This window comes from Eupeodes corollae, chromosome 1 (assembly GCF_945859685.1).
Source record: "Eupeodes corollae chromosome 1, idEupCoro1.1, whole genome shotgun sequence".
Lineage (NCBI taxonomy): Eukaryota > Metazoa > Arthropoda > Insecta > Diptera > Syrphidae > Eupeodes > Eupeodes corollae.
The window spans coordinates 214,732,245-214,858,248 of record NC_079147.1 but is presented as its reverse complement, the minus strand read 5'-3'; the positions used below and the strand labels follow the sequence as shown (position 1 = coordinate 214,858,248).

Below are 126,004 nucleotides of genomic sequence, written 5' to 3'. Positions count from 1 at the left end.
ATAAGGTTCTTAAATAAAACTTAAAACTAACTTAAACTACCTATTCTACCTATAAACTACTTAAAACTAGAACAACCACAGCAGCAAATCTAACATTTTTTGTTTGTATATTTTATTATCTTTTTTATGTTTTTTTTATTTTTTTTTATATTCCATGTTTTTTCGTTTTATTTTTTTTTTTGTTTTTTTTGTATTTTTTTTTTTGTATTTTTTTTTCTTGCCACCATGCCTATTCTACTTAAAACTAAACCCTAAAACTATAAAACAAGTATGTAAGCCGGCCAAGGCTTAAAACCCCATCCCGACTACCCAATATCAAGTACCGATTGAAGCCACAAAAACTGGTTCTCCTGCTTCACCCTATCAGTTCGGTCCCGTTCGGACACAACCCTACTGAACCGAAGGAGCTCTGCTCCGCCTTGTGCCATGACGTCCCGATTGTATGGGAGTTGCCTATCCACGGTTATTCGTCTGACGTGGTAGATTAACGGAACTGCCAATCTATCCTGTATCAGACCGCATTTGTCTAAAAAGAGGAATGCCTCTGGTGGAATGAAGCCTCTCAAGCGTGCACTTTCAAAATACTCGTCGTTCGGATAGAACCCCCCGAAAATTAAATTGTTGGTCGAAGACATAGCTCTTGCAATGTGACCTCGAACGAGTTTTATCACGAAATTGTCAATTCTGTTGATTCGAGCCCCGTTGTATAGGACCTCGTTCGAAAAGTAATGCACATAAGAAGATTCTGCTGTTCAATAGAACACCCAAAACTTCTCCATCTGGGAAGGTGCAACGTTGAACCCCACAGGACAACCATAAACGATCATTGGCCGTATGAGGGCCATGTAGCAAATTACCTTCACTCTGGGGTCAAGCCGACTGCTAAAAAACAGCCGTTTCGTCAGAGCGAAGGCTCCTCTGGCCCTGGTCAGAGCAGCATTTATATGTATGTCGAAATATAAATACTGATCTAACTAGATGCCGAGATACTTCACTACACTTTTGCTCGCTAATGGCTGCCCGTGAAGATCAACGATGACCATCTTGCGCCAATTCTTACACGTATCCCTCGTGGCCCTAGCCAACGGAGTCCAAAACAGAATTGTTTCCGACTTCTGGACATTTATTTTCAGTTTCCAGTCGTCACAATATCGCTGAATCTTGTCGAAATCACGCTGCAAGAGAATTCTAATAACCTCAACCTTTCGGGCCATTCTGTACGCAATTAGATCGTCGGCGTACGCAATTGCCTTTTGTAAGACTACCTATCAGATCGCTGGTGTAAATGCTGAAGAGAATCAGCGAATTCATCGCTCCCTGTTGAAGACCATTTTTAATTGAGAATGTTGTGGAAGAAGTTACATTGCCACTTTTGATAACAAACTTTCTACCGTTAAGCATATCATAAAGTATATACAACAATGACTTGCTTATGCCAAGCCCGCTCAGTTTTAGGTAAAGACCCTCTAACCATACGGTGTCAAAGGCCTTTTCCAAATCAACCAGAACAGCACCTGTGCATTGTTGTTTTGATTTATTCCATTGGATATCAGAAACGAGTTTGGACGCAGCATGAATTGTGTCATGACCCGCCTTGAACCCGAACTGTTTATCCGGAATTATTTTGTTGTCCGCAGCCCACTTAGTCAGAGCCCTATTAATGATATTTTCGGAAACTTTGCTGATGCTCGGAAGAAGACTTATCGACCGAAGATTTGACGGGTTGGAGTTGTCCTTTCCCTTTTTCGGGAGAGGATGAACCACAGCGGTCTTCCAATGCACTGGATAATATGCATTACTCAGTGCATTGTTGAAGAGTGTGGTGTAAATGTCAATTGCTTCCATCGGTAAATGTCTTAGTACAACGTTGGATATACCATCGACACCTGCTGACTTTTTGTTTTTTATTGAATTGAAGATGAGCTGAAGCTCAACCTTCGTCACTAACAAGGGACTTGGTCCCGTTTGCTCGGCGATTATGGCATTTGGAATCGTCATTGAACCGCATGAAACCGCGGTTCTCAGATCGCCATTGTGTCAGTCCAACGCACTACCCATCATGCCACGGGTACTATTAATGTCTCGAATATCTCGACAGAAAACTGCTTAAACTTAAGATTTCGACTGAACTGCTTTAAACGACTTCTTACACAAAATATTATCTGCATTTTTCAGCTCACCAATGAGAAGTTATCGTTGTACCCGTGATATGTTGATTAGTGCTCTGGGCTGCCATGCTAGAGGTCTTGGGTTCAATCCCTGGCTGTACCAAGTAAAGTTTTTTTTTCACGGGTACTGCCTCTTTGGGAGGAATTGACAAATCTTCCAAGAGTAAATCTTGTCAGGAAAAGTGTTTTCTCAAATCAGCCGTTCAGATTCGGCTTAAACCTGTAGGTCCCGTCCGTTCCTGACAATATCACTCGCACACAGGAATGGTTGAGATTTGTAGGAATAGTTGAGATTTGTAAGTCACTCGGCTCTAGTTTTCAGCGAGCTTTTTTTTTTATTTATTTGAGTAAGCAATCTACGAATTTACATTCAACAGATTTCAAATTAAGTACATATTATAATACAATTCAATTTATAAATAGTAAATACAAATTATTACATATTATTGAAAAAAATAATTAATTAAAGTGAATAATCGACTTTTAAATAAGGTTCTGGACATTGATAAATCTAAATTAGAATAAAACATATGAAATAAATTACAACTTGAGGAAATCGGTTGAAGTTGTCCATATAAGGTACGATGGGAATCAATTGCCAAGAGCGGTCTGGCTCTTAACGAAATTGATGGAGCACACAAATGCAAGGAATTAAGCAAACTCTCACAATCTCACAAGTAATATGTGTTTCGAATTATAAGAATTATGGAAGCCTTTCATATTGTTTTCAAAAATATTAAGAAAAAATCTGAGACATTTTGTTTGAACATTCTCTTTTTCTAAACTCAGTGGTACAGCTCCAAACAACACAGTTATATTCAAGAACAGGACTCACATTCTGTAGTATAAAGAATTAATGGTGTTAGGATGCTTAAATTCCAATAAGTTTCTTTTGATGAACGATGAATCCAAGCAAGGAATTTGCTTTGGATACAATGTAATTAATATGTACAAAAGTTAAAGTTCAATTTAAGATCAAATATAACGCCCAAGTCTTTGAATTTTTCAACTTATTATGAAATTATTAAATGAATAGTTTGGAATAATATTTAACAAAATTCGATTGCAGGCCATACAAGCAAACTTGTCAACATTTAACAAAAAATCATTTGACTTGCACCAATCTACAAATGAATTTAGATCATTTTGAAGCAATAGTTTAAATTAGAAATCCGAGAAAAGAACTTTATGTCATCCGCATACATAAGGCAATGAGAATTTTTAAGAAAATTTGGAAGATCATTAATAAAAAGTAAGAATAATAAAGGACCCATATGACTACCTTCTGGAACACCTTAATCTCTTTTAAGAAAAAAGTCCCCGATCATTACATATTGTTTTCGACCCAGTAAATATGAAAAAAACCATAGAAGTAGTACATGTTTTTTAAGAGAATGAGTAAATGTAAATTAACTCTACTAAAGGCTTTATATTAATAAAGGTTTTCTGTATAAATCACATGAACTTGTTTCCGATTGTCCAGAGTATTATTGACAATATTTGTGGATTCTACTAGACTAGAATTAGTGACCAACCTTTCAAAAACCATGTTGATATTGACCTACATGCTGTTTTATGATAGATTTAAATTTATCTTGAACAAGGCTACCTAAAAGCTTTGGAACAACAGGTAGCTTAGTTATTGGTCTATAGTTCGTTACTTAGTTTTTTGATCCAGATTTATAAATCGGATCAATGATAGAGACATTCCACTCATTCGGGAAAATACCATTGGAAATAGATTCATCGAGTAGATGTAATAGCGGAACAGAAAGAGAAGGTGCACAATGACGAAAAACAATAGGGAAATATCCTAATATATCTGCAGTCTTTTTAGATTTAAGTTTAAGCAAAGCACCTTCAATCAATCAAAAATAGATGGCAAGGAATTAATATATATCTACTCGTATAATCATTTCCGGAACACTAGTTTTATTATTAACAAAAAAAAACAAAGTTGTTGGAAAACCAGTAGTACTTCGTTTAGTATTTATAAATTTCCAAAAAGATGTTTGAGATTGCTTGAGATTACTTTCAAGAGAATGAATATAATTACAAGAAAGAAATTTTGAATGAAAAACAAACTCTTTCCTTAGACGAGAAAAACTGCATAAGAATCATTGGAAGGTTTTTCTTTATATTTTTTAAACGCTGCATTTTTCAAATTTAATATTTTTTTAACACCAAACCGGATAAGAACCAACTTTTCTACTATACTATACTGTTGCACCAACTAATTTCTTTTATTTTATGGGAAGTTATCATTTGGTGATTGAATTGCTTGCAATTTAATTTCTTAAATGTTGCATTCATGATAGATTAGACCAATAAAGGTATATTCGGCAGTTGGAAAATCAATTTAGAAGACACAAACGATTCTTCTCGTTCTTATTTAATTGTTTCGCTTTAAATTAATTCGTTTCTTTAAACTTCATGATATTATGTCGTTAATAGCGGTGGGAAAAGAAAAGAAGCAATAATGTTGTAAATACGATGAAAACAGTTTACTTTAATAGAAGATTAGAATTAAAATTAGAACAATCAACAATCTGCCGTTTTCCTAGTATACTGCCGAAATTTAACTGCATTCACTACTTCTCATAACTTCTCCATTGACTCCAGTTATTCGAGTGGTTGCATCTGACTGTTCAACAAAGCTTCTTGCAGTGTTTCTATAATAAGTGTTTCCAAACCCTTGCTTTGGTTTATCCACATCAAGGCCAGGCTCATCGACTTTTGATCTCTTGATTTCTTCTTTTTTCCGCCTCTTTGGTCCCAATCGATTTATCAGTACCTTCTCCTTTTTGTGGAAGAGTATACGCAAGCTCCCAAATTAAAATAAACTCATCTGATTCTTTCCACGGCAGATATAAACTCATTACAAGTGCTAGCATTGACAAAAAGTTTAAAGAAATCCTCATTCACTCCAAATTTTAAATTCATTTTTTTTAAATTCTAACTCAGGACTCTTCTAATCCTTATATTAATTATGCTTTAAAACAACCCAATAAAGCTACCTGTCTGTCTACATTTATACTAACATATTCCAAAATTGTTTTATCCTTAAATCTTATCAATAAATTCTTAGTCCTTATCAATGAAAGTACCTGTGCAATCGTATCCGAAAATTATTTGAAAAAATTAGCTTGAAAATCTTAGGTAATAAACATAAAACAAAAATGAATAACTTTTTTAAATAAAATTATATTTTTTAAATCCACCACACACAAAACAGAAAAATCGTTCTTCCAAAGAATTTTCCATGAAAAAAAAGGAGAAAAAATGACTGACTTCATTAATCCAAATCTCTCTAGCTCAGTTCGATGCAAAATGACGCAGTTGATATTTTGGATAAATGCTAAGAGATATATAAGGATTCTGAATCAGTTGAAATCTTACCACCACTCGTTGATTTTTTTCATATACAATTTGAAATCGAAAAAATTTCAAGAATTGGCCTTATTTCAGTTTTGTAAATTGTTATAAGACCAATTTTTTAAAGTCGATCGTATTACTCTTAAACAAAGAAAAATAAACCAAATTGGTCGAATTCGAACGACTTTTTTAAATTAGTAACAAATCCCACTTTCTTCGATTCAATTTGCAATAGAAATATATGACCCGCAGAGACTTTAGTCAAAGAATTTACACAAAGTCAAAAACGAGGTGTTCCTCTTCTACCAAAACTAAAGAGGACTACGTAGTAAGACTGCTGACATTTTCTCAACTCCCAATCATTTCAACACGACGTACTCGTTTTGAAAGAAAATTGACTTAATCAAAGCTTTTCCAACACAGAAGTTCGAAGTTTACAGAAACGATCGTCATGTTGGTAATGCAAAGGATTTAGGTGGAGGTGTTCTCATAGCGGTAAAAAATACATATTTCTCTTCTTCTGTGTATTTTCCTTTTGAATTATCAATTAAACTGGTATGTGTAAAGATAATGGTACAGACTAAGACTATTTAAATTTTAAATGTTTATATTCTTCCAAAAAGTTTATAGCCTGTTTATATCGAACTCTCCTTAGCATTAGACTTTGTTATTTTACTTCAAGGTGATTTTAATTTACCACACATTGACTAGATTCCATCGGATGACGAATCTTGCCTCGAAGCCTCTTTCTCTTCTTCACAATTGGAACTATCTTGGTCTACAATCTATATCAGGAATTACTAATATTGATAAATATCACACCCTGTCTCCAAACAACTTCTTTGTTTATGTTGAATTCTTTAATGAATTTAATTCTCTTTTAATTTTTTAAACGCTTGTTATGTTATTGATATGGGCACCTCTTTGAAAAAGAATCCTAAAAAATTTTGGAAACTTGTAAACTTTAAGAAAAAATCAGATGGCTTTCCAGTTAACTTCACTTTCCAGAAACTTTCGTTAGATAAAACTGTTGATATTTCTAACGCTTTCGCAACAAATTTCCATGAGTCATTTGTTAATAGCCCTCAAGAAGTTGATGAAGTATATTTTCGCATAAGAAAAGCTTATGAAGTTGACTGTATATACACTGACTTTTCTAAAGCTTTTGACCAACTTAGCCACGGAATTATTTTATTTAAACTCAAAGCTCTTGGTTTTCAACCATTTTTCTTAGATTGGATCAAATCATACCTTGAAAACAGATCCTATGAGGTAAAATTTAGAAATTGTCATTCAGAACCTTTTGTTGCTCAATCTGGTGTTCCCCAGGGAAGACACCTTGGCCTTTTTTTTGTTCATCCTGTCTTTTGACCTTGTATCGTCAAGTACTCGTACAATTCTCTTTTTTGCTGACGGCATGCACATTTTTGGAATAATAAAGTCCACCCAAGATTGTATTCTTTTACAAGCCGACATTGATAGTTTCACATTTTGGTTTGACAAAAATAGTCTTGCCATCAACCCTTCAAAATGCCAGACGATAACTTTGACTAAAAAACGAATCGGCAGTGTATTTGATTATTGTATAACACAGCAAAAACTCTGTCGCGTCTTCACATTTAATGATTTAGGTGTTCATTTCTGTTCCAACTTACAATTTACACATAACATTAATTTTATTGTCAATAAGCCAAGTGCCATGCTTGGTTTTATAAAACACTGGGCAAAGGAGTTCAATTATCCCTATGTTACTCTTTCTTTGTACAATTGCCATGTTCGTCCTCATCTTGAATATGCATCGCAAGTATGGACTCATTATTACAAAATTTATAGAAAACGTATTGAAATCGATCCGGGAAAATTTTTGAGTCGATATTTGACGGTGTTGCCCTTTGATTAGAAATGAAAATTATATATTGATCGATCGGAAATCAACAAAGAATTTTTTTGAGAAAAAAAGCACATTTATTTTTCTCTAAAAATAAGTTTTGTTTTTGAATTTTCCGGGCGGAAATTTATTATCCTGAACAGCTGATGCTTTTATGCTCAAAAGTGAAACGAATCGTTCCACTGATTTTTGTTTCAATTTCAGTAAAAAAATGTCGGTGGATTTTTTCAATGACAGACACATTTTTAATGATTCTTATAAACGACCTGTCAAAAAAATTTTAATGTTTGTTTTCAAACGCGCCTTAGAGGATTTGTCAATTCCTCGCAAAAGGCAGTACTGTAAAAAAAAAATGTAGGTGGCACAGGCGACATTGTACCCAAGAGCTCTGGCGTAAGAGTCCTAAACACGATTGTGGTGTATGTATTTTGTAAGTTAGTTATCGGAAGGTTAAATATTACTATATATATTTGAATTGAATTAAAAACACTATATAAACATGTATACCTACTAAATGAATATAATGTCACGAATAAGATTATTTAAAAATTACCATCTTTCATTTTGAAAAAGTAAGATAATATAAATTTAATTTAATAACAATGATGCATAATTCTTACCTTTAACACACGCTGATTTCCAATTAAACAGTCGATCGTCTAGAATATTTTTGTTAAACTTAATTTTAACTTTAGAATCTATAAATTTCAAAAGATTTATGTATAAAGTGAAAATTTACTATTATTTTATCTTATTTTATACTTACCAAGAAAACTCCATTTATTAGAAGCGTGTTTTGACAAAAATGATAAATACCATAGTATAAATAAATACTTAAACCATCAATTTCAACCTGAAAAGAATAGAAATATTTGACTTTAAAAACAGTATCCAAATATGTCTATGTTATGTAGGTACATATTATGTGGAAGTAAAATTTGACCCTTTATCTAACAGTAGTTGCTGTTCGTTACAGTTCAATGCGCCCGACATGACAAAGACCATTTGCTAACCAAAAGAACCCATTATAAGCCTACCACATAACTAGGTAGATCTAAGTACTTTTGTATCGTAGTTTACGAGTTTATTTCAATTACAATTTTCCTAATCATCAATATTTAGAAGTTTTTGATGACCACCTCATCGATCATCATCAAAGCTCCCAAACCACAGCTTCAAACTATTTTTTCACATACCCAAACCAAACAAAAACGACAGCCCTGTATCTGCTGTGTGTATTCTCCATCGTGAAGACCTCATCAAGTCTCAATCCACAAACCACAGCTCAGCTCAATGGAATGAAAACAACTTTACACGGTTCAAACTTAATTCACTAATTCAGTCTTCCATAAAATTTCTTAAGGTGAGGTTGTGTGCAGCTGTTGAAGTGATTGTTGAAGAAAAAATAGAAAGACAAAATTATTAAAAAATTGCCCCCTCTCATTTTGGATTACAACTGACGTTGACGTGTTACAACTACAACCTATCATTACCTTAAAAATTAAAAAAAAAAAAAACGAAAGCTTCAATTTAATTTTCGTCTTATAAATAAATCAAACTCAGCTGCGGAATGTGACAATATCGTCGGGAAATCAATGAAAATAACTACATAACTACCTTCCTATAAACTAATCACACACTTATGACTCGTTTTGTTGTTCGAACTCTGCTGATGAGTATTATGGATGTTATTTGCCATCATACAGTTAATTTGTGGTTGACTTGGTACAACAACTTGCTTTTTTACTCGTCTTGCTCAAAGGTATTTCGCCACGATCACTTGAAGTTTATTTTATTTTAATTCGCAAAAAGTATCTACATATACCTTTGCCTATGATGTTTTTAAGTTGATGTTTTGTTTTTCTACAACTTTACCAATACAAAATTTGAAGTTTTATACCTACTAATCAAAAAAGAATCTGCAAGTCAATTAAGTTGTTAAGTGAATCTCTGACGTTAGTGCGCTGGGCTGCTGGTTAAAAACAAGAACAGCTGTAAGAGAAAAAAAACAAACGAAAATCGGGCCAATATATCTACCTGTCTAACCCCCCCCCTCCCCTCTTCACCCAACAAAAAAAAATTATTTTATTTTTAAATATATGTATGCACATATCCTGATCTGGCATATCAACTCTAGAAATTTATTGGGTAAAACTGGAATTGTCCTGCCTGATGTTGGTCTCTTATAAAAGCCTGTGATTCCACATTTGAATTGAATATTTTAGAAGAAAAAAACAACAACAAAAAAGAAAAGAAACCTGAGTACATACCAATAAGGCAATACTTGGCAGGTATTTGCACTGAGCACTGCACTAGGCTGGCGCTGCTGCTGGCTTGTTGCATATCATAGTTCATAGATATCCCCTACATTCCTCAGGGTTTAGGCGCTTACGCAATATCGGTTATCGTCTTTCGTCCGCCTCTTCATCGGTCGGTCGGTCGTGTCGTCATCGGCTAAGGGCGCATAGCCATAGCGCAAGCGTATACTTTGTCACCTCAATCGTGCCTACAATAGTTGAATTTTTGATGAGGATACACAAATAGAGGTATACGACTCGAGTTCGAGTACATTACATATACTCGTAGTTTTACCTACCTACATAAAATTAGGTAAGTAGCTATTGCCAAGTTCATGCCTCGATCGTGCAGCAACATTATTTACTACCTATAGCTCTATTATATCTATATAAATGTATTTACAACTTGCAAGATAAGCTTCTGTGCTCTGTGGCTGGCTGGCTGGCTTGCTGGCTAGCTGGCGAATTAAGCAAGAGTTCCTCAGTTCCACTTGATAGGAAAATACCTACGAAAGGTGTATAAATGGAAAAGAGAGGAAAAAGATGTACCTACGAGTAACTGCGACGACGCGACGAGTGCACGGAGAAGCTAATCGTAAAATGATCTCAAGCTCGGGTAAAAATAAGTTTATTATATTTATATGCATATATCCGGAAACTGCATTTTACAGCTTTAACCCCTCTTGCACTCTCGCACTCTCTTTCGCGGTCTCTCGCCTCAACTGCAGAACTGCAGCCTGATGATGGTGCATTGGGTGGCATAAAAAAATATTATTACTTGGAAATAAGCAAAAATAAAAAGAAAGAAAATAATACACAACGGTGCATTTTCGATGAAGTTAATTCTAAGTAGGTTGGTATACGATTGCCTTTTTCGGGATTGGATAATTTCAACGTTTAAGAAAGAAGAAATCGACTAAAACCGACTTGAAAACCGTTGGTTTTACATGGAATTCAATGGTGGAGGGTGTTTTTTTTAGAGATGAAGAACTTTGAAACAGAGATGATTTTTTTTTTTAATTGACATAAAATTTACTTTAGTCGAAAGATCAATTTCTGGCGTTATAATTTAAGTGTGATTTTTGGCACATGGCCGCAATGTCCGAACGGTCCAATTTTCGATGATGGCCAATAACGCGACGAATGTTGTCCTCCAAGTAGTCAATCGTTTCTGGCTAGGAGCGTCTTCACATATCCCCACAAAAACATAATCAATAGTCACGATCTTTAAGGCCGATTCATAAGAAATGAGCGGTTACTAAACTTTTCTTTTAATAAATCATTTGTGTTTGGAGCAGTTTGACATGTTGCGCTGTCTTTTTAAAACAGTTCCTGCACATCATGGTTGTTCAATATATGAATGAAATAGTCCATAATTATGCTTTATAGAGCGATCCCTATCGACTGTAATGACCAGCGTGATTTTTAAAGAAGCATGGACTAATTATTCCACCAACACTAAGCAATAAAATTTCGTGGATGTAGTATGTCAGGATTATCATCACTTTAAATATGGCAGCTTTATTTATTGGTGTATCTATTCAACCAAAAGTAATTTTGTTCAGAACCATGATTTTCAACATAAATTTGCACAATTTTAAATCGTTATTAAGGCGTCAGTGTACTCAATGTCAAACTAAACTAAGCACAAACCACTTGACAGCTAAAAAAATGGCCGCCAGTTAAAACTAATATTGCCAACCTAAAAAACACCTGTTATAACTTCAGTGACAGTAGATGTGAAAATTGACAGATGTCATCTGTTACTCAATGAAATAACCAAAATTTAAACTTAGCAACTAGTTAGTATTTCAAGTGTCATAAATTTCAAATGTATAAGTTTACTTCATAAACATCTATTTAAAGTAGAAAGTACAAAAGCTACCAAAAAGATTATTGTCTACAAAAAATTCCTCAGGCAAGCTACAAGTCCATTACGATTTGTATTTTGTATTGTAAAGAAATATTACTTATTACAAACTGACAAGGAACCCTTTTATAAAAATGTTGTGCAGAAAATAAATAAATCATATAGTAATAAAGTTCAGCTTTCTGTTGAATGAAACAAACATCAACTGTCATCTTGAAAGAAGTGGACTTGACTTTATAGTTACGGAGATTTTTCTTGGCTAACTTTCCAGTCAATTATCCATTAAAGTTGCCTTGATTGGAAGATAATTTTTGGCAGCAGCCAATCAGATATTTGAAACTTGCCTTACTTTCAAGTGTCTTAAGTCGTCTAATCTTGCCCACTATGTTGCTAATTTATTTTCATTGCATGTATTCATATAAGAGGATTTGACTGTTTTATATTTTTTTGGTACACAAATAGATACAAAATTATTTAATTAATAATGATTAATTATTCTTTATATACGCTCAGTATTATTTTTTCAAAAAGTAATTATTCATTGCGTGCCTACTTCAGAGCAGACCTCTTAACAAATTCTTAACAAATGCAAAATTTTAAATACATTTTTAATAATATAAAACCTCAACAACAGATATTATCGAAATACATTTAAACATTGTATATGTCAACGATCATTGATGACAAGGTGGTATTTCCCAATAAATCTTAAGGTGAAAAAACCCCGAAGCCGAACACAGATGGCATTAGATCACTGATCTAAATTAATTGCCAGCTTACTTTGAAGTCTTCAGTAAAATAAGTTCAAACGAAGCCAAAGGAATCTAATGGAATTGAAAGTTTTGAAGCGTTAAATAATAATAATTTATCAATCACTATTTGATTAAAAAACACATCAATAGAGTAAAATAGAAAAAAATCAATAAAAAGACTTGAAATATTAAATGCACATTTGTAAATACAAAACTTTGATCTTTAATTAAATTTGACACATAAGATAAATTTCAATATTCAACGGAAATATTTTTTCAAACTTATATTTTTTTTATTTGACAAAACGCTCCAAAACAAGTGATTTTAAAAATTGTATAAGAATCTTTTTGTTTTTAGTACAATTGATGACGTTTAAAAACAACCAACCAAAATTTCAATTCTTTAACATAATTGGCCTTATGAAAACATTAAAAAGTTTGTCCGACTTAATAAGCAAAGCGAATATAATCATTAAAATCACATTGACTTAATAGGCATTCTTTTATGATTTAGGGGGTAGATATACAAACATAGGTTATTATGTACGTGATGTACACAATGTTTTTATATGAATTTCTTCTTCTCTAGCTTTCAACTTTTCTTATTCTTTCATAATAATAGTTCAATGTTAAATTATTTTTCAATGGTATATTTACTGTGGCTACATCGTAAATTCTATATACAGTCATATGTATGTATGTACATTAGACTGATCCAAATAAATCCCGAAATTTCTACGATTTTTAATGCAACTATAGATTTTTTGTTAGAGAATATATTATTGAAATAATATTTTATATTCATCTATAATTTTTTTCAATTTTGTATATAAACATAGATAGACGTTAAAGTGTTAAATTTCGTAATGAGTGTTCAAGTTAATTGTTGTGAATTCTGGTGTCCCACAGGGTAGTCCGCTTGGTCCTATTCTATTTGTTTTATTTAAAAATGACTTGGTTTCGATCATACAAAATTAGTCTGTCCTAATATATGCTGATGACATTAAAAATTAAAATAAAAATTAACTCTACATCTGACTGTCTTCTCTTGCAAGATAATCTTGCAATAATAATCGTCTTGTTTTAAATGTTGACAAATGTAAAACGATGAGTTTTACACGTAAAAAAATTCCAATCGTTTTTAGTTATGTACTCCTATATGTTTGATTCTTGTCCTTTAAGCTGATTCTAAACTAACATTTAATGAACATATTAACTTCATAGTTAAAAAAGCAAATAGAATTCTGGGTTTTATTAAGAGATTTGGTCCTGATTTCCTTGAGACATATGCTTTAAAATTAATTTTTGTTTCATTTGTGAGACCAGTCCTAGAATATGCCTGTACAGTATGGTCACCTTACTACGTCAGGCTTTACACGTCACATGACTCGAAGCCATTCAAAAAATATTTTTGTGGTTTCATAATATTCAAACATTACCGCCTTATTCACAAAGACTTTCTCTCATAAATCTTCCTTCTTTTACAAATCATAGGATGTACTTGCAGTTTAGTTTTATTGTTGGAATAATAAACGGACAAATTTGATCAAAATCAGTTCTTGGTAGTTTAAACTTTAGTTTTAGTCATTCAAGTATACGACTTCAGAAACCATTGAATACTAATTTTAGCAGATCATTGTGTACACAGCTTCAATTATTTGAAATCTATAATAAACTTCACTCTTGCAATTTAATATTTTTCAACAGTCAAGTTTAAGTTTTTAGATTTTAAGTATATATTATATTAATAAGAATTGTTAACGTTAGTATTTAACGAATTAAATAATAAACATAAGCATACAAACACATATTGTAAGTTGCTAGGCCCTGGTTCACAATGGACTGTTGCGCTCAATTTATTTTTATTTATTTTTATACAAACATATTGTAGGAATCTTTTGACACTTTAGTATTTTTGGTCTCAGAATTTAAGAAATCGACAAATTTAAATGATAATTGCAACATCTTCTTAAATAAATAATTGTAATGGTCTTGAGAATAGACCTTAGAATTTTGTCAAACATGAGTGCACTCCTTTCCTTGGGTTGTATTCAAACTCATAGCTGATTCAACATTAACACTTAACAATATCTTGTCTATTATTAGATTTCAAAACTTTTTTTTTGTATGTGAAACAATGAATTTTCCGTCAAATTCAATTCAATTTTCTGTCAATTATTTCGAGTTTTGTACGAAAATCTAGTTACAATAAAAATGAAAGAAATTTTAAATTTTTTGAATCAGTCTTATGTAAATCAGAACAAAGACATTTGGAGGGAAATTAAGTTTGCTGACTTCTGATTTAAACAAATAGATATAGAGGCGACTTTTTGGATATGTCCATATGTACATACATATGTACAAACAATGTGCATTATATACAAAGAGTGTATTTAATTTTTACTAAAGAACTATTCCTTAAGAAGGTTCTATTAAAGCGAGTAAGGTGATCATTTGTGCATAAATGACCGGCATGGTTACCCACTTCGTATACCAAAAAATTTGTGGATCTATGACAGACGAAAATTGAAGGGATGACGTCATTTCAAGCCATAACTAATATTTATATTCCAAAACAATTATAAACAAATTAAAATAATGACTATTTGAATTGGTTGAAGACTCTTAAATCAATTTTGGAAGTTTGTCTCAAGTGTAGAAGTACAAATATACTTCAAACTAAAATTGTTAAACCTGCTCGTACTTTTCTTTAATAAAACATAAAAAATGTGGTTTATCCTAATGATTGTATTTATTACATTAATTATTTTAAACATTTTAAATGACTGCGTTTTCAAATGCATTTTCCCAATTGACGAGGCATTACATTTTGAATTCAAGACACTAGCTAGGGAAATATTTATTACACCTCAACGAATTTCAATACGACAATTATCGTGCTTCTTTAAAAACTAAAATTTTGTAGCACTTTCTTATACCCGAAATATCCAAGTCTTTTTTTCCGGCGTTTTGAGCTCTTTTAAGAAAGGGATTAAAGTAATAACTTACAATTTGACTTTATACAAAATTTAGTCTTGGTAACAAGTTTTAAAAATATCATGCAAGTAGGTTCTAAAAATCGATTAAAATTAAATCGAGATCTAAATTGAAAATCTAGTGAAATTTTGTTCAGAGTTACATCTTTCGAACGATATTGTAACTTCGAATACTTTTCGAAATCACTTAGAGTGTATATGTATCGCATCAGCCAATAAACAATTTTGTTCATTGTCATAATTTTTACTATTTCTTGTGTATTTGTTTATTCTGTAAAGTAAACTTAAAATATTAGTGTTTGTTTCTTTGTTATACATTAAAACAAGCTGCAGATTAACGTTTCTATGCGGAAGACAGTTATAAAATATCGTTTAAAAAAGGTGGGATCACAATCGAAAGATTGTATTGAAAGTTTTTAAAGAATAATATATAATAATATGTATGTGTTTAATATTTTGAAAGCAATTGTATCAAAAATAAATGTGTCATACTAAAATAGATTTTATCAAGTAATCCCGTTATTTAAGTTTAAAAATCTTATTTCAAAATTGAAGTCGAACCTTTTTTATAGTTTTCGTGTAATCAGCCCTAACATGAATTCCATCGTTATGGTAAACTTTTACGAATCCCAAAAAAAAAACGTACCAAACATTTACTTACTAACTTGAGGTGGAGCTTCAGTTCGGGCGGACCAGCCAGCTCGGTCCCTAGCTAGCTGTCTCCAGTTTCGCACGCCAAGTAAGTTGAGGCCTTCACCCACCTGCGTGCGCCACCTAAGTCGCGGTATGCCTCTACTGCGCCTTCCCTCGGGGTTGGATTCGAAGACCTTCCGGACTAGATCGTTGACCCAGCCATCTAAGTCTTTGGACTTCAATTCTGTTAACCAGATCAGTGTTGCTGTACAGCCCGTACAGTTCGTTGTTATATCTTCTCCTTCTCTATGCAGACGGGACCAAAAATCACCCGAAGAATTTTTCTCACGAAGCATCCTAAGACGCTCTCATCTTTTTTTGACAGAGTCCAGTCCTCAGCGCCATAAATAAAAACTGGGATGATGAGTGTCTTATAGATGCTCGAGAGAGGACTTTACTGCTCAATTGCCTTCTAAGTCCAAAGAAGCAGCGATTTGCAAGAGTTATTTTTCGATTGATTTCAGCGCTAATGTGTCGTTGCCTGACTTTAAAGCGGTGCCTAGGTAGACAAAGTCCTCAACTACCTCAAAGTTATAGAAGTCGTTCGTTGTTGACCAACGAACGGCTTCAGATGTTTCCATAATACGGAAGAAAGAAGACTGATGCCTCCGTAATTGGCGTAATAAAGAGCGTCTCCTTTCTCTCCTTACAAAATATGTTCGTATTAAAAAATCTCAAACAATTTTGCATAAGGCACGGTGCGATGCGTTTTTTTGGGATTCGAAAAAGTTTAGTTAAAAAATAATCATAACCAGAAGTTTTTCTTAACATAATTGTTAACAAAATTCTGGTAAGACACTTTTGACCGCAAGCGTGCGACTTGGTTCCCATTTTTTATCACAATTGCATTTTTTGCACAAACAAGTCACAGGGCTTCGGCAGCATCTTAAACTGTCTTTTGTGTATAGATCTCAATAAGATCAGTGTTCCTTGGTTTTCTAATATAAATTGTTTCATCACAACTAAACAAATACCTAAGCTTAAGAAACATGTACATCCAAATTACGCGCTGAAAGTTTTATGATCAGATGTTGGATAACTTTTCTTTACCCCTGCTTATAAATTGTGAGTCTTAAAAGGCTCATTCATTAGATTGAAGTTTTGAATTCAAACGCTTTATTCAATTTTTGCTTGAAATAAAATTATTAAGATTTTGATATTTTTCTTTTTTGTAACATTGTACGCACACTGAAGTGGATATGAATACCCTAATAATGATTATACACAGTGCGAGCCATTTGGAAGGGAGGATAGGAGTTTAAAGGAGATACCGATGCACATTAGTTTTGAATATTGAGTCTGGTAAAGCATTCCACATTCGTGTAGTGCGACCTAAATTAGTATCCCTGTACTTTACAGTACGACCGAAATTGGGCTCAAGGGTAAACTGATGGGCATTACTTTGTGCAAATGCCAAAGAATTGTAAACGAATATAATCGGTCCCAAATGTTTGTTTACTAAAAGAATGTTCAACGCTCCTCCAGGCTCGAAGACACTCCGACACTCCTATTTTTACGTAGTTGTTTTAAATCCCACAATCGTCAGGCGTTAAAATAAAATCAATCAGCAACTTTGAGAAATTATTAGCATCGGTTTTAAACATTTTTTGTTTACTTTGTGGCAAATGTATATTTACAAAATAAATAAATTAAACTATTATCATAACACTTTTATAAAATAATTCAACAAGTATAAATTGTACAAACATCATTTTAAACTTTAAAGCTTATTTTTCATTGCTCGATATGCCCAAGAGCTACATTCATATGCACTTGAATATAAAATATGTACATTTTTTTGAATGAAAGAACAAATATTCTCGTGTTAATTTCTCATCATCATCTTTATAATGCACATCCACAATGCATACCAAACTATAAGCTCGTTTTATTGTGTGAAAAACACTCTTTAATTATAGGTAATCTAAAAAATACATAATTTGCATTACGAACAAAATAAAAAGAATTTACAAAATTTTGCAATAACAAATATATGAAATATTTTTGTAAGGGTGCAAACACTATGAAAACTCAATTCACAATTTAAAAAAAAAAATAACTTACTCTCAAAACTTGAAAGAAGCTTTAGACTTTTTAAAATTCATCATCGGATGGATGCTCAGGTGTATCTTTCCCCATTCGAATATTTCTATCGCGATTAACTTTTTCAGATAAATTACGTATTTGAATTGAGATTCATATGAGTGAATTTATAATAATAACAATAAATTAAAATTAATTAAAATAAAAAAAAAACTACTTAAGGTAACAATGAGTAACACACTTGAGAGTAAACAAATTCTTGATCATCACATTAAAGCAATGATCAGAATTATAGAATTATTCAGAACGAACATGAGGCAAACAAAATAAAATTATGAAACTTGAACAAGTTGAAGATTTACAATTTTTTGTAGCTTTGTTAAGAACTTGAAAAGAAAGGACAGATTATTTTTGTTTTTTTAATTAGCATAAATACTCGTATAAGAAGTTTTTATTTTCGTAATAAAAATTCGATATACCACTGAAACAAATCAGCTAAGTCGAAGTGGTTTTAATTGGGTATTTTATTTGTTTAAATTAACAACAAAATAAACAACAAACGAAAGATTTTGCAAGATTTTCAAAAAACAAAATCAAAAAATTGAAGAAACCCATTGAATTGAGTTCTTATTTGCAAATGCATACATTACATACATCATTTGATAAAAGTAAATAGTGTTCTTGCGGGAGGTCATTTCGCTTGCAAAATTTAAATTGAGGTGCCACTTGACTTGACGCATCTCGTCATCGGTAAACATTTATGTTCAATTAACCTTAACAAAAATTATACCTACGTATGTTTTATATACAATGATTTTAAAATGATGAAAGATTCATTTTTAGTAGAAGTGTTATGGGAGTTCAAAGGTTTCAAACACTTATTTTAATTGACTATCTTGATGCGAACGGGTAAATATAGAGAGACAAAAGTGCATATTACGAAGTTTGTGTGTTCATATTATCTTAGTTTGCAAATAATTTGAGTAATATCATTACAATTTATTTTAAACCTTAGTCAACTATTTGAACTTGAAGCTTCATATACATAGATAGATTATAAATGAATGAAAAAAACGCGTAGGTTTTGGAATAGCAATAAAAATAAAATTTACATTCATAATATTGGGATTCTTGGGACAATTTAAAAAATAAATAAAAAACATAAAAACAAATAACTGTATGAGTCAAATTTAAAGAATTCCCAGAGTTTGGAAGCTCTATTTTGTATGATAACAGAATAAAAAAGTCTTTTAAAACAAATTATTGTTGCAACATTTTCTTTTCTCTTTCCAACATATGAAAATATACTACTGTAAATAATAAATTTAAGATTGGTATCAATTAAGATGCATAAACATGTTGTTAAAAAAATTAAAACAAAATTTTAAAAAACACTAAAAGCAACACCAAAATATTCATGCATAATGCATACATATATGAATCTTAGATTTCCATTAATTTGCAATAATATTATCTTTTATTTACCAAGATATCAATATCTCCATCCATAATTAAATCGTCGAACGCTTTTATTTTTGAACTTGCGATTGATAGCTGTAAAAGGGAAAAGTAATGCATTTGTAAAAAAATAGAGATTTACTTTTTAGTTGTCAAAAAATCTGCACTATCGAGGTACCTATCGAAGCGGAATTTTCTCAGCAATCAGCCATCCTCGGAAACTCAATTTCGCTTCGAGGTAGCTTTTTTAGTGAGAAATTTTACAAAAAATCGATGGGTAAAAATTTCAGACTGTAATGTTCAAGTTTCGCAATATATCGAAAATGCGATGTATTTTTATTAATTTTTATAAAATTAGCACCGTTTACGTTTTAAGCTAATACAATTCGGTGAAAGACTGCAAGTTATTGTTTATAAAAAGTATTTTATTAAATTTTTTTGCGCTAACGTTTTTAAGAAATGTAAAAAATGCATCGGTTTTTAAGCACCGTAAAAAGTCCCCTCCTTCCATTTGATATGTCAAAAAAAGAATACATTAAAACCTTATTTAATTTATTTTGTTTTACATGAAGTATTCTTTAATCACAATGGAAAGGAAAACATAAAAGATCACGAACATACTTATGTTTATCCACCATAACATCTCTTTTTTTTGGTGGGCCCCAATGAATTCAGCTGATTGGTAAGATCTTATTCTCAATTGTCATGAGTCTGTTTTTTTTGTCAGTAAAAAACAAAAAGTCTAATACAAATGACAAAAGTTAACATAAATAAAGTTTATTTTTGATTGCTTAACTTTAATATTAACTATTTCCTTAAAAAGAAAGCACTTTCCTTAACAAGAACCTGTCGGAGGGCTTTAGAGAAATTTTCGTTTTAAACTACGAGTGTGGGTCAAAAAGTTCGCGGAATGGAAGGGAAGGGGGATGAAATAGCACAATTTTATTCTTAATTTCCAATATACTCTCCCTAAAGCCTATCAGACCTATTCTGCTATTCACGTGGATCGTTTATTCGATTCATCCATTCGATTCCCTTTCACACTGCCTTTGCATTCTGCTATCCATCGGGTGAACTACATTATCCCAAACCAATTTGACATTCAAATAAACAGCTGTGCATGTAAAAATCTTGGGAATGTTAGATAAATCGTTTTGATTAATTAAAAAATTGAGTTTAATCAATCCACCTAAACAGAATATTTGACTTTGTATTCCAATTGTTGCAGAGGAATTAGAGAATCCTCAAAAAGAGAGCTTGGAGAAATATTAAAAAGTGTCTTCCTCCCTATAAAAATGTTAATATTCTTTTATTTATAAAAAAAAAATTCTAAACTTAGCAATAAATTAATTTTCACTTACATTTTGCTTACAAAAATTAACAAACCAGACATCAAATGAAAAATCCGCTGTATTTTATATGCGGATCTGAGTTCTATAGAATTAATTTTTTCACGTGAATAGAAGAATATCGCGCAGTATTACCGACGTTACCGACATACACAAATTCACTTCGAATGAATAGCAGAATAAAGATTAGTGAAAATTCAAGTAAAAATTCCCCCGATGAATAGCAAAATAGGCCTGTAATACACTTTTCACATCAAAAAACTTATTTGTCAAGTCCTTCAAAATAGGCAGAAATTTTCGACTTCACCCGTTCAACATCGGTCAATCAGAAGGGGCAAAATCTGGGTTACAGGAGTGGTGATTCAATAAACTGAACCTTCATTTCTCCAAGGCAGTCATCGCAAAGAAGTCATCATCTATGATGGCTTCTTTCAAATTATGTAGGGTAAGGGTATATTGTCACCCTTTTCCCTGTACTCTATAAACAAAATTCCCTGCGAATCCCAAAAGACCGTAGCCATGATTTTTCAGTCGATTGTGAGACCTTGAACTTTTTAGGGGGTGCTTCGCCTCTTTTGCGCCACTACTGCATCCACTCCAGTTTTGACTCAGGCTCAAAATGATAAACCCAACTTTCATTCCTAGTAACAATTTGAACAATCAAATCTTCTCTTTTTCCATTAGAGTGACTCAAAAGCTCATTTGAAGACTTTACTCGCTGTCGCTTCTGAACAGCTGAAAGCATTCTCAGCACCCACCTTGCACTAACCTTAGACATGCCAAGATGATCATGGACAATATTTAAAATGGGGGTAGGTGATACTTTAATCAATTCTGCAAGTTATTTCTTCTAAGTCGAGAATCTTCCAGAACAAGTTTCTCGATTTTTCCAACGGTGTCTAAGGAAGTTGCCTCCGCCGGTCGGTCCAAGCAGGGAACTTCTTCTATGAACTTTCTACTCTGTTTAAAAAGACTATGCCACTTGTAAATCATTGTTTTCCCAGGACAAGAGTCCAAAATAATCTGAGCCGATTTGCATTGAAAAGAACTTTATCATCTCAACTCAATTTTGTCCATTATTATTTTTTTCTTTTGGATTGGCTTACTCACTTAGTAAAAGCTCAAACACAAGTCAACTGATTTGAACCAAACTCAGCATAAATGTCCCTAATAAATGTCCAAACAACATGAGGTACAAACATTTCAAACACGGCTGCTCCAACTATTCCATTCCTCGAACTTTTTGAGCCACTATCGTTTATTCAAAAATAGAATTCTTACAAATGCTCAATCACAAAGCACCGCATACCAAGATCAACTGATCGGAGAACTTACTTGAGGCAAATTGTCTCCGATTTTCCAAAAATGTTCCGCTCCGATAAGTTTACCTCAATACGACCGGGTAATCTTCATTTGTATGATTCAATCCTTATTTGTTGTGTGATGAAAACGGATCTAATGGTTTCTGTTGTTCCATAAAACCATTTGACTCAAAAAAAGTGGTTTTTAATTTGTTCTATTCTTAAAAGGTTGCAGTCCCATATCTTTCTTTTCTGTTCTTACTGGGACTAAAATTGTACTTTTCCAATAGGTTTTGGCCGCCTCAATTCAAATATGACTTCAAAACTAATGTATTACGATGAGTTTTCGAAAAACATACATATTACTTTTTAAAATTCGAAAAACCAAGTACATGATACACTGCCGGTCATAAGATTAGAAGCATGCATTTTTGAAAAGTAAAATAGATATTTCTCCCGTTACATATTGAATTAGAAAAGAAAAACTATGGTAAATGAGGGACTATTTTGTTGACAACAAAATATAAAGGTGGAAGGTTATTTATCCCGACTAAAAATTTAACCAAGATGGGCCAGATGGTTATAATTATTATTTTCATCACCTGAGGAAAGAGTAGGCGTTATCATCTAAGGCTCAATTTCATTGTATGGCGCTATAGACGTGGTAGCCCCGAATACCAAATGACTAGGACAACATACAAAGCCTTCCTGAGATCAGTATTCCCCAATATTATCGAGCTTTTTGGACCAATTCCATGATTCTTCAGCTGAAAACGCTCCCATACATACAGCCCGAGAGGTAAAAGCCCTAATTGCAAACCACGTAAGGTACATGAGGGAAGAAAGCAATACGATGACAAGGAAGCGATTTCTCTGGTCTACTTGGAATCTCTTTATTAATCCTTAAAAGATCGAATTTTTGAAGTTATTTTGAAGGCTGATGGTATCACACATTATAAAAATCCTAATAAAAGCTAAAAAAAACACAACAAAATATAAACACTTGCATTTTATTTCCATTGATTTGATGTGCTTCTAATCTTATGACCCGATTTATTTTCGCATATTTTTGACTCAATTATCAATTTTCCATGAAAGTTTCGTTTGCTTAATCTCTCCTTTACTTAAATTTTATATTTTGTTGTTATCAAAATAGTCCCATATTTATAATATTTTTTTTTTTAATCCATCATGTAACGGGAGAAATGACGATTTTACTTCTCGAAAATGCCTGCTGCTAACCTTATGACCGGCAGTGTATGTTGAAAACGGGTATTTTTTAAAACTTTAACAAAAAGTTAAAATTAAAGTTTAGATTCGAAATCAACATCAAATATAAAGCAAAAAAAGCATTTTTCAACACAATGAAAATATTTAATTCAAGATTTGCTCAAAACTTTATATAGAGTGCAGGAAATTTGTGTGAATTTCCAAAAACTAAGTAAGATACTGAAATGATTTAAATTGTACCTAGAAGTGAAAGGTTTTTACTTTGCAAAATCATCATACAATTTATTGTTAAGATATATTTTGTGTTTAAACTTGACCTTTAAAATATCGCTTTTCATTGCTTTTAACATTTTCAACTTCCCATAGAAGGTTATTGTAATGGGTCCAATTTGTCAAATTGAAAATTTTGACAGTTCTCGACGTTTCAAGGTCTTTAGAGTCCAAATACAAGATTTTTAGAAAGATGTCTGTGCGTGTGTATTTACGTACGTTCGCGACGTTATTTTCGTCGTCCATAGCTCAAGAACCAGAAGAGATATCGATTTCAAATAAATTTTGTTATACAGATAATAAGGCAGAAAGATGCAGAAAGGGCTCTCTAGAAAATTGCGTGGGTGTTTTTTTTACCATAGCAGTTTGAAAAAAGGTGAAAATTTTGGTTAACCCTAAATATCTTACGAACCAAAAACGCTAAAGACTTGAATTAAATTTTATATAATATATTGTAACGTGATATCAAAGAAGTATATTTTTTGAAAAAAAATCCATTTAACGGTTTTTTTATAAATAAAAAAAACTGAAAAAAAATTTTGTCACCTCCAAAATTTTACGACAAAAATATGATTTCATCTCCAAAACAATTTTGTGCAACGAAGAATAATGTTTTTGACGTCTGATAAAATTTTGAGAAAAATCGAATTGACAGTTTTTTTATAAAAAATAAAAACCTAAAAAAAAACATTATTCAAACTTGGTAAAAATTGAATCTCGATTCAAATATCTTTTCAGAAACTTGAAATTTAGGCTTCAAACTTATTTTATATTATAAGAAATATTGTTTCCAACATTCTGAAAAATGTTAAGAAAAATCGAATTGACAGTTTTTGTACAAAAATTAAAAACCTAAAAACTTTAACAAAAATTAATAAAAGTTGGTAAAAAATTATTTTCGACTCAAATATCTTTTCAAAAATTTTAGATAATAGCTTCTAACTAATTTTTACTTATAAGAAATATTGTTTTCAACATTAGGACACATTTTGAGAAAAATCGAATTGACAGTTTCTTTACAAAAAATAAAAACCTAAAAAAAATGTATAAAAGTTGGTAAAAATTGATTTTCGACTCAAATATCTCTTCAAAAATTGTAGAAATTGGCTTTAAACTACTTTTATATTTCAAAAAAATATTGTTGTTAACATGCAGTAAAATTTTGAAACAAATCTAATTGACAGTTTTTGTACAAAAAACTAAAAACCTAAAAAAATTAACAGAAGTTGGTAAAAATAGATTTTTGACTCAAATATCTTTTCAAAAATTTGAAATATTGGCTTCAAACTAATTTTATCTTATAAGAAATATTGTTTTCAACATTCGATACAGTTAAAAAATAAAACTTTAATAAAAAACAATACTAAAACTTGGTAACAATTTACTTTCGACTCAAATAGCTTTTCAAAAATTAAAAATATTGGCTTCAAACTTATTTTATTACACAGAAAATATTGTTTTCGACAGTCCATTTTTTCATAAAAAATAAAATCTACAAAAAATAGTACGCAAATTTCTTAAAAATTGATACGAGTACATATAGACAAACTTTTAAGCAAGACAAATCGACAGACGGGATGGGAAGTTATCAGTGTGGGTCGCATCCCAGCCTCTTATTAAAGTATCATACATCTAAATGCTTATGCGATAGAAAACTTTAAAGGCGAGATTTAAATTTAGAACATCTTAGTCCTTTCTAAAAGTATTGTCTGTTTGTGGGATGGAAAATAACGTGACAAGTTTTATTTTTTATTCCAAACCAATTTTAACCTTGAACTGAAAAAACTATAACGTGAAAAACAATTAATTATTTTTCCTTAACTTTTGTGTTTGACATCATTTTTTTTTTTTGAGTTTTTTCGTTTACATACAGAAAAATAACATTAAGAACAATAAAATATAAGTTACTTGATTGCCTTTAAGACTTTAACAAAACCAATTTAAATTGAATTAAATTCTAACAATAGCAATATTGTCCCTCGCACTAATTGAGTTACAATCTTTTTTTTTACAAAAAACCATAAAACTTTATGAGAACTTAAATTATTCCTTCATTTTTCATCATACCCGTTTTAGATACAAAATGACAAAATAGCACTTTGTCAGTTCAAAAGAATTATCCCAAAAATTTTAAAGCATTATAAATTCAACAAAAATATATAAAACAAAATCAAGTTATGGTTCATATATCAACTGAATTTCTTAACTAACTAGTGGATATTTTTAATTATATTCTTTGGTGCTTCATTATAAAAACGAGTTAATTTGAATACCAACAGATATAAAAATGTTTCGTGTAAAATTATAGACTTTACTTTTGACTAAATCTTTTTATTTTTCTTCAAAATTAATGTTTATAGCAAAAAATATCGAAAATTTGACCTTGCTGTTAATTAAAATCAGTTATGTTTTTACTTTTTAAATTTTGAAAAAAAAAAATACTAAATTATTATCAATACACACCTGAGTTGAGTATGAAATTTGCTCTGCGTGATGCGATCTGTTTGTAATTTTCTATTATGATGATAAGATAATAAAACACATATCAAGAGCTTTGATAAAACAAATAAAGGCCAGAAAAGCGTGTAAACAACAACAACAACAATATCAACAAAAAAGCTACTAGCATATGAACGTTCCTTTTCCTTGCTTCGTTAGTCTAACGTGAATATCGGCTGCAGAAACGTGTCGGATTTCAATAATTAGTTAGTTAGAGAAATAAAGTTTTCAATTGTTATTGGATACGTAATTATATTAGCATTGAAATTTTGATCAATAGTTAAGAAAAGTTTGAGAATAAAAAAAGTGCATCTTTTCAACAACAACAAAAAAAAAAGAAGAAGAAACAAATAAATTGAGGTGTGGTCAAATAATTATAAATTTTAATATTTAATTATTTTTAATTCCCAAAGTGGTATTTACCTACAAGTAGTGTTTTCATGAATATGAATTAAGGAGGTAAGCCGGATTTTACAACAAATAAAAAGGTAAAAATGAAGTTCCAATTTTTGCAAAGTATTCAATTTTATCGCCCTGAAAGATTTCATAAAATTGATGAGTGAAAGTTTTTCCCTAACATCACAATCACTATTTTCAAAAGACTTTAAAAATTCTGATTTATCGGCTGTACTCATTTCAATCATCATAAACCAAAATGTTAACCTTTGTCACATCACTTAAGAAATAAAAGGTTACAAACTTTTCAAGACCATAAAGAGAAAAGAAGGTTCTTATCTCCAAATCCAGACGAAAAGTGAGAACATTATTATGTTCTCTCTATTGCTATCGTATATCGAGTCAAGATGTTTGTGATGGACATACTATACTCGAACCTACCTATGTATGTACCTATAGATATTTTTAGATACTTGAAAAAAAATATAAAAACACAATTTATAAAATCAATCTTTACTCTGTGTATTTTCCCGAACAAATAGATAAGAATATCTAAAGAATGTCTATACATTTTTTGTTATATGTATAGTAGTAAAGAATTATTGGTAGAAAAAAAATAACTATTTTATTATGTAATTAATTACTTACGTATTCTGTGTAGATACTACTTAGTCGCAAAACTAAAATCAGGTATTTAACCTTGAATACAAAATAAACGAATAGAAACAAAACTTCTCAACAATCAAGGCATTTTTTTAGAATACTTACATATCTATACTAAATGTTTTCAGAGTGATTACATCAAGGTGTAAAATTAATTAATTTAATAAAATATATATAGTGAACAGACCGAAGGGCCAGTATTGACCCCAGAGAAATTATGTAATTCTGTAAGAACAATTTTTTTAAAGGACTTTCAATAAGTCATGAAAAATAATTGCTTGATGTTGTCACCTCTAGCCTTAGTAGATGATATTGCTTTTAGTCATCTGACTAATTAAATGAACGAAACTAGAATTTAAGCTGTAGAATAAGATCTGTTTAAGGTATAAGTTGAATCTCCAACTTTGGATGTTTTTAGAACAGTCCCTGACCTCAAGCGAGTTAACATTCTTCAAATAAAACAAATCTATCGGACTTTAGAGGAATGCAATCGAGGTTAACGTTGCAATTGAAATAAATTCTGAGACATGTTGATTTTGATTATTATTTAAGTTTTTGGTCTACAAATATATTTAAGAGTTAGTTAGACAATTAGGTCCCAAGTTCTGGGAATTACATTAAATTTAAAAAAAAAGTACTATTACATTCTTTTTCAAAGAATTCTGCTCAGAGCTATCTATTCCAATAGAATTTGATAACTTAGGGAAGGTTCTACAATAGCCGTGAAATCCTTTAAACTCAAAACATCATAAATTCAATACATAAGTTAACTTACATATGTTGAGCTATGTACGAGTATTTAATAAATGTTAAGAACTATCAAAGGGAGAATGGCTGCATTGGGCCCGATCCATAGAAAATTAAACCTAATAAAAGGAACAAAAAATATAAAGCGTAAAGGCTATGTAACGTTCAATGGTCAAGGTTTAACGCGTTTAGAATTTTGCTCAAAGCCTTTATAAAAGGTGCTTTATGTGACAAAAATACATTGTAGGTAGCAAATTTAAAAAAGTATTATTTATTTATCTGTTCAACTTAATACAAGGAATATAAATTAGAAAAGGATGTGTAGGATTATTTTTGGACGCCAAATATAATAAGCTAAGGGCCCAATATAAAAAAATAAAACATGAAATAATTCAGAACCATCGGACTCGGAGGCGTAAGTAAAGTTAACTCTTAATTCTACAATTATTTCAGAGAACTTCGGAGCAAAATTTGTTTTAAGATACCTGTCAAAAATAAAACCATTACAAGTACTTAATTGCAAGTCATCGCATTTAAATTTTGTCTAAGAGAATTTACGATCAGCTGATGGGAAAACTGTCCGAATCGAAATGTCCCCAATTTGTAGGAAATCGAAGAAAAATCCTCTCCGACCGCGAAGGTTACCTCGATATATTATTAAATTATATAAAGACCCACAGAATGTTAAATTCAACTTAGGGCATAAAATAAAAATATATTGATTAAAGAAATTTGTTAGCATTGTCTCACTCTACGAGAAAATATTCAGGCAACATAATGACTTAAAAGTAAGGCAAGTTTCTAGTATCTGATTGGCCAGCTGCCAAAAATTTGCCTTCTAATTAAAGCAGCTTTATTGGAAAGTTGACTGGAAAGGTAGTCAAGAAAAATCTCCTTAACTATCAAGTCAAGTGAGCTTATGTCACAATGACAATTGATGATGATTTTTATTTCAACTGAAACATGAATTTTATTACTCCATGAATTATTTATTTTCTGCACAATTCCATTTAATCTTTTGTGTAAAAGGGTTCTTTGTCAAATTAGAAGAGAAATAAGTAATATTTTTCTACAATACAAAATACAAATCGTGATGGATTTGTAGCTTGACTGAGGAGTGTTTTGTAGACAATAATGTTTTTGATAGTTTTTGTACCAAGAACTGGAGGTAGAGGTTAGTGAAGTAAAATTCCAAGTTTAAAGATTATGACATTTGAAAAACTAACTAGTTGCCTTGGTCAAAATGTACGTTCAGAGAATGCAGTTGACTGCAAATGTAGTCCCTAATGTTGTCTGGACCTGCCCATTGTGTTAGATGCTTAAGATCTTTGCAAATACACTTTTCGTCAAGTAAATAAAAACAAACATTTTTGAAGATACTTAGTCGCAAACTTTCTTTTGTTTAATGTTTTAAGGGAAATACATTAAACAAAAGAAAGTTTGCTTATTGCATATAGGTGTACTTTTACCTCTACTTTTAATCACTTCAGAATTTTTTCTGGCATTGAATCGTATAGCCTTTAAACATAGTAACAAAATTTCGCTCACTCAACATAACTGCAGAAATTAATTCGTTGTCTTCAAATTGTTGACCACCCTTATTAGCTGTACTAACTAACTATCCCTTAAATCAGGTGAATACAGCAGCTATTGAAGAGACCAGGGCCTGATTATGAGGCTCGCGGCAGAGCGTTTTCAATTAAACCTTTCAAATCGACTCGCTTATTCCTTGTTAACGAATTGGCGGCAAAGCGAAAATAGTTCTTCCTATATTCCAGTGATGTGACACTTTTCGGTTGACTTTTGCTTCCTATATTTCAGTGATTTGACACTTTAAGTTTGAGAGCTTTCCACAAATGTTGTTTTGTTTTGATTGAATTTATGAAATTTGCGGTGATTTATTTAATAAACAATATTAAACTAGCATTCACTAAGCTAGTGGCTACATAGTCAAGGGATTCTGATTGGCTAAATCTTACTACAAAAGTAGTTAAAATTTCCCCTCCGACGTAGTGTAAAAATGTCCGCTACAAACATAGTGCACACTGGTTTTGAAGTTTCACAATCAGCTGCTCGGTAAGGACACAATTCAAAATGAAATTAATCTTTCGGTATTTAAACACAAATATTAATCAATCATATTATATCTTCTATTTGTATTTATTGAATTAAAAAAGAACAACAAAACTATTTAAAGTTCTGAAAAACAAATGGTGTCCTATTTTATATATTTGTATTTGTCATAAATACGATAGTTCCTTATTGACTATCATTGTAGTGCAATTTTGCATTCACTAGCTTTATAAATGCGCTTAATTATGGTGTATATTTATTTTGAAAGGGAGGAATTTGAGGAATCCCAGGAATCCTCAAGATTACGGGTGTCCAGGAGAATGAATGAATTTCAAAATTTAATATTTTTTATTGTGGATTGTGGATAAATTATAAGAAAATTAAAATAAAGATAACTCACATTTTCATATAATTACAATCAAGAATAAATCCAAGAAATCCAACAGTGAATAGTAATAAACCATTTCGATTGTGAATCCGCCAAAAAAAGCTGTCGGTTTTCAACTTGCCAACAAACATTATGACATTTCAAATTCGCCTTCGAATTCGCGAATCCCATAGTTAGGCCACTGCATATTTTGCCCTCCTACCGAAGGTTTTAATATGCGCTAGTGGCTTTATCATGTTTATGAGTGCAATCTTAAAAAAAAGTGTTGGACTCATCAAAGTCATTGAAATTAAAGTATTTTTATTCTGAAAAACCCAAGTAACTACTTGAAGTCTTGTAATCTTTTCTTTTTATGTCAAGTAGAAAGTTTTGTCTTAAGTTTTATTCGTTTAATATAGCTTGAGTTTTTAATAACTTTTAAAACTGTTAGACCGATATTTTGTTTCCACGAAGAATCAAAAGAACTGTATGCACATCTTAAAAATTCTAGTCTCTAAGTGGCTGTATTTCATTTAATTTTTCTTAAAATTTTCGATCAATAAAATAAGGTTTCACTGAAATCACTAAACTGATTTAAACTGTCCAGCTCTTGAAAACGCTTTTAAAAACAAAGAAACAACAAAAAAGTCGTTGCACCTATTCAGTTGATTTACAAAAAAAGCTTCTAATTTCCATATGTAACACGAAAAACGCATATGGGCGAAAAAAAAGAACTCGAAATCTCATACATTTTTTAAAATTCTTTTCTAAACATGTAAAGAGAATAGTTAGCTTCAATAGGTGGCTCAACAACTATTTATAATTGGAAAAAATGCGTAAGTACCTACCTTCAAAAATGTGTGTGTACTCAGTTGACGCGGAGTGTTGGTCATAGATGAAATTTAATTGATTTTACCAATCAACACGGATTGTGTGACAAATTAATAGAATGAAATTATTTTAAATTTAATTTTTATTAAAATTACACCTTAATCGGAACAAACGACTTCTGATTACCATGAAAACGAAAAAAACGTTTGTAAGTCAGATAGAGCATCCTCTATAACGATAGCTCAATTCGTAAAAAAAAACAACATTAGAAATAACCATTCCATTCGTAAACTGAAGAATGTGCTTACGTTAAATCAAAGGAAGCCTGTACCTTACTATTAAAAAAAATACTTAGCCAAGATTTTTAGCGATCGAAAAAAAATAATAAGAAAGTAAGTGACGCAAATTATGATTTTCAACCTTAAGACCTCCCTCATAAACTAAAGCTTAGATCCGCTAATTTACATTTAAACATATTAAAAACAAGAAAACATTAAGTAAATATTATTTATGTAAGTATCCTTGAAAATGTAAACGATCCATAAACATCATATGTACATATTTATTTTTATATTCAACAATTAAAAGTTTTCTATTGACACTTAAACAAACACTACCCTTTAACTGATTGTTTAATTTCAAAACAAAACTAATAAGCTGACTGATCACTGAACGATTATATTGGTTTGAAAAAAAAATTAATTGTTTGGTTAAGCTTGCTTGGGTGTCTTTAAACTAAGCTGCTCTACAATTTTAATGTTAAACGTTTCATTATTCAACTCAACTCTACTCAATACAATTAATATTAGGCTTTGTCACGATCATCACTCAAAAATCAGGAACGACGAGCTTTTTGTCAAAAAATAGTTTAAATTTCAGCTTAATAAACAATACATTTTACGTTCGAACCATTAACGAAGATATTCAGTACTCAAAAACTGTACGGCTTTGAACCACATGGGCTAGTTCATGCAATTAAGTCGTGCATAATATACTTTAACAGTGATTTATTCAAAAAGAAAACTGCTTTTCCCCATAGCCAAGTTTTTAATTACATTCTATCAGGGGCCCTCATCAATATATTTTTAAGACGAATATGCTTCATTACTTTATCAATATAAAACCTCCCACTCCAGAAAAAAAACTCTATTTAATTTTAACATTTAAGAAAACACGTACCTAAGTAGGTATACGCAACCAATAACTCTCAAGTGCGTAATAATTTATTAGATTACACATGTAAAAGTTACAACTCTCTAACGATGCAGCTTTTTTTTTAGACAGGGTGAACCACCACGAACAGTAGCTTAACAACAATATAACTTTCCACCCAGACCGGTCGGTCCCTAGGTACATAGCTGCTCGTTATGCACACCAACTTGGTAGAAGTAACTTTACACCTGTGCGTGCTATACCTTGTTATTGACTTAAATACTTAAATCTCTTCCTAGCTTGATGTTGAAGTAGAAGTAGGAAAAATGCTGTGCAGAGAAACCAATTCAATATAACAACATTTTTGTTTGCACGATAATGCAAGTGCAACTAATAGAAATTGGTGGGGAATATAATTTAAGCGACTTATTAATTAATTTATTAATTAACTAATACTTTTATACATCCTTGTTTATTTACTGGGAATAATACAAAAGAAACCACTTTCGACGATTTTTTTTTAACTTCCTTATTTGTATTATATTTGTTTTGGGGAAAACTAAATTAATGGAAATTTCACCCAAAAATTATTATATCTTTTCCAAGCCTTTACGTTTCATTTTAAGCCCATATTAAGTATTGTGTTAGACAAAGATTTAAGTTCTTAGATAATCTTGATTATAGCTCAAGAGAAAGAATGAAAATTGAAGCGAAATGTGCAAAACAAACAATTAAGCCAAGGTTATTTTTTTTTTAATTTTCAAAGCAAAATAAATTACTTCAAGTTTTTCATACAAACATATTTACATACATATGTATACAAATTATACAAAGTTTACATAAAAAGATAAATGTAAGTAGGTAATATGAAAATAAAAATAATAACCATCTCTACTTTGTTATCTCTCTTTACAGATATAAGTCAAATAAACAAATCTGCACTCATATTATGCTTTATAATGAAAGAAGATTCACTATCTTGAACTGAGATTACACATTTTGTCGGTCAAAAAGAGGCCACCTAGAAAGGAATTGTTTTCATATTTATCTAAATACATCACATCGTTTAAACTTTCTATGACAATGAAGAATGGATTTTCTACTATTAACCGATTGCTTGGCAAGCATAAAGAATGTAAGTGATATATTTTAAAAGATTTTGTGTAAATATTTATTTGATTTTAAATCTTTTTATCAGCAAACAGCAACTTATCGAGGTCATCAACAAATTTGAGCGTCACCAAATCCACTGTAAATATCAACGAGTCTAGTCAAGTACATCAAAATAGGATTACGCCTTTACCGATAGCCACAAGCAATGCTCCGTTCGAGCAGACATTTCGCATTACTGTCTTGTTGCCCAGGGACCAGCTTTATGTGGCACGTCTTGGGGCAAAAGTCTTGCTGCACAAACTCCTACAATTGGTATGTGAGAATAAACAACTGGACCCGGACAAATACGAGTTCCAGCACCCAGGTTAGTTTACAAAGCAGGTCTTTTCACACACGAAAACAATTTTAAGTTAAAAGATTCAGCCTTCCAATAACTTTGAATTTTTTGATTTTTTTTTTCTAGCTGATCCTAGTCAAATTTTTAGTTGTGATCTTACAATCGGAGCGGTAGGACTTTCAGAAATTCGTTTGTGCAACAAATCAGATAACAACGACGGCGCTTCTAGACGAAACTCATTTTCTTCATCGAAGTTTAGCAGAAATTCCAAAAACATATCCAATACGCCAAGTTTGTACAGTTCAAGGAACTCACTCAATTCAATTAGTTCATCCGGCATTGACTCCAACTTTCGGCAATTCCCATCGGAATCAGCAACTCCGAAACATTTGGCACCAGTCATACCAGCTCGGAAAAAGCGACTAGCACCAAGGCCACCGAGTCAAAATTTATCTACTGATAACGAAGTAGTTTTCCGAACAAAAACAAGTAGTGAATTGTCAATAAACATCGATAAGGAAGATACACAACATCGAAGTCTCAATTCAGAACAGAATTTAGGTCGTACATCAGAACAGAGGATCAGCGAAGAATTGAATAAAAATATTCTTTCAATTGACTGCAATGGGAATACCAAAGGAACATTACAAAAGAACGGAAACTGCATAACTCAATGCCAAGAGGCAAGCAGTGAACCATTGGCGCCAAGTATTGAAGTAGTATCCAGCGAATCTTTTAATTCTCATACCAGCATTGAAAATATTTCAACTCTTAACCAACCAGAGCCATCGCCACGACGAAAAATCCAGACACTACCGAAAAAACCAGTTCCAGTGGCTCCACCAAGGTCGACTAAATCTCCAACCGAAAAGATCAATGACACACACTTTGAAGAAAATGTGTCTAATGGTTTGTCCACATTAAAAGTTCGACCTATTGCTCTGCCAAGGTCAATATCTTCAAGTAGTCTTATTTCTGAACCCGGAGAACAGAACGGTGTAAATTCGAAAAATAAATCCGAAATTGTTGGAAGTCTGAGTACGACTCCAGAACCGAGTTTACTTTTACAACCTCCGGATGATAGATCTACTCCTGCCGAAAGCACCAATTCACCGTCAAAAGGGCCTGTTCTAGATGACGGAGAGGAAATCATTGATCAATCATGGAACTCTTCATCTACGCAAAGTTTAGAAAGAAAAGACAAGTTGTTTGTTGAATCAAGCTCTGAAGATGATGAAATGGTCAAGGTTTATGATCTGAAGCTTGGAAAGACCATTGTGAAAAGTTTGTCCAATCATAAAACATCTGAAGTACTCGATACGTTTTTGCCACCTAATAACTTCGAACAAAAGATTCAACCCAGTTCATCTCCCTGCCCACAAGAGATTGTTAATTCATCAAAAATTGCTGATGTTAATGAAAAACAGGTGGTAGCTGAAGTAAGTAAGCCTAACTCCCCAGAACTCAATTATTCGTCATCATTGGAACACAACCAGGTTGTTAGTCTAGTTGAGAGTCCAGAGTCGTCGTTTGTACCAAGCAGTAAAATGGAGAACCAAGACAAACTTATAGTCGAAGACAAGCTTAACAAACACATGGAGGAACAACAAAAGGTTGAGGATGTAAATATCAAATGTGAAAATCGTCCACATCAGTCTGTAGTTGAAAAGCCAGAACCAGAGGAAGTTAGAAAAGTTACGGTCAACTCTGAAGACCTCACACAAAAAAACCTGTTGAGTCAGCTCCCCGAAGAGCCAATACCAACAAAAACAAATCAAACAATCGAAAGCGCAGTTGAAAAACAAGTGCCCAAGATAACAAATGACAGGATCACTACCTCCATTCAAGTAACTGGTAAACAAGAGCCCTTGATAAGCACATTGGAGCGATTGGTAGATGACGAAGAGATACAAGACCAAGACGAGAACAACTTTAAAACAACTTCTATACAAACAAAACCTGCAATACAAACAAAACCAGCAGTTCCAATTAAATCAGCTTTAGCAACTCGGAGCTCTTCATTTTTGTCGCTAGCTCAACTAGATTCAAACAATCAGCGAAATTACACCGAAACAGACGAATATTTTAGCCACCGCCGAAGATCGTCAAGTGAACTCAGTATTGGCGAATCCCCAAGCCTCCAGAGCTTAGGAGTGATCAAATCTATTCTGAATTTAAGAAAGAACAGTCTTAACGGCAACAACGAGGAATCAAATCGATCCCCTCCAACCGAATGTGATATCCAACCAATGGAAGAACCATCACCAAAGAGTAATAATATATTAAAAAGAAATAAACTGAATCAAACAGGTGAAACAGAAAAAATCTACCGGTATTCGGGGCCACCTAATATACATTTTTCTACTTGGAGTGACCGGCCCAAGGTCCAGGTTTTAATTAAAAACGAACAAGACTGCGTTGTTGATGGAAGTAAAGGCGGCAGCGGAAACGGAAGGGGCAGTGTCCAAAACACCACCAGCACTGTAAATAGAGGTGATTTTGCGCTGCAAAGGAATAATCAAAGATTTAGTACTAGTCCAGTATCGATGGAATATGTTAAAAACACCAACGGAAAGGAAACACTTAAAGAAACTACATCCAACTATTCGATCGGAAGAGAGGTGACTAAATCACAGACTACAATCACTCCCAAATTTGTTTTGGGCGCTCGAACGTCCAACCAATGGCCGGTTGCATCAGCAACTTCGAATGGATCAACGCACAATAGTCGCCCCCTAAGCCAGCCCCCTCTATACAGATCGACATCAATAACAAGGATTATATCAGAACCTCCTGTGATCAAGCAAACGCAACCTGCCTTCGGACAGGGTACCTTGCGCAAAACCGGTTTCAAAGAGAAAATTGTACCTTCGCAAGATATCGATACAAATACTGATGTTGATGTCGATGTCTCAAAAACAACTCCCTTCGCCCTTAAAAACCAAATAAACCCACAAACCACACCAAAAATTACTAAAACTAACATCAATGTCCGAACAGAAGCGTCAGCGTCCTCGTCCTCGTTGTCGTCGCCTGTTTCGACTGTTCCCGAAGCACCTCCACCACCAATTATTCGAGCAGTTGTTACAAAACAAAAATCAAATAATAGAACACAGATATCGTTGAACACAGTAGATCCTAGAGATCAATTGCTTTCGGCAATACGCAGTTTTAAACGAGACGAACTTAAGAATGCAAATATTTAATGAATTAATAAATATGACTGGTTGATATTGTTAATTTGTGTCTATTTTATGTTTACCTTAGTCTAGTATTTCAATATTTTTTAGGAATATGATGTATTTGTGGATATTTACTAAATATTCAATTGAAAACCAAACAATTTTAAAGTAAACCAAACGGATATAAATATATGTACATAAATAAAAAGAGGTTTTTGTGGGCGAGTAATCGGAGATGGAGTGACCTATTATTTGTATGCCCAATGTGCACGGCTAATTTCAAAAAGCACTTTTCATAACAAGAATTACTCTTATATACTTTTGCCATCCCTTACAAAAGGCAGTACCTATGTAAAAAACTTAAGACTTATCATGACGATTCCAAAGAGTTTTCAGAAAATTGCAGCAAGGATAGCTAAAAACAAGTTAAAAAAAACGTTCACTCGTTCACTTATTCTTTAAACTTAAATTTTGTTCATGCTTTTAAAACCTTATTTCTGTACTCTCCGAAAATTTAAAACTCGATTGATTTTCAATTAAATTCTTCATCAAGTTCTAAATTGTAAGAATTCTGATTAAGATCTTAGTTTCAGTTGAAACTACTACGATTTATTACACTTTCAATTCAAAGGAGCGGGGTAGAGGGGTAGTCTAGGAAATTAGAACTCGGTCCATCAATATTTGTATTCATTCCAAACGATCTGATTCTTATTTAAGATTACATTTTTGGGATACATTTCAAATTATGTTGGAAACGTATTTAAAATGCAACATTTAGCTATTCATTTTTTTAACGTTGTTTTTACGCAAGTGGTTGTGAACACTCTTACTCGTATAATGATTACACACTGAACGGGTAATTAGGAAAGGCACATTGATTTGAAATGTCTGCAAATTGTAATGAGTGGGAAATATTGATGCAGTTAAATTATTTTTAAAAGGAATATCTGTACAGTACGTAACAGTACGTCCCAAATCGGACTCAAGGGTACTGATAATTGTTATTTGATTGAAGGACTGACTATTTCATTAGAAGATAAATAAATGATAGTCATGAGTCCATGCGGCAGTGTTGACTTATCATTTTTACAACTCTCTTCTTAATTATATCCAAAACTCTTTACTTTACTTTATTGAATCACCAGCTTAAATATGCGATACTTAAGGGTTTCCAGACAAAACAAAAGCTTTGACAATTATAGCCAAACCAGAAGGGATCACTCGACAAAATCTAAAAACGATAAGTGCAGATAAACTTCATGTGTTTTTTAAGATGACAGACCATTGGAAATTGTGTATTTTCAAAACCAAACATAGCGCTCATTTGACCATTTATTGTGTTCAAAAACGTAATAAGCTACAATTGACATTATATCGGCGAGCACCACCAGGGTTGTGACCTTGTGTAAATTTGTGCAGCCCTAAAATAAACGGACTGCACAGCTTGTGTAACACAAAAAAAAACAATACAAATTTAATAAACTAAACTGTTTGAATTTTAACCATTTGTAAAATTTTATTTCAAAGGTAAACCGAGAGTTGTCAAGAGATGACCGTTAGTACAATTGTTGACTCTAACATACACTTAGAGTATCAAGAAATGCGAGCAATATGTATTTTTTATTTCAAAGTTGTTGAAATCATCTGTAAATTCTTGATGTTTAATTGGTTGCGATTCTTTTCTTATTTCATAGTTTTTAAATTTGTTCAATTAACTTACCAGATTAATATGTATGTACATACATTTGTACGTACTTTTGAAAAACGCTTTATTGGTTGCTTATTCATTTCAATCCATTATTAATTTTAGGTTTTCTTGAAATTTGTTGTTCTTGAAACTAAAAAAAAAATAAAACCAAAACTGTTTCTAGAAGCAACTTAATTTTTACCACTTAGATTGATATGGTCGTAAGGGCGGTAGAAAGCTTCGCAAATACTTTCAACAATCGAACGAGCCCATTCCATAGAAAATCTTAACGAAACTAGCAATCGTCCTCGACAATCATCTCAACCTGAATGGGTCTTTTTAATTAATGAATATGACACATATAATATTTTTATTACGTTTAAGTCATGAAAAAAGCATATAAACAATTTTTTGATTAAATAAAGTTAAACACTAAAAATGCTCACATTTTCCCAGTTATTGCACTTCGTATTTCATTGAGCACCATAGATGCAATAACCATTTTCTCACAATTGACCAAAATCAATATTTCGTTTTGGAGCAGCTCAAGTGAAATAAGTACTAAACTCTTAGAGGATATTGTTTGCCCAACGAAATATACAAAATCGGGATTGGAGCAATTGATGTTGGCTACATTTAGCTTCTGGAAAACTTTCGTTTTAAGAGCATTTATGTCGTCAGTGGTCTGGCGCGGCACTTTACATTGATGTTCGTTCATGCCACGTAGTTTTTGACGTTCTTCACGGAAGTAATCCTCGTCAATGTGAATCGATCGAATCAACTCTCCAATGGGTGCTTTGAGGCAAATCTTGGAATTTCCTTTGTTCGATTGAATTTCAAGTTCGACAACTTGAGTTGAATCCTTACAGTCGATGCCCAGAACACGAGTGGCACTTTTTTGCGGCTGAAGACTTAGAATTGGATCGAATTCGTTTATATTCATCCCTGAAGGAAGTAACTTCGGTGGAGAGATGTGAATATTGGTAATTTCTTCGTTGGAATGGTTTGTAAAAATAAGTTCAATTGAGACCATGCAGGAAGAGAAAATGTGCTGCGAACGAGTAAAACGAAAAGTAACACTGAGTCCGTTTCCGGATAGTTTATTAAGCAATGCGGTATGCTTTTGATTAATAAAAGACGGACCGATAAGGTCGATACGGTCGATTGGAGCAAGGGAATTATTGCCACCTCCCGGGGTACCTATAGAAAAACTCAAAATTAAGCGAAAAGTGAATTTTAAATTATTCCGTTACCTGGAGGCAAAAATCCACCATGTGATGGAGTCATAATTGCACCTCCTGCTGGAACGTCACTCAAATCGAGGAGGAGATCTAAATCACTTGCTGGTTTTGTCGTCTGTGTAGTTGGTGGAGTTTCATTTGCTTTTTCAGTTTCACTTTCTGATTCCGACTCTGAACTGCTCTTCTCTGAGGACGAAGAATCATCCGAACTTGATTGACTATTACTGCTAGCGCTTGTCGACGAATTATCACCTGCATCGGAATCTGCATCGGAAGTTTTATATTTAGCATTGGCTGTTTTGTCATCAACTACATCCCCTTCAGCAGAAGATTCATCACTCGAACTATACTCATCCGATTCTGAAGATTCCAAATTATTCTCTTTTTTGTTTGCTGCCGAGTATTTACCGACCTCGCTGACGACCTCTTGAGATGCATTATGTTGAGAATGCATCTCGTCGTCAAAGGGTACAGTATTCCGGAGCGATGAATCCGAGGCAATTCGCGGAAAGTCAGATAAGTCTCTGTAGCCGTTCGCACGCATATTTAAGTAGTGCGACAACGATCCAAGTTGAAAATGATCCCTCCCTTGGTATTTTCCCTCCAATGCCGGAGCAGGCTTTGGAGAAAGAAAGATACTATGTGCATTTTTAGAGAATATCGAGGTGAGTTCATCGGCCGGTAAAATTATCTGTCGCAAAAACCTAGCCCTGTCGCGAACATCGTAATTGGAATCATAACGCGCCAATGTGAACACATATTGACACAGCAAAGAGGTCTGCTCGGGATTGACCAAAAAAAGTTTCATGCTCAAATTGATTGCTTGCAGTTTAACAACGTCTTCCTTAAATGGTTAATACAAAATTGAAGTAGGATTTAAATTATTACTTTTTTAAAGAAACTTTCAGATCTAGTATTCTTTACCTCATCGCAGAAAGTTTTGGCACACTTTCTAAGAACATCTGGTGCAATTTTGGGAACTTTTTCATTGTATTCACCGATAAGCCAGAGAATTGAAGCACGTGCAGCTGGCACGGTTATAAAGTCAAGAAGACCGGCCATCTGCGAGATTATTTCAAAATGTTCAGCAGCTTTGGTCTGCAATAGCATCTTGATGACAACAACGCTTTCAGCAACAATATGTTCTAAGAAAAAACAACAATTGATTGAGAACTGTCATTCATTCCAACCTTGGTCTTGTAAGACATCAGTCATTCGAATAATTTACTATTATTCCAACCACCAATGATTTTCACTTCTCTTACCATCTTTGTTCGACAGTAGATGCACTAACCCACTTAGACAAGTGTCAGTAACCTCCTTAATGGACGCAGCACACCGTCCGATAGCTTGAATCGTAGCTGCCACAAAAACCCGATCACTGCTATTTATGTAAGTCTGGAATTCTCTTAAGAGCATTGCAGTATTAGTAACAGAAGCCAAATTAGTCAATATCTCGAGCTTTAACAGCATAATGTGAGTTGAGTCACTGGTGCGAACGAAGAACGACTTTAAGTAAGGCTCGAAAATAGATTTGCGCTTTGTTGACATCGAAGCTATGCAAGTAAGCACAATGCTCTGCACTTCCTTGTGCCCACGAAGAAGACGAATAAGCGATTGGGCAATGATATTCACTTCCGTGTGCGGAGCAATGTGATGATAGAGCTGAGCCACAGCCATGACCACTGATGCGTTGCGACTCTGCAACAGTGGCTTCGCCTGACGCAACAACATACGGTGATCCAGATCCAATGAACACACAGATTGCTTTGACGATGATCGTCGTTTTTTCTTCTTATCGTCATCCGTTGAATTCTCATCGCCATCGTTGTAGTCATAAAATTTTTCCGAATTTTCTTCGACACCATCTTTGAAGTTTTCACCCGCATTTGGATTGGTGAACTGTGTGCGCGCATATCGGGTGAGCATGTTTATGATAATCACTTGTCCCCATTCGTCTACATCCACCAGAAGATTGCAAAGCTTACGAAAGTTTTTGTGAATAAGGTCGACACGTTCCGGACAGACTTCCTCGAAAGCCATAACAGCTGATCCCACTACCAAAGTTGTACGGTCGGATAGAAGTTTCTCTATTATAATAACCAGCTCATCCTTCTGCTCGGGATCCAAAGAATAGAGTTTTGGAATGGCATGGGCTGCGGTTTTCCTCACATAGGGACTCATATCCGATGAAGAATCTCGAATGGCCAACATGACTATCGGCACAATCATCTGAACTCGAATGCTAGAAAGCACCCTGAGAGCACTAGCCCGAATCAATTGATTTGGATCTTTTAGACCTCGTTGAAAGGTGCTTATCGACAGAAGCACTAGATCTTGTTGTTCTTCAGCATATCTCACCAAATAAACATAGACAAGTTTTTTTACCTCGATATTTTTGGACACAACATTCTTTACAACGGACGGAAAGAGATCCGAGGCATTTCGACCTCTGGCCAACATACTTATGATTCTCTTCATAGCTTCCAGCTTTAAGCCATCTTTATTGCTGTCCAACATCTGTTTTAAGTCATCGTGTTTTTTATAGTCGGTGTTGAAAAAACCACCCGATGCTGGATCAGCTCCAAATTCGACATCCAAACCCATTTGAGGGCGTTCACCGTAGGAAAAATTCGACGATTGCTGCATCACACTCATTCTAACGGGTGATCCAGATGAGAACATTCCCTATTGCCTGATGGCGAGTTTTAATTTGTAGATCAACACTCTTTGTTTGATTTTACTTATACTTTGGTATAGTTTCACTTCTTCACTGAACTAACTTTGGATTTATATATTTTTCCTGCTTTCCCGATGTCTGATTTCAGACTTGTCAGCTTGTCACCACGTCGAGGAATACAAACAGAAGAGTGACCACATAAAAACGCAAAGGGAATGTCCAAGGAATATCGAAATAAAAAGAAAGTCAAATTATTATGACGTCAAACCGTGTTGCAGATACAAACAGAAAACTGTCAAAAGGCTGAATCAAAAACACTCTAGTAAAGATATAAATCCTTCGTACGTATCACCCTCCAAAACCCATTTGTTTACATTGTTGTATTTGTAATGTGAACGAATTCAACGAGAAAAATTGACGTGTTTTCACGCATACATAGACACACTTCCTGAGGTTTTTGGGGAAATTTAATAAATAAGAGGAGAAATTACACGCACACTATGAAAAAGTTTATGAGGTTGATTTCCGGTTTAGCTTGTAGGCAAACCAAGATGTCTACCGGGGATTTATATCTTTATATAGAGTGTTTTTGGGCTGAATATTTTGTTGTTAGGCTGAAACTACACTTGGAACTTTGTTGCTAGCAATATATACAAGCTTTCCCTTTAACCAAAAGGGATAAAGGAAAGACTTCATGCAGCCTTATTGTGAGTTTAGCCCGGAAAACATTCACCCGAAATATTTTTGTTCGCCCGGAATTTAAGAAGCTATTGCGAGTTTCGCCCGAATAGAATTTCAGTTCCGTTTGAGAACTAGGGTTTAGTGACTGACAACTCTCAACCATTCCTGTGTGAGAGTACTGTTGTCAGGGATGGAAGGGACAGTTTTAAGTCGAATCCGAACGGTAAATTTAAGAAAGCACTTATCATGACAAGAATTACTCTAGGAGAGTTTGTCAATTCCTCGCAAGAGGCAGTGCATGTGAAAAAAAAACTTTAGGTGGCATAGGCAGGACCTCTCGCATGACAGTCCATCGCACTAACCAATATAATCTTAACAAAAAACCCTATAAAAAGCGGGTATATATAACAATCCTCTAAGAAAAACAGTAGCCGAAGTAGTTAACGGGCCGTCTTAGGCTTCCGAGATCATAGGGGTCCGGAGTTGCAATCTCGTCAACTGCCGAAATTCAAATATTTTTCTTACGTTATTTAAATTAAATCAAATTATTTTGTATTACTTTGCATTCGGAAGGAAACCGAAAAAACTTGTAATTTAAACATAACAATATAAAATAAAGCTTATTTTAAAATTGAATTGGTTTTTCGACGTTTTCTATAAAAACAAATAATAAAGCAACAACAATATTGTAACAGACACTGGGCGCCATTCATGTTTTTTTTAGAAAATAACACTAAAAAATAAACAATCCGGAACTCTCATATCAATGACAAATGCAAATATACAACTTAAAAAATATTTATGTTTTGAGAACTTTAAATATTTTGTTTGTTCTTAAATTAAACAAAATCTAATAAGATAGAATATGAGTAATTCATATTTGTATTTAAATATTGAATGATTTATTTCATTTTGAATCCTTGTCTTTTCCGAGCAGCTGATTGTGAAACGTCAAAATCAGTGTGCAATAACTTTGTAGCTGAAAATTGTACACTACGTCATAGGGGAAGTTTCAACTCATTTTGTAGTTTCATTTAGCCAATCAGAATACCTTGGCTACGTAGCCGCTAGTTTAGTGAATGTCCCGCTGTTGAGTGTTAAACAAATTTAATTCTAATTATAATAATCCAAGAACAAACTATGTAATTTAAGTACATATGCATATGTACCTACCTACATACATAAATATTACTTACGACGACAAAAGAAAGGAGGGCTAGTTATAGTATTTCTTACGTATAATATGAATTAACTATTACTTTAGGTGTACCATTCCACTTTTTAAAACAAAAATTTCATCAAAATCAAGACTGTTCTGATTTATCTAGATTTTTCACCTTTTCCAAAGCAGCCCTATTGATAAATAACGATAATCTACTTAATATATGCACTCAAATTAAAGTCTAAATAGAAATTACACACATATTGGCTCTCTTGTTTCAACAAAACTCTCAAAGGTTCTGCTAATTAGCTTAAGCCATCATTTACGGCTCCCACCATGGATTACTTTATCTAATCTCCCTTTACAAGCTCTCTTGAGGATATACTATGGGGGAAAATAAATCATTCTTGACAAACTTGCACAAAAATATGGATTCAAATAGTAAAAAGAAATTTAAATTGGATCAAATGTACACAGGGCATTACCTGAAGTCACATTCCATCTTATATGAATTTATCTTTGGCTGATGTTTTTTGTTTGTTTTACTTAATTCTTAAGTGACAGCTGACAGGAATGATTACAAGTGGGATCTCCAAGTTTTTGTTTTTGAATTATCTTATTGCAAATGTTACAGCAGATTAAAAACCAAATCAAATGATAAGCGAAGGATAGTTGAAGCTACTAAAACATGTCTTCCACGGAGATATCACCACTTGTCACCTACGGTTCACTAGCCATCACAACGCGCTGTGGCGAAATTTATTGCTGTGAAAATCTCAATAACTTTGTGGTGAATTGTGATACTTGCTCACAGCAATTCAATTTGCTGAGTTGCACTTTATTCATTAAACACATCAAAAAATGCAAAACAATTGCTTATGGGAACTTCTCAGACCATAATAGCGTTCTTCAGGACGACTTCATAACCAATGACATCGATAGTCTAGCAACGACAGTCGATCCCTTGACGACTTTTAAATTGGAAGTAGTTAGGGATAAAGATCAGGCAAGTTGAAAGACCTTAAACACTACAAACTATGAATGTTATAAAACTAGTTGTGTATTTGATTTCTCTCTCCAGGGTTTCAATGAGTTGCTAGAGGAGTCTCAATACTCTGACTTTATGGATGAAGACGAATTACCAATAGAGAAAATAATCCGACGGAAAGAAACTGAAGGAATAATCATCGAATATAAAAAACATCCCATTTTGTGGGACCCTGATATTGCTAGATCAAGTACCGATAGCGAGAAAGAGGAACACTATAGACAAATCGTAGAATCAGTTAATTCTAAATTTAAAATGAATATAACATATTGCGAACTCTATCAACAAATTCTTACCATGAGGACGGAGTATAGAAAGGTTCTTGAGAGGAAGCAGCGTTTTAACGATGACAGTACAAAATTAAACCCAAAACCATGGTACTTTGAGAATCTATCTTTTATACAAGGTGATAATGATGATATCCAGGTTTGTTTTTTCATTAACGAATCAGTACGCTTCTTATGTACCTTATACTTAAATTTAGGTGGAATTGCCATCGATGGATAACACGAACACCATTACTATTACCAAACAAGAACCCTATGACTCTGAGGTAAGGGAATACAATTAAGAAGTGTGTCTTATAAAAATAAGCATACAACTGTATTTTTCTTTTAAGACGTCTTGCTCTGGTGAACAACCCACAGAAAACCCAGGACAAGGTGGATCTATGACTATACATGACCCAATAATTATATCGGAACTATTAACCCAATACAAGCAAAATCCATTATTGTGGGACCAATCTGCCCCACATTACAATAATCAAAACGCACGAAAAGATGCTTACGGCAAAATAGTTACCTACCTCAATACAAAATTCAACAAAAATATCACAGAAAGGATTGTAAAACAGCAACTTTTGAATCTTCGAAAAAGTTATAGGAGAGTTCAGAGAAAAAAGAACAGCACCGGTAATCGACAGCATTTGTGGTACTTCGATCATTTATCTTTTATCGATAAAGAGGTAACAAAAAAGTTAACCAATAGGTTTTAAATATTTTCTTAAAGTAACAGACATTTCCTTTCAGATTCCAATTAATTATAAAGATTGCGGAAGCGAAGACAAGAATAAGGAATCAGATATTAGTATGGCTATAATTCAAGAATACAAAAAACACCCTCGATTGTACAACAACGACCTCTATCAGAACAACTGCCGTTTTAGTCGGACTGAAAGTTTTAATAAAATTCGAAGTTATATCAATTCGAAGTTCAACACAAATTACACCAATGCAATGATAAGAGTTAAAATATGCCGTCTCAGAAGCAGTTACAGACGCATTTTGAGGTCAAAGGAAGAATTTGAAAAAAATCATGCAAATTCCAAAGAAAAATTCCATCCTCAGTGGAAATACTTTGATAAGTTATCATTTATTGGAACGAAAGATAGTGATTTCGCTGTAAGACGTATAAAACCTAACAACAAACAAGGCAAAGAAAACAAGAGCGAACAAGAAGTACCAATTGAATATGAAGAAAGCAGGGACGGAGACGATGAACAAGCAACTTCAAATATCAACAGTGATCATAATGATGAGATGGAGACAGTTGACACATTACAACAATACGATGACCATAATATGTCGGTTGAAAGTGATAATGATAAGCCATATGAAAATGATTACACAATTGAATTTCTACCAGAAGATGAAGGAGAGCAATTTGATCAATTGGAAAATGTATCCGTTGATGGCCCAGAAGAACTCCAAAGTCCGGTAAGTACAATTTCCTATAATGAAATTATAACTGCGACATTTTGTATTTATTTTTGTTCTGTTCTAAGAAATCTTTTATCAAAAATAAGGAAATTGTAACAGCTGTTATAGAAGAGTATCAGAAATTACCCTGTCTATGGGATTTCGCACAGTATAGCAATAATCAAAACTTCCGTAGAGAAGCTTTTCAGCAATTGACCAAAAACATCAACGATAAATTCAACACAAAGTACAAATACCAATTTATTAGAAATAAAATCTTTCAACTGCGTTCTACATACGAACGCATGTTAAAAACGAACAACAAATATTCTGCTTCCGAGCCAAAGTTGTGGTATGCTAAAAAGTTGTCATTTATCCAAGAAACAGCAAATCAAGTAAGCAAGTTAAATTAATTTTGAACTATCAAAATAGTTATGAATTCGTCGACAATTCTAGGAACAAGACGTAACAGTGTGCGATGAAGGCAATGAAAACACGGTTCAAACCGATAAGTCTGAAGAGGACAATATAGAAGAAGTAGGTTTAAATTGTACCCTTTTTTCCTTAGGGAGTTACTTTTTTAACTTAGGTGCATTATATTTCAATTCAGGTTGAGCTACCATCGTTTGATGACACGAATTCAATAATTATTACAAAACACGAACCTTATGACTCTGATGTAAGGGGATAAAATTAATTATTGTGAGTCATCTTTTAAATAATAAAACTAATCATTTCTTAGACTTCTGGCTGTGTTGAACCCACACAAAATACAGGACAAGTTGGATCTATGACAATACATAATCCAATTTTAATATCGGAACTCATAGCCCAATATAAGCAATATGCATTGTTGTGGGACCATACCGACCCACTTTACAATAATCACAACACACGGAAAGGTGCTTATTGCAAAATAGCTGCTTACATCAATATAAAATTCAACAAACAACTCACAGACACGGATGTCAAGCAACAAATTATAAATCTTCGAAAAAGTTATAGGAGAGTTCAGCGAAGAAAACAGAACACAGGAACACATCGACAGCGTTTGTGGTATTTCGATAGTTTATCCTTTGTCGATAAGAACGTAACTTAGATACAGATTGTAATACACTGATATAATGACAGAAATTTTCTTTACAGGTTCCAATTAAAAAAAGTGATTCTGCGATTATGGATTATGATGAAAATTCTGTGAGTCATGAAAAGTTACATAGCTGTGTTTTTTTCAAAATCTTGAATACTTTATTTCCAGACAATTGATTATAAAGTTTGGGCAAACGAGGATGATAAAAAAGTAGAAACAAGTACCGAGAATAGGGGATCAGATATTACTATGGCTTTAATTGAGGAATACAAAAAACACCCTCGCTTGTACAACAACAGCCTCTATAAGACCAACTGCCGGGTCAGCCGAGCTGAAGGTTTCACAAAAATTCGAACTAATATCAATAATAAGTTCAATACTAGTTACACCAATGCAGAGATTAGAGTCAAAATATGCCATCTCAGAAGCAGTTATCGACGCATTTTGAGAGCAAAAGAAGAATTTGAAAAACTTCATGCAAATTCCAAGAGGAAATTCCTTCCTCAATGGAAATACTTTCATAAGTTGTCATTCATTGGAACCAAAGATAGTGATTTCCCTGTGAGCCGTATAAATCCTAACAAGAAACGAGAAAAAAATAAAAGCAGTGCAGGAGAAGAAGCAATTGAATGTGAAGAAAGCAGGGACGGAGACGAAGAATCACTTGCTAATTTCAATAGTGACCATAACAATGAGTTGGGGACAGTTAAAGCATTGCAAGAGTGCCATGATTATATTTCAGTTGAGAGCGATAATGATGATGACAACGATTGCAAGATTGAATTTTTATTGGAAGATGGAGAACAACCCAATCAATTGGAAGATTCGTCTGATAATGGCGAAGAAGAAGTCCAAAGTCCAAAGGTAAGTGAAGTTTTACTTAACGTTAAATTATAACTGAAACACTTTTTTTATTTACTTACAGAAATCTTTCATACGAAGTAAGGAACTTGTTACAGCTATTATAGAAGAGTATCAAAATTTACCCTGTTTATGGGATGTCGAACAGTATACAACCGACAATAACCTCCGTAGAGAAGCTTTTCAGCAGTTGACCAAAAACATCAACGATAAATTTAACAAAAAGTACAATTACAAATACATTAGAGATAAAATTGTTCAACTGCGTTCTTCATACAAACGAATGTTAAGAAGGAAAGAAAAATATCCCACTTCTGAGCCAAAATTATGGTATGCTAAAAAGTTGTCATTTATAGGAGGCATAGCAAGTCAAGTAAGAGCTTTTTGATTTATCATCATTCATTTCGATTTATCAAGATAAATTCGTTTAAAATTCTAGGAACAAGATGTAAAAATGTGCAATGAAGGGAATAGTAGGACGTTTCAAACCGATGAGTCGGAAGACGAGAATATGGAAGAAGTAGGTTAATTTGTATTGTTTTTGTTTTAAGGTTCAAAGTTCAGTTCCCGTGGGGTAATGGTTAAGGCGTAGGTTAGTTGCATGTTACGAGGAATTGGCAAATCTGAAAGAAGAACTCTTCGCTTGAGCTTCTGAATTAAGCCTTTTGGTTTTGGCATATGATAGTAGGTCTTCCCAATTACTCGCACACAAAAATGATTGAGACTAATTCTAGCCTAAGACCTTGGTTTCTCTTGAGCCTTCACATCACCAAAATTTTATTATTTTCATGATAATTTTTTGTAATAACTTTTTTCGTTTTAACTTTCAGGTATTCAATAGGAAAAATAAGATTCTAACAGTAAGTTTGCATAAAATTCGATATGATCTTTGAAAGACTATAATTTTTTCTTCCAGCAAAATATGGTTTTTGTAATTATAGACCTTTATAAGACAGCACCAATCTTATGGGACAACAACAATCCTTTGCATGTTCTTCGAACGGAACGAAGAAAAGCAATTAAAAAACTAACTGAAATTATAAATACGAAATATGAAGTTCAACTTACCGTTGAAGACTTTCGATATCATATAAGATCTCTACGTGATACGTATTATAGAGCTTTGCGTCAAGAAAAAGCCACAAGGGAAGGCGATGGTGGGAGTTGTTATGCACCAAAACCATTTTTCTTCGATCGGTTGTCATTCTTAGAACCATTTGCTGATAAATTTTTAAAATGGCATGGAAATATAAAAGAGCCTAATGAAGATTTCAACTATCTTGTAGACAACAAGCCTTTAATGATTGAAATTATTGAAGTTTATAAGGCAAATCCTTGTCTGTGGGATTCAAAGCACAAGGACAAAGAGAATAGAACAGCTCATTCAGAAGCCTACGATATGATTAAAAACGCCTTTTTGACGAATGACTTAACATTAACCACAGAACAGGTTGTGAATGTAATAAGGTTCCTTCATTCTTCCTATGCGAAGCAGAAAAAGATTAACGATAAGAATACAGGAAACAATACAAAAGGCGATATTGACTCGCAGATTTGGTTTTATGAACATCTCCATTTCCTAACAAAAGTACATAAGAACACTGATAAATATTGCTCGCATTGTGATCAAAATTTCCATACATTGGTAGCGTATGAAAAGCATAAGATCGAAATTGCCGGCGACTTCCCTTATAAATGTTCCTTGTGCAACGCTGGGTTTATTTCGCGTTCGAAATATGCATATCATCAATTTACACACAAGGAGCCGCATAAATGCAAACAATGTGATTTTCAAGCTTACGACAAACATAACTTTAATGTTCACATGCGACGTCATAAAGGTATACATCCTTTTAAGTGTGCAGAATGCAGTAAGGGATTTGTAACGTCTACAGAACTAAATCGCCATATGCGAATGCACACGGGTGAACGACCCTTCGTTTGTGATATATGCGGCAAGACCTTAACATCTAATTCCGAATTCCGTCAACATACGAAAAGGCACAATAACCAACGAGACCACAAGTGTGGTATGTGTGACAGTGCATTCTATACACCCAAGTCGCTGCGCGATCATATGGCATCACATTCTACTGAACGCAAACACATATGTGACACTTGTGGAGCTGCTTTTAAGAGAAAAAAGACGCTGCTTCAGCATAAAGCCTTGCACGCTGAGGTAAAGAAACACGAGTGCAAGATTTGTGGAAAAGCGTTTGCCCAAAAGGCTGGGGTTTACTCTCATATGAAATCACACGGGTTAATGACTGGAAGTTAGAACTAATAAAGAGGACAATATTATTACATATATGTACATATGTACGTATTTTTAATTTTGTTTTTAAATATGATTTACGTACATACATACATACATATATCAATAAATGTAAATTTAATAAAATGTTCAGTTAAGTTTTGATCTAATTACAGTGATATTTGTTTCTACGAATTCAGATCATAATATTATCAGGTATTGAAACTTTTTATTTAAAATTTCTAGGAGAGCCTCCGTCAAAATGAACTTTTATCCTCAGAATAATTTGGATATTGATGAAAATCGGTACAGACCCTCATTACATTTCTGAGTATCAAAAAAAGACCACAAAATTAAAATGACAATTGTGTTTCGACAACGAAACCACTAGGAAACAAAGGAATAAGGAAGAAAATGTATGCGAAAAAACGAAATCTTAAAAACTTTGGTAGGTAATTGATTATTGCAACATTTTGTTTTGTGTTGCCTTTTTTGGGCAATTTTATACCTATGTATATGTAGTTAACAAACAAGGTATAAAATATTTGTTAACATTTTCAAAGTTGAGATTTGAATTGATTTCAACTTTTCTTATTCTCTAAAGAAATTTGTAACATTAAAAAAATAAAAGAGATATTAAATGAAATGATTTTAGATACAAAGTATGTAGGTACCTTACTTACCTACCATTTAGGCAGAATATAAGAAGAATCGTTGTTTTCCACATTTGCCATTTTTTGAAACCGCTGTAACTTTTCACTTACTTACTTAAGCTATGTTCTACAAACTAGCTCGTAATTTTTGGAGTAGCTCTTTTGTACCTTTTATCGTTCGAAAATCATGCCCTAAGAAGAGAGTTTTCGAAATTTGTATGCTCAAATAAGATTTTTGGGGACTTTTTGTCACAAGTTAATAAAGATGTCCTCAGTATCTGCACCAATTTCCATAAATATAAAAATAATTCCTAAGTTTATACAATGATCGAATTAATGAACATAGGTAAAGCTTCAATGTTTTGACTGGACTATTAAGCCTAAACACAGATAGGAACTAGTTGCTTCTTTGGAACATACATAGCAATGGTAAATAATATGGACTTAGTGTTGGTCATACAAAACGAACATTGGCGATGCAGATATGATAACAGTAATTGATATACAGCAGTGTTTTTTGTTAAAGCCGAAATATAAGCGGCTTCGGTTTTCTACTTTATATTTCCCGTTAATACTATACGCAATATACTTTCAATTCTTACCTTAACTAACAATGGAATTATGTTGATATTGTATTTCTTTTTATATCACAATTTTCTGTTATTTTCCGAAAATTCAAAATTAAACTTATTATTTACAATTTTTGTGTCACTGCTATTAAATAACTGTTCAAACTCAAATGTATATCCCTGTTTGGTAACTTTTGCAAACAACCACTAAAGCAGCATTCATATGAGCGCGACCAACGAACGACGAATGAATTACAAAATGTGAGTTTATATACGTTTGAAGACATATTTCCACACAAATTCTTAACAAAACGATAGCAATATAGTTTCTATTTGATTTATGATGCATACTTTTACTTTTCAATATCATATATTAATAAATTTAAGAAAACAAATTTATTCGTCGCGAAAAAAATTGAAGTAGATACGAACTGTCAAACTTTATTCGCGTTCCACATTATCCACACTCGCAACGAATAAAATAATCGCGCGTACTTAACCTACAAAATTCATTCTTGTTTTGATTTCGGTGATCAAAGTCAAACTTTATTCGCGACGAATTAAAAACTCTCATGTGAATGAAATGTCAAAATCGACGAATATTCGTTCATTCGTTGGTCGTTGGTCGTGCTCATGTGAATAATGCTTAATTGGGTTTTCCGATGGGATAGGTGGATACTGACAGCACGTTACTAAACACACCCATTAAAAAAGAAAAGTACTATAAAGGGAAATTATTTGAAGTTGACTTTTTTTGAGTCAAAATTGATCCCTCTTTCAATTCAAATGTCCTTATTTTAATGATTATTGATGCAAGGAAACAAAATATGATGTTTAAAAATGAATACAAGTTTTTCCCACTAAACCTAAAAAAGGGCAAGCATATCCAAAAAGGTGGAATCGCTTTTTATGTTATTTTTCAAGCAGTCCACATCTAGTATGTCAACTCTATTTACAATCGCAGGTATATAAACAAGAGGCTTTCGCAATCCGATATAACTGGTCTATCGCTGTAAAAGTCTAACCTTTTTTGCACTATAACAAAAATATATACTTAAGATATTTTTAAGCATAATGGATTTTGGATTTTAGCAAGTCAAAAGTCAACGAACTCTAGATAACGAGCCAAGGCTCGGCTCTTCCTTGTGTGGTGAATAAACAAGCCAAGTAGGTATTTATGTCTGTTTCCACAATCTTCTTTCTCGGTCTATCTTAGGCGTCAGTTATAGCTATCATTGGTTTTCATCATTGTAAACAAGCATTGGAATTTTCTTGACAGGTCGTTTGTAGCTACCATTAAAAGTTTATGCCATTGGAAAAAATTTTCTGATTGAAATCCACCGACAATTTTTTTACTGAAAGAAATTTGTCATTGGAATTGTGTGAAATTGGAACACAAGTCAGTGGAACGATTCATTTCACTTTTGAACATAAGAGTAACTGTAATAACAGTAATGAATTTCCATCGGGAAAATAGGAAAATAAATTGGTAGAGAAAAACAAATGCGCAATTACACTTTTTTTCCTCAAACAAAATTCTTTAGGTGATTTCCGATCAATCAGTATATAATTTTCATTTCTAATCGAAGTGAAACATAGTCAAATATCGATTCAAAAATGTTCCGGACTTTAAGCTGGCCATACACAACTGATGCATTTGCATCGAGATACAGATGTAGGTATTGGTAGATTTTGCATTTTTGTACACTACTCAAAGCTTTAAACTAAATTTAACTTTAAATTTTCTGTGGCTAATTTAGATTGTGTTAGGTTGAACATACAAGTAAGAGCCAATTGTCTCCGAGTCAATTGGACATTGTCAACATTTTCCTGGCATACACGACCGAGCCACAGCCTCTTTGACAGATTGATAAATAATTTATTTGTTTCTCATTTCGAGCAAAAGCAAAAATATGTATGTTTGGATAAAGTCAATATAAAAACGGGTTTTTATAAAATTAACTAAAAATTTCCATTCATTTCTTCAGAGAAATATGTTAAACGAAGAGACAAGATTGTGTAAGGAGACATAACTACTTGGCTCGTTGATGGCTCACACAAGGCAGAGCCTAGCCTCGTCTATTTGGCTGGGGCTCGTTTATTTTTGACTTGTGAAAAACCAAATAGCCAACTCGAGCCATCTCAGCTTCCCTCACAAGGTCGATTTTGAATCGGCTCGGGTCCATTTGTCTTTTTGGCTCTAATCGTGTATGGCTAGCTTTAGAGAAAGCTATATTCATTTGTTTTGAACAATAATATTTTGTGCCATGTTTAATTTGAATGGATGTTGAGAAGTTTTTTGTTGAATGATGTTCTTTGCCAAAAAAAAAAAGAAAATACGGAAAAGAAAAAATTTGAGTTGGAGAAAAGAATTTGGCGATATTCATGAAGAAATATCCTTTAGCTTGTACTTTCGAGGATTGTTCCCACGAGATCAATTGCATTTTCTTCTTTCAAAATTAAGCTACGGTTTTAGCAGTTTGGAGAAAAAACTTGAACTGCATTTTAGTTTAAGCTATGTTCTACCTTTAACGTACAAAAGGCAAGCATAGCTAAAGAGGTGGAACTACCTTTAAAAAGGGGTTTGTATGAGAATGTGAATCATCTAGCAGTTAATATCTGATTGATGGCGATATTACTGTTTTTTACATTATGCAAAACCTAAATGTTAACAACACTACAGTTTATCACTTCAGATAGTATCATCTGTTGCACGTGAATATCTAATCACATTTATTTTCTAGGACCGTACTCTACCAGAGAACCTCTTTACTTCAGTTCTTATTGTATTCAATTTTCAAAATGAAAAAAAAAAAAAAGAAAAAAGGGAAACAAATCAAAAATATGAATTATTACTGATATTTTCTTACCACGTACTTCTGAAAATAGGTAATTTTATTAATTTAAGATTAGTTCTGATCCAAATTTCTCTAAATTGCCTACAATTTCTTTTTTATATGTTTTAAATTATTCCGACAAATGATCTATTGGATCAACCTTGAAATGTAAAAAGCGATATGAAGAGGATGAGTTTGTTTACTATTTTTTAGTTTGCATCTGTATAAAGCAGAACAGTAGAGTGAGGAAGATAAATATACATATGTTAAACCCGAAAGTAGGAAAGAGTACACAGGCCGTAATAACTCTTTTTTACTTCCTATAAAATAACATAACTTTTTGACAGTTGTTGCTGTCATCCTTTATGAAAGTATAATGAAATAAATCAATAAACCTAGCAAAAAATGAAAAAAGTAAAAAGATGACACATATTTTTGGACAAAAAGAAAATATTAAAAAGTAATAGTTAAAAAGTGTACTTAGCAAAACAGCATTAAAATTCGGAAAGGTATATCGCAATCAGTTGCATAAACCCATCTATTAAAATTAAAATCAAATAAAAGTTAAAAATAAAGAAGAAACTTCGATGAGGACAAAGATGCTATAATAAAGATAAACATGTTACTCTTTACTATAATCTTGACTTCCAAATATATCGAATTTCTTATTGTGAGTAGTTTCTTTCTATCTGACAAACAGACATTTTATTTGTAACATTTAGCATAAATCAAATTTAGATGCATACTAATCAAGAATGAGAAACAAATTACAATATTATTAGTTATATGGTGGGTTACTTTTTGCACTACGCGGCAAACAGTTAATTTTTTTAAACATATCTCCGACACAGATTTGAAAAGATCCTGTGGGATAAAGTAATAAACACTTGATTAAATGCACTGAAGGGTTTATTTCGGTTAGTTAAATGCTCCAAATGATGACCAAACAAACTCAACAACTGGTCCACAAATGCTTTGGAAAGTCGAAACCTCATTTTGAAGTCAATATCATCATAGTCCTAAAATGGATTCTTGTGAACGCGGAATACTCTTGAACGGAGAATAACCATATGTTGTTCTTTTCATCACATGAAACTAATATTCTAATTGAGAATTAAAATGATATTATAAATAGTAATGCAATGTTGAATTATAGAATACAAATTTTACAAAACAAAACATCAGCTGTCAATCTGTCATATTCATTTTTTAATGACACTTTTAAAACTCAATGAACCAAAACTGGATATTTAGTTTTAAAAGGTGTTTAAAAGTTTGTTTACTTTAAGAACGCTTGGTGAAACCATAATATCCCATTTAACAGTTTAAAATCCTTAAAAAAAAGTATAAAAGTTTTATGCAATTGGGCATATATGTGGTACAAAAATTAAACCCAACCCTGATCCAACCTAATCTTTCAACCGTATCATATAAAGAATGTGATGTTGGACGAAATGAAGTATCTGAAGTTTTCCCATGTACCTTGAACGTGCCGTGTTTAGCTATTGCCATAGTTTTATTTTATATTTGTATAATGTGGAGGTGGACAGCACGTACGAAGCCTATTTTTCAATCTGTTTTACCAGCAAAGTCCTAAATAAATCTGTGAAAAATCAACTCTTGTTTTATTGGTTTTGTGTAATATTAAAGTGAAAAATGTCCAGCACAGAGATATCATCACTTTTAGCCTATAATCCAACGCCCATCACAACACGCTGTGGCGAGGTTTATTGCTCCGAAAATCTCGATAACTTTATAATACACTGTGGAACTTGCTCACAGCAATTCAATTTGCTGAGTTGCACTTTATTTATTAAACACATCAAAGAATGCAAAACAATGGGTTTTCAAAACATGGGAGAGCAGAATATAGCTTCTCAGGATATTTGCAGCTATACCATCGATAATCTACTCAAAGATGCCTTAAAAAGCAATAACATCGATAGCGGAGGAACGGGAACAGGACCAGTCGATCATCATATTGATCCGCTATTGGCTCTTAAGTTAGAAATGGTTAAGGAAAAAGATGAGGCAAGTTGACAAACCAAACTAAAAAATAATACAAACAAGACCCAATTAGATTTTTGTTTTTGATAGCCCCTAGGTTTTAATGAACCACAACAAGAGGTGGAATACCTGTCGGACTATATGGACGAGGACGAACTGTCAATTGAAAAAGTAATCCGCCGAAAGAAAATAGAAGGTATCATAGATGAATATAGGAAACACCCGATTTTGTGGGATCCAGGCATGGCTAGATCGAGCACGAATAGTGAAAAGAAGCAACATTATAGACAAATCAGAAAAATGGTCAATACTAAGTTCAAAATGAATCTGACATACAAGGAATTGCACCAACAAATTATTAACCTGAGACAGGTTTACAAAAGGGTTCTCAAGCGAAAGCAAAGTTTCGAAAGATTCTTTACCGATGGAAGTACAAAATTCAATCCAAAGTTATGGTACTTCGAGAAGCTTTCCTTTATCCAAGGTTTGAATGATGACATTGAGGTGTGTGCTCTTTTGTTTATTTAACAATTACAAAAGAATTTATTTAATTTTTGATTTTGATTAAGGTCGAACTACCATCATTGGATGAATCAAACCCGAACTTAATTACGAAGCAAGAGCCATCCGACTGTGAGGTAAAAGAAAATTCTTCATTGTTTATTTCGTTGTATTCAGTTAAAAAATCTATTTTCTCATTTTTAGTCCTCCGATTCTGGAAACAAACAACCAATACAACCATTTGTAAAGCGACCAGAACGCGATAGTTGCAAGATATTAAATGATCCACCTATAATATCGGATCTCATAGCGCAATACAAGCAATATCCATTCTTGTGGGATCAAACAGCTCCTCTTTATAATAGCAAATACGCCCGAAAGGATGCCTATCGTAAAATCACTGCCTACATTAATAATAAATTCAACAAAAATGTCACCGACAGAAATGTTAGACAGCAAATTGTTAATCTTCGCAGTGTATACAGAAGAGTTCAACGGAAAAAACACGATGCTGATTATCGAATTGTTTTGTGGTATTATGATGATTTATCATTTATCGATAGGAAGGCGAATGAAGAAGAAAATAATGTGGTAAGTTGAATGGATTTTTGTTAGGATTGATTCTCGTAGGTTTTCAAGTAAATCAAATCAAATGGGGTGGCGCAACAGTCTGTTGTGAACCAGGGCCTAGTGACTTACAACTCTAAACCATTCCAGTGTGCGAGTACTGTTGTCAGGAATGGAATGGAAGGGACCTACAATTTAAGGCCGAATCCGGACGGCTAGTTTGAGAAAGCACTTTTTCATGACAAGAATTACTCTTGAAGGATTTGTCAATTCCTCGCAAGAGGCAGTACCCGCGAAAATTATTTTTTTTTTAAATTAAGGTGGCACAGGCAGGGATTGACCCTAGACCCCTTGAATGACAGTCCAACGCCCTAACCATCATGCCACGGGTACACCGTACTCAACTTATTTGTACGACTGCAGTAAAGTTTAAACTCAATTACCCAAAACAAACAACCACGTTTCTCTTCAATAGAATTGCGTTATTCTGGTTAGGAATACATACAGGGTGACACTCCTACAGTGTCGGTTGCTGCGCGCTCAGAAGAATTTGTTATTAGTTGTTATACTAATGAAGATCGAGCGTTTTGCGTTAAGTATTGCCGCCAAAAATCGTATGTAAAAGTTCGACGTGCGATCCGGTATCAGTTCAAAGTTCCTCACCATAGTCGCCTGAATCGGCCACACCAACCGATCTTAGCCACTCGAAAATAGTCCGCACGTCTAAAAATATCAAGAAAGTCCGTGACGCTATTCAAGAATTTAAAGATACCGACTACAGACAATATTTACTCTTCGTTTCGATAATACTTCGAAAATTGGCATATGGTGAAATCGTTTTAGGTAAACTTTTAATGAGCGATGAAGATCATTTTGATCATTCTGGAGCTATGAACAAACAAAATTTCAGGTATCGGATAGTTGTACACAGAAACATGTTTTTTCAACGCTGACGTAAACGTCAATTAAGTCGAACAATAACTCATCAAGTTGGGGCGATGTGCCATACTACCTGAGACACCCCACTCTGTTGAAAAAAGCGTTAGGTACCCGTTCGACAAATTTCGATTGCCGCCTCGTACTCCGAATATGTCAGCTCCCTATTTCCACCTTTTGGATTATCTACACGAATTCCAAACATGATTTGAAGTATTTAAAAGCGTGCATTCGACAAGAAATTTCTTAGGTTACGCCGCAATTTTTACGAAAAGTCTTAAAAAATTTTGTCAAAAGGTTATGTAAGACAGAAAGGACATAATTTACGGATGTAATATTTCAAATATAATTTGTCTAATTCTGGGGTTAAAATAAAATAAAAATATTTTGTCACCCTGTAATGATCCAATGATATTTATTGACAAACAAACGAAACAAGTTACATCAACCTTATTCTTATTAGAACAATTGGTACAATAAGTATTACTGATACGCTTGACCTATTAGTTTTCCATTTAAGTAAGGACTAGTGACATTTGCACTCATTTAACATTTGATAGGATGAGATGAGTCCCCGTCAATCACTGAACTCAAGCATCAGTAAATGAGCTAATTGAGTTAAAAGATGTCCCGTGTTGTATCACCTGTTGCCCTCGTCACTTAAGAGCAATGTCTGTAATGATGTTATTAAATATAAAATATTATTCGTTTCAAAACCCAAAACCGAAAAATGGCTAGCCTGTAGCAAAAATGAAGGCCGACATATTATTGTTCTCCAAAAAATGATGAGTTCCGTTTCAGGCGAAGGTAAATAATAACTATTTTTACGTTAAAACTCTCAAGAGCTTGCTGTTCACTTTTTCATTGGAAACTATAACCGATGGAAGGCAACGTTCCTTTTTCTGACAACAGATCGTGAGTGGGGTTCTGAATAACAATGAAATTGATAACACTATTTTTGCATAGTAATTTAATTCCTACCGATGGTATATGGGATCATTTTCATTCTATTTATTCAAAGTTATCCGAGCAAATAAACTGCCAATCGAAACTGAAAAGATCACCAACAATCAAAGCAATTTATCATGATATTAGAAGTCTTCTGCTTATTTATTGATTTGAAAATTTTCTTTTTTTAGATTCCAATAGAAGTCGATGTTCCTGATACCACGAACGACCAGAAAACTTCGGTAAATTATTGCCAATAAAACAATCAATACAAATGATAATTATTATTTATTAATTTTAAAGGTTTTGGGATATCAAGGTGGCGATAGTGATATTGATGATAGCAAAGAAACACCTGCTCAAAAAAGAGAAACTGCAATTGTTTTAGCTATTATCGAGGAGTACAAAGAACATCCGTGCTTATACAAACCCTATGATCATAAAAACAATTGTCGTTTTAGTCGAGCTGATGCTATAACTGAAGTTCGAACAACTATTAATAATAAGTTCAATACCAGCTATACTGATGCAGAAATAAAGGCTAGAATTTCCACACTTCGAAGTAGCTATAGACGAATTTTGCGTACTAAGGAAGGATTTGAAAAGCTTCATGCCAATGCCAATAGAAAATTCCATCCCCAATGGAAATACTTTGATAAATTGTCCTTTATTGGAACAAAGAATAGTGACTTCGCTATGAGACGTAGGAAGCCGAAGAAAAATCCAGATGACGACAACAACGATGAAGTAGAAATGAAAATGAAGACGAGAGGAAGAGGAAGAAAAAAACAAGAAGCTAAGAAGTATGATACTGAAGAAGAGGAAGATGAAGAGGATGAATCAGATGAGGAGGATGATGAAGATGGGGACGATGACGACGGGGAAGGGGAAGAAGAAGAGGAGGAAGAAGAAGATGAACCACCCCAACATGATGATAGAATTTCAGCCGAGAGTGAAGATGGAGAATCAAATCATAACAGTGTTATTAAAGCAGAATTCCCACCAGAAACAAGTCAACCGATTAAATTTGAGCATTTATCCGATAACGGTGAAGAGGAACGTCAAAATCCAGTAAGTAGTTAATTTAAATTTTGAATCATTAAAATAAAAAACTGATAAAATATCTTGCAGAAATCCATCGTCAAAAACAAAGCACTTCTAACAGCAGTTATAGAGGAATATAAAAAATTACCCTGTTTATGGGCTGTCAAACATTATACGAATGACAACACTTATCGTAGAGAAGCATTCGAGCAAATGGCCAAAAATATAAACGATCAATTCAACACAAGGTACAATTACAAGGACATGAGTGCTGAAATAGTTAAACTGCGTGCTACATACAAGCGAATGTTAAAAAAGAAACAAGAAGATCCAACATTTGAGCCAAAACTATGGTATGCTGAGAAGTTGTCATTTATTGAGGGAAAACCACCACCAATTACACAAGACAATGGTCAAGTGAGTGAACTTGAGACAATTTTAAATAAATAAAAGAGATTATTGAATGTTTTTCTTTGTCAAACCTTAAGCAACAGGACTTTGCCATGTGTAACGAAAGCAATGAAACATCATTCACGCATCATGCTCAAGAATCGGAAGAAGATAATATGGAAGAAGTTAGTTTTAAAGACAACTCAAAGTATATAATAATTCATTTCTTGTTTTTTTTTCTTGCAGATATTCAATAAGAAAAACAAGGTTAATTCCGTAAGTGTCTAAATCTCGGGAATTTCCTTTGAAAAAGACTTAATGTTTATTTCGCCTTTTTGTTTACAGAAAGATATGGTTTTCGAAATCATTGACCTTTATAAAACAGCACCTATCCTCTGGGACACTAAACACCCCTTCCATATGCTGCGAACAGAACGCCGAAAAGCAATTCAACAAATAACTGAAGTACTTGGGCGTGAGCATGATTGTTATCTAACAGTCGAAGAATATCGTTACCAAATACGTTTCCTACGAGATTCATATTTTAGAGCTTTGCGCCAAGAGAATGCCGCTAAAATAGGTGATATCGGAAGTTCTTACATACCAAAACCATTTTTTTTCGATCGTTTGTCATTTTTGGAACCCTTCGCTGAAAAATTTCCAATTATTCCTCAGAAATTGCACGCCGACGTTACAGAACCCACAGAAGATTTTACTTATCTTGTTGAAAATAGACCTTTAATGATTGATTTCATTGAAGTGTATAAGGCTCATCCTAGTTTATGGGACTCCAAGGATAAGGACAAAGACAATTTAGCCGCTCATTCAGAGGCCTACGATAAGATTATAAATACTTTTTTAAAATACAATGTTATATTAAACAAGGATCAGGTTTTAACCGCAATAAGGTTTCTTCTGTTTTCGTATGTTAAGCAACAAAAAATCAACGATAAGAATTTACCTACTAACACGTCTAGCGAGCCGCAGGTTTGGTTCTATGATAATCTCCTGTTCCTCGGAAAAATACCTCAGAATATGAACAAATATTGCTCTCATTGTGATCAGCATTTCCATACCTTGGCAGCGTATGAGAAGCATAGAATCGAAATTGCCGGCGATTACCCGTACAAGTGTTCGGTGTGCAAGGCTGGATTTGTTTCGCGCTCGAAGTATGCCTATCATCAGATTACCCACAAAGAGCCGCACAAGTGCGATCAATGCGGATTCCAGGCTTACGATAAACACAACTTTAATGTCCACATGCGCCGTCATAAGGGCATACATCCTTTCAAGTGTCCAGAATGCGACAAAGGATTCGTAACATCCACAGAAATGAATCGTCATATGCGAATGCACACGGGCGAACGGCCGTTCATTTGCGATGTATGCGGGAAAACGTTAACATCCAATTCCGAATTCCGACAGCACATGAAGAGACACAGTAATCAACGAGATCACAAGTGTGATTTGTGTGGCAGTGCATTTTTTACACCTAAGACGCTGCGCGACCATATGGCGTCACATTCAAATGAGCGTCAACATGTGTGTGAAACTTGTGGAGCTGCATTTAAGAGAAAAAAGACGTTACATCAGCATAAGGCATTGCATGCTGAGAAAAAGAAACATGAATGCAAGATTTGTGGCAAGATGTTCGCACAAAAGGCCGGCGTTTACTCCCATATGAAATCACACGGGCTAATGGCAGGAAGTTAAATTTAAAAAATATATTATCATATACATTATTATTATTACCTAGATTTAATGTTAGATTGAAATTTGTGTTTCTAATAAAGTACGTACATATTTCAAATAAATAATCGGTTTGGTTATGTGTGTTTTCATTATTTCATATATAATCAAATTCCTCTTTCTACTGTGGTCCTTATAAATACAATATGTTGCCGTTGTTCGCTGCTTTAAAAAATAAAATTGACCTGGGTATTTTTTGAAATCGTAAGAATTTGCTCTAATTATTTCGAAATGAAATGTGTTAGAAAATTTCACTGCATCGATAATGTTAAATATAAGTAAATAAATAGATTGATTGCTTTTGAATTGATATAACTTACATTTCTATAAATAATCAATTAACATAACTATTAAACAGAGAAGTTGGTTGAAATACTTGACCATGGAAATGACAGAAAATACTAGTTATTGGGTGGCCAAAAACAACAATAAAACAATGTGTCTGTATTTGCTAAATAAAGAAGTTTAAGATTTCGGAGTTAATCCAGAAATAATGCATTCTTGAGTAAAAATATAAATTCGTTATAAAATAAGACGACAGTTTTAAACAAAACTGAAATAAAAACATAAAAAAATCATCCAAATATGTATTTTATTATATGAAAGTCTTTTTTCGTTAACCCTTTGGTTTCGCTATGATTGATTCTTTTCTGATATCTTCCTAGAGGTTTCACGATGAAAACCAAAACCATAATTGAAATGGTAATTGACAACTTCGGAACAATATATAAGAAAATATATTACGATAGCAGTGCCTCTATTTCTTCTTCATTCAATTTTCTCCTTTTGTTCTTAATAGGTATATGTATTTGTTAATCAAACAAATTTGGAAAGCTGTCCATTTTTTTTCAGTTTTTCGATACATTTGAAGTTTTGATTATTTTCTTATTTTTTAAGACTGATACCGCTATTACCATTGGCAATGGATTAATAAACGTGTGAGTGTGAGAAATTTGTATTACCGTTGGCGAATTGATAACCGTTAATTCTCTATTGTCATTATAGAATGTTCGTTGATTTGAACATTATTCGTGTTATTATTTGTCGAACGTTCATATTGTGTGAGAAGAGGTCGAAGCTTATGTAAAAGAAATGTCGGAAAATAAAAGAATATAATTTCATATGTATAATGAATTTTAATTTAGATGCAAGAGAACTAATAAGAATCAGTGCAAAAAGTTAGTCGAACTGATGGAATCGAACCCAAATGTACCGAGAGGTCTTTGGAGAGTTTGGTTTTTCAAAAAAAAAAAAAAAACAAATGAAATATTGGGACCAATTTGCTACAATCCTCAACTCACTTGGGCCACCTACTCACGATGGAAAAGAAAAATTATTGAACGACGAAATAAAAAAATATGAATGCTAGCAAGGAACATTGAAAGTTCTCTTTGGTACCACGTTTCAAGAACTGACTTAAGATATCTGGAGTTCCATACAAAGGTTGATCCAGGATATCTTGAGCAACATAACGAATACACATTTAAAGGTCATACGCCTTTAAAACTTGCACTAAAAACGAACAGCTACTCTCGAGGAAAACACTTACTCATTGCGTTTAAATTGTAATATCCTTTTCTGCTAAGATAATGGGGTGGAATCGGCTAAGGTGATTGTTGACTATCAATTTTTTGATAGTCAAATTGACTATAATTTTCATTTCGTCTGTGTAAGATGATTCAACTCAATTCCATTCGATTGAACAATTTCAGATTCAAATTGTCAAAATTCGTTGTTGTCTTGGTGAAATTTTAAATTGATTCTTATAAAATATCTAAATAAAAGTTTCAAATTAACTTTTCCTGCTTTTTTCCGAATGTCGTAAGCTTTGTCGGTCAATGTGTTTTTAAAAGAAACAAAGTGAACTAAGAAAATTTTCCTGTAGTTTTTGTAAGCGTCTGGTAGCTTTATTCGGAATAAACAAATTTGTTTGAAAACGACTATCACATGTTTTTGTGATAGCTTTTTAGGTATCAATTTGACTATCACCTTATGTAGATCTAATTCGATCATTTTGATTGTCATTTATCAACAATCACCTTAGCCGATTCCACCCCTGATGACGCAACTCAATCGGAGCAATCATTCCTATATGGGTTCCGTCAACACATCCTATTACTCCTGGTAACCCCGCCGTTAAAAATGACATTTTGAGACTGATCCAGGTTGGACATAATTTGTCTCCAATTACACACACAACTTCTTCTACTACTAAGGAAACCGAGGATTGTGACAGGCCTAAGTCAAAATCTATTCCTACGGTGCTCTGAAAACTCTCACTAGCAAAAAATCAAAGGGCAGAAGCTAATTTTAGTATAGTAAGGATTAAGGAGGTGCTTGCATTTTTAAATTAGCCTTCCAACTTGTTTAAAACGAAGACAAACGCTTCCTTATTCAGTGGAAAATATGATCTAAAACTTAAGGAATTAATTAGAATTAAAAGAACTTCCAGTAAGTGCAAAATATTTGTTCTACTTACAGAAGATAAGGGAGTTCCAAGAAATTAGAGTTGTCTCGAATATTCTTGCTCAGTCGAAGCATTTTTACTTTTTTCTGTAATTTTCGTTTTCTCCAAAAAACATATTTTGTTGCTTATATTTTGGTTCAATTAATGAACACAACAGTTTTTTTTTTTTTGAAATTTCATGAGTTGACGTTTATTTATGCCTGTTATTTGTATTTTAATGGTAGCACTGAATTTCGAACTCGAATTGTAAAGTTCGCCAACCGTGGTATGTCGAATCTGTTAGTTCGCTAATGAAAATATCTCACTTCGAACGTTAGATTCACCAACCATAATAGGGTTATGTATCTTATCAAACAGCTTCTTTTTTTAATAGTTAAAGTTCAAACTAGAACCTGAAATAACGTAGAATAGAGTTGCACAGATAGGCGCTTAATGTCTAAACCTTCTACAAGGAAAGAGTGTGGAGAGGTGCTTATAGAAGTGAAAGAGCGATACAAAGATGCTGTACTAACCGAAAAAAAAACTTGCAACTGAAATAACCAAGTCATGTAGAAACAAAAGACATTAATCTTCGGACATGCGCCAAGGGAATAAAACTTAAAAACGAACTACAACCAAAAGCTATGCTAATCCTGTTTTATTTTAGATAGGAAAAACCTTATGATGATAACTTTTCTCCTTGGGGCCACTGGAATTCGAGAAGAAACCTCAACATCATTGGTTTGAATAGGTATGCTCTCGGTAGATTCTATTACAGGCATTATGAGAGACTACACTTATTCAACATTGACACAGACAGAAACTAGACAATCACAAAATCGAAGAGAAGAATCTGTACTCCCTTAAGTGAGATAATAAAATTTATCAAACTAACTAATTTCACGTTTAAACTGTTGAACTGAAAGGCTATTGTTGAATAAAGCTATGATTCATCTTGACATTTTCTATATCAAGACAAATTATTTTGTGTTCTCATTTTGTCTTCCTTTAACGAATTCCATCCCATTCGGAATATTTTAAGAATCCTGAAAAAAAAACTATCACCAAATTCGCTTGCAATGCCAGATTGTATGAGATTTTCCACAACGATCGTATTTTGTGATCATTTTTTTCGGGATTCTTGAAAAATTTTCCACTCACGATAGAAATCGTGAGATACACAAATTTCGTAAACTTAGTGAATATAGTGTCTTCTGAATCTTGCTTCTCAGCAAAGGGACGATTCTTTCGTGTGTCATATCTTATATCAGCTTATCTTCAACATTCCCTGTTTTTTATCTTTTGTTAAGTTAAAATATCTCAAAACACTAATACGATGAAACACATTTCTAAATCACTTTCATGGCCTTAAAACCTATGGAATAGGTAGTTTAAACAATTAATTTCTAGGAACATCAAATTGATGATTCTTATGTGAAATTATTTGATGGATTAGATGAACATTTGAATGAAGACGTTTTGAAACAAAGAACGTAGATTTTATTATTCAAGTCCCACCGAAACATCCATCATTACAATAATAAAAACAAACATGCTGGCAGCTGTGTCAAAGCGTATGCAGGCATAAACTTCGTCTATCAATTGGTGTTGTGTTGACGTTCATTGTGTTTCCGTTTCGCAATCAATAGTAACCACCCTCCCGTAATGGAGCCTTGTTTTTAGTTAGAATGTCCTTGTCACCCATGTCTGCGTTGTATCCTTTCGAATACTGCATTCCAGGGGCCTTGAATATTAAATCGAATTTAATAATAATTAAATTTAAACAAAAAACTTCCTATCTCAATGTTGAGATGCTTTCTGAAAATCAACTCACATTTAGCATTACATCACGGTATTTCTTGCCACCTTCGGGATCGCGCAACAATTCTGGAACGTCAAATCGGGGCACATTGAAGTAATTCATCAGAGTATACTTCTGACTGCAGTATTTTATTCTAGCTTCACACCACTCCCATTCTAATGGGAAGCGCCAATCCTTCATCTTCTTGTTAAAGAAGTACTCTTCGAACACATCGAAGTCAACGCGTTCGATATCCTCCACAACGACTTCGGTCTCGCCTTCGGCGGTCCAGTCGTAAATTAGAATTTCGGCATGTGTACTGATGTCCTTAAGGAAATACTGTTTGTAAAACATCTCCATGTCAGCTAGATAAGCATCTGAGAACACCTTGGACTGAACCTCATAGTCGAGATTGCGTGCCTTGATGCGTTTCTGAAAAAAAAAATTAATTTTAATTCGAGCTTTTCTAATCACCAACGTGCCTTACCTTCACTACATCGACGGGGCAATCTAGGTAAATAACCAAATGAGGTTTCATTAGCTCATTGATGGTGTTTTGCTTGATTTCGTGATAGACGCTGTGTGCTCCCTTCGAGATGTATCCATTCTTGTGCATGGCCTCGAGGAACACAAAGTCAGAGTAGACGCTGCGGTCCAATACAACACCTTGCCCTGTAGATAGAATATGAGCCAGGGCGTCAATGTATTGCGAGTAGCGCAGCATGTACATGCGGATCTGGAATTGCGCCGCCAACGGATGGTTGGGATTGCGACAGAAATTCTTCTCATCGAAGCTGCGGCACATCTCCGGCAGTTGGTCGTCCAACTTCCTCAAATCAAAACCGTAGTCATTTACAAACACACTATCCATATTCGCGGGTGGAACGTACAACATGTCGAATTCTTCGGCGATTTCTTTGGCCAATTTTGACTTGCCAGCTGCGACCGGGCCTTCAACACAGATCAACTTGGAATTTTCGTCCATCCGGTGACTCGTTTTATCGAATATCGCCTGCAATACTCCGTAGTTCTTTTCTTCATAGGGCCATGGTTTGGCTTTGGGAATGCGGGGTCCACCGCGCATCGATTTACTTGAGATGTTGCATGACTGGCTGATCGCAGGAAAGACTGTGATGCTGAGCAAGTTGTTCGACGATCCAGGGCACACGAGTCGAGTTAACCCTGCACGAATTACAGATGCCATTTCTCTGAAATTTTAATACCACAAATAAATGTTACATCACAGATTCTAACGTTCGCAAATTAGAATATTATTTTGCAGTGCACCCTTGCAGTGGTACGCATTTTTTAATTGTTATTCTTTAGAGTTAACATTGTGACAAAAATCATTTTAATAGAATATTATTTTACCTAGATAATTGAATATCTTTTTTATTTTTATTTCACTTTTAGCTGACAAAACAACGTTCTGCAAATTGTTCTCCTCGCCATAGACAATTTAGAATAAGATAAAAGACTTGAGGCCAAGTGTCATTGTGTCATCGTGATTAAATTGTTCCCTCAGGGATATTTTTGATTTTTGTCATCTCACACACACACAAATATGGACAATGCTGGAACGTGGTCAACTAACTTGACAATTTAGTGTGGTGAAAACGACTTTATATTGGTTATTCAGGTATAATGGCAGGTGTCATCACTGTGTTCGCGTTGTTAAAATTAATTGAAAGTTTGTTTCCAACAATAATTACAAAAAATGAACTTGAGATGAGTTTTTAAAAAATAAACAAGGCTTAATCAATTTTTCTTTTCACTACGGTATTAAAGAAAAGTGTTGTTGTTGTAATCTGTTTTACCCATGTTTCATTGACGGTTGTCTTTTTAGGTTTGGGCAGATCTCAAAACATAATTGTAGAAATCTGAAACATCTTTATAGCTCGGAGCAGCGAACTGAGCTGTTAAAAAAGATGTTTGTTTCTTTTTTAGCTCAGAATTCTGTTCCCTTCCTTAATTTTAAGATTGTGACGATTTGTAACAACATGACATCATTACATCCTTCCTAAACTTATTAGACGTGTTCCCGATCTGATGCAACAGGTCTTTTATCACTGGAAAAGCCCAAACAGTCAATATTAGGTTAGGTTAAAGTGGCTGTTGGTTGGGAAGTCCAACACACTTAGACCAAAGTATGGTCAGTTGTGATACCACATGGATAAGTTTATCAGCTTAATTCGTCGAACCAATTGGAGCCCCGAATGAAGCGTAGGAGACAAATAATGTCAGAATTTTTAAATCGCTGGTATCGAAGAAGTAGTCTCGAAGATGGATTCTACGTCTTTGTGATAAGGCAGGACATGTGCACAGAAGATGAGAGATTGTCTCCTCCTCTTATCAAAAAGGCGCACTACTGCGCTAATTGGATCTCAGGCTAGGTTGCCTTGAGATCGCCATTTCTACCATTTCTCCTCCTCCTCCTCGTCCATGCAACTCCTACAAACATCATTTACAGGGGCTCCAAGTCGAATAGCATGCCTTCCTATCAAGCAGTGCCCAGTCAGGACACCGTAGCTAATGTGCAATGTAGTCAGAGAGATTAATTGTTTTGAGCGCCTGGCGCTAAGATTATTCAATATTGCTACAATAAAGTATAATGCTGTAAAATTTTTAGTTGAGCTTTTAAAACTCACTAAAGTAGGGCTTTCCATTAAAGGCTGCCCGATTTTAAAACTCAGTAAGACAAGTTGTGTATATCCATCTTTATCTCTATCTGAAAGGCCTTCTAATGACATTTGTGCTTACTTTGACATTTTATTTCGTTCGAAAGTGAGTCGAATTCGTTGAAACCTAATTTTGAGAGTCGGCGATTAGAATACTTACTTATTATTTAAGGTGGCGTTACTGTCCGGGGTACACTTGGGCCTCATGCGTCTCCAGTCAGCTCGGTTCCTAGCTAGCTGTCTCCAATTTCGCACGATAAGTTGGTTAAGGTCTTCACCCACATGCATGCGCCACCTGAATCGTGGTCTTTCTCTACTGTGCCTTCCGTCGGGATGGGAATCGAAAACTTTCTGGGCTGGAGCGTTGATGTCCATTCGCTATACAGACCCATCCATCTAAGTCTTTGGACTTTAATTTTGTTACTCAGATTAGTGTCGTTGTACAGTCCGTACAGTTCATCGTTATATCTTCTCCTCCATTCTCCATCTATGCAGATGGGACCAAAAAAGATTTTTTTCTCGAAGCGTCCTAAGACGCTCTTATCTTTTTTTTGCCAGACATTAGCGCCATAAGTGAGGACCGGAATGATGAGTCCCCTATAGATTTTAGATTCTCGACAGAAGACTTTACGTCTTATTTCCAAAGAAATATATATGTATTTAATGTACATATCATCGACATTCTCCATCGTCATTCTGCACAAACGGATAAGTTTGACATGGATGCCAAAACTAGACATTATTCTGTAGAGCTCTTCCCTGCAGATGCTGTCATAGGTGGCTCTAAAATCAAAAAGAGATGATGAGTATCGATTTAAAGTTCCTTGGTTTTCTCCAAGATCTATCGTAATGTATCTGAAGCCACACTTATAAGAACCAGGTTGTTGACGAAGGATTTCAGACGTTCAAATAATACGGCAGAAAGGATCTTATATGCAATGATCAGGAGACTAATGCCTCTGTGCTAGGCGCTATTTAGAGGATCTCATTTCTTATTTATTTGGCAAATTATGCTGAGATTCCACTCATCGGGCATGCTTTCTTCCGACCATATTTTGAAGATGATTTGGTGCATGCTCCCTACCAAATCATCGGCTGCTGCTTTGAATAATTCGGCAGGGATGCCGATACAGTTTAGATATAGCTATCTTCACTTCGTCGAGGTCGGGTAGGCGGAATTGTTGATCTGCGTCACCTAGGTTGAGTGGTTCTATCTCCCTTACAGCGGAATTCGGTTCGTCTTTGCCGTTATATAATTTGGAGGAGTTGTCTTTCCATATTCTCAACACAGCCTGTGGTTCTACTACGATGTACCGCTAATCGTCCTTCCAGGCTTCAGTTCGTGGCTGGTACCCTTGAGAGGTTTTTTTACCTTTTGGTAAAATTTATGAATCTCATTCCTGTTGTGATATTCCTTTATCTCATCGGTCCCATGCTCTCTTCTTGTCTATCTAAGAGGCCAGTGTGCTCTCTCCTCTTCTGCCTGGAGAGCTCGCGTGCAGCTCTGGTTCTTCTATGCGGCGGCGTTTTGTATGCCTGTTGCTTAGTTGCGTGGGTTTGCCGGCATTCGTCGTCAAACCAGGGGTCTCGCTGTGGTGGCCTGGTAAAACCTAGAAATTCATATGTGGCACCTCTGATGGCTGCAAGGCACTGTTGCCACTGGTTTTCAACGTTTAATGCAGGCAGCATAGGACTTCTTAAGAGGTTATTAGAGACTCGATCGGAAAAGGACATAGGAGTCTCATGCGTTTGTAGCCGTATATCGTCGAAACTTACTTCCATTTTTTGGCTCGGATCGGGATATCCGTAGCAGTACTTTGGATACAACGAGGTAGTGGTCCCAGTCAATGTTGACCCCTGGTCTGTCTGATTGACAGTTGATTGATCAGTAGAATTCCATGTCCCCTTGTGCATATCAAGATGTGTGAACTGCGTACCAGAACGTCTCACCCAGGAGCGAAATCGATCAGCGTGAATCCGTTGTAGGAGGTGGTGTCGTGCAGGTTGTCATTAGTCATAAGTCTTGTCCAAGAGCTCGAAGAATATGTCTTTGGTGTCTCCATTTTTCTCCTCTGTTACGACATGTGCGCATATTAGGTTTATGTTGGCAAAATTTGAAATTGATGCGGGTTGTCGTGATGCGCTCGCTCACACTGTTCAAAATCAAGACTTTTTACCACGTGAAAATACACGCTGTCTTTGTTCTCGGTAGTAGTCGCCCTAGTGTTGTACATCAAAGTCTTTTAGTTTGCCCGGTAAGCCCCGTCGCACTTCTTGGATGGCGGAAATATCTGCCTTGCAGCTTCTGCTAATTGTTCGGCTGCAGGTCCCTATAGGGACCTAACATTCCACTCACAGATCCGAAGTTTGTTGTCCTTATTTCGGTTGCGTGTGTTGTCAACAGTAAATCCGTCCGTATCCGGGGCTTGTTAGTGCTTCGCAACTAGGATATTTGTACTTAGTCAGGAAGTCACCCCGACAGCACAGCCCCAACCTGAAGGGCCAGGTACTTAATATAACTCCAAGGACGGGGATAAGCTCCTTATTATAGGCCTAAGCTCCGAATATGTCCTAAAAACCCTATAAGGTGTTCACTAAGTAATTCAACATTACTGGAACTCGGGAATTCCTCCGCTGCCGTCTTGATAAGCAGTGGCGCCTTAGTGGAACAATCTCCCCCCCTTTTTCTCGTTTGCTGCCCCAACAATTTTTCACTGGGGTTAGAACCCAATATCCATTTGAGGTACTAGGAACCCGACCTTAACCGCGGGGAGGTGAGAGTGGGAGTCGGTAGACAGAGGTGGATTTTAAGAAAAACTTTTGGACGCTTGTGTCTTCTTAAATGCACATGTCTAACATTTCCTGCCACTTGTCATAAAACTTTCAACGCCACCTTGAGGACACGGCGAAAGTTACAAACCAGCTCCATGATAATACTATTGATTTCATATACAAAGATCGACTTCTGACGAAAAGCAGAATGTACACAACATTAAGATGAATATTTAAATCTGTAATTACAAAATCTGAATTTTAAAATTTTCAATATAAGATTTAAAATGCGTACACAGTTAGTTTAAACATTATTCAAACACTTTTCATTACTTCAATCCTTGTGGTTTATTTTTAAGATCAACTAAAAATTATATTTAAATCCTTAAATTAATAATTGGCGATTGAGCAAAAAAATATATTAACGTCAGATAAATCTAGCTTTTAAAACTATTTCTATATCAAAACCAGACTATATTTGCAACAAGTTAATATAAAAAATAAACAATTTAAAAAACAATACATTTATTTTCCCTAGATACGTTCAACTTAAATATTACAAGAAGTTGGACATAAAAATTGACAAAATTAAATACCAAAATATATTATTTGTCTTTGTTATTATTGTTAAAATGTGTTCAGTACAAAAAAAAAGTAAGTTATACCTTTATCAATTGTCACTTCAAAAGTGCTTGCCTCGCAACATGATCAATTATTGAAGCTTTCAAATTTGTTGATATTTCAAATAATATAGTTAAGCTTAACTTTTAAAGTAACTTTGAATAAGGTTAAACTACAGATTTTTCAAACTATTCCTAATTTTAACAAAAGAAACATTAGGAAATATTTTTTTTTTATTTTTGTACATTTTTAATTTTCCAATTACTTGAAATGGGGGTTAAAACTTAACTTTAATTTGTTTGAAATGAAATAGAGAGTGATAAGACAATGATAATTTGTATATATTCACTCTCTAATTAATTTGAACTGAATACATTAAAATAATAGATTTTTGATTTTTATTTACTTTTATACATTTTAATAATTAAAATTATTTTTTCTATAATTTTGTTTTCTTATAACAGTATTTAACACCTATTCAAGATTTTCAAACACTATTTGCTTTCTTTATGTATATGTAATTCTATCAAAGTTAAGAACTATCGCAACGTATAAAATTGAGGGACACGATATCATTTAATGATTTATTTAATAAAAGCCTCCGCTGGTATCTTATTCTCTTTTTGTAGTTTATCGAACACAAAAGCTGCGTGATTGAAGTCCCATTTAGTTTCTTCAAGGCATCTTTAAAATTAAAAATTTAAAATTGATATTTCTACACTCTAAAATAATCGTTACATACTTTCTACTCCATTCCAGGTTCATGTTACTTTGGCTGCTCATCGCCTGTATCATTTGTAATTTTGTAGCTTCATCGGGTATATTGCTGCCAGCAGCCATTTGTGGTGCCATCATCGCAACTTGCGGTGTAGATGGCTAAAAAAAGTTATTGTCAATTAAATATTGGATGTTTTTGTTTTATTATATTAATATCAAAACCAACCTGTCCAACTTGTAACCTATTTTGCAGCCCTCCAGGTGCTCCTATTGGAGGTAGCCCAATTGGGGTATTTTGTACAGGAGCAATTTCTGCTGGTGGTTTAAAAGCCTTTTTGATTTGTAAAAATGTTGCACTTGTTAGAAATATCAACTCATTTCTTATACAAAAACCACTGCCCGCAGGAACAATTACAAATTGCCTCTGGAAGTAACGAATTTCTGTTTTGTTATTATTGCTGCTACTAGTGCTCGTACTTGCACCAGTATCAACGTCGAACTCCTTAAAAAGTCCCGCTACAGTGAAAGAGATTAATTTTGGCTGAAAGTAATACAAAAATAAATAAAATCAACTTTTGTCATTTATACATCATGCATTCTCAAAACCTACAGTAAACAAGGTCAGATCTACAGTAAATGATTGTGGATCGTGTAACGTCTTTGGCCATTCAACTAGGGTTGACACAACTGGTAATCTTCCATACTTTACGTAACGCCATTTTTCAATGTCAACGTTCGTGTTGTTTCTTTTTAAATTACGATTCAATTTTGAAAATGCGGCAAGCCTGAAATAAAAACAATCACAAAATTCAATTAAAAATCGTTCACAATGTGTTTAATGCTAAAATCTGGCCCTTTACTTCCTTTTCAGTTATAATTCACTGTAATAAGCAGCTTTGGGAAATATATAAAGAAACATATATGTTTAGATTCTGTGTTTTTGAACTTGCCTTCCTGATTGACTAATTGGCGGCAAAGCAATTGTTAACATTGCTTGTTCATGATATGCATCCAAAAGGGGTTGTCGATTATCTGAATCGAATATGATAAAATATTGCTCCAAAAACTGCCGGATAATATCTGCACCCGAAGCATCACATAAGAACGACGCCTTCGGCTTTGGCAATGACCCTGTGTCATTTACATCAAAAAGAATTAGTGGTTCCAAGTCCTTACCGTCCTTTTGAACGAAAACAAAAATTTGATTACTTGAAATATTTTGCTGTTTTTGAATCTTCTCAGTACACATAATTTGGAATTAACTTTGTACAATTGTCGAAATCTTTGATTTTATATTAACATTTTGTTTTATATTATACGCGCATTTAAGGGGATATGAATACCATTATGATGATTAATCACAAAGCGAGCAATTAGGAAGGGAGGATAGGATTAGAAAGGAGATACCGATGCATATTGGTTTTGAATGTCTGCACATTGCGAAATATCGAGTCTGGTAAAGCATTCCACATTCGTGTAGTGTGACTAAAGAAAGAATCTCTGTACTGTACTCTGAAATTGGGCTTAAGGGCAAACTGATGAGCATTCATAGAAGAACGGGTATTACGGTTGAATTTTTTGAGGGGAGGAATGCAACTAGCTATTTCATTAGAGCAATGTTTATGAAAGTAGCGATAAAATAATGACAGGTATGAAACCTTACGACGCACGGTGCTCGAGAGATACAAAAGTTTCAGCTCTCTTTTGAATTCTGTCTAGGAGACAAGTAGGTTATAGGGGTAGCTGCCCAAATATGGGAATTGTACTCGAGTTTCGGACGAACACAGGCTTTATAGCTTATAGCCAGATCAGAATTGGTAAAACACTTCTTACATCTTCTGAGAACACATAAACACTTAGCAGCATTTTTGGCGATGTCAAATATGTGATCACTACACAACAAGTGCTTTGTAATTCACATACCTAGAATTAAATGCTTTTGGGTCTGCTCGATGCAAGTACTACTTATGGTTAGTGGTATTGGGGGAAGGTTACGCTTTTGTGACAGTAGACAGCATTGAGTTATTGAAGCATTAAGTTCTACGCTATTGTTGATTCCCCATTGAACAATGCTGTCAAGATCAGAATTTAATGAGCTTATCATACGTTGGTAGTCCACGTCCGAAGAACAAGGATGAGAACCTAAAAACGAATATGATAAGCTGAGGGTACTGTCACCAGCGAAACAATTAAGTGGGTTAGAATTTCAGAGAAAAGATCATTTATATAAATAAGGAAAAGTGTCGGAGACAAAACGGAGCCCTGGGGCACACCAGTTTAAAAGATTTTCGACATATGCCCAAAGTTGTCCATATGCTTACGAGCACTGCGTGGTTTATTTGTATTGGCCAGTTAATATTTTTTAGTAATCATGAACTCTTACAGCGATAATTAAGTGTACCAGTTGAGAATGGAATTACCCATTATAAGATCTCTCTTAACTAATGAAATATTAACTGACCAAATGAACATTTCATGATTAGAATTTAAATAAGACTTACCAGCTTGACAAGCTTTGGAAACTTTTTGCGTACTTCACTGTGAATCGAATTCATAAATTTTGTGACAAAAAAAGTTATTTAAAATGTTAAGGTTAAAAGAATTTAAATAAAAAACAAAAATTTAAAATATTCAATTAGCCTTTAAGGGTGGTTTACGAGTCAACATTGTTTAGTAAACTTGGAAAAAAATACTAAATCCCAACAATAATTTTACTCGAGAACCACTATAATGGCTTATACATTCAATAATTGCGTTTACATTCACTTTTATGAGCCGGGCTTTGCTTCGAAACTTAAACGAAAATGGAAACTATTAATTTTGTTGAAATTCTAAATTATCTCAAATTATTACCAACACAATACGATTCAAAGGTTTTCTATATAAACAATTTCGAATGATGGATTTTCTTCAACGAGAAGAAATGCTAATGCTCAAAACAACACGAACTCTGTTTTTTAATGTCGGTTAATCATTCTCCTAAGGGCTTTTATGTTTTGCTTTTTTCAATCAAGGTGTTTAATTAATTTATTTGTTTCACATCACATAAAACAAGCTTAAGGCGATATATTACTTGGAGTTTTATAGTTTTCTTTGTTATATTTATTTTCCTTCCTTTATTTTTTGTTATGGATTACTTTCAACTGTCTGGTATGCACCTTTTTCGGGAACACCAAAAGCAATTGATTAAGTAATGGTTGTTGTTTTTTTTTAATTCGGCGTTTGGTTTTGTTAATAAGTAAAACCAAAAGTTCGATGATCATTGTAAATGAGCTCATCTCAGATACTCTCTATGCCTTACGCTTTCTTTTTAAAAACGCAAAGGTTAAAATATATTATTTTCATTATAGAAAGATAAACCTTATACAGGTTTAATCTTTAAGTGAGTATAAGTTTGTATGGATGTTTCCTAGACAACTCTTTTTCGGAGTTCATCTTTTCATAGACTTATTTTGTTTTGAGTAAAGTTATATTTATCATTAGTTATTTTCGCAAGTAACTCGTTTTATGCTTAAAAAAAAACAATACAGTTGTATTCAGATTCAAATATCAAAACATTAGAAACCTTTAGGAGTATATGTTTCAGTTATTCAAATTTTAATTTTTTTATTTACACCCAAAAGCGGTCGTTTCCTCTCTTTTTGAAAATGATCATGCATTCGGAAATTTGTTTATATTTTGTACCTTGATTCCTTTAATTGACACCATTTTCTTGTTTATAGTTTAGTACATTTTAAAATCGTAGTTCCCATAGACGTTACCATTCGTGGCAAGACTTTGTTTCTCCAGTTTTACAGTACATGTTTACATTTCTGTTTTTTTTTTGGATTTATGATTTCTGTTTACTAAAATAATATTTTTACTGCAAACTTGAAATGTTAAACTGGGAGTAGTAATAATAAAAAATATTAACATAAATTTCCAAACAACTAAAAAGATACAAATCACGACATTTTCATAATCTTAAATCTATTGCATATTTTTGTTTGTCTATATTTTGTCTTCGTTGCCTCGGTACCCCATATACCGCCACATTATCCTTTATTTTCTCTCTCAGCAACGAAAGTCAACCGAGGATCTAATGTGCTTCGTACTTGAAGAATGCAACGTTTTGATGATATTCCTGTGGAATTTTTAATTTTAGTATTTCTAATACACAATCTGATACCTTATATAGAGGGATTGATCTTTATAACGCGATCGCAATGGATTCATTTTGAGGGCCAATTCTGTTATGTTCGCATTTCGGAACACCAATAGATGAGCAAGTGATGGAATCTGTAAATAAAATCATTTAACTTTTATCTATTATTTACTTTCGAGTTGAGAAATTATTTTACTTTATTTTCTTCGAGATATAAAACTTTAAGTTGCGGCAATTTTTGTGCGATGTTTTTAAAACTCTCCATTGTAACCATTTGATTGTCATTTAGATTTAATGCTTCCAATTCAGGTATGTTCTTTTCAATAATATCAATTACAGCCGACATAATTGGTGATCTAGCTAAGGAGAGAAACATATCCTTAAAATCAGGATCCGCATTGAATTTAGATAAATTTAGAGCTCTTGTATTGGCATTATAACGTTTGGCCATTGCAAGTTTTATCTTTTCCTTATATTGTTCATCGATTGGCACTTGAGGAGTCCCAGGTCGGACACGGACTGGTAACTTGAATCCATCATGCATTTGAATATTTCGATCGGCACTCTGCAGAATTTCGGCAACTCTAAAGTCCGTCACATAAAAGATGACACCATGTTTTTCTGTTCGCCAATACAACGGAATAAAAACTTCGGGGTAAATTGCGGCCAGAATTTGTCGGATAACTTCATCTTTGTTATATTTTTGACCAAAATTTATCTGAAAATTAAGATCATTTTTTTATTAATGTAAATAGTATACAATTTTTATTCACCTAAACAGCTGTTCAAAATATAAGGGAAAACAAGGGAATATAGATGCCCATATAATGATTAAAGACTGTGCGAGCAATTAGGAGACTAAAAAAAGAATGGATGTATTTTATTTGCAATTTTGCAAATTTTTTTAAAACAATTATTTTTTTCTACAATTTTTTCCCTTTGGAGTGTTTAAAATGATAAGGATTGTTAAACTTAGTATGCAGGGCAGTGGCGAGGCGTGACTTATTTCTAAAGTTAGGTCGGAGAAAAATGACACTTATCGGAAGTGATTAAAACAATATACTCAAATTAAAAAATTGTGGAAATGTGTCACTTAAGATTTCATTCCTTAAGTTTTTATGGTGTGCTTAAACTTCAAGGTGACGAAGGGATGGAGTTGTTTTTAAAGCCGCAAAATAGAATATTCCAGGAAAAATATTTTTAAAGCTACAAAAGATTCAAAATATCGAGCCCTTCCCGCCATTTTATCGTAAGCGACATTTGCAATAAAAAAGAAAACTTAATTATTAAAATTTGCTAATAACACATAGAACCTTGGAGGCTGTTGCTATTTCTTAACTTAAGGATAATTACTAATTTTCAATACTGACTATGGGTACAAGTTGTTTCAAGGACCAGCAGTAAGCTTTTGATTTGTCGTTTACGATAAAATTAATTTTGGCGCTTACAATAAATTTGCGGGAAGGGCTCGATATCTCGATTTATTAAATAAATCTAAGAATACTAAAATATTAAAAGATTTATATCTTATATTAATTTGACCTAAAACAGCAAGTTTTTTATTCTTTTTCAGATTTCTTCTTTTTCGTGTCGGTTCTCCGCAACCGTTTAGACTTTCGAAAATTGATTCAAATTTCTCTATGAAATCAAAGCCAAACTCAAAACATTCTATTTCTCTTTTTGCGATTTCAACATCCGTTTGTTTATTTTGGATCAAATTGAAAAGAGCACCAGTTTTCGAAAAAATTTCGGAGATAATTGTGAGAAAAAAAAATAAAAACCTTTGCTTTCTAATTTGATAGATAAGCTCAAAGGAGGGGTAGAGCGTCCTATTTTTATAACTTTTTTTTTCTTTAAGAAATTAAGTTTCTCAAAGTCATTATTTTCATCTAACCGAAAATCTGTTTTTGTTAATCAGCTGCAGTAATAAACCCAATTTGGTCCAAGGGAGGGAAGTGAAGACTTCATTTTATCCACAGGGAACATAACTTGGCTTCAATAATATTTAATGTTTCCAAAACTAATTTGGATTAGTGCTTTGTGGAAGAGCGATACAAAAATCGTTGCCTGTCGAATATACCAATATTTCTACGCCCCAAAGTTTCAATAGTTACAACAAATTTTAATATTGAATGTATGTACATATATACATTATGAATGAATGAATGTAGAACGACAACCGTCCTGAAAATTTTTGGTTTATAATATCATTATAAAGTCTTCTTTTGCAAATCCAGAACTACAATTGTTTTATTTATTTAACAACAATTAAGAGAGATTACTAATGTTTTGTATATAAAAAAATGCGTAACCGAATTCATTGTATTTTTTTGAGTTTTTATTTTCATTTTGTAACAAAACTAAACTACATTTTTCATTTTTTTAAAGGATCAAAACTAACAGTGGCCCCTTACATTTTTTTTGGTCAAAAAATGAAAATTCGTATTTTCCCAAAAATAACGAATAGATTTTTTTAATTTTCTCTAAAATTTTATTTTTTAACTTGGCTTCTTTAAGTAAGAAAAAATTATTTTTGTTTAACGGACCAGAAAGAGTAGGTATATGTATTTTCTATTAGAATCACTTTTTCAACGTATGCATACACATTATACCTGCATAGGTGTTACGTACAACCTCTACATACATATATAGCTTACGTGTCACTTCATAACCCATAATCAAAAACGCACAAGAGCCTGACTGGAAACAATACATAAATAGCAATTTCTTGTACTTAATCGAAAAAGAATTAACTGAACGTAATAACTCCATGTTTGCTCTAAAAACTTGTTGGGAAAAGGAATGTGATAGGTTTGTAATAAGTACCTTCTACCTACTAATAACATTCCTTCATTATCATCATAAACATGGCTGAGCACACCAATGAACTATTTTTTATTCGTTTTAGACACCTGCCTAACTACACAACCAATAGGCGATCGCTTTACAATTTAAACATACATGTTCTTCCTCTTTCTTATCTTCAGATAATTTACTTTCCATCCTGGTCCTTCTAGCTTTCAACGAACTAGTTGAATACACAAACAATTGTTTTCGTTAAGTATGCTTTCAAGTATTTTTCATTTCCGGGTTGAGTTATCCAAGGATGAGTTGTGTCTTGGGTGAATCACAGGTTTTTTGACCAATCAAATGGCATTTTTATCTTTGAAGACAAACTTATTTTACAGGTATATTTTTAAATCTTATAAAGGTACTTTTTTAAACAGACTCTTTGCATACAGGAGCAGGTTCGTAAGACCAAGTCGTGCATTTTATTTATATATGTAATGAAACAGCATAATTATGTGCTTGTTTTAGGAGATCAAAATTTGTCTTAAAGCTTACCGTTATTTTCCCACGGTAGCTAGACTAAATGTATTCATAAAAACAAGCGATTTTTGTTGGCTCATCTAAATAGGTTCAACAGCAAAAATTGCAGCTTGCGTTGAGTTCCGTGTTAGTTGTAATCGAAATTTTATCTGTCAACAAAGTTAGTGTGTTTTTCCTATTAACGCTTAAAATGGGTCGCGGAAAATCTTTAAGCGAGGAAGCAAAAAGGCAAAATAAAAGCATTTCGGAAAACAAGCCTAAGCCAACGACTTATAGCGAAGAAAATAAAAAAGAAGTCAAAATTTGGTAGGCAGTTACTTGCGAAATATCCAAAATTATGGAAAAAACATGAAAGGAGGAACTTATACGGCCAAATCAATGGGTGATAGACGTGCTATTATTAGAGAAGCTTCTAATTCTCGTAAAAAATAAAAATTAAAATCGATGTTAATTAAAGTTTAGCTACGGTAAAACGCGTTATTAAAATTGCTTCTCATTTGAAAAGGAAACAAAATCAGAAAAAAACACCACTTAAGGAATCTAGAAAAGAAATTCGTCTCCAATTCTGTAAGAAATACATATCATGGAAGTCAGAGTGGCAAAGAGTGATTTTTTCCGATGAGACAAAGTTCAATTTAGAGTGCCCTGATGGCTATTTTTATTACTTTCATGACCTTCGAAAAGAGGAGCATTATTTAAGTCGACGGCATAAATGTGAAGGCAGTGTTATGGCATGGGGAGCTATTTCCTTCTACGGAGCTCCAATTTGTTACATCGATAATGAATGCAAATTCTTGTAACGATGTGCTAGAAAAAGCCTTCCCACAGATTTCTGACCTGTTTGGACCAATATCGTGGACATTCCAACATGATAATGCCCTATCCGTTCAGCGAGGACAGTAAGGCAATGGATTGAGAGTCAAAATATTGTGATGCTGGTGTGGCCTCCATACTCCCCTGACCTTAACATAATAGAGAATGTGTTGGGACTTCTCTCACATAAAGTGTACGAGTCAGAAAGGCAATTTGAAGACAAAAAGTCATTAATCGCAGCCATTAAAAAAGCCTGGTCAGTAATTTCGCTCCAATACCTGGAAAAGTTTTATAGTTCCATTCCAAATCGAATTTACGAGACTATATTAAAAGCAGGTGGCAACAGTTATTATTAACTTCTCTTAAATAATCATACAATACAAAAGGGTAAAATAAATCTTTGAATTCAAATAATTTGTATTTTTTTATTCCATTTCATCCGTTCAATCTATTCAGATGAGCCAAAAAAAAGCTTTATTTATTCTTGCTACCGTGGGAGAATAACATTACATATATTAAAAAGATGTGTCATTGCAATACATATGGAGGCCATGAGTGTGGTGAAAATATTTGCGAACCTATTCAGATGAGCGGCAGTGTATACAAAATATGTACTCATAAGAAGTTTATTTTTTCATTTTGCCTGAAGCCGCAAAGGCAGAGATATACGACTTTATAAACTCTACAGTTTCGAATATATATTTGAATCTTCCAACATTCTTAAACCATCTACAAATTTCCCGCAACACGCTATTGGTTATACGTTTCTACAGATTTTACTGTGGCTGTGAGTAGGTTTAACCAAAAACCAACTGTAAGGCATCGTTAGTACAAGTACACTAACTAACCTTTTTTTTGTGGCATTGATGTCTTATGTTTGCTGTTGGCAGAGCAGTAAAAACAATTCTAAAACTAAAACTCATATTTACTAAACAAATAAGTACAATTTTATGTTTTCAAACTTTATTCCACCTTTTTACAGCTAAATAAAAGCCGGTCCAGCCCGCCATGCACATGCTTATTACTTTATTTGATTGTTATCGACACATTTCATAAATGTTCTATCTTATCTCTTATAAAGTTGCTTGTAATTAGCTAAATATAAATACTGATAAAATTAAATTGTAAAATATTTTTTAGCTATCCGACGAATGAAAAAAAAACAACATTATTTACACACTTTTAAACTCATAAAATTAAATCATCAAAAACGAATCCCATACTTGATCTTAGTTATTTTCATTTTTACACTGTCGTGTATCATTTCGTGCGATCATTTGTTGCTCCATTCATATGATCTGCTCCACTCATTTTCAAACTATCCATGTTTCTCGTATGCAATCGCTTAGCAATTGGTTGAATAAAAAGCTCACAATTGAATTGAGTACGATTTTTGTCGGTGTATATCAGTCGATTGTCGTCAATTTTGAGAATTTCGCAAATTAAACTCAGGATATACCCACAAATAAAGGTTACAGCAAATCCTAGCACGGAATACCACATGTACGACAAACGATACAGATAAAAATAATCACTTTGATCAATTGCTCTTGGTTTCATCAATTCCAACAAAACTGGTAAAGTGTTAGGTGTTGAATTAGCAGTAATTGGGCATCCTTCAATTGACATTGGTAGTTGAGGTGGTATTGGTTTTGGTTGTCCAAATCCAATCCAAAATCCAAATGCAAGTCCTAATATGAGGCCAATTATGCATCCCTTCTGATTTGCACGTTTGGTAAACATGCCAAGTGTAAAAAGACCCAAAAGGGGTCCTCCAACAACGCCAAATATTGTCAGAGACGCCTGGAGTACACCACCGAGTGCCTGGACAGCAAATGCTAAGCCAATACAAATTAAACCGTATACGAATGCAATAGCTTTTGTTAGCGCGGTACGTTTTTTATCAGATAACGGCTCCTTTCCAAGGCATTTGTAAATTTGTCCAACGTAATCTTCCAAAGTCACTGCGGATAGAGCATTTATAGCTGAAGAAATTGTTGAAAGACTGGCGCAGAATATTCCAGATACAAAAAGACCCGCCAAACCAGGCACATGACCCATTGTGTCCACGACGAATAATGGAAGCAATTGATCACGGGAATTTATACGTCCTTCAAGCAAAGGGTCACATGTGTGGTAGTAATAGTACATGCAGAGTCCTGAGAAGCAAGTACACACACTCAGCAAACTTAGAATGGGTAGATTCCACCACAGCGAGAGCTGAGCTGATTTTAGATTTTTAACCGATAGCAAGCGTTGTACTTGGGTTTGATTTACACCATAAAGCGATAAATATGTGAATCCTCCACCAATAATTTGTGTCCACCATGTGTGACGCCTCGTGGGATCGATACTTATATCTGAAAAGTTTATCCTTCCACCGTCCTGTGCTACTTCCCAAATTGTTGCCCAATTTCCAGCCTTAATCGTGGCACAAATTATTACACTAAATATTGCCATGAACATTAGAAGTGATTGAAAGACATCTGTGATAATGACCGCCTTCATGCCGCCTATTGTCGAGTAAAAAGTACACACAATTCCAATGCCTAGAATTGCAAACAGTTTATCCAGTCCAGTGACAGCTTCTAGGGCCAAAGATGGAGCGTATAGTACAATTCCCATGTAAAGAACCATTTGAATGGAAAAAGCCAACGAAGCGGCGAGTCGTGCAGCATAGCCAAAACGCTTTTCCAGATACTCATAAACACTTGCAGTTTCAAGGCGGTAAAACACTGGCAGATATAAGTATGCTGCGATGGGAGTCGTCAAAACGTAAGAAAAGTTTATGATTACAAACATTGTTCCATACTGATAGTTCTCCATAGAAACTCCTAGCAATGTTATAGCCGACATGAAGCTTTGCATCAAACTAAATGCAATCGGGAATATGCTCATTTGTCTATCAGCCAGCAGATACTCGGCTGTGGTACTTTGCTTTCCACCTGTTAGACGGTAGTACAATCCAACGCCGGCTGATATTAACAACACTATAACCAAAATAATGTAATCCCATATTGAAAGCACAGACATCAGACAGTTAGCAGAAGCTTTACACTAAGAATATGCACTTTTGAAAGCAAAGCCTAAGGCAAGGAGCGTAACCCAACTAATCAGCAACAATAGCGACGAATAACTAAGACCTATTGTGGAATTTAGTCACCATATATAATAATCTTGTTTTAATTTACTGGTTTATTAATAAAGTAACTGAATTTATTGACAATGAAGAAAATAAATTTGATACAAGTATCTCTCTAGATATTAATATAGAGATAGGGCTTAAAATCAGAATAGTTCTTTCTTTTAAGATAAACTTTATTAATTACTGAGAGATAATAATTGGGGTAATTTAATGGTGAAAAATATTCAAAAATATTTATAATTTTTTCTAATCTCTTTAGCCTTACTAAACAGGTTTTATAACAGAAAAAATAAATGTACATATACCTCACGATGACTATTCACCTGCTACTTTGTCAGTGTCGGATTAGGGCTGAGTGTCGCCTTAACATTCGCTAGATTCTAGATGCTAAATCATACCGGATGGATTCTTACGTCTAGCATATATTTAATGCCCGGGATTGAAATGCTAAAACCAAAATTAATTTGTGTTATTTTTTGTAGAGACATTTCTTTTCCTTTTATTGTTACTCAGGTAAGGTTAGGTAAAGTGGCTGCTAACACGCTAAGACTAACTCTAACCTCAATGACTTAGGAACCTTTCTGCTCATTTTACCATCCATCATTAGCTTCTTATAAAGCGTGAGACTAATTGTGTCTTAGTTTGTTAAAATCTCCTAAATGATTAATTTAAAGAAACCCAAGATGATTGTTAATCACAAATGGGTTTGTTTCCTAATATCCACGTAGCTAAATTGTTTGTTTTTCAATTTTGATAGTGATGTAGTTTAAAAATTTGTTGATTAAGGAACTCGAAGTAATTATACTTAAAAAATACTTAAGAATAAAACCAAAACAATGTGTTTTATTTTGTTTCTAAATGACTCGCCCAAAGATTTTAAGGTACAAAAATTTGTTTATATGAAAAGCAAAAATAATTGAATTTGTACATACCGTGATTTGGTACCATCCAAAAGAATTCGGCAAAAGTTTTCTGCCACCAAACTTTCCCCTTGGTATTGGCGATCCTTTTCTCCTTCCTCCTCGATCCGAACGACCACCTTCAAATTGCTTTAAAGAATAAAAACAAACATGAACTACAAATAATTCGTGAATGAAAACACTTTTTTCGACTTACCCTTGATCCACCCATATCCTCGTCTTCTTCCAATCTATTTTGAATGGCCATGTCTGCCAATCGATTCTTGAAAACATTCTTATTTTGGAACAAACATGAAGCTTTGAAACTAACTCTTCGAGTAGTTGATCTCTCTTTATTAGTTCGATCATCGTGCTCTGTGAAGACAAATTTTTGTTTGCAATTCCTTGGAATGATGGCGGCTGAAAATGTGAAAATTAACTTACCATCCGAATACGAATTCAGTGAACCAAATCTATTTCCATTGTTGTTATAATTGTTATTTCGTTGCCCACCACGTTTAGGCATTTCAAATAGTAGTATTTAGTTCTTTTTTCCTAACAAAATCCTGGATTTATTTTATTATTAAAAGTAATTGCTTAACTTCAACTTTTATATATATTCGCTTTACAACACGCGCAAACTTGTATTTTTCTTTGGAAATGTCAAAAAATCAAGGAACGCTCCATAGACTGGGAAATTCCTAGAGAGTTGACTTTATTACCCATTGCAGGGGAATTTTTTCTATAAACATCCCTTTCTCGTTTAAGAACTATTCACATGAACACGACTCACGCCCAACGAATAAACGAACATTAATCGATTTTGACATTTATTTCACATTCGTCGCGAATGTACACCATTCACCACTGAAATAAAAACAAGAACGATTTTTTAAGGTTAAGTACACGCGATTATTTTACTCGTTGCGAGTGTGAATAATGTGGAACTCGCATAAAGTTTGACAGTTCGTATCACCTACAATTTTTTTTCGCGTCGAATAAATTTGTCGTCTTAAATTTATTAATATATAATATTGAAAAGAAAAAGTATGCATCATAAATAAAATATAAACTTTATTGCTATCGTTTTGTTAAGAATTTGTGTGGAAATATGTCTTCAAACGTATTTACTGCTTGAACAGAATGGTGTAGCTGTAGCTGTTGCCTGTAGCACTGTCAAAGTTAAAAGATACGAAAAAAATATACATCGACACAATGAGAAGCTGTAGCTGTAGCTGTAGCAGTAGCTGCAGCGCAAGTTGACTCAACTTTAACTTTTGGCGACGCTACAAGCTACATTTGAGATGACAGATGGGGAAACCCATTTCATTCTTTGACTTTTCCCTTTTTTTTGGAGCGTTCAATGCATTTGAGAATTTTTTCTGGTTTTGTAACTTTTTTATAGTATGCTACCATACAAATTCACGGTACATGACTGTTTACCTCCGCCGGTTTAACTCTGCCAGTTTACCACCGCCAGTTTACCTCTGCCAGTTTACCTCCGCTGGTTTACCTCTGCCAGTTTACCTCTGGACAGTTTACCACCGCCAGTTTACCTCTGGACGGTTTACCTCCAGAGCAGGTAAGGTAGTTTGAAATGTGGCTTATTTTGCTCACAGGGTGCTTCTTAATAAATGCAAAGGCCGATATTTCTGCTTCTTAGTGTTTTATTTTATAGTGTTATTCGGCCGTGAGTTTATTTATTTTTAAAAACTGTTACTCATAAATGTTTTTATGGTCAATTTCTCGTTTTTTCTATTGAAGAAAGAGAAAGATTGAATTCTGTTAAATATTCAAAAAAAAAACACAAAAACTTACTTAAATATCAAATGAATATTTTGCTTTAGAAAAAAAACGTTATGGTGTTGTGGAAGTGTCATAATTCATTTCATAAGTAATACAAATAAAGAACAACACAAAACTAAATGCCAAAAGTTTTCAATTCGATGCTAGTTTTGAAAATAATAAACTACCTTATCTGCTCTGGAGGTAAACCGTCCGGAGGTAAACTGGCGGTGGTAAACTGTCCAGAGGTAAACTGGCAGAGGTAAACCGGCGGAGGTAAACTGGCAGAGGTAAACTGGCGGTGGTAAACTGGCAGAGGTAAACCGGCGGAGGTAAACAGTCCTGCTTCGACAAATTCAGTTCAAATATAAATTTCATATGCGTTGAACATGCCCGAATAAATTTCCTGTGCCACACAATTGTGGGCGACCTTTGCTACATAGTGAGCGTTTTTATTGACAGCTTATACTACAGCGATTTTTTTAGCTACAGCTGAATCTCATTCTGTTCGTTGGTAGCGTTCATGTGAATACTGCTTTAGTCAACTGACAATAGGTCAGTTGACCAAAACTGCCTATTGTCCACATATGTCGCTCAAATGCTGTTTCACATTACACAGTTTGGTATGGTAGTTTTTGGCAGAAGAGAGTGCTCACTAGAGAGTAGAATCATTTTCCCTTAAGACAAATTCTTCCCAAGAAATTTCTTTGGCCAGAAATTGTTGGTCTGTCAAATATCAAAATGTTATTTTTTTTCCGCATTGATTGAGGCCCAGACAAACCATATTTTTTGGCAGTTCTCCTCTCTCTGAGAGACATACATCAGTGCTCTTCAAAATTGGACACACCAACAATTGCTGTCCAAAAATCTTGGAAACAAACCTACTTTGTTAAAATAATTGGCCAGTTTATCAAAGATCTTGGTATTTCCAGAAATGTTTAAAAAAAAATTTTATACAAATTTCTCTTTTTTCCTTTTAGGAATCTGAGAACATTATTTTCATGATTCGAATTTTCAAGAATAATCTGTCACACAATTCAATAACTATGCAAAGAAATGCAAAGCTTATTTGATTGGAGGGTTGGTTTTTATGTTTCATTATTTCATTCTGTCAAACCATTTGAGAAAATTCTCAGAAATCTATGAAATATTAACTGGCCAAATATAATAACAAACAAACAAACAGAAAAAATGAGAAATTTTTATTTTATTTTGAAGAATCAAAAATATCAGAAATTTTACAAATAAAAACAACCATGTTGCATTTGCTTCGATTTGGTTTTTAAATATTTTGTTTCATTTTAGAAATTCAAAGTTTGTTTTTGAATGTCATATCAAAGGAGATTAATAACAACATTTTCAAAATCGAATTCATAGCATGAGATGTTTTGTTTTGACTGATTGGTGTTATTAAACCATCACTTGTAAAGGGTTTGTTGGAGCCTGATCCACTGTTAACAAAATACCATTCAGAATTTTTGAATCGGTATATTAATTAAGATTGTCAATCAAAACATTTACATAAATCGGAAGAATTTATTGAATCGATGTTTCCATTAAATGAAACTAGCCCAATAAAATCTATTCGAATTCCTTGCCTGTAATATGAACAGCCCTATTCTTAAAATCTTGCCTGAACGCACAATTGTTATGTAAACTTCTTGCCTTTGCCTGTCACTTTTGGCAGGTTAATTTTCGTTCGCAAAATATCCAGTCGGGATTTTGCCTTATTTTGTACAATTTTCAGCAATGGCCTCGTCTGCAACTGCTAAAAAGCAAGATATGCCTCCACCCGGAGGCTACAAAGAAATTCCCTTTGCTCGAGTGCCAGCACGAAGCTACTTCACCGGTAAGTCCCTCATTTCACTAAGAACAATTCACTATCCAGCTTCTTCCTTCTTACATCACTGATGGTTTCTGTTCGCTTTGGCAGGTTGGCAAATGATCACTGGTTATGCAGTCTCTACACTTGTGGGAATCTACGTTTACTATTTAACTGCAAAAAAGATTAAACGCGAAGAAATTGAGATGCGTTCAGCCGAGAATGTCATCTTTCCAATTTTGATTGCCGAGCGTGATAGGGAGTACTTGAAGCAATTGAGAAGGAATCGCGATGAAGAGGCCAAACTTATGGCCAATGTCAAAGGATGGGAAGTAAGTTACCACTTTTAGTACGAACATAACATTTAATACAATTTTAATTTGTTTTAAAGGTCGGCACATGGTACGGTGAACCTGTCTTCAAAACATTGCCTAAGGACAAACTCCTAACTCCAATGTTCAAAGAATTCTATGTTCATTCTGACTACAAAGATTACGCTAAGAGAGCCAATTTGAAATTGTGGACTTAAATCGGTTGAATTTATAGTTCATATTTTTTGTTGTCTCATTACCAATAATTGGGTATAAATCTTCATTTATTGATGCAAGTTTATAAATCAAAGGAAAGACTTTCATAAAAACTAATAAACAGCAAATGAAATCACGAGACTTAGTTTAGCTGTCTTATCATTTACTTTAAAGTTATATTATCATCCTACATTTCCATTCTTATACTTACTATGACTCCACCAATAAGCTAATCATATTGTTGGTGTGATTCAAAGGCAGATGAAGACTACGATGTATCTGTTCCATATTTTGATTATTTGAATAATTTTGATGCCAGAGACACAGTATGAGCATTAGGAAGAAAGGGAAGGGTTGGGAAAAGATGTCGTTGTGCATTGGTTTTGTAATTATTGAACATTGAAATGACAGGGTAGACAGTGTGTGGTAAGGCATAGTAAATTCGAACAACTATCTGCATCACAATACGACCAATTTGCAAAATCAAGATTATTATGGTTAGACTGTTCATATGGACTAATGCAGCTGGCTCACTAGAGATTTTAGTTCACAAGGACATGGTAGCCGAACAAATTTTAATGGAAACATGTGATTTTTCTGTAGTGAACATCTGCAAGTTCAGAGGATATAATGTCACCTTGTTTCCTGTCCTTGGTGGAGAAAAAACAAGAATTCTACCCACCAATCAGTGGAGGTGATACATTCTTCCAGAAAATAAGCAAGACTAATGCAAACAATCCAAGATCCAACTTCTAAAACGTATATTTATTGCAAGGAAATATTACAGGGAAAAAATCAATACCTAAATAACTGACGAGACTTGATATATAAAAATGATTTTGAAAGCAATTAGTTATAAGCTCGCTAAGCTTGTCTTATTGACGGTCACGTCGTCTTCGAATTGTGCCATCACATGACGGAATATGCCTTTGTAGGAAGCCTTCGAAAACGAATTTTCTTCCACACTTTTCACATCGAAACTCGCGCTTTTCTTCAAGCTGAGCTTTATGCTGTTTAAGCATTTCTTCGTTAGAAAACTTCTCTCTGCACTCGTCGCAGGCATAGCGGCGCTTGGTGTGGCGTGAATCGAATACAACTGTAAAGTTTTTCGAACAGAACGAACAAACATACTCTTTGATAATCTTCTTTTCGCTGGGTGCCCCATCGGCATTGATTGGATTGCCAGCTTCAATAGCAATTCGTTCTTCAAGTTTGTGGGTTTCCAAATGGGCTTCGTACTTGGTGTCGTCAATGAACTTGCGATAACATTTGGGGCACTTTTTGGGGCCTTTGCCAGAGTGGCGCAGCATGTGTTCTCGCAAATAGGTGCTAGAGTTAAAAGTTCTCTGACAAATTTCACATTTTCTGCTATCATTGGAAGAGGTTTCCTTCTCACGAGTGCATGCTCTAATGTGCAACTTTAGACTCCCGGCAGCACTATAGCAATTGCCACAGTTGGGACAGTAGTAGGTCTTGGCACGACTGGTTTCTGGCACCATGCTGTATTCTGCCGAATTATCGCTGTGGTATGAAGTGTCGGACATGATCGAGGCAACACCACTCGGTCCCGAAGGAGTTGCATTGGTAACAGTTGCAATTTCCACACAGTCCCCTTCATTTAGATGAATTATTTGCTGTTCACTATCAATTTCTCTGATCTGATGGAGATGATTGGCTTCCAGCGTTGCCACTGCAGCGGCAACTTCTTGTGATGGCTGAAACGTTTGTATGGTATAAGTACCGTACGCGCCGTCGTGCAAAACTACCGGTACCACTTCATCTTCCACCGTATATTTTTCCTGTTTTACATTCATGCTTTTTCTAAAAATAAATTGTTTTAAAAATTAAATTATTTAGTATTTTTTTTGTTGTTTACCGCGACAAATTCTTGAAAATAGTCAACACCCGACCAATCCAGAGAGTATTTCGAGGGTTGAGTTTGAGTAAATTGAACGAGAGCTCTTGTCACAAAAATGAAAGAAAGAGATGAAAGATAATTTCCTTCAATTTTTCCCTAATGCTTAAGGACATTTTGTAACGTCAAAGCGATTTTCAATCAATAAATTAATTACGACAAAATCAAAATATTCCACTCTCATATTCATAGATTGTAATTAAATATTTGTAAAATTCAATAATACAAATTTTGTATCACCATTCAGCAAAAAAAAAATGAATGCCAATAATCTCCCAGCAGTAACTATAGTGAGACTGACAGTTCTTCATCAAGAGTCCGTTCATTTTTTAACATCCATTGGGATGTTTAATTTCGTGTTGGATAGGCTATCCTGGATAGGTGAGTTTTTGAGATACCTTATTGAATGAGTTAGATAATTTAGATAGCTTGCAAAATATAAAAACATGTTTTATTTAGATTTCTATGACCAAAACTATTGTAAAACAAAATTTTCAGAGCATTATTTTAATAACTCACCAGATTTTTAGCAAAAAATATAAAAATTTAAAATCAATTTCGTAGTTAATTCAAATTAAATCCATACGTTCAATAAGGTGTTCTGTCAGATATTCATTTATACCAGAAATGCTTGGATACATTTAGATTTCTTTCTGACTCTAACAAAAGCAATGTATCTCTTTTGAATTTTATTACATCAAATGTTTGTATATAAGTTGGTTTGAAGTGTATAAAATGTAGAATCGACTACATCTCTTTGAAGACTTCATTGTCATTAATTTTTCTGGATGTGGCTATAATTTTAAAAATTGCTTTTAAAGGGCCTTGCACATCAGAGCGAACAACGAATGGACGAACAATCGTAATTTTACACATTGCAAAAAGTCAATTTCAAACAAAAACACATTTAAATTATAACAAACCAATTGATACTTAGTTTGGATAATAAAATTTGCATTTTGTTCTCTAAAACAAGACAATTTTGTAAAAACAATTTGGTAGTAACGAATTGCAGTGTGGTTGCTACGAACTGTCAAACTCTATTCGCGTTCCACATACCATCCACACTGCAACGAATAAATTGTTCGCGCTTAACTTAAACTCAAAATTATACCACTCTTGTTTTGTTTGTTGAAAAGGGTAGATATAAATTGACATTTTGTCGCTTTCTGCGAATAGAAGTAAAGCTCATGTGAAAGAAAAGTCAAAATATGCAAACATCTACAGTCTGCAGTTCGTAGCTCACGTGCACTGCTAAACACCAGATGACAAATCGTAAGAGACATCTGACATTTTAGTTGTAGCTGCCAAAAACTTGAACATTAAAATTTTCGACTATTTCTATTAATCTACTTTGACTAATTTTGAATTAGAATAATCAAAAAAATATCTTAAGAAATATTTTATAAATAGAATAGACATATTTTAAAATGAGGTAAATAAAATTTCAATATTGGTAATATATACTGGCCAGTTTATATTTTAAATATCAAGACAAAAATAGACAGAGTAGGAGAATAAAATATTAACAAAATTCCCTGTTCAATATTACCTAGCAATGAAATTAGCTTCTCATTTTTGTACTCCTTTTTGAATTGTACGTAGAGATTTTTGTCAGATTTCTGTCTGCAATGTCAGTCAGTTTGTATGATAAATTTTGTTTTAAGATAATAAGATATCTCGGAGATCTTAGAAATATAAACTGCCAAAATAAATGATTAGTTGCATGACACAAAAATATTCTTAAAAGTTTATGAGATACATATATATCTTTAAGAACGCGTCCATATCGAAGAATTCGAGTTTGAATTGTCAAATGTGGTTTGATGAATATTTAATAAATTGAAAACATTAATGCTCACATTCGACAAATATACTGTCAAACATCACTTTCAATTGCAGTTTTTACCGATGCCTGTATGTTGCCAAACCAACAAATTATAAAAATATTTATTTGTATATCTATCCAGCATATTTATCAACCCGTTTAATGGAGCGTTCACATTTTCAAATTCTAAACCGCATTTCAGGTCCTACTCAGAACATCAATTAATTTTCAAAATATGAAGAAACGTCCTCATTTGAATTTTTTAAGTTTACAGAAAAAATAAATAATCAGAAAAATGCCTCTGATAATACCTTATTCATAAATAAAAAAAAAAAACAGCTTGAAATGTTCTTTAAAATTAAAATTTGCAGCAGTTTTCACAAGTTTATGTTAATATTCTCAAATATGCTTTCCAAACCTGCAAAATCTCAAAATTGTTGGATATCCATCTAGCATATTCGAGAATCCGTTAGATGATGCGTTCACATTTTCAAATTCTAATTAATCAAACCGCATTTTTCAAGTATATCTGAGAAGTATGAACAACCCCAAGTACATCAGCTGTAACGTTAACTGTAATTTTGTCAGTGAGTAGTGACTGACTGCAAATAAAGAAAAAAAAAATGTTCAAAGCGTTTTTCAATTGAACAAATCAAAAACAGAGAAATGAAGATTCGTGTTTTTAAATAATAATTAATGTGTTAATAATATGCTACGAACAAAAATTCAATTTGAAGACCTATTTATGTGCGTATCAAAAAAATCATTTTTTTATCAAGTAGCGATAGACATTAAAATTATAACGTAAGTAAAACTTTCCTACTAATGAAATGATTAACTTTTTGCAAAAAGCGTTGTGTAAATCAATTTAATATTTAAGGGTTAACTTAACTCACTAGGATCCGAATTTTCTTGATCTTTTGAATTTGTCTTTTTGTTTTAAATTGTCCTAAGCCTCTATTTGTCTGTGCTCTTAATTATGTTCAAGCGAAAGTTAACTATTAAATGATTGGTGTGATCGGTCTGTAGTCGACGGTTGAAAAGTCAAAAAGCAGCATATTTTTTTGGTCTGGTTCCTGTAATGATGCTTTAAAGACATACTCAACAATTTTAAAAAGATTCCACCTGGAAGGCCAATTTCAATGCTTAATATTTCCGAGCTACACCATATTTCTATCTCTTCAATTTTGTTCGTGTTCGAACTTGGAATACCTATAACTTTAAGTTTTAGTTTTACATATTTCATATCATACTGACTTAATCGTCTGGCTTTACAAGGTCGAGCTACTTCAACCAATTTTCTGGGAATTCCAATAGATCAACAGAACCGTTTTATAATTGAGATCGATTGGATATGCTAATACTTATCTTGAAATAACTCCACACAGTCCAATCAAACCAGTCAAAGAGCTTATCCGTGTATTTCTAGCTTTAGTCTTTCACAAAGATATTATGAAACTTCTTCCAAATATGTGGTTTCACGTTGTTTACTAAAATTGTTGCAAGAGATCACATAGCATAAATATTTATCTTTAGTTTTAGGATCCTTCTATTTGAAAAATATTTTCAGCCATATTATTTGTTGTATTGAAAAAGAGAAATACATCAAAATATTTTTTGTAAATACCTACAATGTCTTTGCGCTTTCGTATTTGATGCACTTAATCGGATTTCAAGCTTTTAGGTCTCAGGACGGGAAGGTAAACATTCTTAGAAATCCAATCAAATTTCCCCGAAAAATACTGAAAACACTGAAATACCTATTCCACCCCACTTGTTAAATAAATATTCGCCGTAGCAATAAAACAAAAACTGTATTTGCTTGTTTCACATCCCGCCTTCAACGTCCGGGGCGGTTGTCGCGTCGTTAAGACGTCAAAGCGACAGTGGAAAATTTGTGAAAAACACAAACCGGCTAAATATAAACATATTTTGGCATCGGTTCTATTAGATTCACTGAAAACAATTAAAAGCCATCAGAAATGAAAACAATAAAAGGCATTTTTCATTCATTATGTTAATAAAAAAAATATAATTATTTATTTAAGCAAAATGTTCTTTCAAATTTATTGTTTTATATACAAAATATTTATGTCTGTATGTATATGAATGCATTTATAAAATATTTGTATTCTTATATTAAACTTTATTAAATGATATATCTATTTATTTATGTATCATGGTATGTGTATTTTTTATGTAAAATTGTCTAAGAATTGAAGATAAAACAAAACAATACAAATTTTAGTTATAAATAAAATAAAAAAACTAACGATATTTCAATCACTTGCTTACCCTTTGTCAAATCTTACTATTTTTTTAATTTAAAGTCAGACAAAGTTTGGGAACTCAGTTATTGTCCATGAATAAATTCGGGCTGTGTCAAATTTATCCGATTTCTTTATTATTTGGATTTTGACCTACATAACTAAATTATTTCGATGGCCCAATAAATTCGTGAGGCACCTTGCTTATTTCTATATACAAAGATTCGCTTTCGTATCATGATTTAAATCTAATATCGTTGTAAAATTAATTAATTTAGCAGATAGTTAAAACTATATTAAGAAATTTTGGAATGTTGAGATCGTATATGATTTGACCTTATGCGTTTTACCAATAGAGCATTTACAATAAAAATCATGATAAAACCTAGAACCTCAACAATTATTTATTACAGTAGATAAAATTCTATTACTAATTTCAAGTTGTGAAATATGTTTGTATGATTGCCCGTCCACTGATTCACTAGTTCCAACAAAAATCCCACTGCATCTCAGTCCAGAAGTATGAATTGGAAAAACCAAATTTTGTTTAATAAGAAAAAACAATTACGATATAAGACAGTTGCGTTTGCGATTGATTATGGTAAGCGTGGTTTGATATGTCAATTGTGTGTATTAATTAATTTCATTTGTATGCATAACGAACTTATTGAGCCATTGCCGCCTTTATCCTGGAGCACTAAACGAGCTGAATCTGGATTTTGAGAGTCTATGACGACGTAAAAATGATTTGCGATGACTAGGCTGTTTTATAAGTACCATATTTTGACTGCCATCAATATTTCTATCACTTGCTGCAGCTGCAGGTGCTGCCGAATTAGAATTTATTTCCATCGTAGAGGTAGCTCCATAATTAACTACTCCATTACTTGCCGCAACAATAGAAGATTGTAAACGACAACAATCAGACTTGATTGACGACGAGGAGCATTGTAGACACTGCTTTTTGTTTTTAGATTTTCGCCTCAATAATGTTGCCGTTATACGTTGCTTCATTGTTAGAAAACGGCCAGAGCGACATACCTGCTGCTGCTGCTGTGGTTGCTCCGGCGGCGTCGAACACTCTTCATTATCGCTATCAGTTTGAAGAATCTGATGCGTTGATTGGACAATAGGAACTGATGTGGGCTGCTGGCAATGTATTGGTGCCACCACATCTGCCGCCAGGTTTGGCGCTGTTGTTGTGCAGTTATTGTCAATATCGTAGAAAGTTTGGTTTGCATAGCATACTTGAGACAACTCTCATGAACGCTTGGCCGTGTCCTTGCGAAACGATTTACGAAGCTTATCGACCAATCGATTATGGAATTTATTTAGGCTTCCCTGGCTGCCCGACTGGGTCTTAGGGGGGCTAGTTGCTTGGCCATATGTACGTGTTGGTGAAGTGGCAAACATGTTCGATTGGGAGCTGCGTGACGAATTTCTGGGGAATGCGGTGCGCGATGATGCCGAACGATTCATTTGCATTTGATGACTTGAAGAAGGTGAGGTTGAGGACGTTTGGCATTCTGATTTACATTCAGAAACCTTGCGAGATCGTTGTCCGTTTGCTGCAGCACCACTTGTACTACTATACTCTGATGTCTTCCGGGTTCGACTTCCATTATAGATGTCGAACTCATTTTTCATCACGGGCATCATGAAGGCCATTTTCTTTTTGTTGTTTTTGCTTTTCTGTTTCAATTTTATAAAAAGTCACTCAATAAAGTGAAGTCACTTATATTTTCCGTTCCAAGTCCCTCAAAAAAGAATTTGGATAACGATGATAAAATTTTGCTACAAAAGTTATGTTGTTTTTGGTTCTAATCGATATAAACGTGAATATGATATTAACTAATTAAGGCACAGAATTATATCTCTTCAGTTGCTTGTTCGGCACTTTTTCACTTCTTTTTTCTTTTCTTTGTGTTTTTCTAGAAATTTCTCGCTTTTTTCCCTCCACACAATTGCGTCGATGTTTAGGCGAAAAATATTTGTATTTAAATAGAAATATTTGATTAAAATAGAGCACTTTTTATTTTTTATATTATATAATAAATATAAAATATTATTTATAAATTCTAGTTGTTAATTTTATAATATTAAGAGACAAAAAAAGTAATTATTTTATATATATTATGTACTACTACGTTTCGTTTATCGTTGCGTTGTTTTCCAACCAAAACTCTAACCAACAATGAATCACAGAATGCACATAAGTGTATTATATTAAATGAAATAAAAACTGACACAGTCTTACATTAATTTGTCCGTCCGTATGCGACTTCACACAGACAACATTACAATGCGAGACGAGAAAACACAAAACAGAAAACAACTGAGATATTTTTGATTAAAAATATAAAAATACTTGAGGCTGGCGCTGGCTCTAGCTCTAGCTCTAGCTGTGGCTGGCTGCTGGCAAACTATGTGCATACCTACATACGTAGGTATTTTTCTAAATTAAAACTTTTGTTGATGTGAAAAGAGAGTTTTATTTTATCGCACAAGTAATTTAATAATAATTGAAACAATCTAGCTTGTTTTTTCGTTTAAAGCAAAAATATCTCAAGTAATATAGGATGCTTTTTGTTGAGTGACACTTCTAGTGGTAAAGAAAATAACATCGAAATTGGCTATCGTTTAAGTGCAGCGTGATTACGTGATACAAAAAGCAATCAGGTGAATAGGGTTCGGAAATAAAACCGATAAAAGACAGGTAGCCAATTTTATTGTTTGTAAATAAAATTGTAGTTTTAAACTTAGGTTTCTTGGCGAAACAATTTAATTGAACGGGCTTAGGTCTCATACACAATCATTTATTTATAGATGTTAACATGAATGAGAGGGTACTGCCTCTTGCAAAAAATTGACAAATCCTTCAAGAGTAATTCTTGTCATGAAAAAGTGCTTTCTCAAATTAGCCGTTCGGATTCGGCCTAAAACTGTAGGTCCCTTCAATTCCTGACAACAGTACTCGCACACAGGAATGGTTGAGAGTTGTAAGTCACTAGGCCCTGGTTCACAACGGACTGTTGCGCCACCCAATTTATTTTTTATTTAAACTAAATGAGTAAAGGATGAAATATCAAGAGCCCTAATCAATAGATACTTAATGACGTTATCTATTCAAAACTTACATCTGGAGTTGTGTTCTTATCTTATCTCAAGCGATCAACTTAATGAAAGCAAAGAATAAGCATTGCTTATCACTTTATCAGTGCGAATGTACAACCATGAAATTTGTTTACTATTCATATCTTTATTATTTTTTGGTTTAATGAATAAAGCATCCTTAACTTACACCTTTGAAATTTATCTTTTTCACACGCATAAAATAAAAAAAAAATATACAAGCCGGTCGTACGTTTTAGATCTAATATTTCATTTCCGAAAGAAGTACATTTTAAACAGAAAAAAAGTAAAACTAGATTTAAAATATATCTATAAAAAGTTATGATAAATGAAATTTTAACAAAATATGCAACTGCGACTTTAGTTTTTGAATGGCTAGATTAGTTCTTATATTGACTGGTAGATGGACATTTTTTTTTCAAAATGTGTATTACAAAAGAGTAATATCAGCGATTTATTATCGCTCATAGCTCTATATTTGAATTACTTACCTGACGTAAAAAGTTTCTTATCCACATGTAGGTAGAAAGCAGGGTGTGAAGTATTCCATGTTCAAAAAAAACCCTTCGATCTATCTAATAATAAAACACTGTGAACGGCACCAGGATCCTTTTTTTGTCTAAACGTCGTTGTTAAAAATAATGACCCATGCCTATCTTCTTCCCAATCCCTTGTTAATCAGTTTTCAAAAAACTACCCAAACATTTTAAAAGCAATGAATGCTTTTACATTTTAAAGTTCATATTTTCCATCATCATCGCAGCGTACCAACCATGGTTCCGGTATGCACTCCTCGCGTAAACAAGTAGACCCCTATTCACATAACAAAGAGATATTTTCCGTATCCGCAATGTGGCATTGGAGGTTATATATGCCAATGCTAAGTAAACAAAACATGTATCTACGAGCTAAAAGTCGTCCTGAGTTTGTAGTTCCTTAAAATTAATTTTTGTTTTCAACTGCTGTTAAACTAATTTTAATAATTTTTTCAAAAACGCCTTTAAAGAGAATTAGTTTTCAAAGTTAAAATCGTTAAAACAACATTTAAAGATTTGTTTAGTAATAAGTAATGGGGCTTTCCATTAGGAAATTCAGAAAAATGATTTTTTCGTGGTGCATGGAAAACGATTAAAATTGTTTTTTTTTCTTTGTGATAGTACTAGTGTAACTTTGTCAATTATTAATAGTAGTGTAGAGCTGTCAATTTCCAGGTACATTTTTTATTAGCATTGCATTGGTGCAAAGAGGGGCAAATCAGCCGAAACATCTAGATTCGCAAATTTAATTTTAAATCAAAAATAAATCAATTAAGTTTTTCCGATGGAAAGCAAAATCAGGGGAAATTTGTGTGTTGAAAGATTTAAATACAAAATAAATGGGTTAATTTTGTCAATAGAAAAACCCATAGCTATGCCAATGCTTAATGTTAAGTAACTTTTTGTCTACATTAAATTAACTTTTAGATAACAGGTTGACAGGATTCCCAATATTTTTGAATTTCTTCACTGTTTCCACACAAATAAAACAAATTTCGAAACCCAAATATTTGTATATGTACGTTAGCGATATTTCTTACAATAATTCTTAAACTTTAAAGTCCAAGCTAACGCATCTTATTGATTTATTTTTAATTTCTTATTGATTTGGTAAATATTGATGCGACAATAGAAAAACTTATAAACAAGAGACAAACAAAAAAATTAAAAACAACAAGAAATCTATTTATAAAACTTTTCGAAGCAAAATCAAGTGCATTTAAAGTTTTCAACAAAAGCGTCACGAGTTAATTTTAAATGAATACTATTAGATAGAATAGATACACATAAATGTTGAGTCAATCTAAATGACGTCGCACTAGGTTTATTAGGTTTTTCCTAAACGAGTAAATTCCTTTTAAATCCGATCCCCTGATCACAAAACAAAGTATATTTCATAGAACGAAATTAAAATGCTGTTAGTCAAAAGATACCTAAAAAAATTTAAATGGGACGAGTGGGTGTTTTTGCACCATGGTATTTATATTTGATGTCAATAAACAAAGTTAGGCCAGTGCATTTTTGAAACGCAGCAGTTTCTTCCACCCACTTATTTTCCAATAGGTTTATTTTTGTTCGTTTTGTTCTTTTCAATGGAATGAAAGGATTAAAGTATTCGATTGAAAATTTAACCTTCTTAGGTGATCAATTAATAATAAGGTCTTCTTTTTAAGGTGAAATGCTTACTTATAACAAACTGTTTACATTGATTTCGGTCATTGGATAGAATTTCTTGTCATAGAATTTTTAATTTAAAAAAGCTGATAGAAGTAATCTCAAGTTAAAGCTATACATTGATTTTCTTACTGCAGCTATAAGTACACTTTTCTATTGACACTTATCTAAGTTTTGAAAAGGAATATTTCACCGCCATACAAAATACTCAAACTCAATGATTTTCTAGATTGGGAGAAGTGTTTTTTAGATAATAATGCTAGTAAAGTAGAGTTCCAAAGTTAAAATTAATGACATCTCAAAAAAATATATATAGTTGCCTTGTAGTACCCGTGGCATGGTGATTACTGCGTGGGAATGTCATGCCAGAGGCCCTAGGTTCGATCCCTGCCTATGCCGTCTAATTGAAAAATTCTCCTAGAGGAATTCTTGTCATGAAAAGTGCTTTCCCAAATTAGCCGTTGGGATTCGACTTAAAACTGTAGGTCCCCACCATTCCTGACAACAGTACTCGCACACAGGAATGGTTAAGAGTTGTAAGTCACTAGGCCCTAGTTCTCTGTTGCGCCACCCAATTTATTTATTTAGTTGCCTTGAACTAAATTTGCATTGAAAAAAATGTGATGCAGTGAAAACCTTCAAGTCACTTGAACGTGTCCAATTTCTACCCGTATTCACTATTCCACTCGTGTGCAGTTCACTCTTGCCTGATCGCAAAATGTTACTATGTACACGCGATAAAGTTTACGCTAAGGGGACTTGGGCAACTGATAACCATACTGTGAACTTGTGGTGTCTTATTTATTTAGTCATTATCATGGGTACGTAGAAGGAATAGGTTTCTAACTTATCTGTTATTTGATAATGACCAATATTTTTTTAAAGATATTTATAAGGATGGAAATTGAAATATTGGTTGTCAATTTTTATTCTGGGGCTATGGGAAAGTGGAGTAAATATTTCCCAATCCGTCCTTTCTGTCAAATCAAAGGGTATTTTATTCCCTTTCCAACAATAAAGGGATGCCTAAGCAAAAAAGGGCTGCCTGAACTTAAAATATTAATTATTTAGTTATTGGTTCTTAAGTATTGTTACTATGTTTTTTTTTAATCTAGTCACTAAGCAAGTGGGGGAATTCACTAAGCCAGTGGCTATGTTAAGTTGAAAATTCCCGTCCGAAGCAGTGTACACATTTCGGCTATGAATTTAGTTTGTATACACAGGGCGCATTCATACATATATCTATTGCCTACGTGTCAAAATTAAACTAGCTTTGCGTATGCAAAATTGCACCACAAAGCTAGTCAATTAGGAACTGTCATATTAATAACAAATGCAGGTAGATAAAAAAAGAAACATTTGTGTTTTGTTTTTAAATTTTATAAGTATTTGTATTTAAATACCAAACGATTAATTTTATTTTAAATTCTTGAGTCTTTTTCGAACAGCTCATTGTGAAACTTCAAACATTTCAACTCATATTGTAGGTGCATTTAGCCAATCAGAGTGTCTTAACTACGTAGCCGCTAGCTTAGTGAATGACGTTTCATTAATCTTTCGGTATTTAAATAGAAATATAAAGCAGTCATATCTATTTGGTTTTATTAAATTCAAAAACAAAAAAAAAAACTGTTTAAAGTTCTGAATTCTGAAAACACAAAAGATTTTTATAGGTAGATTTGAATTCATCATTCATATGACTGTTCCGGATTGTCATTAATATGACTGTTCCGGATTGACTAGCTTTGTAGTGCAATTTTCTAAAATATGTTTTAAATCAAGACTGCAGTGTAGGAGGTTGTGAGGTCGTTTTTGTTGAGGCCGTGTTGATGGGGTGCAATGTATGTATTTCCAAGTAGAAGTCTAGCGAAGTTATGAATATTGGTGGGGTAAAACAACTTGGATTTTAAGGGGTAATATTGTTCGCAGTATGAATTGCATTGATAACTGAGATGCTTTAGGAGCATATAATGTATTTTTCAGAAAGATTGGCCGCAGCTTTAGTGGTGTAAGAAGATGTATAGCTCTCGGTGAAAATAAATCTACACCCGTCAGATCTTAAGTCGAACGTGATACCTAAATATACATAGTTGGCGATATGGGTTGTCTGAATTTAGTTGGTTTTTGGAAAGATCCAAAGGGTTAGTGTGAATATGAACTATTCCCTTTAAGTTTTCAGATGTGTATGCCTTGGTTATTTAAAGATTGTAGCGATGGCGAGTGGAGTTCGTTTTGTTAGTTTTTGATTGATTGTTTTTTCATGTCGTTGATGATGATAAGGTTCTTGTAATATATTAGTTTAAAAAAACATAGCAAATTAACAAGGTTATTTTACAACCGAGTCAGACAGAGTTTCAACTTCTCAGGAATTTGATGCTCTGTCTGACTCCATACAAAGAATTGTCTCCCTGTATCCTCACACTGAAATCGTTATTACGGGCGATTTCAATGTTCACAATTCTTCGTGGCTTTGCCATTCGGGCCAGACAACGCCCGAAGGAATGTGTGCTGAGATTTTTGCTGAGTTTAACCATCTTACTCAGCTTGTCAATGAGCTCGAATATCAGACGTTAACGGCCGAGCAGAAAATACCCTTGACTTGTTTCTCACTTCTGATCCTGATAAGTACACAATCAGTGTATTGACGCCTCTAGGCACATCGGACCATAGTGTTATATCTGCTAATTTCTCGTGTCAAACAAATCCAGTTAAAGAAAGAGCTCCAAAGAGAACCGTTTGGCAGTACGACAAAGCCAACTGGGACGGTTTCAATAATTTTTTCAGAATCTTTAACTGGTCGCTATGCTTCCTCGATAGCGACGTAGACTCCAGTGCAGATATGATTTCTAGTATGATTCATTTGGGAATGGAAACGTTTATCCCGAATAGGGTTAAAAGTATTAAACCCAAGGATAAATCATGGTTCGATTCGAGCTGCAAAGAGGTTATCAAGGAGAAAGAGGTGAGCTTCCGGTGTTTTAAAGCCAACCCAACTGAGGAAAACCGGAAAAAGTTTAAGCAAGCCAGGAAGGCCTGCAACGCCTATATTCGAAGGACCAAATTTTTACATGACCAAAAATTACGGCGAAAAATACTGCAATGTCCCAAAGGCAGTAAGAATTTTTGGTCATTTGTAAAAAACATGAGGAATTCTTCCTCTTCCTCGGTTCCTACGCTTGTTGTCAATGACACTCCTTTAGTTAGCTCTATTGATAAAGCTAACTTATTTGCAAGGCAGTTCGCCGAAAATTCCACCTTACCAGATAGTGTCATGACTCCTCCAGTTCTTGAACGCGTAAATGATTCTATGGGACCAATCTTTTTTCGTACTCGAACTGTGGCGAGAGTTCTTAAAGATCTCAACATTTATAAATCCGCTGGCCCAGATGGTATCCCCGCTATTATTCTGAAGAGGTGTTCTTCCACGCTAGTAAAACCACTGCGTAAGCTTTTCCATCTATCCTATTCTTCTGGGCTCGTTCCGAGTAGTTGGAAAACTGCATTTGTTCAGCCAATTCCAAAAAAAGGCGAATCTTCTTCTCCCACAAATTACCGATCGATAGCACTAACGTCCCTTCTTTCTAAGGTCATGGAAACGCTGATTAATTATCAGCTTAAGAAATATCTTGAAGAACGGAAGCTTCTTAATGACCGGCAATACGACTTTCGTAGCAATAGGTCCACTGGTGATCTCATGGTTCATCTCACCGCACAGTGGAACAGATCTTTACATCGTTTTGGAGAAAGTAAGATTATTGCACTTGATATTTCAAAGGCATTTGATAAAGTTTGGCATCTTGCTCTCTTATCGAAAATGCGTGCTTTCGGTATCGACGAATCTCTTCTTCGTTGGATTAGAAATTTTCTTTCGAACCGTTCATTTCAAGTTGTTTTGGACGGATTCAAGTCTGAAACTCATAAAATAAACGCTGGTGTGCCCCAGGGCTCCGTTTTGTCTCCGACCCTCTTCCAAATTTTTATAAATGATCTCCTGTCTGCTACTTCTAATCCAATACATTGTTTCGCTGACGATAGCACTCTTAGCTTTTCATATTCGTTTCCAGACTCACAACCCTCCTCTTCGGATGTGGAACTGCAACGGCAAAATATGATTAGCTCATTAAATTCCGACCTACACAGCATTGTACAATGGGGAATAAAAAATCGTGTGTCTTGCTTCGTTAAAGCGAGATAAACCGTCTTTGCCACTATCTATGAGTGGCACTTGCATCAACGAAACAGAAAATCTTGACATCCTCGGAATGTGCATCAGCAACCACCTTTTGTGGAGGGATCACATACGCGGTGTTGCCAAAAATGCCGCAAGATGTCTAGGTTTTCTGAGACGTTGCAAGAAATTTTTTTTTCCGTCTGATCTGGCTACAATCTACAAAACCTATATACGTCCGAAACTTGAATATAACTCTCATCTCTGGGCTGGTGCTCCAGTAACTTATTTAAGCCTCTTGGACAGTATTCAAAAGAGAGCTTTTAAAATGATTGGTGACATAAACATCATCAACTCGTTTACATCACTCGAACATCGACGAAAGGTTTCTTGCCTCACCCTTTTTTACCGTTATTTTAACGGACTATGCTCTAGTGAAATAGCCAGTTGCATTTCTCCCCTTAAACAATTTAACCGTAATACCCGCGCTTCTAGGAATGCCCATCAGTTTACCCTTGAGCCCAACTTCGGACGTACTATGAAGTACAGAGATTCTTTTTTTAGCCGTACTACGCGAATGTGGAACGCCTTGCCACGCTCTATCTTTCCCTGTCATTGCAATGTTCAGAAATTTAAAACCAATGTACACCGACACCTCCTATCCAACCCTTCCCTCTTTTCCTAATGCTCACACTGTGTCTTTGGCATATCAAAGGTATAAAAAACCCCTTTAGTGTTTGCTAATTATAAAAAAAATTCTAACTTAGGTTATTTTATAGTAAAGATCATTTTTTAACCAATGTTATTTTTATGATCAAGGATATTTTATAAACGATTTAATTTTTTAACCGATATTGTAATATAACTTTAGTTAATTTTAAGGATATTTTCTTAACACTGGAATGCACGCCTAGCCTACTATAGTAGACTACAGTAATAGTTTTCTTTATAACTTAACATTAGAATTGAAAGTTCAAAATTATGGTTATTAAGGCTAATTGAATATTACGCTAAAATATTTATTTCATTTATATGTTTTTAAAATACAAAATTATTAACATTATTAAAAGGTCTACCATAGTAGGCCACGCGTGCATTGGTGTAAAAAAATAGGGCGCGTGTACTCCAGTGTTAAATGAGGCTATATTTTAACTCAGGTTAATTTTAACAAAGGTCATCTTTTAACCGAGGTTATGTTTTAGACGAGGTTATTTTTTAAAAGAGGTAATTTTTTAACCGGTGTCATTTTTTGACCGATGTTGTTTTTAAAGGGGACGTACATAGCTATCATTGTTTTTCATAATCGAAAATTTTGTTTAGAGATTAAAAAGAGATTAAGAGAAACAAATTTGTAACATTTTGTGCCAAAATGAAGTTGATCATTTGCAGATTTTGTCTACTAAAAGAAATACATTATTCAACCCAATACTTTTATTTTACTTTATATTTATTGTCTTTGTATTACCACCTATCAGTTCTTCTTTCAATGATCAACAATTTATTTCAATCAAGAAATACTTGAATCCTATCAGGAAATGTGTGTGAAAAGCAACTAATTAAGGTTGCTTTATAAAATGGTTATTTTTTTAATCAATATTTGTCTTCAACTAAGATTCATTTTTGGTTTTTTCTCCAGTTTTTATATATGATAAAAATGATGATATACAAAATTTTAGAAATATGTATTTATGTTTTATTTAAAAAGAAATTGTAAGTCATCATATTAACTATAATCAACATAAAATCTGTCTACCTGCACCCGTGACGAATGTAGTTAAAATTCGACTCAAAGTAATTTGCAAAAAGTTTATACTTTGCTTTTTATTCTCGCAAACTATTAAGTAGCCGTGTTGGTTGGTGCGTAGGACTGTAATGCAGATGTCTTAGGTTTGATCCCTGACGTTCCATCGTAATTATACTGTTAAATACTCCAAGATCGATGTTATTGTCCTGAAAAGTGCTTTGTCAAGTCAGCCGTTCGGATTCGGCATAAAAACCTTAGTTACCCTATGTTGCTGATATTATTTGTACACTGGACTGCTTAAGAGTTATTAGTGCTGCACCACTTAAATTATAAATAAAATCACTAATAATCACACTCCTTTCTTATTTTTAATTTTAATGCAAACCTACTTGCTTATCTGTTAGGAATGACTGCACAATTCAATAGGGAAGCCAGTTTGTTGAACTTTAAGAGCACAAACTGGATTTTAATTACTATTTTGATAACTTAAATAAATTATTGTTGTTGATGTTTGTTTTTTGTCGTTAATTTATAGCGATTGATACACAAAATAACTTATAAGCAAGTTGTTCGTCAAGTCGTGTGCCATTGATAAGATTTAAGACAGCATAGTAAAATTGCCCAACTTTCCACCTAATACTTGCCGTGTAGCCCTGGGGTATAGTAAATAATGAAATTAATTGTTACAATAAAAATTGAAATTAAATTAAGAAAATACATACAACCAGCCATTTTACTGGCTGGGTGTTGACAAAATAATGTAAAATTTGTGCAATTTCACGTCTTTGAAAGTCCACTGATTTGCTAAAATCATAAACAAAAAGTTTATTTAAAAAAAAATGTATATGCATATATTCACATAAATTATGTGTTGAACTTTTTCTTCTCAATACTTAAATAAAATATTAAAACTCGAACTAAAATATATTTATTGCAATTTGTTTTAGTATTTCATTATAAATATTTTCTATAATTTGTTTTAATTAATATTACTAAAAAGAAATATATAACAGATACCTAATAATAATATTATATAATTATAAACACGAATATAACAAAATTTATGATTTTAAATGATGGAATTACTATTTTGATGTTTAAAACATTAAAAAAATCGACATTTTGAATATTTATTTATATACTTTTCAACAATTTTTAAGTTAAAAAAGGGAAAACATTTTTATTGCTCAAAGCGATCACCAACTCTTACTAACTGATTCTAGATAATCCCTTTGTTTATAGCATTACTTTGTTTTAAAAAAATTGAGCCAATACTTTAAGAATTTTGAATTTTTGTTTATTTAGTATTTATTGTAATTCGTCAATTAAAAACAACTTTAAAAAAGGCTTCATTTAGAAAAAAAACATTAAGTTATATTGAAACAATAAATAAACGCGTTTTAAGCACAATATTGGTCTGTTCGTTCAATTTGCTGAAGGCAAACAGATATTTCTCGAATTAAAAAAAATATATTAATATGTAACTAACTGTTGCTGTTTAGTTTTAAAAATTAGCAATTGCATTACTTTTAACAAATAGCCCTAATCCAATTAAAAATTTTGTAATACCTACTAACCCTATGTACCTTTAAAGTGTTAAATGCGAAAACTTAACTTGCAAAAGTCCAAAAGAAATACCCTTTTGTTCATCCTAAACATGACTAAGTGTCAGTTTTGCTTACAGCGGAGTGCACTCGGAAGCTCTTGAAAGTACATAAAATGAGCACAAGACTTTATTGTTCTGGATTGGTTCCATCAGCAGTTTTGTATACACCAGTTGAAATATTCATTTACATTATTCATATTTAAATGAAGTCGAAGTGTGTTCTTTTCTAACAAATACAAATTGAACAATTGAACTGGGCTACAATTAAAAACTTATTCTTCAACATAGTTTTACGTCTAAGCGGGTTAAAGAAGTCTGTCAATATTTTGTAAAAATGAATATTATTCTATGCACAAAATTGAATCGATAAAGGAGAGATTTTGAATAGTTATCTATTTTTGGCTATGTAGCATTTTATATGAGCCCTAATAAGTATTTCGTTAGGTCTTCATACTTACAAGCTTATATAGAGGTATGAAAATAAACCATATCTGCTTTTTTTCATATCTCAATATATATTTATAATTTATTCAATTTTCAAGTTCATAAATTTAGTTTCAAAATATCGGCAAAAGTTTAAAGATTTTGGGCCTTACTAATAACCATGGACTCTTGTTATTAAACGTTACATGCCAAGACTTAAATCTTAATGTCGACTCTTAACAATTAACCATTACGTTGCACATAATATTTTTTGTATTTTATTTGTGATCCTTACAATATATGGTATTTTTTCCCAAAATCTAAAATCCACTCTAAATTTGATTATTGGTAGGGCCCTTTGCGTCTTAAAACGTAGTCAAACTGAAAATGTAATATTAATATTTCATCCAATACCCATTATTAAATAGGTTTGCAATTTCCAAACAAACTAGTATTGTTTTTTGGCCAACACCATTTTCGGTGCAATGTAACATTACCTACTTGGACTTGGACAACATGTGGTTCAACAGCATGTTCCCACATAGCACAGTCATCCCAAATTATGCTGGGGCCATGTGAATGAAGTCGAATATCATTCACATGTAAATGTTTTGATTGCTCTGCTGGTTTATTTACAAAAAAAAGTTGTCAAGTCCTCATTGAAAACCCTTTGTTTTTAAAATTCGCTGTTATTTTGAAATTTAAGCTCCGTTTTAAGAAATATTTTCACTGCCTTTATTTATTAAATCAAATCATTGACAATGAAATTAAAGAATTATTTTCTAACCATGATTTCTTTTTTCAGTGTTAGACTTAACATGTTGCAGAAAAGGATAATAGGGCCAAGCCGATGTTACCAAAATAGAAATTATTTACTCGTAATGTTCCACAGAGTTCTAAGTACTACCGAACCTTCAAGGTGCAAACTATGTAGCTTGAGGTAAGCTGAAAATCTAAAAAACTTGTGCAATTCATCCTTGATTCATGTTTTACTTTTTTAGATAAAAGACCGGTTTGACGTTGGAAGCTCAACAAATAATGTATTTTATCTGTTTTCAGAGATTCTTGTTGGAAAAAGAAAATATTGATGAAAATCAAGTTATAGAAAAATGGTGAGTTTTTTTCGTAGGTATTTATGAAAAATGTAACGCAGTATTAAAGTTTATATGTATGAAGCACAATAAATGTGAAGGTAAATATGTTACACTGAATTTTGAATAGCCTTTGAACTGGTCCAGTCTGTTATTTGAATCCAATAGACTTGATTATGAGCTTGATTTTATCAAGCTTTGAGCTGGAACCTTCAGCTTATAAGTTATAAAGAAAATATATACTTGCATTAGTGCAAGAAATAATAAAGGGGCATCACCGTTGAAGTCAGTCATAGACTTTGAACGATTTTGAGGGCAGATACTAATATCCTATACATTGAAGTAAAGTACATATTACTCTTAGTGAGAGTTGGGAGAACCGATGGTGATTTGTGTCACTTCATCGGAGGAGGCAGCACCCGTGTATGAAAAACATTTGACTGTTGGGCTGATTGGATTGAATCCACCACTTTGTGCGTTACAGCCCAAAACAATATCAACAATGTTTTAAACTGAAAGTTTAGTTTTTTTTAACCACATCCAGTTTTTTATCGGTACCATTCTTCTTTACCATTTATGCTTACAATTATTATAAATCGAACAATTTTTATAATCTGCCTTAAAACTAAAACTCTCTTTTTTAATTATATGACCATATTTACTATAAATCTTAAGAATATCGGTTGTCAGGGAACTTCGTGTTTCTAGAGTTGTGCAAGCCACGCAATGGGAATTCCTCAGTCTAAAAACAATAATACCACATTAAAATTTGACTGAAGTGTATATTTAAGTATTAAGACGATTTTCAAGTTAGATGCTTACTTGCATTTCATTTGTTCTAGCACCTTCGGTTTCATCGTCTGTATAGCCACTGTATTCTCTTGATGAATCACTTTTGAAGAAAATATTGGAATAAGACTTTTTACCTTTAAAATAAAATTAAAAAGTTTAAAACTCACCTGGGATCAATACTTTCTACGTTTTCAGGCTCCAAAAGAGGTTGCATATCTTCTCGAGTCGGATTTAATAAGTCCACTGAAGCAATCGACTTGTGTGTCAGTACGGATTCTCTCTCAACTTCATGACATTCGCACTGACATTCCTCTGGCTTGACATAGTTATAATGTACAACCATTGTAGTCTTGTTATCAGCTAGAGTGTCCTTTGGCAGTGTTGTAATTTTTTTCGGAGCTTTACGCTTTTCGGGAATATTTTGGAAGTCTATCCATTGGTCAGATAGCTTTCTGATATTATTAGCCTGATTGGCTTGAGCTATAGGAGGAGCTTCAGGTGCTTGAACTTCATCCGGAAGCTTAGGAATACTAGCTAGTTTATTATTATTATTTTCAGTGGTTGGTCCGCGAATAGCTTCTTCTGCAAATTCGAACCAACTCTTTCCACTCGATGTTGACGTTCGTCGAGGAGATTTTGATTTTTGTGCTTTATCCTTAGCGGAGTCCTTTTTCGGAAGACTTATTCGAAGCTTTTCACCTCGTATTGGTGGCCTATGATCTAGGTCTCCAGCATCAGGTCCTACAATTCCACAATACTCTTCAAGATGTGAGGGATTGAGAGGTGTTGTAGAACGTGGCCGATCTAGAGGACAAGTTTTCAATTCCATATGCAAGCGCTCTTTCATTGGAATTAGAGCAACACCATGAGCACGCTCCTCGGGCAGTGTTGTCGGAATATAAGGAAGCTCATCGTCAAATGAATCTTGTGAAACCAAGCCTGTGCTTTCGTTATCTTCAAGGGCACTAGCTATGTGGTGTGATAAATTACGTTTCAACCGATGAGGATCTGATTCTGAGTCACGTTCGCTCTCAGAAGACTCTGGCTCATCAGTCGAAACAAATGATTGTCTCTCTGCTGATGGGATATGATAAGGTTGACTAAACGATTCAGAGCTAGCTAAGTTAGTTGACTCATTAGCTGTTTCAAGAACTTCATCCTTTTGCAAGGTTTCGGGCTCTACGGAAAGTGCAGGATCAAGATCTTGATTTTCAGCTACCACTTGGATGATTTCATCTTTCTTTTGCTCTCTCTTCTGCTGTATTAGTGCAGTTGTTGGCATCCTTGCTGGTACATTTTCATGAAGTTTCCTACGAACGTCAAAATTTTCCAAGTATCGAGAATGTCTATGAGTTGCAACATCATCGTCTTCTGAGGCCGACCGTGATGATTTGCGTCTTACTTCTTCGGTTAAGGAATCTTTCTTACGCATTAAGATTACAGCAACTGCAGGAGCTTGCTTCTCGTCTTCAGATGTCGATTGCGACTTTGAAGCGGAGGACTTTCTTAAAACTTCTGATTTATTGCTAATAGTTTTCTTAGTAACTGCAGTGTCATCTGGTCGTCGCAATATAGTGTCTTTGCGCTGCAGAACTTCTTGCACTGAGTTTTCAGGGATAGAAGCATGCTCAGAGAGTTGACTTGAAAGACTTTCGGTTTTGGAGAGGCTAAATTGTGTGCTAAACATTTGCTCCTGACTTCCAGAGCCTAGTCTTGTGGCAAAGAGTATTCTTCGTTTTTCTTTCCCCATTGATGATTCCTCTGTTTGCTGTGCTTGTGGAGGTATTGACTCAGGCTCCGAAGGGACTCGATGCACTTCCGCTGCAATGCCATTTTCATCTATGGTATTTTCTGAAACATTTCCCAAATTAGTTCGGGTGCTGACTTTGGAAACGCAGTTATTAGGCAAAGAATTATCCGACAATATAGTGTCTTGGCTATCTTGTGAACTATGCTGATGAACTTCGAGGCTCCAGGTCTGTTCCTTCTCATCGATATCTTGGGGAAGCGTGTGAATTGCATCGAGATTTTCTATGCACTGAATTTTCGTGGCTTTATTATGCTGGGGTAGAGCTGTTGGGGCGGCTAAAATTGAGTTTTCATTTTCCTGTTCGGTCTTCACTGTGGTTAAGGGTGTTTGTACTGAGGAAATTTCATTTTGCTTGCTTTTTAATGTAATTGAAGAATTTGATGGTGTCTTTACTGGTTCTTTGAGTGCGGGTGCTGATTGTGGTCGGGTTTGGGAATCCTGCAGTAGTTTGTTAATATTTTTCTCTTCAGGAGGTGTGTGTAAAGGAATATGTATTCCCTTCCCATCGGCTGGCTTATCGTAGTATCTGAGCCTGCTTGAAGGCCTTGAGCCTGCACTTTGAAAGGTTTCCATTGCACTGTCTACCCTGCTAGTTGGCGTGTGGCGATCAAAATCTGCATCAATAGGCGAAGAACTCTTTGATTTGCCCTCGATGCGTTTGGGCTTGAAAATTGCCAAAACCGATTTTTGTTTATTCGGAGTAGGATTTTGCGATTGTGGTGTAGAGCGATCTCTGCTCTTGCTTCGGGACCTAACACGATCCTTGGGAGAGTCAGGAGAATCTTTGAGTTTGAACAACGAACAAAATGAGCTCTTTCGTGAAACAGATACGTTTGCTGGCGATGGAGACCGACTACCAATAGCCTCCTTAGAAAGTGCCGAGTGCCTTGATGGCTTTGGGCTTAAACTGGGTGTCAAACGTTTTTCTTCGATGGCGGAATTTTTACCGAGGCTTAGTGAAATGGGTTTCTTATGTTGTTTTTCACCACCTGGAATGGCAACTTCCACAACTCTTTCGTTAGGTGCAACACCCTTGTCCTTATACATATGATCAGGTTTTAAATTAATGCGAATATACTCAGATCCACTGGGTGTCTTGCCAACTACCAATTGTCCGGGACTCTTATTTGCTGTCAAACGATTGGCAGTCCTAGAAGAAACCGTTTTTGAGGTTGTCTGTCGACTTGAACGCTTCACAACATCGATTGATTTCCGTTTAGTATCACCATTGGTAATGCTCGTTGGCGGTTTCTTTTTTTGCGGAGAAGATTCGATTTTTATACCCTCAGCAAAGACTGCCTGTGTTGGATCTTGTTTCCGTGAGAGTAAGACTTGTTCAAGAATTTCTGCTGTTGGGGGTTCAACAACACTAACAATTCCCCCATCGACAATATTCTCAAGAGGCTTCGGACCGCAAAAGGAAGTCTCCAGAAGCATTCGATGCGGCGATGGCGAACGTGATATACCTGATATTGCAGACAATCGACTGACTGCCGATCCTTGGCTACCAACACTGGATACCCGACTTGTTCGACCAGATATGCAGAGTAGTGCTGCAACTTCAGAACTGGCTGAGTCCTTGCGTTGGTGGTGTTGTAAATAATTTTGATGTTCATCAAATTTGAAAATAATAGGTGATGACCGACGTGCATGCTGAAAAGTAGGGAAGAAAATTAAACTACATTTAAAAGAAAGAAATTTTGTAATCAATTAATGAGGGTTAAATAAACTGGGGCAACAATCTAGATATTAACTATTTAGAGCTTAGAGAAATGCACATTGTACCATGGTACACAAAATATTGATTGCAAATGTTTTCGCTTACTTGTATTTGATGTTGTATTTTTTCTTGTTCTTCCTTTTTTGCCTCCGGATCCATAAAAAATAACTCCTCAGTTGAGCTACGCAATTCCAAAGCACCTTCTTCATGGAAGCCTAGTCCAATTGTTTCCTGTAGTGTGCCAGTGCCAACCTTTTTATGTATTAGTTCATTTTACAAGAATTACAACACTAAGACTTTAATTTTAAAAGGACCCTTTTTTAACTTTATTATTTCTCGATGTAAAGAGAAAGCTAAAAAAGTTGTCTTTTCTCAAATTAATTATTCCACGGTTCCAAGAAAAACAATTTTACATTGAAGATTTCAGAACATAAGAAAAGTTTTTGAAATTATTAGTTCTGAGCATTACATAATTTTGTGTTTCCTGAATGTCGTTTGTATGTAAAACATGAGCCTGACAAAAAAATAAGCCACAGAAAATAAAGCTTCCAACGAAATTAAAAGAAGCTCCAAGAAATATGCAAGAATAACTATTATGTTATTTAATGGTTCATATTAAAGCAATGATTTTGCACATAATTTTGAAAAGTAACTATATTTTCGAAATGTTTGGAGATTTGTTTCAAAGAATACAATTTGGCTGATACAAATACCATATTTCATTATTTCATCCAAACACAAATTTAAATTACAACAAAGAATGGGACACTTAGGCGTATACGCACTTTTTTCCGAAAAAAAAAATTGGAAATAAAGGCAAAAGTATTGCTGATGTTGTTTCTTTTCGGAAGTAACAATATTATAATTTATGAGTGATATTCAAGAAATTACAATTGGAACAAAATTAAACGAAGTATGTACGTATACGCCCGAAAGCACCAGAGTTGTTTAATAACAATTTTATCGCTGATTAATACACTGTTTTCGATAGAAATATGTGGAAATCAGCTCTGCCTAACTGTCAAAACAGTTAGTTTAAAATGTACCAATGTTTTGTTCAAATATAAAATAAATCCTTAGTAAAATTGGCTTAATGATTTTGATAAAGTCTGTTTTATTTGTTTTGGATAAGAGCTGACTTTCAAAAAATGGTCATTAAATCAATCCAATGATTATCCATCGTAAAGTCCGGTGACTTGGAGTTATTTATGCATGTACAAAATGTACTCCATTGCTCATGACAATTTTAAGATCAAGCAACTTGTTGCTTTTTTTTACTGCTGTTTAGTTAGTCATTTTGTTACTGGCAACTCTTTTCTGCTAATAAAGTTGCCAGCATAAGTTCAACACTTAAAATCTGAAGCATTAAATTGTTAGAAAGAGTTGTTGCTTTCGAGAATTGTAGATTTGGTTAAAAAATTGATCAATCAAATTATATATGTAGGTTATTTTCTTTAGCAAACATTTTAAGTACCGACCAAAAACGTTTACATTAATATTATATAAATTAAACTTCACCTGTTCGAACACATTATCGGGACTGCTGTCACGGCTATCTTCATGATGAGAAGAACTTGATGCTCGACTTAGCTCAATTCGTGGGGTTGATGGAGTTGTTAAAGTTGCACTCTTTATAGGTTCTGCTATTCCACTACATATTGTAATATTTGTCTTAATAGGTGCTGGTATTTTTGAACCTATATCGCTGAGTTGCTTTTGTTTTGATGATGTCGAATCCATTTTCCTGAAATAAAAAAGTCCACTTATAAGTGACAAGCTTCACAAAATTCCTTCCATTCATCAGGAATTATATTGGATTAAATATTCAATAAATCTGATCCTTCACGTAGAAAAATTGTCTTAAATGTTTTTAATTATTATCCACATAAACAAAACTGTTAAACAAAATAAACAAACTTCAAACGATTGCCACATGATTTTCTTTTTACTACATCTACCATATGTACTACCACAGAGAGCTTCGCTGAAGTGGTACAATCCACAGAAACAGAAAGTCATATCCTCAATAAGAGAAAAGAGGGTGCAGCATGCAGGGAACTCTCAAGGAGCCACACACAACCTTGAAGTCTTAAGGACTTTTTTTTTTGACACAAAAAATGTTTCAATACAAAAAAGAGGCAAATGGATTTCAATACTCATCATAATTTAAACTAATCTACAAATAATATTCTTAATTAGATATGCTTGAAACTATCACTTAATTAATTTATGTTAATGTTGAATGTGCAGAAAATGCAGTAACTCACTGAGTAACCTCTCAAAATTGACCAATTGGCTTTTTCTAGGTTGATGGATATACCAGTAGATACATAAAAAAAGAAAAAAAAAGAAACAACCGATTGACAAGTTAAAAATGGGCCACCTCGTTTATGTTAAGTTTTTTGACTTCCTTCTTTTGTGTTTGGGTTAAATTGCAAACTAAGCCCGGGTTGAAGAACTAATTTAATAATTCGTTAATTATATTATGTTTTTACGTTTTTAACTTAATAAAAAGCTTCATATTACTCACACAAAACAATTTACTCGAGCGTATTTCGGATTAAGTTGCTTTACCTTTACCTAACTGCACAAAACAAGAGAACCGAAAAGACGAAGAAAACTGCTCGAAATTTATAAAAACGAAGTTCGAAAACCATTTTAAATGCGGTCAGTCGCAGTAGAATATCGTAGTCTATTCTCAGTATAATTTGAAAGCTTATCATAGTAGTATAGGGTGTTGTTAGTTTCATTTTAAAAGCTTAGCACAGATTGTCTAAGCTTTGTCCCACACTTGTAATATAAAAAGCTTTGTGACTTAAACTTTTGTAGCAACTTGTTGCTGGAACATAAGCTAACTAAACAATTGTCAAAGCTTTAATAACGAAAACGTTTTATTATTATTTTTTAACTGTTAAAATTATCCCAAATTCTCAGAATTGCTTGATATCCGTTTTTCACGTAAATGATTTCTTTTAAATGTGTATTGAAAAATGAACTGGTCATGACAATGACAGATTTTTGTTGGGTTGTTGTTTCCCTAACAAATGCCTTAAACGACTACAATTTTCAAGAAAATGGCAACTTTTTCGCTACTTAACACATTTAAATCATACTTAGACAATTTTACCTATGCCTTTACTAATTAATGCCTATAAAAATGTTTAACATGTCAATTAAACTTAAGCTTTATAGAAATGGATCATAAAAATAAGTTTATGATGACAAACTGAATCCAAGTTAATATATAAACTTTGTAGAAATCAAGTGTTATTCATCGTAAAATTTACAAAACGTTTACGATTATATTCACAAAATTTTGTTTTTGAAATCATTAGGTTAGGTTAGGTTATAGTGGCTGTCCAAGATGGAACGGACACACTTAGGCCAGTCTAATGGCCCATTGTGATACCACATGAATCTTGAGGCTTCCTCCTAAGCTCAATGGAACCAGTTAGAGTCTCTTACGAAACGTGAGAGGCTGATTATCCCGATATGATTTAGATCGTTTAGATCGTTAAAGAAGAATTCTCCTAGGTAATTCTTGCGTTTTCGAGCTAGAGCAGGGCATGTGCAGAGAAGATGAAGAACCGTTTCTTCCTCTTCCTCGTCCATACAGCTTCTGCAAAAGTCATTTGAGAATACGCCTAGTCTCATGGCGTGCTTTCCTATTAGACAGTGTCCGGATTGAAATCATTAGAAACTAAAATTGTAAATTCTGTGTGTAGTAAATTAAGATTGTGAATGTGAAAAACTTTTTAAAACTAAAAAGAAAGGAAAAAACCAATTAAGTTATATTAAGTGAAATACATTCAAACTTGTAAATATACTTCACTATCTTTTTCAATATAATAAATAAATAAATAAACCACAGATATTTGAAGTTCAGCTTTCATTTGAATAAAAAAAGGATAAGTAGATTTAACTTGATAGTAAGGAGATTTTTTTTTAACTATTCAATAAAATTGCCCAATGTCTAATGCCCTGAATTGAATTTTATTAATCAATTTTATTGACATAGACCGCATTTACGACGAAGACGAAGTAAAGATTGCCATATCTAAGTTGAAGTCTAATAAAGCCGCTGGAGCAGATGGCTTGAATGCCGAGCTCTTTAAAGCAGCTGGAGATAAGTTGGTTAGGAGCATGCACCAACTTATCTGTAAGATATGGTCGGAAGAAAACATGCCCGATGAATGGAACCTCAGTATTGTTTGCCCGATCCTGAAAAAAGGAGACCCTCTAAACTGCACCAACTATAGAGGAATAAGTCTACTTAACATCGCCTATAAAATCTTCTCTGCCATAATATGTGAACGTCTAAAGCCCATCGTCAACAACCTGATAGGTCCTTATCAGTGTGGTTTTAGACCAGGAAAGTCCACAGTTGATCAAATATTCACATTACGGCAGATCCTGGAAAAAACTCAAGAGCACCAAATCGACACCCACCATCTTTTCATCGATTTCAAGGCCGCATATGACAGCATCTACAGGGACGAGCTGTATAGAGCCATGTCTAGTTTTGGCATCCCTGCCAAACTCGTCCGTTTGTGCAGGATGACCATGGAGAATTCACGCTGCTCCATAAATGTTGGAAACAACTTAACAGAACCTTTTGATGTCAAAAAAGGTTTTAGACAAGGTGATGCGCTGTCATGCGATTTTTTTAACATCGTGCTTGAAAGAATAGTGCAGAGCTCACACGTCAACACTAGAGGCACTATCTTTCAAAAGTCTGTCCAATTACTGGCATATGCTGATGACATTGACATAATCGGAAGAGGCGGCAAAAATGGGTTTAACGGTTAATGAGGGCAAAACAAAGTACATGCTGTCGTCTAGAAAGGACATACAACACCGACGTTTTGGTCAAAACGTCACAATCGACAGACGTACCTTTGAGGTAGTCAAGGACTTCGTCTTGCTGGGCTCCGCTGTAAACGCAGAAAACAACACCAGCGCTGAGATCAAACGCAGAATAACTCTTGCTAACCGCTGTTTCTTTGGACTAAGAAAGCAATTGAGTAGTAATGTCCTCTCTCGAGGGACCAAAGTGTTGCTATATAAGAGCTGTACGGGCTGTACAGCGACGTAGAATTAGCCAGAAGGGTAATGGTCGTAATTGGACAGACTTTTGAAATATAGTGCCTCTAGTGTTGAAGTGTGACTCTGCACTTATCTTTAAGTTAAAAAAATATTTTTTTGACATCGAAAGGTTCTGTCAAGTTGTTTCCAACTTTTATTTAGCAGCTTGAATTCTCCATGGTCATCCTGCACAAACTGACGAGTTTAGCAGGGATGCCAAAACTAGACATGGCTCTTTACATCTCGTCCCTGTAGATGCTGTCATATGCGGCCTTGAAATCGATGAAAAGATGGTGGGTGTTCTTGGGTTTTTTCTGCCGTAATGTGAATATTTGATCAACTGTGGACTTAACTGGTCTAAAACCACACTGATGAGAACCTATCAGATTGTTGACGATGGGCTTTAGACGTTCACATATTACGCCAGAGAAGATTTTATAGGCGATGTTAAGTAGACTGATTCCTCTATACTTGGTGCAGTTTAGAGGGTCTCCTTTTTTCAGGATCGGGCAAACAATACTGAGGTTCCATTCATCGGACATGTTTTCTTGCGACCATATCTTAGAGATAAGTTGGTGCATGCTCCTAACCAACTTATCTCCAGCTGCTTTAAAGAGCTCGGCGTTCAAGCCATCCGCTCCAGCGGCTTTATTAGACTTCAGCTTAGATATGGCAATCTTCACTTCGTCTAAGTCGGGAGGACGGGATTGTTGGCTTTCGTTGTCTATGTTGAATGGATCATCCTGTCTGACAGTGGAATTCAGTTCGTCGAATTCGTTATACAGTCTGCAATAGTGGTCATTCCATATCATCAACATTGACTGCGGTTCCACTATGATGTTTCCACTTTCGTCTTTGCAGCCGTTGTAGTTCATAAAACGTTCGAACTTCATTGATGCTTTTAAACCTCTCAACATCTTCGACCGCACGCTTCTCATGCCCTCTCTTTTTCCTTCTGAGAAGTCGATGTTCCTCTCGCCTCTTCTGCTCATAGAGCTCAAGAGCAGCTCTCGTTCTTTTATGCAGCTCCGGTTTGCGTGCCTGTTGTTTGGCTGCATTTGCCTGCCGACATTCCTCATCAAACCATAGCTTCCTTGTTGGTGGCTGTTTGAAACCCAGCACATCAGAGGCAGCTTCTCTGATTGCATCTCGGCAATGTTGCCACTGGCTTTTGATACATTGTGTTGGCGGCAGAGAACTTCGAGAGAGTTTACTTGTAACTCGATCTTATAAGGATTTGGCGATCTTTGGCGATTGTAGCCGTTCGACGTTGTACCTTCTCCCAGCACCTCCCTGTTTTGCCTTGGGTCTGGAAATCCGAAGTACTACCTTGGCTACAACGAGGTAGTGGTCCGAGTCGATGTAAGTTCCTCGGAAAGTTCGTACATTCATGATGCTGGAAGCGTGTCTGACGTCGATCGCAATATGGTCAATCTGATTAACTGTAGATTGATCTGGAGAAGTCCAAGTTCCTTTGTGGATGTTGAGGTGTGGAAAACGCGTGCTGGCTACCATGACGTTTCGCCCCGCACCAAAATCTATGAACCTGAATCCGTTGTCGGAAGTGTTGTCGTGCAGGCATTCCCGATTATTCCACCAAAGATGTCTTTCCTTCCTAGCTTGGCATTAAAATCGCCCAGGACAGTTTTAATATCGTAGCTAGGGCACTGCTCATATGTTTTGTCTAGGAGCTCGAATAACATATCTTTGGTGTTGTCGTCTTTCTCTTCTGTGGGGCGTGCGCGCATATCAGCCTAAAGTTGCCGAATTTAGCCTTGATGCGTATGGTCATGAAGCGCTCATTGATGCACCTATAGCTCAAGACTTCTTGCCTAAGTCTGGCTCCAATGACGAAGCCGCGTCCAAATAAGCGCTGTTGGTTTTCGTGGTAGCAGTCACCATAGTAAATATGGCAGTTCTTCATCCTCTTTTTGCCCGGCCCATTCCATCGTATTTCCTGGATGGCGGTGATATCTGCTTTATAGCGGTCTACGGTCTCCGCTAATTCTTCGGCCGCACGTCGTCTGTTAAGGGACCTAACATTCCACGTGCATATCCGAAGTTCGTTGTCCTTTATTCGTTTGCGTTGGTTGTCAACAGTAAATCCGTCCGTATCCGAGGCTTGTTGGTGCTTCGCAACTATGAAAGCTTTTAAGTGGCCAGGAAGTCACTCCGACGGCACAGCCCCAAACCTGGAGACCGTATTTATGTATGCATTATTCTGATTTTTCATTTGTCACTTGAAATTCAGGTTTCCTATTCAGAATTGAATTATTCTTTCTAATCGAGTATCAGCTACATATCGAACTCTTCCCGCAAAATTATCATAAGCGTTGAAATAAATTGTATAGTAAACTACATATCAAAAGCTTACTGCTGGTCCTTGAAACCACTTGTAAGTTAGTATCAGAAATTAATAATTTTGATAAGGCTAAGATTTGACAATAGCCATAAAAACTTCTTTTGTTACTACCATTTGACCAGTTTCTTGTATAGGGTTCGCCATATAACGTTTTTTTTTAATTGGTGCTTATTTCATGAATGACAACACTAAACTCATGATTTGACAGTTAATTAGTTTTATCCTTCTGAACGAACATGATTGTGTATACGCTTGAACAAGCGAACAACGCTTAGAGAAGATGCCGATTTTGACAAAAAATCATTTTTTCATATGAACCTCATTTTGATCTTGGCGGGTATGTAAACAAGCAAAATTGTCATATTTGGGGAGCAGAAAACCCACGCATACATTAAAAAGCGGATACACCCAAAACAATTCACTGTTGGTGCGAATTTCGGTCCAGAGGAATAATTGGTACATTTTTCTTCGATAGTGAGCAAGTGGCCATTACAGTAAATGGAAATAGTTATCAGGCCATGTTGAACGAATTTTTGTTCACAAAAATTGAAGAGGAGGATATTGGCAACATTTGGTTTCAACAGGAAGGCGGCGCTACGTGCCAGACAGCCGAAGCTACACTCGATGTTTTTATAGCATTAAAAAAAAGGAGTTATTTGGCGGACCCAGTTCCTAGTTCTTCACCAGTAGTCACTTCAAATACCAACATTATTTTTCATTTACCTGTTTACATATTAGTTTATTAAAACACATTTTAAACATTTTACTTTATTGTACATTTACATATATTTATGTTTCAATTTGAACACAATCAATATACATAAATAAAATACATTACATATATTTTATGTTCCATTTTCTTCTTTTTTTTTGTCATACAAGGTTAGGAATATAGCATTGTGCATTTTTATAAGTAAGTGGTAAGGACGCAAAACATTTTCCAATGATTAATTTTTTACTAAACAAACAAGAACTTAAATGTAAATAATACAAGGTGGCAAAAAGATGACACTCTGTTCTCTGAGATAACGGCGGACATCAAAAGTCAAATCTAGTTTGACAGTAGGTCGTAAACGATCAAAAAGGCATTAATACTTTAAATATTTTCGTCTGGAAAAATGCATGAGTAGTCGCGGAAACTTTTGCTCCGAGTTAAACATTTTGTGCCACCTTGTATAGGTACTAACATCTAAACAGATAATTAACACACTTTTCCGCACAGCGCGCTAGAATACTAAGTTAAAACATAACTTTCTAGTCGAACTAAAAATTATTTTACATTTATTTTATAACAAATATACTTTAAAACATGTAAAAATTGACCACACACATATTGTGTATTGGCTATAATGCCTTATAAATTAACATCGCTTTGTAACAGACTTTGGTTTAAGAACAAATTTCTTGTGATGATAAGCTCTAACTTAAATTAGTCTAAAACATAAAATAAATTGACACATTTGATGTATACCTATTCGTTTGAGCCGGAGGACCTATATTTCATATAAATGTATATCTAAAAATACAAAACAGAAATACATATTGAAATTTTCTACCCTACGAGCGACGACGAGACGTTTAGTTCTTCTTCGGCTTCATGCGATGGCAGTATTTACAACCACATTGTCTACATGGTGTAAGTAGTGGTGGTATTTCTTTTAAATGTATACTAACTAAAAACATTTCGTCATAAAGAAACTATATGAGCCTTTCGTTGTGCCTCTAAGCGAATTTCTAACATAGCATAGGGCGGGACACTAACTACCAAAATGATGACAAGTATTAGAATCTTCGGATTCTCGCATAAAAATCCGTGAGCAGCAAAAGTCACTCCTAGGCCAAAAAACCTGAGGCCTTGCAGTGGACCCATGACCTCGGTGACATGATTGGTATGATTGAGGGTAACCAGAGCTAACAAGAGTGTTTCCCACATGCCATTACAAGCACCCCAACTTGCGGCAATAACATAAAATAGAGCACTATCATCGCTTGAGGGTTTCCATCGAGACAGAACTAAAAGCAGACATGCATGGAAAAAGAAACCAGCAACTATAAAAATAAAAAAAATATTTAAAATTTGTTGAAGAAATATTTACGGTTGTGAAATAGCTTACGTATGATAACAATTCGTTTCGTGTATCGCAAGAGAAGACTCAACGTACAAGAAACTATAGATTGCATTAGACCCATGCCTATTAGAGCTCCAGCGACCATGCTTATGCCAAGAGAGCAGGATACAAAAGCCTTGAACAGAAAAGAAATTACATAAATATTTTATAGAACCGAAGTTATGCACCCTATTCTAAAAAACTTACCCTTGTAAAGTCTCCCAGCATGTATGCTTGCTCAGTTCCTATAAAATATGCCATTGGCCCAGCAAACAGTAATGTATCGGTGACACCTTTGACCCGTGTCCGTCGAAGTGTGCATTCAAATTTTCCAGAAAAGCACGTCAACAAAAAGGCTCCAATTGAGAATATCAAGTATATCAGAATAAGTGTCACGCCTCCAACACGTTTTTCACTAACAAAATGTGAGAGTGATTTTGTTTCGTTGCTATCATCATCCAATGAATTCCAAACGGGACACATATCAGCTCCGCATATTCTCTCCCCATGCTCGTTATGATTATACATCTCATCAAACAAATAGAAAAAATTGTTGCTTGTTAACACTGCCGCTGAACTAAGCGGTGA

General features: G+C 34.0%; 11 protein-coding genes across 17 annotated transcripts in view; 3 read left to right on the top strand and 8 right to left on the bottom strand.

Annotated features, from left to right (window-relative positions):
* Window positions 1–8,769: 8,769 nt before the first annotated feature.
* LOC129953769 (uncharacterized) lies at window positions 8,770–37,108 on the top strand. Of its 4 annotated transcripts, none has more exons than XM_056067220.1 (4): window positions 8,770–9,193; window positions 33,334–33,553; window positions 33,617–33,895; window positions 33,995–37,108. In XM_056067220.1, the coding sequence occupies exons 2-4, from the start codon at window positions 33,496–33,498 to the stop codon at window positions 37,072–37,074; spliced, it is 3,417 nt and encodes a 1,138-aa protein (XP_055923195.1). In that variant the 5' UTR covers window positions 8,770–9,193; window positions 33,334–33,495; the 3' UTR covers window positions 37,075–37,108. The 4 variants fall into 4 exon arrangements, with proteins under 4 accessions (XP_055923195.1, XP_055923197.1, XP_055923196.1 ...); XM_056067222.1 differs by lacking the exon at window positions 8,770–9,193 and adding an exon at window positions 9,545–10,041; XM_056067221.1 differs by lacking the exon at window positions 8,770–9,193 and adding an exon at window positions 26,357–26,549.
* Window positions 37,109–38,914: 1,806 nt separating this feature from the next.
* On the bottom strand, window positions 38,915–42,867 carry LOC129938675 (AP-3 complex subunit beta-2). Its single transcript, XM_056046356.1, has 4 exons — window positions 41,244–42,867; window positions 40,903–41,123; window positions 39,991–40,822; window positions 38,915–39,937 (listed from the first exon to the last, which is right to left on the bottom strand). The coding sequence occupies exons 1-4, from the start codon at window positions 42,661–42,663 to the stop codon at window positions 39,180–39,182; spliced, it is 3,231 nt and encodes a 1,076-aa protein (XP_055902331.1). The 5' UTR covers window positions 42,664–42,867; the 3' UTR covers window positions 38,915–39,179.
* A 2,208-nt stretch (window positions 42,868–45,075) lies between these two features.
* On the top strand, window positions 45,076–63,735 carry LOC129948517 (uncharacterized). The gene is made up of 25 exons (XM_056059556.1): window positions 45,076–45,507; window positions 45,583–45,975; window positions 46,034–46,102; window positions 46,169–46,516; window positions 46,581–47,267; window positions 47,336–47,644; window positions 47,706–47,786; window positions 47,860–47,928; window positions 47,992–48,339; window positions 48,396–48,446; window positions 48,508–49,203; window positions 49,265–49,573; window positions 49,640–49,720; window positions 50,031–50,060; window positions 50,117–51,475; window positions 57,167–57,544; window positions 57,611–58,024; window positions 58,090–58,158; window positions 58,226–58,612; window positions 60,664–60,714; window positions 60,776–61,543; window positions 61,604–61,933; window positions 62,005–62,091; window positions 62,153–62,182; window positions 62,252–63,735. Exons 1-25 carry the CDS (start codon window positions 45,190–45,192, stop codon window positions 63,617–63,619), a joined length of 9,030 nt encoding a protein of 3,009 aa, XP_055915531.1. The 5' UTR covers window positions 45,076–45,189; the 3' UTR covers window positions 63,620–63,735.
* Window positions 63,736–67,574: 3,839 nt separating this feature from the next.
* Window positions 67,575–69,428, bottom strand: LOC129941081 (NADH dehydrogenase [ubiquinone] 1 alpha subcomplex subunit 10, mitochondrial). Its single transcript, XM_056049624.1, has 4 exons — window positions 69,274–69,428; window positions 68,390–69,110; window positions 67,936–68,334; window positions 67,575–67,845 (listed from the first exon to the last, which is right to left on the bottom strand). Exons 2-4 carry the CDS (start codon window positions 69,104–69,106, stop codon window positions 67,744–67,746), a joined length of 1,218 nt encoding a protein of 405 aa, XP_055905599.1. The 5' UTR covers window positions 69,107–69,110; window positions 69,274–69,428; the 3' UTR covers window positions 67,575–67,743.
* A 4,247-nt stretch (window positions 69,429–73,675) lies between these two features.
* LOC129953760 (nuclear RNA export factor 1) lies at window positions 73,676–87,668 on the bottom strand. The gene is made up of 11 exons (XM_056067198.1): window positions 87,466–87,668; window positions 87,239–87,396; window positions 87,055–87,171; window positions 79,031–79,552; window positions 78,859–78,968; window positions 77,192–77,228; window positions 75,641–75,870; window positions 75,301–75,475; window positions 74,917–75,231; window positions 74,716–74,849; window positions 73,676–74,657 (listed from the first exon to the last, which is right to left on the bottom strand). The coding sequence occupies exons 1-11, from the start codon at window positions 87,545–87,547 to the stop codon at window positions 74,558–74,560; spliced, it is 1,980 nt and encodes a 659-aa protein (XP_055923173.1). The 5' UTR covers window positions 87,548–87,668; the 3' UTR covers window positions 73,676–74,557.
* Window positions 83,919–86,222, bottom strand: LOC129953761 (putative sodium-dependent multivitamin transporter). Its single transcript, XM_056067199.1, has one exon. It carries the CDS (start codon window positions 86,008–86,010, stop codon window positions 84,238–84,240), a length of 1,773 nt encoding a protein of 590 aa, XP_055923174.1. The 5' UTR covers window positions 86,011–86,222; the 3' UTR covers window positions 83,919–84,237.
* A 2,799-nt stretch (window positions 87,669–90,467) lies between the features above and the next one.
* LOC129939269 (NADH dehydrogenase [ubiquinone] 1 alpha subcomplex subunit 13) lies at window positions 90,468–91,300 on the top strand. The gene is made up of 3 exons (XM_056047234.1): window positions 90,468–90,655; window positions 90,740–90,960; window positions 91,020–91,300. The coding sequence occupies exons 1-3, from the start codon at window positions 90,556–90,558 to the stop codon at window positions 91,155–91,157; spliced, it is 459 nt and encodes a 152-aa protein (XP_055903209.1). The 5' UTR covers window positions 90,468–90,555; the 3' UTR covers window positions 91,158–91,300.
* A 599-nt stretch (window positions 91,301–91,899) lies between these two features.
* LOC129938771 (zinc finger protein 682) lies at window positions 91,900–93,186 on the bottom strand. The gene is made up of 2 exons (XM_056046510.1): window positions 93,032–93,186; window positions 91,900–92,976 (listed from the first exon to the last, which is right to left on the bottom strand). Exon 2 carries the CDS (start codon window positions 92,967–92,969, stop codon window positions 92,031–92,033), a length of 939 nt encoding a protein of 312 aa, XP_055902485.1. The 5' UTR covers window positions 92,970–92,976; window positions 93,032–93,186; the 3' UTR covers window positions 91,900–92,030.
* A 3,713-nt stretch (window positions 93,187–96,899) lies between these two features.
* On the bottom strand, window positions 96,900–99,327 carry LOC129941466 (uncharacterized). The gene has a single exon (XM_056050103.1). The coding sequence runs from the start codon at window positions 98,831–98,833 to the stop codon at window positions 98,426–98,428; it is 408 nt and encodes a 135-aa protein (XP_055906078.1). The 5' UTR covers window positions 98,834–99,327; the 3' UTR covers window positions 96,900–98,425.
* Window positions 99,328–111,577: 12,250 nt separating this feature from the next.
* Window positions 111,578–118,459, bottom strand: LOC129941463 (uncharacterized). Of its 4 annotated transcripts, none has more exons than XM_056050098.1 (6): window positions 118,392–118,459; window positions 117,380–117,605; window positions 115,967–116,113; window positions 112,499–115,794; window positions 112,362–112,431; window positions 111,578–112,281 (listed from the first exon to the last, which is right to left on the bottom strand). In XM_056050098.1, the coding sequence occupies exons 2-6, from the start codon at window positions 117,599–117,601 to the stop codon at window positions 112,210–112,212; spliced, it is 3,807 nt and encodes a 1,268-aa protein (XP_055906073.1). In that variant the 5' UTR covers window positions 117,602–117,605; window positions 118,392–118,459; the 3' UTR covers window positions 111,578–112,209. The 4 variants fall into 4 exon arrangements, with proteins under 4 accessions (XP_055906073.1, XP_055906075.1, XP_055906072.1 ...); XM_056050100.1 differs by lacking the exon at window positions 118,392–118,459 and adding an exon at window positions 118,129–118,357 and having other exon boundaries at window positions 115,967–116,092; XM_056050097.1 differs by lacking the exon at window positions 118,392–118,459 and adding an exon at window positions 118,129–118,356.
* Window positions 118,460–124,069: 5,610 nt separating this feature from the next.
* LOC129941464 (protein unc-93 homolog A) overlaps window positions 124,070–126,004 on the bottom strand; it is a 7,641-nt gene continuing 5,706 nt past the window's right edge. The window contains exons 4-6 of the mRNA XM_056050101.1: window positions 125,624–126,004; window positions 125,423–125,552; window positions 124,070–125,357 (exon numbers count right to left, since the gene is read on the bottom strand). The exon at window positions 125,624–126,004 is cut by the window's right edge and continues 870 nt beyond it. Of these exons, the coding sequence (XP_055906076.1) occupies window positions 124,996–125,357; window positions 125,423–125,552; window positions 125,624–126,004 (873 nt within the window). The 3' untranslated portion in view covers window positions 124,070–124,995. The remainder of the gene's footprint in view (window positions 125,358–125,422; window positions 125,553–125,623) is intronic.

What these genes read in the sequence shown, in the direction of transcription:
- LOC129941466 (XM_056050103.1), bottom strand. Translation starts at nt 98,833, where the DNA reads ATGGCCTTCATGATGCCCGTGATGAAAAATGAGTTCGACATCTATAAT.
- LOC129953760 (XM_056067198.1), bottom strand. Translation starts at nt 87,547, where the DNA reads ATGCCTAAACGTGGTGGGCAACGAAATAACAATTATAACAACAATGGA. An exon ending in TATATCTCGAAGAAAATAAA is followed by an intron (nt 78,969 to 79,030) that starts GTAAAATAATTT and finishes TTTTATTTACAG; the next exon opens with ATTCCATCACTTGCTCATCT. An exon ending in CCAATTAGTCAATCAGGAAG is followed by an intron (nt 75,476 to 75,640) that starts GCAAGTTCAAAA and finishes TTTTTATTTCAG; the next exon opens with GCTTGCCGCATTTTCAAAAT.
- LOC129938771 (XM_056046510.1), bottom strand. Translation starts at nt 92,969, where the DNA reads ATGAATGTAAAACAGGAAAAATATACGGTGGAAGATGAAGTGGTACCG.
- LOC129938675 (XM_056046356.1), bottom strand. Translation starts at nt 42,663, where the DNA reads ATGTTCTCATCTGGATCACCCGTTAGAATGAGTGTGATGCAGCAATCG. An exon ending in TCTACTGTCGAACAAAGATG is followed by an intron (nt 41,124 to 41,243) that starts GTAAGAGAAGTG and finishes GTTTTTTCTTAG; the next exon opens with AACATATTGTTGCTGAAAGC. An exon ending in CCAAAACTTTCTGCGATGAG is followed by an intron (nt 40,823 to 40,902) that starts GTAAAGAATACT and finishes TAACCATTTAAG; the next exon opens with GAAGACGTTGTTAAACTGCA.
- LOC129948517 (XM_056059556.1), top strand. Translation starts at nt 45,190, where the DNA reads ATGTCTTCCACGGAGATATCACCACTTGTCACCTACGGTTCACTAGCC. An exon ending in AAGAGGACAATATAGAAGAA is followed by an intron (nt 47,787 to 47,859) that starts GTAGGTTTAAAT and finishes ATTTCAATTCAG; the next exon opens with GTTGAGCTACCATCGTTTGA. An exon ending in AAGAAGTCCAAAGTCCAAAG is followed by an intron (nt 49,204 to 49,264) that starts GTAAGTGAAGTT and finishes ATTTACTTACAG; the next exon opens with AAATCTTTCATACGAAGTAA.
- LOC129941081 (XM_056049624.1), bottom strand. Translation starts at nt 69,106, where the DNA reads ATGGCATCTGTAATTCGTGCAGGGTTAACTCGACTCGTGTGCCCTGGA. An exon ending in GCCCCGTCGATGTAGTGAAG is followed by an intron (nt 68,335 to 68,389) that starts GTAAGGCACGTT and finishes TTTTTTTTTCAG; the next exon opens with AAACGCATCAAGGCACGCAA. An exon ending in ACCGTGATGTAATGCTAAAT is followed by an intron (nt 67,846 to 67,935) that starts GTGAGTTGATTT and finishes TTAATATTCAAG; the next exon opens with GCCCCTGGAATGCAGTATTC.
- LOC129941463 (XM_056050098.1), bottom strand. Translation starts at nt 117,601, where the DNA reads ATGGATTCGACATCATCAAAACAAAAGCAACTCAGCGATATAGGTTCA. An exon ending in CCGATAATGTGTTCGAACAG is followed by an intron (nt 116,114 to 117,379) that starts GTGAAGTTTAAT and finishes ATACATAAAAAG; the next exon opens with GTTGGCACTGGCACACTACA. An exon ending in AAATACAACATCAAATACAA is followed by an intron (nt 115,795 to 115,966) that starts GTAAGCGAAAAC and finishes CCTACTTTTCAG; the next exon opens with CATGCACGTCGGTCATCACC.
- LOC129953769 (XM_056067220.1), top strand. Translation starts at nt 33,496, where the DNA reads ATGACAATGAAGAATGGATTTTCTACTATTAACCGATTGCTTGGCAAG. An exon ending in GCTTGGCAAGCATAAAGAAT is followed by an intron (nt 33,554 to 33,616) that starts GTAAGTGATATA and finishes TCTTTTTATCAG; the next exon opens with CAAACAGCAACTTATCGAGG. An exon ending in ATACGAGTTCCAGCACCCAG is followed by an intron (nt 33,896 to 33,994) that starts GTTAGTTTACAA and finishes TTTTTTTTCTAG; the next exon opens with CTGATCCTAGTCAAATTTTT.
- LOC129953761 (XM_056067199.1), bottom strand. Translation starts at nt 86,010, where the DNA reads ATGTCTGTGCTTTCAATATGGGATTACATTATTTTGGTTATAGTGTTG.
- LOC129939269 (XM_056047234.1), top strand. Translation starts at nt 90,556, where the DNA reads ATGGCCTCGTCTGCAACTGCTAAAAAGCAAGATATGCCTCCACCCGGA. An exon ending in AGCACGAAGCTACTTCACCG is followed by an intron (nt 90,656 to 90,739) that starts GTAAGTCCCTCA and finishes TCGCTTTGGCAG; the next exon opens with GTTGGCAAATGATCACTGGT. An exon ending in CCAATGTCAAAGGATGGGAA is followed by an intron (nt 90,961 to 91,019) that starts GTAAGTTACCAC and finishes TTTGTTTTAAAG; the next exon opens with GTCGGCACATGGTACGGTGA.